Source organism: Drosophila ficusphila, unplaced genomic scaffold, assembly GCF_018152265.1.
Source record: "Drosophila ficusphila isolate 14025-0441.05 unplaced genomic scaffold, ASM1815226v1 contig_470, whole genome shotgun sequence".
Lineage (NCBI taxonomy): Eukaryota > Metazoa > Arthropoda > Insecta > Diptera > Drosophilidae > Drosophila > Drosophila ficusphila.
In genome coordinates, this window is record NW_025064389.1 from 1,576,689 (window position 1) to 1,720,867 (window position 144,179).

General features: G+C 40.4%; 5 protein-coding genes and 1 pseudogene across 5 annotated transcripts; 2 read left to right on the plus strand and 4 right to left on the minus strand.

Annotated features, from left to right (window-relative positions):
- Window positions 1-3,425: 3,425 nt before the first annotated feature.
- Window positions 3,426-20,350, minus strand: LOC122320339. The gene is made up of 4 exons (XM_043208533.1): window positions 20,304-20,350; window positions 12,655-13,335; window positions 6,862-7,629; window positions 3,426-6,737 (listed from the first exon to the last, which is right to left on the minus strand). Exons 2-4 carry the CDS (start codon window positions 13,330-13,332, stop codon window positions 3,426-3,428), a joined length of 4,758 nt encoding a protein of 1,585 aa, XP_043064468.1. The 5' UTR covers window positions 13,333-13,335; window positions 20,304-20,350.
- Window positions 13,848-18,649, minus strand: LOC122320340 (annotated as a pseudogene).
- A 3,628-nt stretch (window positions 20,351-23,978) lies between the features above and the next one.
- Window positions 23,979-56,790, plus strand: LOC108094405 (ubiquitin-conjugating enzyme E2 G1). The gene is made up of 3 exons (XM_017194971.2): window positions 23,979-24,181; window positions 45,187-45,289; window positions 56,204-56,790. The coding sequence occupies exons 1-3, from the start codon at window positions 24,136-24,138 to the stop codon at window positions 56,559-56,561; spliced, it is 507 nt and encodes a 168-aa protein (XP_017050460.1). The 5' UTR covers window positions 23,979-24,135; the 3' UTR covers window positions 56,562-56,790.
- An 854-nt stretch (window positions 56,791-57,644) lies between these two features.
- LOC122320341 lies at window positions 57,645-62,318 on the minus strand. Its single transcript, XM_043208534.1, has 3 exons — window positions 61,140-62,318; window positions 60,019-60,978; window positions 57,645-57,695 (listed from the first exon to the last, which is right to left on the minus strand). The coding sequence occupies exons 1-3, from the start codon at window positions 62,316-62,318 to the stop codon at window positions 57,645-57,647; spliced, it is 2,190 nt and encodes a 729-aa protein (XP_043064469.1).
- Window positions 62,319-85,159: 22,841 nt separating this feature from the next.
- Window positions 85,160-85,975, minus strand: LOC122320342. Its single transcript, XM_043208535.1, has one exon. It carries the CDS (start codon window positions 85,973-85,975, stop codon window positions 85,160-85,162), a length of 816 nt encoding a protein of 271 aa, XP_043064470.1.
- Window positions 85,976-103,157: 17,182 nt separating this feature from the next.
- On the plus strand, window positions 103,158-104,453 carry LOC108102086. The gene has a single exon (XM_017206738.2). It carries the CDS (start codon window positions 103,202-103,204, stop codon window positions 104,273-104,275), a length of 1,074 nt encoding a protein of 357 aa, XP_017062227.2. The 5' UTR covers window positions 103,158-103,201; the 3' UTR covers window positions 104,276-104,453.
- Window positions 104,454-144,179: the final 39,726 nt, after the last annotated feature.

The window sequence follows — 144,179 nt, forward strand, 5'->3', positions numbered from 1 at the left end:
ACCCCCTACGTACAGCAAAGAACCTTCACGTTTTTAAAAATTTATTGCTAATCGAATATGTTTAATTCAAGAGCTATCCAGTGGCATGAATGTACCGACTGACTGCGATCCAGCCTATACTTTGTCAAGAGGAGCTTTCCCGAGTGAGCTTCTGGAATCTGCCCTTTGGTTTAAAGGCCCAGCGTTTCTTCTCCAGAATCACAATGCGTAGCATCCTTTCATATTACCACGCCAGCATCCAGTTACACGTGCCATTAGACTAGACCTTCATCGAAAGAACTTGCATTCTGGTTCGCGAGCGCTGGTCGCTCACATGCGTCTTCAATGTTGGCAGCAACAGTCAAAGTGGCGCACTCCCAAACCTGCCAAACGAGGTCGTTTCTAATTCCATTTAAATGGCAATTAGCCAGGGTCATGGAATTGGGGCCTGGATCCGATGGAGCCGCTCGTGTGGCAGTGATACGAACTTCAACTGGAATCACTCCAAGGGCTGTCCTCAAGTTGTGCGTGCTGCAGAAAGACCTGGTCGAAAGCCCTGATCTTCCAACGGGGGGAGAATGTTCAGTCATGCCGCAGCCTAAATCCAATTTCTAATTCAAATCGTAAAGTAAACTAAATTCTCGATGTTTGCCTTTGATTTTATATTGTTAAGAGTCGTAAAACTGCCCACAAATGCAGCTGCAGGGGAAACTCCGCATAGCAACAGCGGGAGGAGCTGCATGCGGAAGAGCGGGTACCAAAAAGGGAAATATCGGTACCGCTCTAGACCTTGGACTCCAGTCGGCAAGGGCATCGAGGTCGAACTGTGAATCCGCGGACTTTGGACCTATATAACGGTGAGTCTGCGGACTTCAGACCCGCACAAAGAGAATTAACGGGACCTCGATGCACTTTGGACCCGATCACGTGAGCCGGCTGGAGAGGATAACAGGAGCCGCTGAGGACATAATAGGACGGCGCAAGCGCAACGCGGGGAGTTAAAAAGGAACCGCATCGAAGGACGGTCGTGTCCAAAACCCACGCCAGGACAGTCAAGTGAAAATCGTGCAATAAATCGTTCCAACGTGAGTGGAAACCCAAGTGAATACCAAGTGCCAATATATCCGGATCAAGATCGCCGAGTCAAGAAGCCCAACGATGGTCACGTCTACATAAGCTGAGATCCCGAGGGTGCAAGGTAAGTTCTAGGGCGCGTCTACGAGTCTCAAGACCGACGAAGTTGGTGGAGTCTTGGCAGTGGATGTTGTGCGAAAGGTACCCGGCATCGGTTCACATGAGAGTGAGGACCTGCTGAGGGCCAGGCCGACGAAGATCCAGTGGAGTTGTGCGAAAGGTACCCGGTGTCGGTCCACACGAGAGTGACGACCTGCCGAGGGCCAGGCCGACGATATCCCGCCCGAACTCCGGGGTGGAGCGAAGAGTGGTGACTGCAGGCATCACTGCTTAGCCCCGCTAGGGAGGTTCTGCTTAACATCCTCCAAGTAGTGAGAGACCAGTAGCGAGCCTATTACGCGACCGGTACCCGAAAGACTCGGTAAGGCAGAGGACGCGAAATAGGCGTGCCGCCGCAGGAGTCGACGCGGGAGCCATCACCGGCGTTAACGAGGGCGATATCGTCGCCAGACAGCAGCGTTCCTGATCGAATCAACTTATAATATTGAGTACCAATAAACCAATCGTCCTATTGCTAAATCTAACCCAACTTCTGTGTATTTCTTGGTCTGGATCACGCAACAATAAATCAGCTGAGCTAGCCGCGCATTTACGTAGCGAGCAAAGATGGAAAAGCAGTTCGATACTGTTGGGGTGTAGGCGGCGGGTCTTCCTTCCTTCTCAATTTTGGGTTTGGGGGGTAGAATTAAGAACGCGGGCAGAGTTTCTTTAAACGTTATAAAAAACTTCACTCTTTATTCGACTTCACTTGGACACTTGGAAATTAGAACTAACTTAAGCTACGGGGTGGAAGCTTTTTGAGCCGCTCCGAGAGCGGATTGGAGACCCTTAACAGTGCCAGAGAGCGAGATGCAAGTGATCTGGAAGAACTGCTCTCACGACTGTTAAGACTCCAGGGGCGGTTCAAAAAGGACTGGAAAGCGCCGCTCTGGCGCGAACATTCTCCCCCCCCCCCCTTGCGAGGACGAGCGAAGCAACGGATTAGGCGTATCTGCATGCTCCAGACACGACCCATCCAAATACCGTGCTCTGTGCGACGGGCAGCCCATCTCGTATATTTAGGAACCCGGGCCGGATGACGTCGGGGTATACGTCCGAGCCCAACACCAGCGAGACTGTTGCTGGGCGATGGAATTGCTCATCGGCAAGACGGATATCGTTGAACTGGGCTCGCATATCTTCAGTCAGCGCGCGGATCGGGGTACGGATGCGTAGCCTCGGGCTGATCTTCAGAAGCACCTCGATCTGGAAATCGCCCGTTCTCGACCGGATCGTCGTCGAGCAGACTTCCTCACCCCTCACTGTCGTCGTGGGGAGCTTGAAGGCAGTTGCCAGGGAGCTGTCGATGGTGCTGACGGGAGTGCACGGGTCGATCAATGCGGCCGTCTCGAAGGTGGTGGTCCCAGATTCCAGCAACACGATGGCCGTCGGGAGAATGTGGAGGCTCTGATGCTGCGCTAGAGCCGCTACGGATGGAGTTGCCGCTGGAGCTGGTCGTCGTACCAGTGCCTGCCTTGCTGGTGGTGACGGAGACCGGGAGACTGATCTCGACAGGCGAACGGTCGATGCGCGACGTTGCTCGAAGGGCGATGGACGGCGTTGAGGGGAAGGCGATTGGCGGCGTGGCTGGATGGGCGCTCGTCGAGGACTCCTGGGCATCTCGTGCAGGTGGAGCAGCGTGTGGTGATCCTTCCCGCATTTCATGCATGCGTCGCCACTGCGACATTGCCCTCCGGAGTGCTGATGCGCCAGTCAATTCGCACAATATTTGTTTATGAGAACGGCGCGAAGCCGCTTCTCCGTGCTGAGCCTGAGGAAACGGCTGCACTTCCGTAGCGGATGGATTCCCCGACAGACTCGGCAGCGGTAGGATCGAGTACCTCGTGATCGTCTGTCGTCCAAAGTTTGGGCGCTGCGAGGACGTGGAGCCATGGTATCGATGCTTTAATAAAAAAAATATAAGCGAACTTAGTATCAATTGTGGACGGATTTTGAAGCATAAGGACAGAAGGCACTAGTTTGGAAAAGCGGAGGTTGCCTTGGCCTCCTTAGAAAGAAGTGCTAGAAGGAGGACAGAATGCATTATTTTGGAAAGGCGGAGGTTGCCTTGTCCTCCATAGGAAGAAGTACTAGTTTGTGGATGGGACGTGTTATAGTCCCTCGAGCAGTACGGATCTCAACTACGCGAACTCTACTATCGGCTTCTGGAAGAACCGACACAATCCAATACTTCGATCGGATGAGGCGTACCACTAGTTGGTTGCCGCCATGCAGGGAAATCTGGTGTGAAAAAGGACGAGAAGACGAGCTAACCGACAGTTGTATGGCAGTATAATAGGATGCCGCTCGTCGTACTGGAGGGCCGTTGAGGCCGTAATGCGCCCACATGCCCTTAACAGGCCTTGTTGGTCTTGAAATGGAAACAGGTTGGCTATCGGGCTGGAAACTGGAATCGGACGCTTATCGTTTAGGACTTTGAGCTCTTGGGTATATTCTCCCCGCTGAGCATTTCGAATAAGGACTCTTTCAGCTTCTTGGACCTCTTCCTTGGTGGGTCGCTCAGCCGCATCCCTCGGCATCTTGCGGCAGCGTTGAGTGAACCGTATTACGTACGCAAGGACCCGCAGAGCCTTGTCCAACGCGGAGAAACGTTCCAAAAAATCTTCGGATGGGGCCTTGGCGAAATTGACCTTCACAGCACGCTGCTCTATGTCTGTGACTGGAGGTCCTAGCTCCCGTGTTGGCCACATGTCCTTCGGCTGTTGCAACCAGTCCGGTCCTTCCCACCAGAGTTGGCTATGAACCAGCTCCCGCAGCGAAACGCCTCGACTGGCCAGGTCCGCGGAATTGTGCTCGGATCGCACATGCGCCCAATGCTCAGCGCTCGTCACCTGAGTAATTTTTGTCACCCGGTTGGCGACAAACGTGGTCCAGTGGCATGCCGGCTTGCTTAACCATGCGAGGACGATGGTGGAATCAGTCCAGCAGAAAATGTCGGAATTGGAAATTGGCATATTCGGAAGAATAGCTGCAATCATCTCTGACAACAGCAATGCCCCACACAGCTCGAGCCGTGGAAGGGACACCGTTTTAACAGGGGCGACTCGGGTTTTGGCGGTAAGCAGACGTGTCATAATGTTGTGGCCTACTTCCACCCGCAAGTATATAGCGGCCCCATAAGCCTTCTGAGACGCATCACAAAACCCGTGATGCTCTACCTTCACTCCTGGCTGGAAACCAACCCACCTTGGAGTGCGGATCTGCTCAAGCTCGGAATAGCTGCGCAAAAAATCTTGCCATCTCTGATCCATTTCTGTGGGGATGTTTTCATCCCAGCCCAGCTCCTGCAACCAAATTTCTTGCATAAAGATTTTTGAGCGGACAATAAACGGAGACAGCCATCCGGCTGGGTCAAAAAGCTTCGCAATTTGGGAAAGAACCTCTCTCTTCGTATGAGTGGATTTAATCGACACTGGCGGTGGAACAAAACAGAACTCGTCCGAGGTCGCATTCCACCGAACGCCCAGTGTTTTGGCAAAGCTTTCGGAATGAAGATCGCGAAAGTCCTCGTGGAGTAGATGCTCGTTTGGGATGTCTTCGAGTATGCTCTTCTGGTTGGCCGTCCACTTTCTCAATGGGAACCTGGCGCTGCTGAAAGCGTGGCGAAGTTCGCTGATTGCCAGTCGAGCCTCTTGTATGGAAGTGGTCCCTGCCAGAACGTCGTCTACGTACATAAAGTGACGAATAATATTGCTTGCTGTAGGGAAGTCCTTTTCTACGTCGTCTGCCAATTGTTGGAGTACGCGGAGTGCCAGAAATGGTGCACAGTTAACACCAAAGGTGACTGTTTTTAACTCGAAATCGCTTACTTCTCCTTCTTTATTCCGGAATAAGATTCTCTGGAACGGCGTATGTTTGGGATCGACCCAGATTTGACGGTACATCTTGGTGATATCTGCGCTGAACACGTACTGGAAATAACGCCACTTCAATATCTGAATGGTTAAATCAGATTGTAGGACTGGACCAGCATGAAGAATGTCGTTCAAGCTTGTCCCATTGGATGAAGGGCTAGAAGCATTGAATACCACGCGAAGTTTGGTGGTAGTGCTCTCGGGTTTGATCACCGCGTGGTGTGGCAGGTAATAGTTTGGAGAATCGTACGACGGGGGAATTTCTCTCATGTGACCCAGATCCAAATACTCTTGAATGACTGAGTCATACTGCTCTTTTAATGGAAAGTCTCTCTTCAAACGGTTTTCGTTTCTAAGAAACTGAGCTAGGGCACTGGATCGCGAGTGCCCCAATTGGGACCCGAGATTTTCAGGCTCGCGAAATGGTAAAGATACTACGTATCTCCCGCTTGCGTCTCTAGTGGTCGTTTGGAGAAAATTGTTTTCGCAATAGGAATCGGAGTCCTTTACCCTTTTAGTGGGTATATTCTCCACCTCCCAAAACTTAGTGAGAAGTTTTTCTAAGACTCTGTCACTCGTTTCGGTTATCTGGGTCGTGAAAGCGGATACTCGATTCTGACTAGATGTACTTGAAACTGGGCCGGTAAGCACCCAGCCAAAAATAGTTTCTTGACCTAGGAGAGAGCCACAAATGTTTGTGCGCATGCCGCTCAGCAGAACGGATGGTAACATGTCGGCTCCGATCAGAACATCTATCTGGGAGCTCTCAAGAAATGTAGGATCTGCCAGGGGGATAGCAGGTAAATCACTCAGCGCATCTCGTGGGATTGGATAGGACGGTAGCGTTCCGGCCAATTCAGGCAGAACGTAAGCTGCGGTTTCTAGCTGAAGGCCTGGCTTATTAGGAGCTCGAATCGAAAAATGGCAGAGCCTGGTCGCCTGAGCGGAAATGGTCTTATTTAAGCCCGAAACTTGGGCTTGGATGAGGCGGAATGGCAGCTTAATTAAATTGAACAGGCGTTCCGTAATAAACGTAGCCTCAGAACCCGAGTCTATTAGAGCGCGAGCCCTGTAGTTCGTACCCAAGTGGCAAATGTCAATGATGGCCGTACCTAGTAAAACCGCTCTGGCACCGGTTGCGAAATAATTCTGCACACTGGGCAGATTTTCTGAAGCGTTGGCGGCCCTCTGTGCAGTTGGATTTTGTGGGCTTGCAGAAGAAATATTTCCCGTAGTTGACCCACTGGAATTGGGGTTGCCTTTATGGAGCAACGTATGATGCCGAGCTCGACATGTGAAACAGCTGTGAGTGCTCGTACATTCACGTAGCTGATGGCCTCTCGCGAAACAATTTAGGCACAGCTGTTTCTTCTTGATGTAGTTGGTCCGCGCATCGACAGACATCTGGAGAAAACGCTGGCATAAGCGGACTGGATGATTCTCCTTTGAGCACAGATCGCAATTCTTCGGTTTGGAAACCACTTTAGCTTCGAAGGAGTTGAGCCTCCTGGAGACGGGTTGACTCTTAGTGGTAGAGTGATTGCTGTGACTTGGTTTCATGTCCTCAATCGCCTCTAGCGTTCGGTATCGGTCACCAAGAAACGTGTTCATCTCATCCCAAGTCGGAATGTCGGACTTCGATGAAAGGGACTGCTCCCATAAGGAGAGGGTCAGTTTCGGTAATCTACTGAAGATCTAAAAGATCTTTCAGAGCCTGGCCTGACTCGGAACTGACGGACCCCAAGTTAAAAAGGAGTTTGAGTTGGCTGTTTACTAGCAGTCTCTTATTTTCGAAACGGTCTCGAAGCGCTGCCCATGCTGAGTCGAAACCCTCATTTGTGAGAGGGGACTTGGCTACGATTGCCTTAGCCTCGCCGCTAGTTTTAGCATTGAGATGGAAAAGCTTTTCGACCGGTGTCAACCTAGGATTGTTGACATAGACTGCTGTAAAAAGGTCCCTAAATGTTGGCCATTTTAGGTAATCTCCTTCGAATACTTCTGTATCGCATGGTGGTAACCGGCACCCAGACGAAATATAAGCGGACTGATTAGTGGTGCTCGCTGTCGACTGCTGCGGAGTGGCTTGGTCCATCAGCTCGCTGAGATGAACTGATAGCTCCTCGTACACCGAATAGCAATATTCATACTTTCGATGCAGAGTCGCCAGAATCTCCTCCGCTCCTTCAGTCGTAATGCTGGAAATCGTGTCTAAACACGCTTCGAATTCTTTTTCGGCCTTTTCCAAGAGTGAGCGGACTTGTTCCTTACGGACTTTGCAGGTGTGGACGGACGGAGCTGACGGCCCTGGAGTTTCTATGGTCGCTCTGAAATTGCTCATGCGGTCGGACACCGTTATGAACCGCGCGAGGGCTGCAATTGCAATGTCGTTGCTCATTTTTGCCTGAGAACGAGTTGCCAGCGACTTTACGGACTTGGTCTGGATCTGTGACCTAACCTTAGGCGTGAGCGACAATCGTTTCGGATTGATCGTAGGAACAGACAACTTCTTTTCGCCCTCTTGGGTGTCTAATGAAGTTTCGCTCTTTGCCTTGGTTATTGATGTCGGAACTACTGCGCTTGAGGTGCGCGCGCGAGGAGAAGCGGATAGCGATCGCGTTTTATTTGCAGACGGAACCGATAACTTTGTTTTGTCTTCAGGCATTCCCGAAATCAGATTAACTAGGCAACCCTGGCTGGCTTTGTGGTAATTTGACACTCCGGAAAAGTCTGTACTGGAATGTGGTTCCGCTGTTGCGGATCACCGGGGTGTATTTGAAAGGAAACGGAAGGATGGAATCGATAACTTCCGATCAAATATCGAAAATACTAATAGCGGAATGTCAACGATGTCAATGTATGCGACGCGACAAGAAACGTATGGAATTAATTTGATTTTGATTCAAGAAAACAAACAAAAAAATTAATAAAGCGCAGTGGCTGCTTCGATTCCTCGTGATAGACAATTGCAAGCGGTCCGCTTGTGTTCGTTCTTAGCGTTGCAGCTCCGGTATATTTTTGGAATATGTGGAAACGGAACAGTTGTACCAATTAAAAGTTTTTTTTTTGGAACCACTGCTTTGATGTGCGAGCAAAATATCAAAAAATTCGACCAAAAAATGTTTTGCAAAATATTTGCAGTTGGTTGCTGAGCTGCGGAAATGATCGCAAGGAATATGGAAATAAATACGATTCGCACCGCCACGGCTTACACAAAAAGGATTTATTTATTTATTATTTATTTAATGGATGTGTGCCGACGGCGTGCGAAATAGCGCTGCTGAAATAAATATCATGCAAAAGTTGGAACGGCTTATAGTGTTGATGTGGAATCAGGAAATTTTTCCCATATGTATAATATAATAAATAGTGTTCGGTGGACTCAGGATATTTTTCCCATATGTATAATATAATAAATTGTGTTCGATGGACTCAGGATATTTTTCCAATATGTATAATATAATAAATTGTGTTCGGTGGAATCGGGTTATTTTGCAATATATATAATATATAATAAATTGTTTTTTTATTATATTTTATATTTTATTTATAAATTATAAATGATATTGGCTATGTTGTAAATGTCGCTTTTGAAATCTTTGTTGGGTGTACCGCCTTACGTTACGGGCATATGTGTAAATGTTGCGTTCGAAATGGGTATACCGCCTTACGTTACGGGCATATGTACGTACGTACATTAATAAGCATGCATTTGGGTTATATGATTGTATGTATGGATATGTGTGTATGTATGGATATGTGTGTTTGGATTGATATGTGTGTCACTATAATTATTTGGGCTTTGACATACATACATATGTGCGTGTACATATGTATATATATTTGGATGTCAAAAGCACTTGGAATGAAACACAGTGGGCAACGAAAATATGCTTGCCCCAGCTCACGCACCACTCTTTATTTATATTATTGCTCTTTGATTTTAATGCTGGACGCATGCAATGCACATATGCAGAGCTTTCGTTCCTTGCTTGCTGCTTATGTAAATGCACTTGGAATACACACACTGGAAAATATATTTGCCCACACAAATAATTTTAATTTCGGACTTATTTTTATTTCTCTTTGCACTTTTCACTTGCTGGAAGAGATGTATATGTATGTATGTATGGATATGTGTGTTAGGGGGACTTGGAAATATATTATAATTATATTATATATTTGGACTTTATTCTTTGTAATCTGCTGTAATTTTGGAAATTGTATATAATGTGGACTGTATTTTAGGAATGTACTTTCAAAATGTTTGCTGGGTACGCCGCGAATTGTAGTGTGTAAATGTTTCTCCTTACGTATGTACATATGTTGAGATGGTCAGGCATATGTACGTACATCAATATGCATGCATCTGGATTTTATGTGTTTATGTATGTATGTAAATTGGGAAATATAAGGAGAGCAAAGCCGGAAAATGGCAATACGAAAAAAGAAGCCGGAATATGGCGATCGTATAAAGGTGGAAATAGCAATACGAAAAAAGAAGCCGGAATATGGCGATCGTATAAAGGTGGAAATAGCAATACGAAAAAAGAAGCCGGAATATGGCGATCGTATGCACAAATGGAATTAGCCGATCAGACAGATATAAGAAAATTGGGCTCTTGGGAAATATCTGACTGGTCGGCCACGGAAATATGGAAAATTCGTACTTATCTTGTTGAACTTGAAAAAACTCCGCCGGTGGTCGCTGGTATTTCTTGTAAATAATACGGCTCGAAGGACCAAATGTTGGGGTGTAGGCGGCGGGTCTTCCTTCCTTCTCAATTTTGGGTTTCACTCTTTATTCGACTTCACTTGGACACTTGGAAATTAGAACTAACTTAAGCTACGGGGTGGAAACTTTTTGAGCCGCTCCGAGAGCGGATTGGAGACCCTTATCAGTGCCAGAGAGCGAGATGCAAGTGATCTGGAAGAACTGCTCTCACGACTGTTAAGACTCCAGGGGCGGTTCAAAAAGGACTGGAAAGCGCCGCTCTGGCGCGAACAGATACAATATTTGCCCTGCGCGGCAACACTGTCAATAACTGTCATTGCTAACTGCTTTTTGCACTTTTTACTTGTCGCTGCCTGGCCTTTTGTCCACGGCAAGCCGCTTCATATAGTTTGATTTGGTACTCGCTTCCACAAGGCACGGCCGCAGATCGTCTGCCTATTCCTTTCGTCTATATACTTTCGCGACTAAACAGGCACAGACAAATCGGTCTGCCGACCCAACGTACTTTCGCTTGTTAAACAGGCACAGACAAATCGGTCTGCCTGCCTGACCAACCCTAAACAAACAATAACTTTGTACATTTGAGGCCTTGGTGCCAGTTAAATAAATAAGTGTACATTTAAACGAACATTTTTGCGGTTTATTTTAATTGGGCCCCACCATAGGTAATGGTAAAGCTCTTTGACCCAACAGAAACCATCCAACAAGATTTTGGTTTAATTATAACTCCACAAGGATATTTTGAGAGCCACCACTAGGTAATTGTGTGTTTTCAACTATATGGTGGCCAGTAATTTCTTGACTCTAGTTCAGTGTTTGATGCCGCACTGTATCAGCAGTGATTTGCTGACCTTTCAGCAAACCTTAGGAAATTAATGCAAAAAACAATAGGAAACAAATGGATTTTAAGATGATGGAGCAGGTTCAAACCTCTCCGCAAAAGGGGCCAATGTTTTTGTACCCAATGGTATTTCAACATGAAAACAATTTTTCCTATCATTCTGAAATTATATTAAATTATTACAAAAAAAATTGAACAAACAAAATAAAACCAACCTGGCAACTTCCCAATAATGCAGTTAATCTAAAATTACACAAATATAGCAAACAAAATACACCATCAGAAATATATCAACAAGTTTTCAACGAAACAGAAACGAAATTTAAAAACCACAATTTCATCCATACTGACGGATCCCAACAAAATTCAATTACGACATACGCAATTACCACGGAAACTAAAATCTTAGCCTACCTCCATACTCATCTATTCAATCAGCGGAAATCATAGGAATCTTAGAAGCAACAAAAATAATTTCAAAAATGAATGGAAAATTCGTCATCTGCTCAGACTCACTAGGTGCAATCCAAGCAATCAAAAACCCACAAAACAACAATCTTTACCCTACTCTAATCCGATCAACAATCAAAAAACATTACCCAAAAATTAAAGTTTAATGGACCCTTGGACACAACAACATAAAAGGAAACGAAATGGCCGATAAAACAGCCAAGTCAATATTAAAATCGCCACTAGTTTACACAGAAAACCTTAACACAAAAGACATTAACAAATTCCTAAAAGAGCAACTAAACCAAGAAACACAAAGTCTTCTCACAAAATGCAACACATGGTACAAAAACATTAACACCAACAAATCACACACATCCTACCTCTCAAACATAAAACAACAACACATAAACCGACAGGACCAAATTAAATTCACCCGATTGAGATTGGGCCACACCAACATTACCCACAAACACTATATGGACACAGTGCCGGATTAGCCATATAGCAGGAGTAGCAAATGCTACGGCCCCCGCGCATTGGGGGGGCCCCGCGCGGCCGCGCTCCAACTCCTACCTATCTGATCGTAAAAAAAAAAAAATTTAGATAGGAACCTAAAAATAATTTGCATGACTTAAGCGTGAAGCGCTTAGGCTATGCTTTACTCCCATCTGAAAATATAAAACTCGATTTCGTCACGTTATATTTTATCTGAAATTAAACCACATTTCTACCCTTCAAGCGGCCAGATTTTCATTTTTTTATATAGGTATACATTTATTTTGCGAGTTTACGTAGCCGAGATTGTACTTTTTTATCGATTTTAATATAATATAGATTATCAGTATTTCGAGAAAAAGTAGGCAAACTATTTAAATTTTATTGACTTGTTTGACAACGTTTCGAAGTTTAGGTGTTTATTGTTGAAGTGCTGGGGCGTCCTTCTTGAAGGCAGCAAAACTCCGGTGGTCAGCGACGGCTGGCGGGGTTAAGCTGTGGGGGTGAGAAAAAACACTCGACGATCGCGGCAAAGAAAAAAAGACTTGGAATTCGGTAATTGCGCGGACCGGCCGGGCGTTTATTCAAACGGTGACGATTTTGGAACTAATTTAAGCTAAGCTAAGCTAGGCGCTTGGAGGCGCAGCGGAGACTTCTCGCGCTCGGGGAGTGGAGAGCCTGGACGGCCGAGCGCGACATGCTCCAAGCTTCGGGAGAGGGAGAGTGCGGTGTGGGGAGAAGCTCCGGGAGAGGGAGAGCGGGAGAGGCCTGAACATTCCGCCCCCCTTGCAACCGCTGGCGTTGCAACATAATTAGCCCTGGTTGCAGGCGCCGGACAGGATCCAGCCGAAGATGGTCTTCTGGGCCACCGGCAATCCCTCGGCGACCAGGTGGAATCCTGGTTGGATGACCTTGGCGTAGACATCCGCACCCAGGACCATGGAAATCGACGCCGGCAGATAGAACCGCTTGTCGGCCAGCGGAAGGTCCTTGTAGCGGCCGACGACAGACTCGTCGATCGCTCGGATGGGGGTGCGGACGCCGACGCCGGGTTCGATCTTTAGGACGACATCCAACGCAGCTCCCTCGACGACCTTCGATCGGAGTATCGCCGTGCACACCCTTTCCTTTCCGACATTGGTGGTCGGCAGACGAAGGCTGGACGCCAGGGTGGCGTCGATGCAGCTTTGAGGCGAGCAGGGGTCTATGAGAGCCACGGTGTCCACGATCTTCGGACCCGCCTCCAGGGTGACCAAAGCCGTCGGAAGGACGTTGACGACGTGGTGTTGAAGGAGGGTTGCCAGCGTCGGAGCAGCGCGCGCTGCGCGAGTCGAGGGCTCTGGTGTCGAGGATGCTGAGCGCGGTGGAGAAGCAAGCGCTCTGCGCGTTGGCGGATCTTGCCGGCGCGAACACTGCTGAGAAGCGGAGCCCCTTTTGGAAGGCTTGGAAGGCTCGGTGATGTGGAGCAGCGTGTGATGCTCCTCATCGCACGTTCTGCACCGGTCACCGCTACGGCAGTCCCCTTGCGAATGCTCGTGGGCAAGGCAATTTGCGCAGTACTTATTAACCAGAACTGCCCGTAGCCGCTTCTCCGCGCTCAGCTTGAGGAACCTCTGGCACCTCTTTAGAGGGTGGATCCCCCGGCAGACTCGGCACCGGTAGGACTGCGTGCCTCGAGTCCGCCTGCTCTCCAACACTTGAGCGTTCTGCTTACGCGGAGCCATTGTCTACGGATGTCGGCGTTGGATCATGAAAAAGAAAAAAAACACAGGAAGATGTTTTATACTGGAAAGATTCGGGCCTTACGGACTACGGACAACGAAGTATGGATTACTGGGTAGAAGTTTGGGGAGCCTCTCCGGGAAGGAGAACAATTTTGGCTACTGGACGCCGGACAATGCCGCGCGCCGTCCGGATGTCGACTACGCGGACATTGCCATCGGCTCCAGGAAAGACGGAGTCGATTCTACCGAGTCGCCACTCATTTGAGGGCAGATTGTCGTCTTTGATGACGACCATGTCCCCGACACGCATATTCTCGGTGGGACACTTCCACTTGTTGCGCTTGTGGAGCTCTTTCAGGTATTCATCCTTCCATCGAGCGCGGAATTGCTGATGGAGCGCTTTCAAGTGTTGCCACCTGTTTAATATTGTCTTAGATTCTCCCTTTACTTCGGGCTCCACTATGGATAGAAGAGGGCCGCCGACAAGAAAGTGCCCTGGTGTCAACGCTAGAAGATCAGTGGGATCCTCTGACATGGGAGATAGCGGTCTGGAATTTAGACAAGCTTCAATCTTCGCTAGCAGAGTGGCAAGTTCTTCAAAGGTGTATTTCCGCGTAGCTGTGCATTTATAAAACAATGCCTTGAAGCTCTTGACACCAGCTTCCCATAGGCCTCCCATATGGGGTGCTCCTGGCGGAATGAAATGCCAGTCGAGCTGCTGATGACTATACGCATCAGTCACAGACTCTTTAACGGCCTGGAGAAAATCTCGGGACAGTAATGTGGCAGCGCCAACAAAGGTCTTCCCATTGTCCGACTGCACTTGGCGAGGACACCCTCTTCTGGATACGAACCGAGCGAATGCCGCAAGAAATTTCTCGGTCGTCAGATCTGAAGTAGGCTCCAAATGGATAGCCTTGGTGGAGAAGCAAACGAAAACCAACACATACCCTTTAGTAATAAGGCAGGCTCTGCCAGTGTAATTCTTTATGTCGAAGGGCCCTGCGTAGTCCATACCCGTGTACGTGAATGGGCGGGAGAATGACACTCGTTCTCTTGGCAAATTTCCCATCATCTGACTTTGCAATCGCTTTTTGTAGATCACGCAGACCTTGCAGGCATTGATAACTGCCTTCACCAAGTTTTTAACTCTCGGAACCCAATATCTGGAACGGGTGAGACGTACCACCAACTGATTACCCCCGTGTAGCGTAATGAGATGGGTGAACTTTACCAGAAGCCGAGAGAGTGAACATTCGTACGGGAGGATTATCGGGTGTCGTTCATCGTAACGCAAACTTTCAGAGGCTGTGACACGGCCACATGCCCTTATCAGCCCCTCCTGATCTAGGAAAGGGTTCAAGGAGAGGATCGAACTGGAAGGGGGCACCGGAAGCTTCTGACTCAAGCAGCGATACTCGTTCATTAAATACCTGCGCTGAGTGCAGAGAATCATGAGCCGTTCGGCGGCGACAAGTTCCTTGGCCTCCAGACGGATCTCTGAAAGCGGCGATTGATTCTTGCACCGATTGATAAAACGCTGGACATACGCGAGGACCCGCAACGCTCTATCCAATTTGGAAAAACGATCAAGGAAGTCTTCGTTCGGAATATATGCTACGTGGGCTTTGACTGCTCGCTTTTCGATCTCGGTCACGGGAAGGTCGGTCCCCTGGCTAGGCCATTGGCTGCGTGGCTTTTGCAACCAAGTGGGTCCATGCCACCAGAGAGAACTACCGACAAGCTCTGGAAGGGCTACCCCTCGACTAGCCAAGTCAGCGGGATTATGTTCGGATTGAACGTGTGACCAGTTGGCTGCCTCTGTGGACTGAGTGATCTTCGTCACTCTGTTGGCAACGAAAGTAGTCCAATGGCAAGCTGGTTTTGCTAACCATGCCAACACAATGGTGGAATCGGTCCAGCAGTGGAGACTCGAATTCAGCATCGGCATGCTGGGAAGGATCGCTTCAGCCATTTCGGCTAGCAGTAAAGCTCCGCACAGCTCTAGGCGAGGAAGCGACACAGTTTTGACTGGCGCAACACGCGTCTTGGCGGTGAGCAGGTGTACCATCGTGGTATGTCCCATCTCTACGCGCACGTAGATCGCAGCGCCGTAGGCTTTCTGCGAGGCATCACAAAATCCATGATGCTCTAAGCGGAATTCTGGGCGAAAGGAAACCCATCTTGGAATCCGAACCTGATCAAGGACCGAATAGCTCTGAAGAAAACTGTGCCACCTTTGGCACAACTCAGATGGCAGCTTATCGTCCCACCCCAGCTCCTGAAGCCAAATCTCTTGCATAAAGATCTTGGCACACACAACAAATGGAGCGAGCCAGCCTGCTGGATCAAACAGTTTGGCAATTTGGGAAAGCACCTGGCGTTTTGTGGGGGAGATTTCTGTGGGTAGATCTGGGGGGACGAAGAAAAACTCATCGGACGTCGCTCTCCATCGTACACCGAGAGTCTTGGCTGTACTTTCAGTGTCGAGATCAAGGAAATCGCTGTTCAGAAGATGACCGGCTTGGATATGAGCTAACACCTCTTTGTTGTTGGACGTCCATTTTCTTAACGGAAAGCCCGCGGAGTCTAGGGCACTCTGTAACTCCTTTATTGTGAGCTGAGCATCTTCAGCAGAGTCAGCTCCCGAAAGGACATCGTCTCCGTACATTGCATTACGAATGACTTTGCTCGCTCTTGGATGGCTGAGCTGCACGTCAGTCGCCAGCTGTTGTAGGACTCGTATCGCCAGGAAGGGCGCACAATTAATCCCGAAAGTTACCGTCTTTAACTCAAAATCTCAAATGTACCCCTCGCTGTTTCGGAATAAAATGCGTTGGAACGGGATATGCTTCGGGTCTACCCAGATCTGTCGATACATTTTCTCGATATCGGCACTGTAAACGTATCAGAAATATCGCCACTTCAGAATTTGAATGGTCAGATCGGACTGTAAGACCGGGCCTGCATGAAGGATATCATTTAGACTGACCCCATTGTCTGAAGGGCTGGAGGCATTGAACACCACACGAAGCTTGGTGGTCGTACTTTCCGGCTTGAGCACGGCATGATGCGGAAGATAATAACTCGCAGAATCATGGGTAGGAAAGACCTCTTTCATGTGGTTGAGATCGAGATATTCTTGAATGACGGTATCGTACTTAATTTTCTGTTGGCTGTCCCTTTTTAAACGCTGCTCGTTTCTTAAGAATTGAGCCAACGCGAAGGATCTGGAGTGTCCCAGGGCGGACTTTACGTTCTCTGGATCACGGAATGGAAGGTGTACGATATATTTTCCACTAAAGTCTCTCGTGGTTGTCCGGAGGAAATTTTCCTCACAAGCCAAATCGGAATCTTTTGCCATTTTTATTGGCAAATCCTCCACCTCCCAAAACTTGGTGAGAAGTTGATCCAGGTTTGAATCAAATATATGGGAGATTCGAGTGGAGAAAGCGGAAATTTGCTCTTGCCTAGCAGCTGGTATTGGTCCGGTAAGGATCCAACCGAATATGGTCTCTTGACCAAGAAGAGAGCCACAGACGTTTGCTCGGGTGCCGCTTAGGAGTATGGAAGGCAGCAGATCAGCCCCGATTAACACGTCTATTTGTGCACTCTCATAGAATTTCGGGTCTGCCAAAGAAAATTCGGGAAGTTCCCGTAGGAAATGCTGCGGAATTGAGCAGGACGGAAGTTGACCAGCTAATTGCGGAAGGACATACGCCGTCGCGTCTAGTTGCAGGCCAGGCCTGGTCGGAGATCGAATTGAAAATTGGCAAAGCTTTTTGGACTCTGCTGCCAGTGTTTGGCTTAAGCCGGAGACTTGGGCTCGAATGATCTGATGAGGCAACTTAATCAAGTTGAACAGCCGCTCGGTCATGAATGTTGCCTCCGATCCAGAGTCGATCAAGGCACGAGCCTTGAAGGTTGATCCCAAATGGCAAACGTCAATAATGGCGGTGCCCAGCAAGACGGATCTATGACCCGTGGCAAGATAATTTTGCACCGTGGAGGTTGCGGCAGTGGTAGTCGCTGGAGCGGTCGTAGTTGGTCTTGACCTGGGCGAAGAAGTTGGAGTCGAGAGCGTTGGAGACGCGTTACCTCGATGGAGAAGCGTGTGATGGCGGCCGCGGCACGTGAAGCAACTATGAGTGCTGTCACAGTCCCGTAGCTGATGTCCTCGTGCAAAGCAGTTCAGACACAGCTTTTTGCCTTTGATATACGCGGACCGCTCATCGACAGACATCCGGAGAAACCGTGCGCATGTCCGCACTGGATGGTTTTCTCGATTGCACAAGTCGCACCCTCTACCTCTGGGTACTACTCTTGCTTCAAAGGAGTGGATTCTGCATGCCGTGGAATTAGAGGCTGCCGCTCTGGGCTGAGGCTGACTAGAGCCTGACGGACGGACATCATCTATGGCCTCTAGTGTCCTGTGACGCTCAGTGAGGAAGTTATTTAACTCCTGCCACGTGGGAACATCGACCTTGTTGTGGAGCGACTGCTCCCAGAGGGAAAGTGTCAACTTTGGAAGTTTGGCGGAGACCATATAAACTAATAGGCAATCCCAATTGTCGGTGCTAATATCGCTCGTTTCTAAAGCGGTAAGGCAACTCTGGATGGTGTCTTGAAGCTCTCGCAAAGCTGGCCCAGATTCCTGAGTGATGGACTGCACATTGAACAGTATTTTCAAATGACTGTTTACTAACAACCGTTTGTTTTCGAAACGCTTAGTTAGGTTATCCCAGGCTGAGCGAAAACCATCGTTAGTTAAAGGCGACTTTGCCACAATTGTGTGTGCTTCGCCACTCGTTTTGGAATTCAGGTGGAACAATTTCTCGACCGGCGTCAATCGTGGATTGTTAATATAGATCGCCGTGAAAAGGTCCCTAAACGTCGGCCAGCGAAGATAATCGCCGGTGAAGACCTCGGTATCACACGGAGGTAGCCGACAACCTGAAGGAACGTAGGTCTGGGACGGATCAGCTTGTGTTTGGGGGGTTCGTGGAGCTTGCGCAATAAGATCCTCTATATTCGCACCACACCTTTCGTAGACGCCGTAGCAATAATTATATTTCGCTCGGAGAATTGGCAAGCTGTCAGCTGCACTGTCTCCGGCTGAAATCAGGCGTACATTGCACTCATCGTACTTTTTTTTGATGCGCTCCCACAATGCGCGGACCTCTTCGCGTCGGATGTTTAGCATGGACATGCTCGGGGGAGTCGGCGACGGAGTGTTGCATCTCGCTTCGAATTCACTGAGTCGATCTGAAACCTCAATGAATTGATTCAGCGCAAGATCGGACGCAGCTAGAGCCATTTTTGTCTCGGAACGAGTGAGCCTTGCTTGGGGAGAGGGAGTCTTACTGGAAGGTTTAGGTGTGGGCGGCTTGACAACAATTTTCGGAGTTTTTGTTGGTGGAATGGGAGATTTTTTATTCCCACCTTCACTGGACATGCCAAAAAACGAACCCTCGGTTGGAAAACGAGTGTGCTGGTCGTGAGAAACAAATTTTAGACCTTTGTTGCTGGAATTGCACTCTTGAAAAAATTTGTATTTAGCTGACTTGTGGAATTTGTCTCGCTAATGTTATTAAGAATATTATAATTAGTATATTTATAATTCGGATATGTGATTATTATTTTGTGTGGTATTTATTTACTTTATTTTAGAAAATAATACCAACTGTGGTAAAAACAAAAAAAAAAACCAAAACGGGTAGTTTATTCGAAGAATGGAAGTTAATTATTTATCCAAAATAATTTATTTGCAAATATTTAATTTCTGAGCTATCAACAAACGGTGTGCCGTACGGAGTGACGTTCACACTTAAATTTTTTGGAACCAGACAAAGAAATAAATTTTTTTTTAAATTATTGTATGTTGCTGGACAAAAAAAAAACAAATCAAATAATAAAAAAATAATTTCCAATTATTTTGGTATTTTTAATTTTAATTTGACTGGAATATTAATTATGTGTTGTTATTGGAGTTGGAATTTATTTATTGCAGCTCAGAAATAATTTATTTTGTCTTTGGAAAAATTTTATATGTTTAAGACCTTGCACTGGATGTCGTGCAACGGCTCCCTAATGGGTATGGGTGTATATGTGTATATTGGTATGCTGGATTTGGATATAAGTGTATATATGTATATATGTGCGTTTGTGCAGTTCGCGCTCACGCCAAAAAAAATGTTAGAAATAAAACACACTGCAACCAACAAAGTTTTCCGAGTCGGTGGTGGATTGTAATTATTTATTTTATGCTACACGGAGGCCGACGGAAAACTTTTAATGTTGGTATATTTTCGCTGTAGGAAGTAGAAAATATGTATGATGTATATGGAATATATTTGGATAATTATGTATGTATGTATTTTTATTTTTGGCGGAAAATTTATTAAAAAATATTGCCGGCGGGTATGTGTTGAGCTTTCGATTTTAATTAAGTGGACTGTATTGCAAGAAAAGGTGTGCAAAATATTTAGCGTAGGACTGCAGTGAAAAAAAAACACTTTGAAAATGGGGGCCCTTTATCGGCAGAACACTTGGAATTTTTTCACAGAAATTATTTCTTCACTGTTCACTTCGAATATTTTGCACACTTTACACTTGTCGTTAAATTTTGGATTTTTCACTTTTATTCAATTTCGGAATTTGCACTTTTTATTAAAGTTTGCAATTTTAGCTCTTTATTAAAGTTTTGGAATTTTGCTCATTTGATGTATGTATACTTGTATGTACATACATATGTGTACGGTTTCACTTTGATGTACGGGCCAAAGAGGAATTGGAGGAATATGGCGGCACGATCAAAGAAAAACGGAAAATGGAAGAGATCTTAATAATTGCCGTTTTCGGATTAAATCGGACTTGGATTTTTAGAAAAAATCATGCAGAAAGTCAAACGAAACAGTGTTTTCGAGTGGCTGACTGCAGACCGGCAAATTAATATATGTAGATCTTCGTACTTATCTTGAGCAATTTCGGGCGCTGATCGAATCCGGCTCGAAGGACCAAAAAATGAAGTGCTGGGGCGTCCTTCTTGAAGGCAGCAAAACTCCGGTGGTCAGCGACGGCTGGCGGGGTTAAGCTGTGGGGGTGAGAAAAAACACTCGACGATCGCGGCAAAGAAAAAAGACTTGGAATTCGGTAATTGCGCGGACCGGCCGGGCGTTTATTCAAACGGTGACGATTTTGGAACTAATTTAAGCTAAGCTAAGCTAAGCTAGGCGCTTGGAGGCGCAGCGGAGACTTCTCGCGCTCGGGGAGTGGAGAGCCTGGACGGCCGAGCGCGACATGCTCCAAGCTTCGGGAGAGGGAGAGTGCGGTGTGGGGAGAAGCTCCGGGAGAGGGAGAGCGGGAGAGGCCTGAACAATTGTCATTATCAGGGCTAACAGAGTTATGTTTTTAAATGAAAAAATATTTATTTCCATATTTTCGCCTTTTTTCCTATAAATCCATATTTTACACAATCACTTGAATAAATCCATATTTTGAGCATTAAAGTGTCTGAAAACCTATAGAAAGATATGTTTGGCTCAAATATTATGAAATTTCTGTCGTTTGCCTTATACTCGATAATAAATAATGTAAACAAAACATCGTTGCGTCGTTAATCAATCAAAATATGTATCATCGAATGTAACAATTATGATGCAGTTTATATTTTAAGATTCAGTTTTTATTCCATATTTCATGATTTCAGTTCTTATGTCTCTTAAATTCTAGTGTTGTAAAGTTATTGATTAATTCTATATCTCATTGATAGTTCTACAGAAGGTGACGATCTTATCCTGAATTTATAACCTGCTGAACTGAATGCATATGCAAATGCTCCTGTTACATCTTGCGATGCTGAGCATTCTTTTCTTCATAGAAACACATATTGAGTGACAAACGCCGTAGTTTTGTTTTTACTAATCTGACACAACATGTCATATTTTGCTGCAATGATCTTTGAGACAAACGGCGCACTTTTGTTTGTAGCGATTTCTAATTGTTCATTGTCATAAAAAGTTAATATGATCGATATAATCGTCTACGTTTATCCATTTTTATACCTAAATTTATCCCTTTTTCGTCTATACTACCTATTATCCATTTTATTCTATATTTGTCAACTTTTTCGTACATATTTCGTCCATATTTCTCTATTTTTTTGTCCATAAATCCATACATATTTTTACGTTTTTAAGAACATAACTCTGTTAGCCCTGGTCATTATTGATAACGTACTGTCTGCTTTAACTAAAAGTATTTCGACAGCTAAAATCTCTTACAACAGAAGAGATTTTGGAAAAATCCTCAAGTATGGTCAGTGCTTACAAAGATGATTTGGAGAACAGCCTAGGTGGCGAATTAGTGCAGTTCGCAGAGCTGCTGAAAACAGAGGTGGCTACTGTTATTGACAGCACGAAACAGGAGCCTCTGGAACAGCAATTTTATAAACTTTTATTAAATAATTCGTTAGAATCGTGTTTCCCAAACTTAGAAATTGCCTTGCGCATTTACTTGTCTCTCATGATCACTTTTTCAACATTAAAACGTATTAAAAATGAATTAAGGAACACGATGGGCCAAGAACGTCTTAATCATCTCACTTTGTTGAATATAGAGCATGATTTGCTTAAAAAAGTCGATATTGAAAGTGTTATCTCTAAATTTGCCCATATTAAATCCAGAAAAGTGTATTTGTAACAATTTTGTTTTATTTAATACCCTAAACTTGAGAACCTAAAGCAAAGCAAGGGCCCCTTGACAGAATTTGCTACAGGCCCCGCGCTAGCTTAATCCGGCAGGCTCCGGTTTTCACTTTTTTTTTTCGTTTTCGTTTTTGGGCGAAAACGTACGTTTTCGTTTTAGGTGCTCCGGTTTTCACAAACTTTTTGTCATCGTTTCATTATCGGAACGGTTCATTTTTTCATCGTTCCTCACTGTTCAAACAACTGAAATTAATCATATTTATTTATAAAAGCTTATTTAACTTTTCTTTAAAAATATTTTAGCTTCGTTTTCATTTTATAAGAATTTTTAAGTGGTTGTTTTGTTCCACTACAAGTACGGCAGCATTGACGATAACTTTTGGCAGTAGATTTATCGGCCCCTCAGCAAAACGAAAGTTGTTGTTGCCGACGGCAAATATTTTATGTATGAAATCAAGATGGGGTCAGAAAATAATTATTTAAAAAATAAATACGAATTAGATTGACCTACTGATGATGTGAAATGAACATCAATAGACCAAGGAGTCAACTATTTTTTTTCTTTTGCAATTAAGAACCGATTTAAAGTAGAAAAAGGCATTTACTTTTCATTTCGACAAAAAAAACTTGCCCGTTTTTGAAAACGAAAAAATCTTGTGATAGTGAAAACGGGAGCACCAATTTTCGTTTTTGAAAACGAAAACGAGAGAATCTTGTGAAAGTGAAAACCGGAGCCTGCCTGTATATCAGGCTATAAAATACAATTTTATGTTCCTAGATGACGCGGTAATAGAATGTCTCATAACCCCCCGAGAACGTTCTCACGACCCCCCAATAGCTTTATTTTAAATATGGCTACTGCTTTACGGACGCATTAAATGTTTATGCAAAATTTGTTCCGTGTGTCAAAAGGCTACTCACCAAGGAATGTTTCAGATGTATGCAAACAAAGCGAAAAGACAGCAAACACGAACGGTCTACAAAACTTTCGATCACAAAATTGGAGTTGCGATTTGGGAAGACATAGGGAATCGGCATGAACGGAATATTTGTGATGTGGATATGAAGATTGGAAACAAGCAAGATGTTTCGCAGTCAGCTGGTAGATGTCACGCTTTTTAGTTCCGGGCTGTAAGCGCGTCTCACGACCCCCCGGTCTCCCCTACAGACAGTCGATGGCCTCAGCAGCTAGTACTGCAACTTTCATTAGTTAGTTTTAGTTTTATAAGCTATTCTAACTACAATATAAACAAATATTAAATTATTTATTAAAAGCGCACCATAACTAAAATTTAATTTTCACAAATATTTTTTATATACTACAATTTTTTAGACATTTTTTTATATAATACATCACATGTATATTAACTTTTAAATATTAATAAAAGTTGTTTTAATTGAAGACCCTAAGTTCATAAAGATAAACGGTCTAAGATTTTAATAAAATTAATTAATATGTGAGAATACCACAGAGTCGTAAAGCCCTAAAGTTTAAAGAACATCATGCGCTTGGTCGAAATAAGTAAAAGATGATTATTCATCCAAAATCTTACTATCAGCCAAAAAGCTTAAGGCTTACCTTCAGCTAACTTAAAAAAAACACCAATATATTTTAGTTTTTTCTACGTTTCTCGCTTATTAACGTTATTGTTGTTGGAAGGAAAACAAAATATCTTTAAAATGCAATTATTAAGTACTGGCTATACGAGCAATATGTATGTATTCAATCAACCAATAAAATGCAGATATTAATCGTTGGGTTTCATTTATAGTTAGGAACGCTTATATTAAAGGGCGAAACCTGGGAACAGGAGTTTAACACTGCACAGTATTGTGCACCATCTGGCATAAGATGAGGTTGTGTGCGAATATGTTATAAGTTTTGCGAGTAAATGTTCTTTTTCTTCGTTCCACTATATATTTTATATATTTTGTACTAATCTAGTTAAATTTTGTTTGGCTTTTAAAGACAGGAAATTCGGTTGGTCGATCATTATATTTACATTTTGAGGACGTATTTCTTTTTAAACATACAATTTTTATTTGTGTAAATTCGTTGTGCGTTGGTTTAAAACTATATCATTATTAACAAATAATAATGTCTGAACTTCAGTCATCTTTACTGTTAAAAAAGCAATTGGCAGGTAAGTTAAACTTCATGCTCGTATATATAATACATATGTATATAAGTATATTTATTTAAAATGAATTAAATATCTATATTACTTATTATATTTTTAGTCACTTGCTTATCAAATTATTGTGAATCATTGTAAAAACCAAAATGCTTTAGGATCCCCTTTCTAAATGCCTTCACTTGTTTATATATATGTACAATTTATGTTCACACATACATATGTTCTCAAATGTATGTCTATTTAGCAACTTCAACCAGAAGTTTGTTGAAAAATTTAATGTATGTGGATATTTCCCGTGAAGAATTTTGTTGACATAGATAAAAACATTCATTCTACAGTTGTAATCAAACTAACGTGGCGTTTTTTAAGACTTACAATTTTAACTTACAGTCTCTGTGTGTGATTAATTCATTTTATTTTGACGTTTGCGTTGCGCAATGGCATAAGTTCAGTAAAACGTGCTCACAAGACACACTAGCTAGGAATTTGTACTAACAAATTTTAACCGCAGTTCAACAGTACTTATCGATCAATAACAAATAAGGTGTTTCAGTGGTAGTATAATCCAAATGAATTATTCTACTACAATTTGTGTTTGATTAAGTTCAATCACCTGCATTACTAATATCGTTCTCTTACAAACTGTTACATGTATATACATATGTACATATGTATGTACAGTATATCACATTAATATTCGGTTTTTTATTTTGCAACTTTAAACGCGAATAAAATGTATAATACTACAAAAAGTCGAAATTTGAAAAATGGTATATTAAAGTTTGTAATATTAGCCTTAGGTAGTTATATATATGTTAGGACTTTATTAAAAATTAAAAGAAGAATCACAGCTAAAAGAAAAAAAGCTTATAAATGGCATTACTCTAATATTCGGTATTTATTGTAAGTCTTATGTTAAAGCTATGTGGCAACTGCAGAGCCAGAAGTTCCGCCGAAAATGGGTTTTCCCGAGCATTATACATATGGCTGGTATTTATTTCCTACGATCAAACCAAAAAAAAACTACTACCAGCAGCGATTTTCAAGATGGGACGCAAAGTTAAAAATGCATCCTTGGAGCAGCGAAAACTTGTCCCCCAGCCACACTTAGAGGGCAAGACCTACAAAGAACCTGCGGAAATGTTCGAAATGAAGCCCAATACAGTTGGTAACATCGTCCGACGCTTCAAAAATAAAGGGCGAGTGGCCTTATTATGCAAAAAGGATAACCAAAAAAATTAACGTATCGGGAAGAAGCCGAAATAGTTCGACAAGTGAAAAAAAAAATCTTCGACTTAGTGCTTCAGAATTGTCAACTGAACTCTTTGCCGATCACGGGAAGGCAGTTTCAGCGCAAACGTTTCAGCGTACTTAAAAAAATACATGGGTACAACGGCAGAATCGGTCGAAAAAAAACCTTTGATATCTGGGCGCAACCGAAAGTTGAGGAAAAACTTTGCCCAGGAGTACTCTAAAAAGGACCAAAACTGGTGGGACGAGGCCATATTTCTAGACGAGAGCAAATTCAATCTTTTCGGGAGTTACGGCAAGACCATGGTTTGGCGGAAGCCCAATACAGAGCTGCACAAAAATCACCTAAGGCCAGCAGTGAAACACGGCGGTGGGAGTGTGATGGTTTGGGGCTGCATTTCCACGAAAGGAGTGGGTTACTTGGTGTTTATTGATGACATCATGAATCAAGATCAGTATTCAAAAATTTTAAAAGAAAATTTTAAGGAGTCGGCGGAGAAAATGGCTATTGGAAACACATTCAAATAAAATCAGGACAATGACCCAAAGCACAAAGCCCTTAAAGAGAAGTCCTGGTTGCTTTAAAACTGTCCAAAGGTCTTTGAAACGCCGCTCCCATCACCTGATCTCAATCCCATTGAAAAATTTGGAAGTGAATTGGACCGCCGTGTACACCAAACGCCGATATCTTCTTTAGCGGACTAAAAAAAAACGGCTTCAGAAGAGTGGGCGAAAATTGGCGGTGAATACACCAAAACAATTTATTTAAATATGCCAAAACGTTTAAGCGATATCATTAAATATAATGGGTATCACACCTAATATTAAAATAAATTTAATTTTTAGATAAAATAGTTTTTTCTTAGTTCTATAGGAAATACCGAATATTAATGTAACCTGAATTTTGAGTTGTTTTTTGTTTAATTTTATTTTTAATTTGTATTATTTTTTTATTGTATGTGTATCTATGAATAGATAATAAAAAAAGCTTTCGTTTTCCATTAAAATTTTTAATCTTTTTCTTTGCATTTGAAATTGAGAAAATGAAAAACCGAATATTAATGTGATACACTGTATGTAAGAATGTTCATTATTTGGTCTGAAGTTTGCAACGTAGTGAAGGAGACACTTCCGACCCCATATAGCAAATACATATATTCTCGATCAGCATCACGTCTGAGTCGATTTAGACATCGACGTCTGTCTGTTTCTAACTGAACAAGTTTTTCATTTTTAAAGAGAATTGGCTGAAACTTTGCCAAATGTCTTGTAGCTATTGCAGGTACATCGTAGGAAAGCTCCAGAAAGTAATGAGAAGAAAATTATAACGGTGGCATAATATTTCTTCTAGTATATGTCCGAACTTCCTAGGTTCGACAACTTTAATAGGAAAGATAACAAAAATAACGAAAAGAAAATCATAACTATGGTGCAATATTTCTTCCATTGATATTTATACCCTTGCAGAGCAAAGGGTATTATAGCTTCAGTCAGATTTTTGCAACGCAGTGAAGGAGGCACCTCAGACCCCATAAAGTATATATATTCTTGATCAGATCACGATCTGAATCGAATAACGTTTGTACATTTGTCCGTCAGTTTCTGTTCTATGTTTCTATGTAAATTAGTCTCTCTATTTTATAGCTATCTTCATTAAACTACCAAAAGTTGTGTAGTTATTGCACGCAGTATATAAGTCAGAACGGGCCGGATCGGGCAGCCATATCGAAAAGCTTACATACGAGCGATTACAAAAAATATTAACACTCGGTTGTTTTTGATCATATCCACCTGATTTCTTCCAGATGGTGTTTTTAACTATTATCGCATTTCGTATTAAAATTTATCAAAACGGATGACTATATCATATAGCTGTCATAGGAAAGAGAGAAATACATATATATATATTAGGTTGTCAAAAAAGTCTTGCGGTATTTTTATTGAATTTTCAATTGTTCATAAAATTGGTTACAATAATGCGATTCAAGTCAAATATGCGCCGTTTTGTTCGATGACGCGTTCCCAACGAGATGCCAACTTCATAATGCCCCTCTCATAGAAGCTCGCTTCCCTATTGACAAAAAACTCGGAGAGCCAATTTTCACAGGACTCTCTTGTGGCCAACTTCAGACTACCAAGCGCGTTCGCCATGGACAGAAACAGGTGGTAATCACTTGGTGCGAGATCCGGACTATACGGTGGATGCAAAAGAACCTCTCATCCGAGCTCCCGGAGCTTCTGGCGCGTCACTAAAGATATGTGTGGCCTGGCGTTGTCCTGGTGGAAAACAATTCGGCCTCTGTTGATCAAAGATGGCCTCTTCTGCATGAGTGCTCTTTTCAAGCGGTCCAGTTGTTGGCAGTACAGGTCCGAATTGAGCGTTTGGCCATAGGGGAGCAGCTCATAGTGGATTATTCCCTGCCAACCCCACCAAACACACAGAAGAACCTTCCTGGCCGTCAATCCAGGCTTGGCCACCGTCTGGGCCGCTTCACCGCTTTTCGACCACGACCGTTTGCGCCATACGTTATCGTAAGTGACCCACTTTTCATCGCCAGTCACCATACTCTCCAAAAACGGGTCGATTTTGTTGTTATTTAGAAGCGATTCGCATGCGTCGATACGGTCAAAGATGTTTTTTCGCGTCAATTTGTGGGGTACCCACACATCGAGCTTCTTAGTGACTCCAAGCTTCTTCAAATGGTTAATAACGGTTTGATGACTCATGCCCAGCTCTTGACCGATGCTACGGCTGCTACTATGCCGGTCTCTTTCGACCTTCCGGAGCGTGGCGCATCTTCGACCACCTCTACACCAGAACGAAAACGTTGAAACCATCGTTGTGCGGTGGAAATGGAAACTGTATCGGGTCCATAAACTGCACAAATTTTATTGGCGGCTTGAGATGCACTTTTGCCTTTATCGTAGTAGTACTGTAAAATATGCCGTATTTTCTCTTTATTTTGCTCCATGATTGCGACGCTGTAACTAACGAACGACTTAAAAGAAAAGACAATCAATCAAAAAGTATACTATGACCTGATGCGACGAATAAAACAAAAACTACGCGCTTTCAGCGCCAACTAGCGAAAATACCGCAAGACTTTTTTGACAACCTAATATTATTTTTGCGGCAATAGTGCGAAGGCACAGCTGGTAATTTTTATACCCTTGCAGAGCAAAGGGTATTATAATTTCAGTCAGAAGTTTTGCAACGCAGTGAAGGAGGCACCTCAGGCCCTATAAAGTATATATATTCTTGATCAGCATCACGATCTGAATCGAAATCCGACTGTACGTCTGTCCGTCGGTCCGCTGTCTGTTTCTATGTGAAGCTATCTTGCTGAAACTTTCCAAAAAGTTGTGTAGTTATTGCACGCAGTATATAAGTCGGAACGAGCCGGATCAGCCGACTATATCGGATAGCTCCCATACGAGAGATTGAAAAAAAAAACTCTCCCTCCGTTTTTTTTATCAGATCGACTTGATTTCTTCCAGATGACGTTTTATAACTACTATTGAATTTCGGTTTAAATTTGATCGAAATCGGATGACTCTATCATATAGCTGCCATAGGAGAGATCAAAAAATATATTATATATAGAATTGATGGAAAGAAAATGATAACATCGTTATTTCTCATCAGAAAATGATTTTTGGAATATAGAGTTTTCTAACGTCTCTTGAATAACAAATAAAATTTGATCAAAATCGGACAACTATATTATATACATATCTGCCATATGAACAATAGTCAAAAATATGGAAACTTAATAGAAAAGGCGTCATAGCTTCGATGTTGTTTAGTCTTTGTGTATTCTGTTCGAAATATTTGATGACTGCAAGGGTATATAAGCTTCGGCTTGCCGAAGCTAGCTTCCTTTCTTGTTGTATCAAATCATTTACAATTTCTATTTTAGACCCATCAGTTTTAGTATGTGGTGTCTTTTTTTTTTGGGTCTCACAGATATTCGTTTTTTTTTTAATGCGTGCCGGATAACCATTTGAGATATACTCCCTTAATCAAAGAGTTCCCGACTTTTATTTATAAAATCAAAAATACAAAGTTATTCATTAAAATCAATATTGTCCCCTTCAAAGTACTCCCCATCGACTGCAACGCACTTATGCCAGCGCTTGATCCAATCCTCAAAACACTTTTTAAAGTCAGCTCGCGGTATGGCCATCAGAGTCATCTTCGATTTTTCCATGATCTCATCTCGGCTGCTGTAACGCGTTCCGCGGAGGGCTTTTTTAAGTCGACTGAACAGGTAAAAGTCGCAGGGAGCTAAATCCGGTGAATTTGGTGGTTGTTGGATGGTATAACAGTGAAGGAGACACCTGAGACCCCATAAAGTATATATATTCTTGATCAGCATCACGATCTGAATCGAAATACGCCTGTACGTCTGTCCGTCTGTCCGTCTGTCCGTCTGTCTGTCTGTCCGTCTGTCCTCCTGTCCGTTTCTTCCCAAACTAGTCTCTCAGTTTTAAAGCTATCTTGCTGAAACTTTCCCAAAAGGTGTGTAGTTATTGCACGCAGTATATATGTCGGAAGGGGCCGGATCGGGCAACTATATAGGATAGCTCCCATACAAGAGATTGAAATATAAAATTATAACGCCGTTGTTTTTGATCAGATCGACTTGATTCCTTCTAGATGGCGTTTTCTAGCCACTATTGAATTTTGTATAAAATTTTATCAAAATCGGATAACTCCACCATATAGCTGCCATACAAAAGATCAAAATTATATATATATAAATAATGAAACAAATTACAGTAGAATCCTGTTATAACGACTCCGCTTATAGTGTCCGTCCGGATATTGCGACGAAAACTCGATGGCTTGATTGGTCCCCAGACAGACTTATACACTTAAATCCTTCTGCTTAGTGCGTCTTCCGGGTATAACGACGAAAAATCGTCGGTCCCTTGAAAGTCGCTATAAGCGGATTCTACTGTATAACATCGTTGTTTTTAATCCCACGATCGTGATTTTGAAAACATGGAGGTTTTTAATAACCCTTGAATCGATAAAAAAAATTCATTAAAATCCGACAACGTTATCATATAGCGGCCTTAGGAAAGATCGAAAAATCTATATAGAAATACGGGAAATAAAACTATAAAATCGCTGTTTTTCATCAGACAAGCATAGTTTTTGGAATATAGAGTTTTCTAACTGCTCTTGAATTGCATATAAAATTTCATCAAAATCGGACAACTATATCATATAGCTGCCATACGAACAATATTCGAAAATATGGAAAAGTAAAAGAAAAATCGTCATAGTTTCAATGTTGCTTAGCCCTTATGCATTTTGATCGACATATTTGATGACTGCAAGGGTATATAAGTTTCGGTTTGCCGAAGCTAGCTTCCTTTCTTGTTATTATATATTTTTGAACATCTTTGCTAGGCAAACTTTCTTTTAAGACCACGTTCTCCAACGCAGCACTTTTCGTCATTGTCATCGCTATCGCTATACGGCACTAATGAGTTTACGGGCTATAATTTTGAACATTTTGTTAGTTAAAATCAATTTTAATGACGTTAATCGACACATTTTATACAATAACGAATACTCACTTACACGTACATAAACAACACACAAACTACTAGCTAATAATATAAATAATAATATAAACAATTATTTAAATATCTTACACAAATACATGGTTTTTATTTATTTTTTTTTTAGCATGTTACCATTGTTTTATTTAAATTCAATAAAAATTTTATCAAAGTACGTGTCCTTAACTTAATTCGTATAAAATTTCGAGTGAAAATTTTGAGTATTGTGGAAGTTATAGTCCTTCCCGCAGAAGTCCTTTTTTCATTAGAGGCTTGCGGTGAGCATGAAAACAAGAAAACGGCTCAACTTAAAAAAAAATGAAAAAAAACTACGTTAGTATATAGTGTTACCTAGTTCGTGAACGAAGGATTTTACGAAAAAAATTTTTTACAGTTACAGTGATTATTTTTTCAAAAAAACCGATTTTTCGAGGTCTAATAATTTAGTTTTTTGTCGCAAAAAAATAGAAAAATTTGTCAAAAAAAAATTCCTTCGTTCACGAACTAGCTATTGTATCTACAAACAATCCACCAAAATTTCAAATCGATCGATGTAGTGGTTACCGAGATATCGTGCTCACCGCAATGGCCTTTTCTCAAAAATGCGACTCCGAGATAATCGCGTTTAAAGTTTTAGGTGGACATTAGGTAGTCATGTTCACCGTGCGCTATGAACGGCTGTATCTTAGGTTCTAGTGCCCCGATCTCTAAAAAATTTTGCAGAAAAATTGTTGAAAGTATGTACATCAAAAAAAAATCATAAAATTTTTTTCGATTTTTTGAGTCTGAAAAAGGTATATAACCCCTTAAGCTCTAACATCTTCAATTATCATTAGTAAAATAAGTGAATATAAAAACGTACACCGTGAATTAACGGCTTAAAGAGGAACAAACAATAAGCAAAATCATAAGATGTTGAGCGATTTGTTTGTTATTGTTTTTCTTAATTTTTGTGCGTTTAAAGTATTTCCATGCAAGTGAAAAAAAAAATTTGTATGGACATACAAATCGCGCGCACATTGAAAAGCACTGTAACATACGATAAAATTGAAACTTAATTTTTATCGGAACTATAGGGTTTTCAGTTATAATATTTCACAGGGTAGTGAGACATTAGGTGCCTAACAATTTTCCATGAAAATCTCAATTTCGAAAAAAAGCGACATACGATACTTTCTCGGAAATGCGTCGATATAATATAGCTGCCATATGAACTATAGTCGAAAATATAGAACAATAATAGAAAACGTCAAAGCTTCGGTGTTCTTTAGCATTTATGTATTTTGTTTGACATATTTGATGACTGCAAGGATATATAAGCTTCGGTTTGCCGAAGCTAGCTTCGTTTCTTGTTGCAATTAAGGCAGGTTCTCACCTTGTAGGGCCAAAAATTGACATTTTTAAAAAAAATTGTTTTGAGAAAACGGTGTTAAAGATAAAAATCTGAAATTTGTAACTTTATTTGAAAACATATTTATTTTGCGAAAAAAATTTCAAAATTGAAAAATCAAAAAAGGGGCGGGAGGGAGCGTACCTCAGTTGCAACATTTCGGCAAAAAGGTGTCCCGCTTACGGAAGTGATTCAGCCAAATCGGGTAATCGGGATCACAAAAACCGAAAAGATTCTTAAAGTGTACAGTACTGTGCATAAATGAACTAGGATCAGAAAAAAAAATGAAAATTGCAAAAGTTTTTAGCTTTTTTCGATTTTCGCGCTTTTTTTCTCACTAATTATTTTCTGAATTAAACAGTTTTCAATATTTTTGGATAATCCTAATTCGTTCCCTAGTTAAAGGAAACAATTAGGAATATTTAAAAAAAAAAATTGATGACGATTGGTTAACCCAAACGCCTTCAATTACTTCCGTAAGGTCCGAAAACGTGGTTCCGAGATAAACGCGTTTAAAGTTTTGGCTTTGATCGAAATCGGATGACTCTATCATATAGCTGCCATAGGAGAGATCAAAAAATATATTATATATAGAATTGATGGAAAGAAAATGATAACATCGTTATTTCTCATCAGAAAATGATTTTTGGAATATAGAGTTTTCTAACGTCTCTTGAATAACAAATAAAATTTGATCAAAATCGGACAACTATATTATATACATATCTGCCATATGAACAATAGTCAAAAATATGGAAACTTAATAGAAAAGGCGTCATAGCTTCGATGTTGTTTAGTCTTTGTGTATTCTGTTCGAAATATTTGATGACTGCAAGGGTATATAAGCTTCGGCTTGCCGAAGCTAGCTTCCTTTCTTGTTGTATCAAATCATTTACAATTTCTATTTTAGACCCATCAGTTTTAGTATGTGGTGTCTTTTTTTTTTTGGGTCTCACAGATATTCGTTTTTTTTTTAATGCGTGCCGGATAACCATTTGAGATATACTCCCTTAATCAAAGAGTTCCCGACTTTTATTTATAAAATCAAAAATACAAAGTTATTCATTAAAATCAATATTGTCCCCTTCAAAGTACTCCCCATCGACTGCAACGCACTTATGCCAGCGCTTGATCCAATCCTCAAAACACTTTTTAAAGTCAGCTCGCGGTATGGCCATCAGAGTCATCTTCGATTTTTCCATGATCTCATCTCGGCTGCTGTAACGCGTTCCGCGGAGGGCTTTTTTAAGTCGACTGAACAGGTAAAAGTCGCAGGGAGCTAAATCCGGTGAATTTGGTGGTTGTTGGATGGTATAACAGTGAAGGAGACACCTGAGACCCCATAAAGTATATATATTCTTGATCAGCATCACGATCTGAATCGAAATACGCCTGTACGTCTGTCCGTCTGTCCGTCTGTCCGTCTGTCTGTCTGTCCGTCTGTCCTCCTGTCCGTTTCTTCCCAAACTAGTCTCTCAGTTTTAAAGCTATCTTGCTGAAACTTTCCCAAAAGGTGTGTAGTTATTGCACGCAGTATATATGTCGGAAGGGGCCGGATCGGGCAACTATATAGGATAGCTCCCATACAAGAGATTGAAATATAAAATTATAACGCCGTTGTTTTTGATCAGATCGACTTGATTCCTTCTAGATGGCGTTTTCTAGCCACTATTGAATTTTGTATAAAATTTTATCAAAATCGGATAACTCCACCATATAGCTGCCATACAAAAGATCAAAATTATATATATATAAATAATGAAACAAATTACAGTAGAATCCTGTTATAACGACTCCGCTTATAGTGTCCGTCCGGATATTGCGACGAAAACTCGATGGCTTGATTGGTCCCCAGACAGACTTATACACTTAAATCCTTCTGCTTAGTGCGTCTTCCGGGTATAACGACGAAAAATCGTCGGTCCCTTGAAAGTCGCTATAAGCGGATTCTACTGTATAACATCGTTGTTTTTAATCCCACGATCGTGATTTTGAAAACATGGAGGTTTTTAATAACCCTTGAATCGATAAAAAAATTTCATTAAAATCCGACAACGTTATCATATAGCGGCCTTAGGAAAGATCGAAAAATCTATATAGAAATACGGGAAATAAAACTATAAAATCGCTGTTTTTCATCAGACAAGCATAGTTTTTGGAATATAGAGTTTTCTAACTGCTCTTGAATTGCATATAAAATTTCATCAAAATCGGACAACTATATCATATAGCTGCCATACGAACAATATTCGAAAATATGGAAAAGTAAAAGAAAAATCGTCATAGTTTCAATGTTGCTTAGCCCTTATGCATTTTGATCGACATATTTGATGACTGCAAGGGTATATAAGTTTCGGTTTGCCGAAGCTAGCTTCCTTTCTTGTTATTATATATTTTTGAACATCTTTGCTAGGCAAACTTTCTTTTAAGACCACGTTCTCCAACGCAGCACTTTTCGTCATTGTCATCGCTATCGCTATACGGCACTAATGAGTTTACGGGCTATAATTTTGAACATTTTGTTAGTTAAAATCAATTTTAATGACGTTAATCGACACATTTTATACAATAACGAATACTCACTTACACGTACATAAACAACACACAAACTACTAGCTAATAATATAAATAATAATATAAACAATTATTTAAATATCTTACACAAATACATGGTTTTTATTTATTTTTTTTTAGCATGTTACCATTGTTTTATTTAAATTCAATAAAAATTTTATCAAAGTACGTGTCCTTAACTTAATTCGTATAAAATTTCGAGTGAAAATTTTGAGTATTGTGGAAGTTATAGTCCTTCCCGCAGAAGTCCTTTTTTCATTAGAGGCTTGCGGTGAGCATGAAAACAAGAAAACGGCTCAACTTAAAAAAAAAAAATGAAAAAAACTACGTTAGTATATAGTGTTACCTAGTTCGTGAACGAAGGATTTTACGAAAAAAAATTTTTTACAGTTACAGTGATTATTTTTTCAAAAAAACCGATTTTTCGAGGTCTAATAATTTAGTTTTTTGTCGCAAAAAAATAGAAAAATTTGTCAAAAAAAAATTCCTTCGTTCACGAACTAGCTATTGTATCTACAAACAATCCCCCAAAATTTCAAATCGATCGATGTAGTGGTTACCGAGATATCGTGCTCACCGCAATGGCCTTTTCTCAAAAATGCGACTCCGAGATAATCGCGTTTAAAGTTTTAGGTGGACATTAGGTAGTCATGTTCACCGTGCGCTATGAACGGCTGTATCTTAGGTTCTAGTGCCCCGATCTCTAAAAAATTTTGCAGAAAAATTGTTGAAAGTATGTACATCAAAAAAAAATCATAAAATTTTTTTCGATTTTTTGAGTCTGAAAAAGGTATATAACCCCTTAAGCTCTAACATCTTCAATTATCATTAGTAAAATAAGTGAATATAAAAACGTACACCGTGAATTAACGGCTTAAAGAGGAACAAACAATAAGCAAAATCATAAGATGTTGAGCGATTTGTTTGTTATTGTTTTTCTTAATTTTTGTGCGTTTAAAGTATTTCCATGCAAGTGAAAAAAAAAATTTGTATGGACATACAAATCGCGCGCACATTGAAAAGCACTGTAACATACGATAAAATTGAAACTTAATTTTTATCGGAACTATAGGGTTTTCAGTTATAATATTTCACAGGGTAGTGAGACATTAGGTGCCTAACAATTTTCCATGAAAATCTCAATTTCGAAAAAAAGCGACATACGATACTTTCTCGGAAATGCGTCGATATAATATAGCTGCCATATGAACTATAGTCGAAAATATAGAACAATAATAGAAAACGTCAAAGCTTCGGTGTTCTTTAGCATTTATGTATTTTGTTTGACATATTTGATGACTGCAAGGATATATAAGCTTCGGTTTGCCGAAGCTAGCTTCGTTTCTTGTTGCAATTAAGGCAGGTTCTCACCTTGTAGGGCCAAAAATTGACATTTTAAAAAAAAATTGTTTTGAGAAAACGGTGTTAAAGATAAAAATCTGAAATTTGTAACTTTATTTGAAAACATATTTATTTTGCGAAAAAAATTTCAAAATTGAAAAATCAAAAAAGGGGCGGGAGGGAGCGTACCTCAGTTGCAACATTTCGGCAAAAAGGTGTCCCGCTTACGGAAGTGATTCAGCCAAATCGGGTAATCGGGATCACAAAAACCGAAAAGATTCTTAAAGTGTACAGTACTGTGCATAAATGAACTAGGATCAGAAAAAAAAATGAAAATTGCAAAAGTTTTTAGCTTTTTTCGATTTTCGCGCTTTTTTTCTCACTAATTATTTTCTGAATTAAACAGTTTTCAATATTTTTGGATAATCCTAATTCGTTCCCTAGTTAAAGGAAACAATTAGGAATATTTAAAAAAAAAATTGATGACGATTGGTTAACCCAAACGCCTTCAATTACTTCCGTAAGGTCCGAAAACGTGGTTCCGAGATAAACGCGTTTAAAGTTTTGGCTTCCAATGGCCGGTGATCGACATGTGCACCATGTAAGGGCCTGTAACTTTTGTAATATTTTGGATCTGAAATTTTTTGAGAACATTTTCGGAACATATATCTATACGATAAGCCAAAAAAAAATCAATTTTTTTTTTGCCCAAGATGAGAACCTGCCTTAGACGACCGAATTTCGACTTATTTTGATGTATAAAAATACTTTAAATCGACTTTCCCGCAAACGTTATTTTGAGAGTCGTTAAACATTAGAACTCAAAATCTACTGAACCGATTCTCTTCAAATTTTTAACACAAATATACGCAGGTAATCAAAAGAGTTTTTTTTTTTTTTTTTTTTTTTAATAAATTAACAGCGATTTTTGGAGCTAAAATCGCACTTTTGACTTCCAAGTGCTGCAAAAATTAAAAAAAAAAATAATTTTTTGAACTCTTCCCGATTGCCTCGGGAAATTTATTATCTTTACAACGCATATCATTTTTTTATGATGATCCGTTAACGCCCTATGATGTTCACCAGAAAACAACTTTTTTTAGGCGCTTTGGAAGATTAACTGTCACAGGCTTTTTTCTTAATATTTTGTATTATTTTTTTTAATAATACTCTTCAAAATTTGAGCAATAACATGTAATTAAGCTCAATAAAATAAAATCACTGACTTCGCCGCAAAAAAAAAAAAAAAAACAAATATAGCCCTTTTTTGGCCTTTAAAACCTTACCCCAGATTTGCAGTTTTATTTCCCAATCCAATTTAATAGCCTTAAACGATGAATCACCAACCCATTTTTCGACACATCACTCATTGACATTCGTGGTTTTTACAATAATAACCGCCAACCTAGTCACCCATACTAAATGGAAAACAGACAAGGATCTCTTTGGAAGTGACCACTTTCCAATTCACATAAACTTATTTTATTATGAACGCTCCGAAAACTACATAAGACGTCCCAAGTTAGAATCAGCATACTGGACCATCTTCGCAACACTTTCTAAAAAGTTCCATAACGAAAGACCAATTTCCACCAAAGTCAATCAAGAAGCTGCTAATATCATAAAAATTATACGGCAAAGCGCAAACTTAGCTATTACCCAAACAACACCTAATGGCAATAGAACCAAAACGGTTACATGGTTGAACAAAAGTCTGAAAAAACTCAAAGTCAGCAAAACCAAAGCATGGAACCCATTAAAAAGGAACGTAAATACGGAGAACATCATACGGTTTAAAAGAAACAAGGCCCGATTCAGGAGGGAATTAAAACAAGCTAAACGGGAATCCTTGTTAAATTTCACGACAGAAATTAACCCCAGCTCAAGTTCCTCAAAGATTTGGGCAAATATTAACACATTCTGCTAAAGAAAAAATAACTGCATATCTTCCCCCTCAATCCCATCCTAAACATCATTAATAAGCAATCCATAGTCTAACTTTTTGCCCTTCATTGGTCAGAATCATCGGGGCTAGCCGAGTTGAGCAGAAAATTGCAAAAAATTGTCCGAGTTGAGCAGAAACTCTTTTTGGACATAAAAAATGAACATCCGATTTTGCCCAATTCGGATGTTTTTTTTTTTACCGTTATCGGTTTTATGCTCAACTCGGGCGTTCATTTTTTATGTTCAAAAATCGTTTCTGCTCAACACGGATGTTCATTTTTTATGTCCAAAAATCGTTTCTGCTCAACTCGGAATTTTTTTTTTTACCGTAATCGGCTTTCTGCTCAACTCGAATCATCTTCCGACACTTCAGCGACTCTTTCCGAAAAGAGCAAAGAAAAAATAAATTCCGACATTATCATTTATGGAACTTCTTCGAAAGCTCTCATGCTAGAGAAAGAAATCACATTAATAGAATTCAAAACAGCGCTAAATGAACTTAAAGGTAAGACCCCAGGGCATGACCGAATTTCATACCCGATGATAAAAAATCTCAGCAAATCATGAACAATTCGCTTGTTCAACCTTTATAACAGCATCCTCGATAGCGTCCGGACCCCCCCGGGCACCCCCTGCCTCCGCCCCTGTTCTGGATAGTCGACAGCTTGGCTTTCGAAAGGGCATGTCAGTATCTGTCTGTTAGACTATCAGACTAAGACATCCCTATCTATGAGATGCCGTTTATCGGAAATAAGCCTTGATTTTGATCTTATGAGCTCATGGCAAAATAGGTATCCATGCTATAACACTGTGCGACAAAAAAATGTTTAAGTTGATTTTTTCTTATTTTTCACTTCTACTAGTCAAAATAAGAATATAAGTTTTTGGATTTGTTAATATCAATAGCCAATCAGCTTCTACGCACACTCTAATGTCCCAAAAACGCGTGTTTTTGCATATTTCACAGCCTTATAATCACATAGTGGGAAAATATTTTTTCACCGTTATAAGCGTTTTATGCAAGTTCAATATCTATTAATTAAAATGTATTAAGCAAATATACCGTTAGGCTTTCATAACAATGCTTTAAATTTTTTTTCTCCCAGCTCTTTACTCTGGGCGACTACGTATGGAACTTGTTACGCGAGGATACCTCTGAAAAAGCCAAAAAAATCTGGAAAAAAATTCACTTTAAAAAAAAATAATAGTTTATTGGAAGTAAAAAAAAAATAATTATTTGTGTTAATTATTTTCATAATAATAATTTCATAAAATTTATCATAAAAAAAGAAATCCTATCACTTAGAAGGTGGCATAGATATTTTTGTGCATAATTTATGCATCTTAACCGAAAACAATCAAAAAAGTAACTTAAACAAACATTTCGTTAAATTTTGTCGCACAGTGTAATTGACGAGCTATTAAGATGGAAAATTGGCGGCAAATTGATAAACTACATAAAGAACTTCCTTACCAATCGCAAAATTAAAGTTCAAATCAGCAATAAGTTTTCAGAAAACCGACCACTTTACAATGGGATCCCGCAATGATCTCCATTGTAACTTATCCTTTTCTTAATTGCCTACAACAAACTTTGCCGCACTATTGAGGTACAATAGTAACTTTACTATTGTAAAGAAAGTAAGCGGAAAGTTTAAATCAATTACTATCAATCCACTTTTTAGTGATATATTGAGTTGGTGCGAGTAATCCGGAGCAAAACTCTGTACAGAAATGTAAACGCCTGCATATTTGCAGAAAGCACAAATGCAATTTTCACATCAAATCTCAAGTTTATCCTCTCCCTCAGTATTCTTGGGCTAACTATAACAATAGGTTATAGGTTATACATAGGTGGAAAGAATGTATAGAATCACTGGTTGTTCAAATCGCTAAAAGACTAAATATTATAAAATGGTTAGGGAACCAAAAATACAACTGCAATGCCAGGAGTCGAATTAATACTATTAATTCCCTTATAATGTGTAAGATAGATTATTGCCTTTCGTTTTACGATAACTGCCCCCCTCGCATCTAAAGAAAATAAAGTATATCTACAACTCAGCCTTGAGAGTAGCTTTTCGAGCACTTCGTTTAAGGGGTTATATCCAGTTGCGAGGCGAAAAAAATGAGCTTTTTTGAAAATTATTTTTGGAGAGGCTATTTATTGTATGTATACGTGTTATATACGAAAAGATAGTTTATTTTTTCTAGTTTTAGAATACATTTTTAAAGAAAAAAATTTTTGGACTCCGTCGGTCCTGTAGAGGATCTCCCGAGGGTCCACTTCAAAAAAGGGTTTTGCGGTGAGGAAAATATCTCCGGTCCAAATGATCAGAAATAAAAAAAAACAGAAGGATTACGAAGAATAGACAAATGCTGGTAATGAGACTTGGGATTTTCAAAATTTTGATTTTTGACAAAATGGCGGCTTCCCAAACATAAAACTTTGTTTTTGGCACAAAAATTTCAACTTTGAAGTGGCAAAAAAATCGAAATTTTTGTCGGAGCCAAAATTCCAAGTCTCATTACCTGAAAAAAATATCTAAGAAGAGAATGTAAAAGTTTCAAGTCAATCGGTCAAGCCGTCTCTGAGAAATTTTCCTCACCGACTTTGAAGACATAGTTTCGAGAAAAACGCATTTAAAGTTTTGGCTACCAGTTGAACTACATGGGAGACGTCTTTACAAATACACTGATTACTCCAATACTATTTACCGGAATACTTTGAAATTTTCAGATAATCTTCTTAGATATATATACTTTCAAAATAGGCAAAAAAAAATGTCGATTATGTACTTCAAAATCGCAACTGGATATAACCCCTTAACGCCAATTAAAAATCTTCTCTATTAGTCCGAAATAATTCCAATTGAGTTGAGACATGACCTGACTGACCACTGCAAAAATTTATAAATAATTTTTTATACACATCCCATACCCCATTCCAAAACATTCTACAAAAAAATAAAAAAAATCTAAACAAAAACCTAAAATTCAGTCATACTCTTACATAAAGCAACGAAATTCGCTTACAAATAAATACGAAATCCTTTCCCCTTTAAATCCTTTAAATTCCTTAGACTAAGGTTCGGACACACAAGATTAACAAAAGAACACCTGTTTAACAAACAACCTCCCCCTCAATGTCAACGCTGTAACTCAATTATAACAATACGTAACATCCTATTAGAGTGTCCTCTTTACATAGCTGAAAGAAATAAAACTTCATCCTCAAATCCAGCAGATCCCCTAGTACTCAACACAACAAATATCCTCGCCACCATGGAATTTTTCAAAATTGAAATTTAATGCTAATTTAAGGAGTTATATACCTTTTTTTATTTTCAAAAAATCGAAAAATTTTTTATTGCTTTATCTTAAAGAACAACTCCTTGAGAACATTTTCCCAAATTTTCATAGAGATTCGAGCAGTAGAAAAAAGTTACAGCGCTCCTAACCGCGCGCCTTGTAGCGGCCCGAAACTAAACTTTAAACTTTAAACGCGAATATCTCGAAATGGTGTTTCTTGAAAAATGACTTTGCGGTGATAAGGATTGGCGGAAAACTACTGAACCGATTTACTTCAAATTTTTTTTCAAATGTTTGTAATGAAATTATCTTGTGCTTGAACGATCGACTTTTCACGCACAAATTTTTTTTCGCCGAAATGAATTTTTTAGTGAAATTTCTAGAGACCAAAAAGCTCATTTTTAGCATAAAACGTTCCCGTATGCATAAAAAAACAAAAAATTTTAAAATCGTTCGTTCAAGCACAAGGAATTACACTAAACTAATGGAATTTTTTTACTTTTATGGTTTCGGTTTACCTGTTCGACCTGGGGAATTATCACCGCAAGGCTCTTCAAAAAAAAGGCCTCTTAGGGAAACAGCCACCCCTTAAAAACTATTTAATATTTTTCCACGAAATTTTGCACAAACATTGTTAATAAAGTGTACTATCAAAAAATTAAAACATCCGTGTAATTAAATAATTGCTACATACCTAAAAAAAAAATCCGAACTTTCCTCTTTTTCTTCGACAAAGAAGGTATATAACCCCTTAAGACATTAAAAAAAAATGTATATAATTAACATGTAAAGCTTAAAGCCTAATTGTTATAGCTTAGCTTAAGTATGGGTGAGTGGTATTTTGTAATTTCCCCAAAACCCGAGATATAAATAAATAAAAAATAAAATTTTTTATTATGCCTTTGAAAGCACAGCAGGATATTTTGTATCCTTGCAGAGGGTGATATAATTTCAGTCACAAGTGAAGGAGACACCTCAGACTCAGTATATAAGACGGAAATAACTGGATCGGACGGCATAAAAAAAGAAAAATTAAAAAATGAAAGAAAGCTAGCTTCGGCGAGCCGAATATGATGTAGTTGGCCGATTTTGTGAAATTTTTATTCTCAACTAGTAAACCCAGCGAACTCCGTTCCGCCACCAGATGGCGATAGTTTTAGGTAAAACTTCGTTTGGTGTTTAAAAGATAAAGAAAATTTTTTTTTGTTTTATATATGAAAAGGAAAAATTTTATTTCGATACCATTAAAACTTTGGCCATTTCCGAGTGTTTTGCAATATTACACTTTGGTTCCTCAATAATTTGAAGATTTAACGGTAATTTTAATGCTGAATGAGCCGTTTGGCATCCTTCTAACAATATGGCTGTTATTCCCAAAGAAGCAACTGCAACAGCTATGTTGGATCTCGCCCGAACAGTTGCTAAAGCTAATGACATGAGGAATGTCTTGTCAGTACCACCAGGGGCATCTAGGAAATATAAACCACCATTTTCTTCATCGATTGCCTTCATTAAAGTATTATAAACTTTCTTCTGTTGGGAATTCAACAGGGGTACATTCGCTTGAACTAATAAATTTAATTCCTGGTGATCATATTCACGTTCCCGTTCTAATTCTCGATTAAATGCCTCATTCATTTCACGATTTGGCGCTGGCATTCTAACCTGATTAATATATTACCGCACATGAGGTAACACATATATTATCTTCGATCAAGAGTAAAACCCGATAATGTATCTCCTCATTCATCAAATTGTTCACAATCAGGATGGCGACTTCGTCTATTGTTGGAGCATTAAATGTCCTATCGTGTGTTCCAGATGGTCGTTTATCTGCTTTTATGACAACTTTATAGTCATCATTTGGCATGCGCTCTAAAGCACTCTTAAACAACCTGACCATCGCATGATGTTCATGAAGCAGACACTGCATGTCTTGAAGAATTGCTCGGTTCATCCCTTCATTGATCGCTAGACGTCGATCAAGTTGTTCTTCCATGTTGCCCATGAAATATATTTGTAAAAATTTTTTTTGTGTATCTTCGAAAGGTAGTAATGATCCAATTCGATGGTGAATCTGCCCTTGTATCTAAGATAAAGTAAGTTATTCTTTAACTATATTCTATGTAATACAAACAAAAAAAAAACCTTAAATGTCGGATTAAATCCTCGTTCTTCGATAATATCTGCCCCAAATGACGTCATTTGGAAACAACCATTGTATTTTCGGGTATTTGCAAGAAAGTGGCGTGATTCTTGTGTTTCACCACAAAGCAACGAATACAATGGCTCAGGTGGCGGAGTCAACAATGGCAATTTAACTTTACCATTAAAGCAGCATAATCCAGGCGTTTCTCCGGAAAACTTCAGTGCACCGCAATACTCGCAAACAACGTCCATTTGCCCAATGCAAACGCTAGGATGCAAGCTGTAATCAGTGATGCAATCGTATTGAAACGCTGCTCGATTCAAATCAGCACTTGATAAATTTCTTCTGCGTCGCAAATGATCTATTTCTTGACCTCTGTTGTAAGCTCGACGATTCTGCATTGTCAACCGAGCCGTATTACGGATTGCCTCTCTTTGCTCTGCTGATTGAGAAGCACGAAGTCGACCCATACTAACGCGGTTCTGTTCACGTTCAATGTTTTGTTCTTCTTCAGACCTTCCATTTGCAGTATTTCGTAGTCTTCTTGCATTACGGCTTTGTCGGGAAATGTCGGCATTATTAATTAAACTTCCCTTCACTTCAATTCACAAAAAGCACGAAAAACTTCATTTCACTTCAATTCACCAAAATCACAAATAAGTTCAATTCACTTCAAAAAAAATTGAGTTAAAATGCTATGGTAGTGTGCTTGTCAGTGTGATGAGGTAATAACTCAGTTTATATGCGATTTTTGGTATGTCGAACGGAATAAAAAGTACCCTAAGTCCTATTCCGGGCTCTAAGCTACCTTCCTACCAATTTTCAGCCAAATCTGTTCAGCCGTTCTTAAGTTATAAGTGGTGTAACTAACACAACTTGCTTTTATATATATAGATTCCAAGGGAAGTTTAAAAACTGGATGTTTTAAAAATCATGTTCGTGGGATAAAAACCAAAAAGTTATCATTTTTTTCCATTACTTAAATATAAAATTTTTCATCTTTTTTGTATGATATACTTATCTGATTTTGATAAAATTAAATACGAAAATCCATAGCGCTAAAAAACACCATCTGGTAGAACTCAAGTCGCTGTGATCAAAAACAACGGCGTGATCATTTTTTTTTCGTTCTCTCGTATGGGAGCTATCCGAAATAGTCGCCCGATCCAGCCCGTATATACTATACACCTTTAGATAAAGTTATATCAAGATAGCTTTAAAACTGAGAGACAGGAGGACAGACGGTGTACATATGTACGTATTTCAATTCAGATCGTGATGCTGATCAAGAATTTATATACTTAATTGGTTCTGGGATGTCTCCTTTACTCCGTTGAAAACTTACGACTGAAATTATTTTGCTCTCTGCACGGGTATAAAAATTAACCGCTTTATTTTTTGATCATACTGGCACGATTTGCTTGAACTGAAACAATTAATTAAAACTATCTATTTGTATTTTTTTCGTTTCAGAATTGAACAAAAATCCAGTGGAAGGATTCTCAGCTGGTCTCATAGATGAAAATGATATATTTCGGTGGGAAGTCTTAATAATTGGACCACCAGATACATTGTAGTATGTTGTCAATGTTTTTTTTGTAATTTATACTAAGCCTCAAAGTTGAAAACCCTGGTTTTCGAATTGAATTGAAAATGCAACTTTTGTCTTTTAAGTATATTCTTAAAAGAAAAAAGTTGCATTTTTAGTAATCCCTATGTAGATATAGGATACTTTTCCTTCATCGACATAAAATGTGCTTTCTAATAAGTTTGTTGTATATAGCTTTTACAGTGTCTTCTCAAACTGTGTGGTAAAGTTTTAAAGCCCAAAAAAAGGCTGTTTGAATTTTTATCGCTGTTAATTTATTTTTTAAAAATAGAAAAAAAATTAAAAATTAAAAAAACTTTTTTGATTACTTGCGTATTTATGTGGAGAATTTGTGTTAAAAATTTGAAAAGGATCGGTTCAGTAGATTTTTAGTTCTGATGTTCACCGACTCTCAAAATAATGTTTTCGGGAATACCGATTTTTTATACGTGAAAATACGACCAAATTCGGTCGTTTAAAACGCTGTAAATCCGTTAGTTTGACTCTAATTGACTCAACATTTTTACACATTATTCGCAACGTATTGGTCTTTAAGATAATTTTTTTTTTTTTAAATGGAAAAAAAATTTTGAAAACCTTACCCCCCTTGAGCGACTTTTGAACTACGAATTAAGTTTTATAAAAATCTGAAGACAGCCGAAAAAGTCGAAGTCATTATTTTTCAACTTATTTATCGCTAAAACCGAAATGTTTAAAACTATAGCTGCCAAACAATTTACCAATTTCGAATAGTGCACGTGGCAAATTTCTATGCCCTTACAGAGGGTATTATAATTTTAGCAAGTAGTTTGCATCGCTGAAGTCAGCATCACCATCTAAGTCGGTATTATAGTACCTTACGGTAAGAACGAGGGCAGCTATTCACGAGTGTCGTCTCGTATTTACCGCAAGTGGTACATACGGTGCTTTTTGTCCGTAAACCCGTAAATTTTGGCATTTTGAGTGCAAACTGTAAAACAGCTGAAATAAGCGATTTACCGCACGGAATACACGACCGAAAAATGCCAATTTTAGGGGTTGAAGAACAAAAACATGTTATCTGTTCGTCTTTCCGTTTCATCGCAAACTGGTCTTTCAGTTTAAATGTATCTCAATGTAACTTTACCAACGGAAAACGGAACGGCTAAAATAGGACGGCTTTATCTATAGAAAAAAAAAAAAGTATGGAAACTAGCTTCGGCAAACCTATAAGCTTCGGTTTGCCGAAGCTAGTTTCCATTCTTGTTTTTTTGCAGTAATCAAATATGTAGAATCAAATACGTTGAGGCTAAACAACATCGAAGCTATGTCGATTTGTTTATTAACGACAATTGTTCATATAAAAGCTACAGTGGCGAGCAAAAATGAGTGTTTTGCACGTTTTAAAAAAATAAATTAATAAATCCATTTTAATAGTTGGTCCACAAACCCTTAGGGGGCCGTCCATAAACCTCATGACGCTCCTAGGGGGGTGGGGGGTTCATCAGAGAGTCACGGTTTGTTGTAAGGAAGTTGTAATTTGTATATGTGATGCGTCACATAGGGGGGGGGGGGTCAAAAAAGCCAAAAATTAGCGTCACGAGGTTTATGGACGGCCCCTTATTAGCAATATTTTGATTAATGCTGTTTGTCTTGCTCTCTACCAAATTTTGTATAACATCTTCAGTGATTTGCTTCCATTCCGCTGTTACTTGTTCCCAAAGGTTGGCCATGTTTGTTGGGGCTGCTTTGTACTGCCCGAGCCGTCTTTTAACGATTGACCAAAGATTTTCAATCGGATTGAGGACGGGACTTTGCGCTGGCAACACCATCAGCTGAAAATGTTGTTTGCCAATCCATTCCCTAACAATTTTCGCTGTGTGCTTTGGATCACCATCTTGTTGAAAAACAATGTCGTCTTCTTCCATAAAATTGGGAAGATAGGTTTTTAAAATTAGTAGGTAGTCCCCTTTTGGCATGATACCTTCTATCGAAAGAAAAGGCCAACATGCCACCAGGTGAAGAATCCCCAAACCATTATGTTTCTGCCGCCATGTTTTACAGTTTGCTTTACATGGTGCCTTTGAAGCCGTTCTGATTTAAAATGGTTAAAATCAGTATTCCAGTTTTTGTGGTCAAATTTCAAACGTGCTTTGAGGGGGGAAATACAATTAGAAGGCCTAAAATGAGACCTATTTTTGAGAGTGGATTGCAAGTAGGGATTTAAATGAATCTTAGCGATTCTTTTTGCATGTTATTAAGAAATTATTGAGCAATCAAAATCAGTCAAGTTTGTTGAAAATATTGTATTTAAGCCCATTTATGATCAATAATGTGGAGTAGTTTTTTGAGGGATGAACTTTGCGCTGTGCAGCGAGATCCAGGATCTCGTCTTAAGGCAGTGGTCTGCTTTAGGAGCCGAAAAAATAGCGTTTTTTCAACAATTTTTTTGAAAGGGAAGGAAATGATTGCGGTAAACGAAATTTTGAGACGATATAATATTATATTTAAACTTTAAAAAACAATTTTTATTATTGCAAATAATTGAAATTAGCGGAAGTTGTAACGATTTTTCTGGGGCGCCTGGAGTGTGCACTTGTTAACCGGTGCCGGTGATGGAGTTCGCGCGATGCATCTGAATCAGTGGAACCAAATTTTTTTTACTTTTTATAAGTTCCTTTTCTATATGAACTAAAAAAATTCCGAAGAAATTACAAATTTCCAAATTTCCAAAAAAATTCACTTTTTTGGAAAAAAAAGTTCACTTTAAGTTGCAAATCAAGTAATTTAATTAGTACTTTTATCCATTTTTTTTAGTTCAAATGGAAGGTAATTCAATACTGAAGCTAGATCACTTTGGTTTTTTTCGATCGGACATATATTTTTATACCCTTGCAGAGCAAAGGGTATTATAATTTTGGCCAGAAGTTTGCAACGCAGTGAAGGAGACACCTCAGACCCCATAAAGTATACATATTCTTGATCAGCATCACGAGTAGAATCGGAATACGTCTGTACGTCTGTCCGTCTGTCCGTTTCTGCCTAAACTAGTCTCTCAGTTTTAAAGCTATCTCGCTGAAACTTTCCCAAAATGTGTGTAGTTATTGCACGCAGTATATAAGTCGGAACGGGCCGGATCGGCCGACTATATCGGATAGATCCCATACGAGAGAATGAAATAAAAAATTCTTACTCCGTTGTTTTTGATCAGATCGACTTGAATTCTTCAAGATGGCGTTTTCTAACTGTCATTGAATTTCGGATTAAATTTGATCAAAATCGGATAACTCTATCATATAGCTGCCATAGGAGAGATCAAAAAATATATATAGAATTAATGGAAATAAATTGATAACATCGTTGTTTTTTATCCCACGAGCATGATTTTTTGAATATAAAGTTTTTTAACAACGTTTATATTGAGAAAAAAGTTTCATAAAAATCGGTCATCTATATCTTATAGCTGCCATAGGAAAGATCGAAAAATCTATATAGAAATAATGGAAATAAAATTATAACATCCTTGTTTTTCATCAGACAAGTATGATTTTTGGAATATAGAGTTTTCTTACGACTCTTGAATTACGAATTAAATTTGATCAAAATCGGACAACTATATCGTATAGCTCCCATATGATCTATAGTCAAAAATATGGAAAATGAATAGAAAAATCGCCTTAGCTTCGATGTTGTCTAGCCTTTATGAGTTTTGTTCGACATATTTGATGACTGCAAGGGTATATAAGCTTCGGCTTGCCGAAGCTAGCTTCCTTTCTTGTTTTTACTAGGGCCGGCACCATTTTCCAAAGCTTGTGAAAATAAAAACTCGAGAAAACGGGCTGTAAAGTCTGCCCAAGCATACGAACCTGCTCTACGCTCGGCCACTAAAACTGATCTAGCTTCGAAAATATGTCGAATTGGCCTCTAAAATTTTGAGCACATATTCTGGATAGTTTTGGAATAGATTTAAGACAAAAAAAAAAATCGATTTTTTGAAGTCTGTAAAGCAGACCACTGCCTTAAACAAAAAAAACAGCAATTGGACAATAAACTTAAAGATATAGCGCACAACTTGAATTATTTCGTATTTGAAAAAAAAAAATTTTTACATTAAAAAAATTTGAGGTTAAAAAAAAAAATGTTTAAAAAAAACACTTTTTTCGACTTTGTTCGTAAAAAAAACCTGTTATAACAAAAAAAATATGAAAAACCGTTATATTCATGTTGTGGTGAATTTCATTTCAAACATAATGCAAAAAACCACATTCGATTTAAATAAAATCTCTGACCTGTACATTGCACGGCGACTTTGAAAACACGACTTTTCAGTAGAAGCGTTTAAAGTTTACGTTGTGCCATTTCAGCCAAATTACGTATTACAGTCGAATCCCGATAATTCGTACCCCGCTAAATCGAAAATCGCGATAATTCGTAAAAAATTCTGTCCCCCTGAAAAAAACTCGTTAATTCGTAAAAATTCCATACATTTTGGTCCCCTCGTTAATTCGTAGTATTTTGCGCAAAGCAAAGAATATTGAACCTCTTATAAATCGTAATTTTGTTTCGTAACCTCTTATAAATCGTAATGCGATGCGAAATTTTTTCAGTTAGAGCACCGTTAGATTTTGCAGACAGCTATTCCGCCTTTCTGTCGCCTATGCATTATGAATTTTGTGTTTCTCTCGCTGTTTTTGTTTAGTTTGCTGATTTTTTTCGGAGAGTAACAACGTTCTGTGAAAATGTCACAAAAACGTACGCATAAGACGTTATCAATCGCGCAAAAACAAAACATTATTTTAGCGATTGATAATGGAAAAAGGTTTAGAAAACGCAATGGAAAAAATAAAAGAAAAAAACACCAAGCAATCAAAAATTACCAATTATTTTAAAGATTGAATTTCTGTTTTTTATAATATAATTCTGCTGAATTGTTTAATTTTTTGTTATTATAATATTATGTTATTGTTTAATTTTCCTTTAATATGAAAACGTACAAATGAATGTACATACTTATGTTTGTTTAATTTTAATAAAGCTAAATACATATGTAAACATGATGAGAAATGTAAAAACCCCGTTTATTCGAATTTTTCATTTTTGAGCCCCGTTAAATAGAAATCTCGATAAATCGAATTCCCGTCTAATTCGTAAAAAAAGTGATCCCCTTGCCATTTCGAATTATCGGGACTCGACTGTACTTTGAAAATAAGTACCGGACGGCTTTATGCGTTTAAGGGGCACAACTAGTGTGACGGCCTAAAAAAATGGTGATTTTTGGGAATTTTTATAAAAAAAACTACTTGATCAATTCTTTTCAAATTTTCAGAATATATTTATACATGTTTGAAGAATATACAGTTAAATTTTTAAAGAAAAAAATTAAATATTTTTTAAGCTAGAGCCGATCTCCAACGGCGCTAAAAAAAAAAAGTGCCCCAACTGCTGCAGTGATTCCGGCCTTCTCCGTGGATGAAATCAAAAAATGAAAAATTCTCGTTAAACTAGATGATATTGTCCATACAATGACCTACGATAAATAAAAAATATCAAAAATTGACAAAATGGCGGCGTTTTAAAAAAAAAACATCGAATTTTACCCAAAATTTGGGTTGTTTTTGGCCTGCCAAAATTCGATTTTTGATCAGATCAAGAAACCGATAGGTCATTGTAGGGAGGACTATATATAGAACATCTAAAAAAATTTGATAGTGATCGGATCATTAGTTTTTGAGTTATCACTGCAGCAAATTCGGAAAATGCAGTTTCGAGAAAAACGCGTTTAAAGATAAAATGATCGTATTCACTGCTATGCGAGCGGCTGCTCTTATAATTGCTATAACTCAAAAACTATTTAAGATATCAATTTGAAATTTTAATATGTTATTTTTAAAGGTGTAATCTACCGAAATATGAAAGAAAAAAAAAAAGATTTTTTTGAAATGTCACACTAGTTGTGCCCCTTAAAGGCTTTTTCCCAAGCATATTTAGAGTAAATAAAGCAAAAAAAATTTTTGGAAAAAAAAATTTCTAATTGTATTTCTCCCCTTTGTCAGATAATGCAGGTTTGCTTTTTTTAACGCTTGACAAATAACCAATGTTAAGGGGTTATTTACCTTCTTTTTCAAAGAAGTTAACAATTTTTTTGCTGAATCCTAAAGTATATCCCCTAGAGCACATTTTTCCAAATTTTTAAAGAGATCCGAATAATAGTTCGACGATGACTTGTAAGTTTGTCTGCTCGACTTCAATAGTTGCCTATGCTCAACGTAAAACTTTGAATGCGATTATCTCAAAGTCGTGTTTTTCCAAAAGTGCCTTTGCTGTGACCGCGATTGCACACGAACTATTTGATCGATCTTCAATTTTTTTTAAATTATTCGTAATGATTGTGCTGAGTTCGTGAACGATTCAGTTTTTATGCGCCAATATCGATTTTGCAGATCAGAATTTTTTAATAAAATTTTTAGAACTCGAAAAATCAACTTTTTGGAAAAATTGTTACTGTATGCAGAAAAAACCAAATATTCTTGAAAATAATCGTTCACGAACTGGAAATAATACTATACTAATACAAATTTTTTGGTTTTTTGATTTCTGTTGACCTGCTGGACTTCCATCTTGGTCACCGCAAGCCGCTATAAAAAGAAAGGGTTCCATAACTTCGTAAATTATTTATATTTTTTCAAGAGCAAACGCTTTTTGTTTCGATAAAAACATGTACTATCAATAAATAATAACTTCAGTGTCATAAAATAATTGCTACACACCTGAAAAAAAATCCAAAGTTCCCTCAATTTTCGCTCAAAAGGTATATAACCCCTTAAGCAGTGCTCTCCTGACCGTCCACTGGCTTACATTTTTATTGATGGCCATAGAAGCACCCTTTGGTGTTAGCAGCTTATCTTTTCGCATTTTGGACGTCATAAGTCGATCATCTGAGTCTGTCAATAATTTTTTTCGCATTCACATTTTACAATTCGCCTTTTTTGAGCTGCAGTCACCGCAGACTGGCTTATACCGAGCCTTTCGGATATATTTACTGAAGAACAGCCCTTCTCAGTGAGACACACAACATTATTTTCAATTTCTGGAGATATTTTTATACCCTTGCAGAGCAAAAGGGTATTTTAATTTCAGTCAGAAGCTTGCAACGCAGTGAAGGAGACACCTCAGACCCCATAAAGTATATACAGTCGAATCCCGATATTTCGTACCCCGCTAAATCGAAAATCGCGATAATTCGTAAAAAATTCTGTTCCCTTGAAAAAAATCTCGATAAATCGAATTCCCGTCTAATTCGTAGAAAAAAGTGGTACCCTTGCTATTTCGAATTATCGGGACTCGACTGTACATATGTATATTCTTGATCAGCATCACGAGCAGAGTCGGAATTCGTCTGTACGTCTGTCCGTTTCCGCGCAAACTAGTCTATCAGTTTTAAAGCTATCGTGCTGAAACTTTCCCAAAAGTTGTGTAGTTGTTGCACGCAGTATATAAGTCGGAACGGGCCGGATCGGCCGACTATATCGGATAGCTCCAATACAAGAGAATGAAATAAAAAATGCTCACTCTGTTGTTTTTTATCAGATCCACTTGATTTCTTCAAGATAGCGTTCTCAAACTGTTATTAAATTTCGGATCAAATTTGATCTAAATCGTATAACTCTATCATATAGCTGCCATAGGAGAGATCGAAAAATATACACTGCCGCTCAACTGAATAGGTTCATGATCTCAGAGGTAGTAACTTGTCTATAATTCCTAAACCAGTGTACCGATTTCCATAATTTTTTTTTTCTTTAATTCTTCAATCATTTTATAATAAAATGCTGAAGAAAGTTTTTCACAAACATATTATTTATTCCTTATTTAATTTATTCTCCTGAAAGGTTAACGAAATTCGTAATTTTTTTTCGGTCATCTGAATAGGTTCAACCTAAAACAATTAAAATTATTTAAGTAACTAAGGATAATTTTCATATTTTTTGAACTTAGCTGATACTTATGAACATTTTTAAAGTACATTTTACTAATTTTAATAAAAAGTGAACCCTCCGTTGTCCGATATAACATCTTATACACGACCGAGAAGCGAGCTATACAAATTGTGCAGTATTTGCAGTGAAATTGTTGTCCAGGCTATTTTAATTGCCTTAACTAAAGTTGTTTTGCAATAAAATTACCTGCCTCCTTCATATATCTTGCGCGATAGCAACCCCATACGTTTTCGATTATATTAAGGTCAGGTGAATATGGGGGCCATTCAAGTAAATCCACATTTTGAGCCTTAATCCACTCTTTTACCACCCTAGCTGTATGATGGGAGCGTTATCTTGCTGGTAAGACCATTTGATAAAGTGAAAAGTATTTGAATAATCAGGAAACGCAGCCTTTATGATAGATATGTAGGTTTTCGCGCTCGTTTTGCAAGTAACAAATTAAAGGTCGCAAGTGCCAAAGACTGATACCGACCCCCACACCAAAATCAATTTAATTTAGAAGCGTAAATCAATAGCTACAACTATTATTATCACGATCTTCGAAAGGAAGAGCATTTCCTTAGCCGTCGACATAACATAGCTGTGAGGGTGGGGTAATGGTGTGGGGGTCGGTATCAGTCTTTGGCACTTGCGACCTTTAATTTGTTACTTGTAAAACAAGCGCGGAAACCTACATATCTATCATAAAGGCTGCGTTTCCTGATTATTCAAATACTTTTCACTTTATCAAATGGTCTTACCAGCAAGAAAACGCTCCCATCATACAGCTAGGGTGGTAAAAGAGTGGATTAAGGCTCAAAATGTGGACTTACTTGAATGGCCCCCATATTCACCTGACCTTAATATAATCGAAAACGTATGGGGGTTGCTATCGCGCAAGATATATGAAGGAGGCAGGTAATTTTATTGCAAAACAACTTTAGTTAAGGGGTTATATCCAGTTGCGAGGCCAAAAAAATGAGCTTTTTTGAAAATTATTTTTGGAGAGGCTATTTATTGTATGTATACGTGTTATATATGAAAAGATAGGTAATTTTTTCTAGTTTTAGAATACATTTTTAAAGAAAAAAATTTTTGGACTCCGTCGGTCCTGTAGAGGATCTCCCGAGGGTCCACTTCAAAAAAGGGTTTTGCGTTGAGGAAAATATCTCCGGTCCAAATGATCAGAAATAAAAAAAACCAGAAGGATTACGTAAAGAATAGACAAATGCTGGTAATGAGACTTGGGATTTTCAAAATTTTGATTTTTGACAAAATGGCGGCTTCCCAAACATAAAACTTTGTTTTTGGCACAAAAATTTTTGTCGGAGCCAAAATTCCAAGTCTCATTACCTGAAAAAAATATCTAAGAAGAGAATGTGAAAGTTTCAAGTCAATCGGTCAAGCCGTCTCTGAGAAATTTTCCTCACCGACTTTGAAGACATCGTTTCGAGAAAAACGCATTTAAAGTTTTGGCTACTAGTTGAACTACATGGGAGACGTCTTTACAAATACACTGATTACTCCAATACTATTTACCAGAATACTTTGAAATTTTCAGAAAATCTTCTTAGATATATATACATTCAAAATAGGCAAAAATAAAAATTTCGATTTTTTCAAAATCGCAACTGGATATAACCCCTTAAGGCAATTAAAATAGCCTGGACAACAATTTCACTGCAAATACTGCACAATTTGTATAGCTCGCTTAAATAATTTTAATTGTTTTAGGTTGAACCTATTCAGATGACCGAAAAAAATTATGAATTTCGTTAACCTTTCAGAAGAATAAATTAAATAAGGAATAAATAATATGTTTTTGAAAAACCTTCTTCAGCATTTTATTATAAAATGATTGAAGAATTAAAGAAAAAAAATTATGGAAATCGGTACACTGGTTTAGGAATTATAGACAAATTACTACCTCTGAGATCATGAATGGAAATAATGGAAATAAATTGATAACATCGTTGATTTTTATCCCACGAGCCTGATTTTTTGAATATCCAGTTTTTTAACAACCCTTATATTGAGAAAAAAGTTTCATAAAAATCAGACAACTATATCTTATAGCTGCCATAGGAAAGATCGAAAAATCTATATTGGAAATAACGGAAATAAAATGATAACATCGTTATTTCTCTTCATTTTGGAATATAGAGAGTTCTAACGACTCATGAATAACAACTTAAATTTTATCAAAATCAGACGGCTATATCATATAGCTGCCATATGAACAATAGTCAAAAATATGGAAAATTAATAGAAAAGTCGTCGTAGCTTCGATGTTGTTTAGCCCTTGTGTATTCTGTTCCAAATATTTGATGATTGCAAGGGTATATAAGCTTCGGCTTGCCGAAGCTGGCTTCTTTTCTTGTTTTTTATGAATCTTCTCAATGTGAAGATTAAGTGACTTGACGGAAGCATGATAAAGAACACACGTTTTGCAAGTTCGACTTGATAGCCGTCGGACAATAGTAATCGTAGGGTATTTGCAGGAAGTCTTTGGGTCAAGCACTTAAACTTAGAGCTAAATTGGCCTCCTTCATCCAAAATCAGCTTACATACGTCAACTCGCTATAGTATACAAACGAAACTATACACTGAGAAAATTTTGACAACACTGCAGCTCACGGTCGAGGGGCGCCCCGACTTATGTATACTCTTTTAATGTTTAATTTCTTCAAATATTAGATTAATATGCCATTCGTGTAAAAAAATAATTTTTCTTCCGATGACGTAATCATCATCTAATCTATCCTACCCCCATGCCATCCAAAATAAGCAATACATATACATATTCTATGTTTGGCAAGTCTAAAACAATTGTAATCAAAAATGGTCAAGGTGGTTTGGTTATGTTAATAAAGTTATTTGTTAGACATAATTTTGCTAAATTATATATTTTTTAATAATCGAAATTCAAAACTTTTATCCGCAGCGAAGGAGGATTCTTCAAGGCACATCTTTATTTTCCCAAAGAATATCCATTGCGTCCTCCCCGAATGAAGTTTGTCACAGAAATTTGGCATCCAAATATTGAAAAAAACGGAGATGTTTGTATTTCTATCCTACATGAGCCTGGAGACGATAAATGGGGGTATGAGAAGGCATCGGAGCGCTGGTTACCCGTACACACAGTGGAGACTATCTTGATATCTGTAATATCAATGCTGGCTGATCCCAATGATGAGTCTCCGGCAAATGTAGATGCAGCTAAAGAATGGAGAGAATCGTATACTGACTTTAAACGTAAAGTTGCACGTTGCGTCCGGAAAAGTCAAGAAGAGTGCTCGTGAAGCAGATCGCCCTAACTTTGTATATTTATATAAAAGATTTTATACATTAAAAGGATTAACTGAATTGTGTAGAAATTAAAGTGTTTCGTTGGGACCGTAATAGTTATTATATTAATTTTAACGCAAAATTTGCAGTTATGATTATTTTGTAGATTGATTTTGTACAATTTGTACCAATGATAATCATAATGCGGAAAAACAATATATAAATGCATACGAAATTATTATACATATAGTGTTTACTATGTCCTTGCTTATGTCACTGTGCTTGTGTGCTGACCAACTTACATAAATTCTTCAACATCAGCATGCCAGTAATAAAGTCTGATTATCTATGCATTTCTATATGACTGAAACTGTACTTTTACAAGTACAGTAGAATCCGGTTATAGCGACTTTCAAGGGACCGACCCGGAGGACGCACTAAGCAAAAGGAGCAAAAAAAAATTTTTTTTGTTTATTTTATGGTTGCTATGTTCGTTATAGGTTTTTAAAATAAATCAAATTAATTTTTAAAATAAAACGGAAAATTTAATAAATTTAATTCAAAAACATATGTTTTTCAAAATACTGAAAACTAAATGAGCTCATTATTGCACATTTTGCATTTTCCGAATTTACGCATTCAGTTTTACTCGAAAAAACAACAACACGCAGTGTGACGTCGGCATTCCACTCTCTCTCGCAGCAGCGTAGTTAAGGCGACAGCTAAAACTAACAGAGAGTAGTGACAGTGTAAGAGCGTTCTTGTCGCTGCTACGCATACAAGGGCAAGGGTGCCGATCACTGATAAATACATACGAGGTGTGTTCAAAAAGTGTCGCGAATTTTGCGTTTTTTTCAAAAATTATTTATTGATTCATGAATATCTATTTTGTCCCCTTCAAAGTAATCCCCATGAGATATTATGCACTTGTGCCAACGGTTTTTCCAATCTTCGAAGCACTTTAAGAAATCATTTTTTTTGAAGTGAAACTTCTTTAGGAGCGTTATGGATTTTCGGGGACGGAGTAAAACCGATTCATGACCTTCACGAAAAAGCGAGGATCCCCATCCCTCTCCAACCGCTGACGAACGATCTCTCTATCCTCTCTCGCTCTCAGCGCCCTCGCGCAAAGTTGAGAGCGTAAAAATCTAAAAATAGAATCCGGTTGCGTGTGTGAGAACAAGCAACTCCGAATGGATGCTTACTTGAGCGAGAAGACGATTTTTAAGCCGAAATCATTTCTGTGCCAAAACGAATTCATTTACAGCAGAAGAAAAAAGGGTGAGAGGTGTGAGTGTCAAAAGAAATTCTAATTGAACAGGTTGCATACAGATATTAACAGTTTAATTGGTGTATTAGCTTATTACAGCTTAAGTATGCATTAACTGATTTTTAATAAATTTTTGTATGTTCTATAATTAAAATGTTTTATTTATTTACAATGTTAAGGCTAATTGGTTTGAAGGTTAGGTAGTTTTAGTATTTACAAATAACATGATGCATTTCAACTTACCACTCGTCATTTAATAATTCAATAAATCATTTTCCATAAAATACAAATATGTACATATTTGATAAATTTGCTTTTCTAAATTTTAAATTCAGAAACAAAATTTAATTAATAATTTCTAATATTGACAAAAAACACGTGACATTTTTATTTACAATTCGTCATTTCAGATTGCAATAAGTCGTTTTGCGTAAAATATAAATATGTAACAATATTTCATAAATTCTCTTGACAAAATTTTAATTTAAAACCTGGAATTTCTATAGTTATCATTAATTTATAATGATTTTGTATAAATTTAAATTGAGGTCAGGTATTTTTACAATTTACAAAAAAATCACGAGGAATTTTAATTTTATATTCAACATCTGGGATTTTACTATATTATTTTTAAAAAATAATACCTGTAGAAATCGTCCGATTTTAATGAAATTTAATTCGACATTCAATAGAAAAAATAGACAAATTCCAAAAATCATGCTTGTTTAATGAAAAACAACTATGTTATCATTTTATTTCCGTTATTTCTATATAGATTTTTCGATCTTTCCTATGACAGGTATATGATTTACATTCTTTTTACTCCACCCGGGAGCTTAGAGCCTCTACAATTTCTTGTAGAGGATTCAATTATCATTGATTTTCGATCGTACCGGTGATTAGCCAGTAGCGACTTATCCTAGCGGTGGGGTTGCCATCTGGCGCCATCTAGGAGTGACGAAAGTTCTATTGTTGGGTCCATAGTAACGTGGACGGGGGAGTGCGGGTCCGGGGAGCCAAAATTTGTTACTAATGTTAAGTGAGCGATAGAGCATAGAAGTGGTGGAGATTTGGAAAAAGAGACCGTTTCTTTTTCTCGGGGAGCCTGGGACTCGACTCGAACCCGGGCCTTCCGGACCGGAGGCCAGCGCTCTACCTGCTGGGCCACCGTCCCCCCATTATGTATGTATGTATATGATAACGTTGGTGAATTTTTCTCGATTTAAGGGTTATTAAAAAACATCACATTTTAAAATGTGGATTAAACACAACGATATTATAATTTTTGTCCAATGCAGCTATATGATAGAGTTACCCGATTTGGTTCAAATTTAATCCGAAATTCAATAGTAGTTAGAAAACGCCATCTGGAAGAAATAACGTCGAACTGATCAAAAACAACGGCGTGAGAATTTTTTATTTCATTCTCTCGTATGGGAGCTATCTGATATAGTCGGCCGATCCGGCCCGTTCCGAATTATGTACTGCATGCAATAACTACACAACTTGTGGGAAAGTTTCAGCTTTAAAACTAAGAGACTAGTTTGAAGAGAAACAGACAGGAGGACAGATGGACAGACGTATTTCGATTCTGATCGTGATGCTGATCAAGAGAATATATATATGAACTTTATGGGGTCTGAGGTGTCTCCTTAATAGGTGTTGGGTCAGTGAGCTTTTTTACTAACCGTTACCTTGTGCCCAAGTAAATAAAAAACGCACAAATTTTAGCTTAAATAATGCACTTATTTATTACTGGCACCAAGGCCTTAAATTCACAGAGTTATTGTTTGTTGTAGATTTAGTTAGGCAGGCAGACCGAATTGTCTGTGCCTTTTTACAGCGATAAGGTATGTTGGGCGGGTAGACCGATTTGTCTGTGCCTTTTTGCAGCGAAAAAGTATATTAGCAGGCAGACCGATTTGTCTGTGCTTTAGACGAAAGTATATAACCGAGATTTGGCAGGCGATCAGCGATCGTGCCTTGTGTAAGCGAGTACAGATTCGAACTGGGATGAAGCTTGCCGTGGACTAAGGCCAGGAAGCGATAAGCGAAAGAGTGCAAAAGTAGTTAGAAATGACAATTAGAACAGTGTTGCCGCGCAGGGCAAATAGCAAAACAAAAGGCAAACATCGAGAATTTGAATTACGTTACGATTTGAATTTAGTGACTGATTTAGGCTGCGGCATGACTGAACATACTCCCCCCGTTGGAGGACCAGGGCTTTCAACCAGATTCAGCTTCGGCAGCACGCACAGCTTGCGGACAGCCCTTCGAGAGATTCGAGCCACACGAGCAACTCCATCAGATCCAGGCACCAATTCCATGATCCTGGCTAGTGGCCATTTAAATGGAGGCAGAGTGAAGACGACCTCGTTGATTTGTAGCACAGGTTTGGGAGTGCGCCGCTTTGACCGTTGCTGTAACAGGGTCAAGTACTCTTCACGACACCGTGACCAGAAGATTTGTTGGAAGTAGGAAATTCTCTGCCAGCGGTCCAAACGGTTGAAGTTCAGCTTTGTGACGTCAGGCTCAGAGTACAACACCAGTGGAACTGTGTCAAGAAAGTGTGCAGGAGTTAGCGCCTCAAGATCTGCCGGATTCTCTGAAAGAGGGAGTAAAGGCCGTGAGTTTACAATCGCCGCAATGTGGCAAACGAGAGTGCGCAATTCATCGAACGATAATAATGATGGGCCAACAGAACGGTAGAAATGAGATTTGGCCGTCTCCCAGAGACCTCCAAAGTGAGGTGAACGAGGGGGAATAAAAGGCCACTCAATCGAATCTTCCAGGCAGAAATCTTCAATCGCTCGAATGTGGGGGCTCGATATGAACAGATTCTTCAGCTCAGCTAGCTCGTTCTTGGCTCCAACGAAGTTCGTGGCATTATTCGACCATATTCGGACAGGTTTGCCTCTGGTGAGAATAAACCGCTTCAGTGCTCCCAAAAATGCTTGTGTCGAAAGATCCTGGACAAGCTCCAGATGCATCGCTTTCGTCGCGAAACAGATGAAAACGCAGACGTACGTTTTCCCAGGCACCTTGCTTCGAACTCCGGTTTTGTAGTAAAATGGACCGCAGGTGTCCAGACCAGTAACCATGGACGCAGACGTGGCGTTTACACGATCCTTGGGCAAGTCAGCGATTATGTGTTGAGAAAGCTATGGTTTGCACGAAAGCAAATGACGCATTTGGACGCTGCAGCTGACACTGTTTTCCGGCCACCTATCGGCCAAAACTGAAGGCGCATGTGAGCAAGCAGAGCTCGTGGACCAGAATGCAAGTTCCTCCGATGCAAGTCCAGTATAATGGCACGTGTAACTGGATGCTGGCGTGGCAGTATGACAGGATGCTGCGCATTGTAATCCAAGGTCGAATTCTGTAGACGGCCACCAACTCGCATCAGACCGAAGCTATCGATGAATGGCAATAGAGAGGACAACGGGCTGGATGATGAAATTTGCTGCTTAGAATGCAATCTCCAGTAGTCATCAGCCAGGTTGCTCATTTGGATAGCAAGACCAGGACCTCTTTTAAGGTGTGCAAATTTGTATTCGAATCCGAAAGTGTGGGTAGTCTTTTGACAGGAGTTCACGAGATTGCGTTTTAAGGGTAGATCCACTTTGGTAGAGACGCCAACCAAAATGCGCTTTCTGAACTCGGGAGGAGTCTTCACAGGCAAACAAGATTCGGGCCAATCGTGCTGATTCTTGAGAAGGATCGCTGGACCTCTGAACCAAAGGGCAGAATCCAGAAGCTCACTCTGGGAAGCTCCTCTTGTCAAAATGTCGGCTGGATTGCAGTCAGTCAAAACCAAGTGCCAACTCATGCCACTGGATAGCTTCTGAATTAAAGATATTTGATTAGTAACAAATACTTGAAAGCGTGAATGTTCATAGCTTATCGATGATAAAGCTCCAGCAGAATCAAAGAGCTTCATGTTGCGTACGTCCCGCATCAGTTGCGTTAGTGTCAAGGCAGTGCAGAACTCCAATTTGGAAACCGTAAGAGTCTTCCAAGGTGCCACACGAGACTTTGAAAAAAGTAGATGCACCTCGCCATCAGCATCTGGATCCAACGCACGTCGAAGAATCTCCATTTGATGGGTACGACCCATGTCGGATGACAACTTCAGCCACGATGTGTTGAGTGCCTGTGGAAAGCTCTCATCCCACTCCAACTTTTCTCTCCAGACTTGTTGCAGGAAGATTTTGGCCTTGGCAACTACAGGACCAATGAGACCAAGAGGATCGTAAATCCGAGCAATTGTGGACAGCACCAGTCGTTTACAAGGCTTTGGAGAGACCTGTATGGGAGAAAAAGAAAAACGAGAAACATCCGCTACAGGGTCCCAGGCAAGACCGAGCGTCTTGTCGCTGCTATCGTCACTCTTCAGGAATGTTTCCTTTTCCAAGTCAGGAATTTGATCACGAACGTCGTTGATTTCGAGGACCTCCTGTGTTGATTGCACTCTCTTCTCATCACTCGCCAATTGATGCATCGTTCGAACGGATAAAAGGGTTAGTTCCGCCACGGGAGCTCGCTGAACCTCGGACGAAGGCTGAGAGCCAGGGTGCAAAGGGCTATGACGCTTGGTCCCTTTTCGCTTACGCAATTCAACATTCAATTTTGTTTTTGTTGAGATAAAAAAAGCTCCTCGAAGTCATCGCGCACCATACTACCAATTTCACTAAAGTCCAGCCGCTCAAGTCTGTCATGGATCTGGGAAAAGGCAGTCTTGATCTCGTCGAAGCTCCAATTCCTCCTCGCACATTTCCTGGAGCTTGTCGGCAGTCAGGCCCTTTTCGAAGGCTTTAGCTTTCGAAAGCATGGAGCCAGCCTTCAATTTATAAATTTTTGCTTCCGCAACTGGAGCAGCAAGCGATGTGTCAGTTGACATGTTGTTTAATTGGCTTTGGAACTTTCAAAATTAGTCACTTGCGAACTGATCTAGTCCCACTGTGCACTGATAAGCGCCAAAATTGTGCGTCTATTTGAATATATATATATATATAGATATATATATAAGCACTGAACCCGCGAACAAAACGTTTGTCGCCGCTGTAAAACGTTTAAAGCGGGAACGACGGCACAAAAGAAAACGAAAATGCACTTTACAATGCGCGGGGGCGGGTGTGTGCGAGGGTTTAGCGAAGCTTATTTTGCGCGTATGTTCTGCTGCTATGTATGTATATGCACGATCACCAACTTTTAACGAACGAAAATAATAAATTATTTGTTCGATTTTTCGAATTTTTATTGTTTCAGTATCACTATCACGTCGGGGTCACCAAAATGTTGGGTCAGTAAGCTTTTTTACTAACCGTTACCTTGTGCCCAAGTAAATAAAAAACGCACAAATTTTAGCTTAAATAATGCACTTATTTATTACTGGCACCAAGGCCTTAAATTCACAGAGTTATTGTTTGTTGTAGATTTAGTTAGGCAGGCAGACCGAATTGTCTGTGCCTTTTTACAGCGATAAGGTATGTTGGGCGGGTAGACCGATTTGTCTGTGCCTTTTTGCAGCGAAAAAAGTATATTAGCAGGCAGACCGATTTGTCTGTGCTTTAGACGAAAGTATATAACCGAGATTTGGCAGGCGATCAGCGATCGTGCCTTGTGTAAGCGAGTACAGATTCGAACTGGGATGAAGCTTGCCGTGGACTAAGGCCAGGAAGCGATAAGCGAAAGAGTGCAAAAGTAGTTAGAAATGACAATTAGAACAGTGTTGCCGCGCAGGGCAAATAGCAAAACAAAAGGCAAACATCGAGAATTTGAATTACGTTACGATTTGAATTTAGTGACTGATTTAGGCTGCGGCATGACCGAACAATAGGTTTAATAACCTTTGCTCTGCAAGGGTATAAAAACTAAATTTATAATTTATATTAATTTTCAACACTTTTAATATATTAATGACAATTAAATTTCTAACATATCGACGCATTTCCGCAAAAGTATCGTATGTCGCTTTTTTTTTCGAAATTTAGATTTTAATGCAAAATTGTTAGGCACCTTACATATGTCTCACTACCCTGTGAAATATAACTGAAAGCCCTATAGTTCTGATAAAAATGAAGTTTCAATTTTATCGTATGCTACAATGCTTTTCAATGTGCGCGCGAAATTATCGTATGTCCATACAAATTTTTTTTCATTTGCATGGAAATACTACAATCGCACAAAAATACCGAAATACAAAAATAAAGAAAAAGCTTCTCCTGTAAAATTTGATTTTTCAACATACGATACATTCGCGGAAATGCGTCGATATCTTCCTTTTTCCCTTTCTTTAAGTCTCGGAAATCTAAAGTTTTAGATTTCTATAAATATAGATAAGACTGATAAATTACTTCGCCAAAGAAGTTTCACTTCTGACATGTGTACTTTGTAGGCACGCACTTTTTTTTTTATTTTGTTCAGCTCCTCCTTCGATGCCGTCATCAAGCGTAGCATAATGTCGTCCTTTCATGGGCCTCTTCAGTTTGGGAATCAAGAAAAAGTTACTGGGGGCCAGATCTGGAGAATACGGTGGCTGCGGACAAGCAACGATGTGTGAGCAGGGGCATTATCGTGGTGCAAAAGCCAATTTTTGTTCTTCCACAAATCCGTGCGTTTCTGGCGGATTGTTTCGCGCAAATTGCGCATAACTTGCAGCTAATATTCCTTATTGACCGTTCTTCCCTGTGACAAGAACTCATGATGCACCACGCCCCTGCAATCGAAGAAAACTTTCACATTCGACCGAACTTGGCGCATTTTTCGGTTTTGGTTCGTGCGGCAGCTTCCATTGAGATGATTGAGCTTTGGTTTCCACGTCGTAACCATAAACCCACGATTCGTCTGTAATGGTCGCCTTGAAAGCACCATTTGAAATCGCATGAGAGGTTAAGGTACTTTTATCGCAGCTCTGTCGACGAAAAGGTCGCATGCGATAAAAGAGGCTTTGGTACATTGGAATTATTCGTTCTCTTGTTCTGAGAAAACAAATGCAGCTGGAAATCATAGAAAGCTCTCTCTATCGATGCTACCAATTTTGGCTATATAAGCAGAAGCCACTGCAAGCTCGATCTCTTTTTGATTGCTATTGCTGATACCACGAGTTGTATTTTTATGCGGGTATTGCATTTTTCCCCGTCGCCAACCACGTGTCCCACTAATTGTCCAGTGGACAAATCCAAAGACATCCACGTCAAGAGCAGATTTTAGAAACCCCTGGTTTGGTGCAGGAGGCACCCGAGGTAGGTGAAAACTTGTTGCCGAAAATCTTGATAGAGATTTTCTCTACATTTTTGTTCCATATTCACAGATCTCACCCTCACCAATATAGCCCCGAGATAGTGAGCGCATGGTACAGCTCCAACTCGGCTATTGGTGAGATCAATATTATCCACGTTTGTGTGAGCAACACACCATTCTTTTCGACGAAATTTGGCTGATAAGTTGTGTAAAATTCTTTGAGAGAAATTGGCCCGCGCATCTTCTTCCCCTTGGTAGGAGGAATTAGAGGATAAAAAGAAGTACCGCCTCGTCGGCCACAGCCCACAGCGAGAGTTCCCAAAAAAAGCACATATAAAACAACCAAAAAGTGAAAAAGTGAATGCTCCCAAGAACAGATAGAAAGAAAAAATTATAAGTACCCACGTAAAGCGAAAAAGATTACAAAGTTATAAAAGAAAAAGAAAATCAAGGGACTACACCGTTAATAAGTTAAAAAATAAATTGTTAAAAAAATAAAATCCATTGATCTGAAAGTGTGTGATATAAAAGTTTCATTATCATAAAAGACCCGATCAGTATGTACAGTGCCATCTGTTTATTTTGAATTGTTTATTACATGCCAATAATTAATTAGAAAAATTAAAATTTAAAAGATTTTTTTTTCGTGTACCTATAAAAATATAAAAATAAATAGAAAAAAAATTATCAAATGAAAATCAATAATTAAAACCCAGCTCAAACCATAAACATAACTTTTCCACTCTCCTACTAACAATAACACTCAACACAAATACACAAACAACATAATCAACCCTCGCTGAAAGGCCTTTCAACGCTGGAGAACAAATGTAAGTTTGGACAAGTTTCTTTCTACTTCTCTTTTGACCTATCATGAAACATACATAGCTACACGCTTATCGTACGCTTTGGCTATAAGCGTGTGATCTGCGTTTACATACATACATCTCTCTTATCTTTTGCTGCTTTTGAAAACTGACCTGCGCAACAATACAAATTATACGTTTTGCAATATGTTAACCCTTATGTTAACCTGAAAAAAACATTACATGGAATTGACAAACAATTGTTTCTTTTAAATATTTCGAATTTTGTGTACACTTAAAAAAAAAAAAAAAAAAAAAAAAACCGAATAAAAATTTTAGAAATATAGGCACACATTAAAATAAACAGAAACACACCCCCTAAAATGAACATAAAACCACCAACGTATTAAAACCAATATATATCACCACTTTTAATAATTACCCACCTTGATAATAAAAAATGAAAATATTTTGAATAATGCCTTACACTTAGCTAAAATTATTAAGAAAGAAAAAATGAAACTACGTATACCCACATATATTTAAAATGTATACATCGCATCTACTTATATTTTTAGGATTTAATTTTTGTTAATTTTCTTTTATATTAGTAACTTGTTTACAGTGCTTATTAAAGTCATTAACGTTTAGAATGATAGTTATTAGACATTTAAAATGAATAAAATTTGTAATGAAGTTGAAATGAATTGGTAAAGTTAGTTTTGATTTCCTGAGGACCTGGTGAATTAAAATGATGTGAATTGAATATTTTTGGGGATTTTCGACAATTTTTAATCGCGCAGAAAATCCAATTGGTTGGGTGGGTAGAGAGCGCATAGGATCTATTAACATCTTTGATCCTCCCACAATTGACAAATTCGCCTTTTGTTGTGTTTCGGAGTTAAGCTCCAGTTATCTCGTTTAATTAGGAACTCTTATTTTAAAATTTTTGTAAGTGAGCAGTCGCGAAGGAAAAAGAATGAGCAAGCCCACCCCCACACGCCGAACTGAGTTAAATATAGGCAACCAGAAGAGTTCCGCCTGCTTCTTTCGATCCTCGGTATCAGCTGTTTTCTTTTGGAAGGCTGATTTGACTCCAGTATGCCCTGTCCAAATTTTTGCATACTGAGCACTCCCTGGAAGTGCTTTCTCACAGCTACTACATAAATTTTTGGCGCCCATACGTGAGGCCAAGGTCGAATATTTTTTTTGATTTTGGTCACCACCACCCAGGAGCTATAAGCGATTCGCGAGAAAAAGTTGTTTTCATTGGCTAAAGTTTATAGTTACCTACTCTTTTGTTTTGAGTCAGCATAAAAACATCTATTGCTTTGAATTTGATTTGATTTTGAGTTTGCGGTTATTTATAGACTTCTGTTGAACTTGCGTATTTGCGTTTTACTTTATTTACCCTGCCGGAAGAATATAATGATCGAGAAGTGAATCAGTTAAATTTTTTTTCATATTAGCTTCGGTTGCTAATGGAGGCCTAATCAGTAATGATTTTTTTTGTACTTCTGTTGAACTTGCCTTCGAGTTTACTTGAATACCCTGCCGGATAGTCGAATTTCGATTGCTGATGAAGCTTGCCTATATGTATGCTAAGCTGGTTGAAAATTTGCTCAAACATTGAAGCTCGTTTGCTTTCGTATTTAGATTTTGAGAATCTATCGGATTTTTGTTTTTTTAAATAAAATTATGTGCACAGCTGCCGTTGACTCTTGCGTATTTGCTTCATCGGATACTCTGCCGGTTAGTTTAGTGCTCGAGTTTGATTTTTTTGGATAAATTTCTGAGAAGTTTGATGGAATTTGAAGTACCTTAGAGAATGTTTGAAATTTTTGTGAGCTTTGTTCAAGGATTGAGTAACAAGTTTGGTTGAATTCGGTTGTATGCTGCCGTGCATAGCCAAGCCCAAGCAAATTATTCAAGAATTGGATTTGATCTCATAATTATTTGTATTCTTTGTAGTTGCAATAGCCCGGTTTAAATTTTTTTTTCAAAAGAGAATTTTGTCCTTTGTTGTTTTTAGTTCACCTTTGTTTTAATTCCCAATAATAGGTCGTGATCAGGAAATATTTTGAATGAATAATGAAGCCTGTAGCTCACAGTCCTCAACGAAACCCATCTGATATGGGATTAGCAAATAATATTTGCCCAATTTGCAAAAATATCTTAACAGATACCCAGTCATGCTATATTACAAATTGTAAGCATGTTTGCCATAAAACTTGTTTAGAACAATGGACAGAGTCAAGCTCTGAATGCCCAACATGTAAATTAACGTTGGAAGCCGGATCGTATAGATTAGTAGTAGGAAATTGTTCACCTCGCGCAGATCGCGCTGGTCCTTCTACCTCTGCTATGACTCGCCGCCCAGTGACAAGGAAATTGACAAAAGCTTTAAATATACCACAATTACCAGTAACAGCCCAAACAAATCCCCCTGAAGTGGTGCCATTAAACAATAGTGCAGCACAATCAGAATTATTAGAAGCCAGTCATACTACAAACCCTAGTGATGCCGTGGAATCCCGACAACCTGCGCAGAGACGACGAGGTCGTCCGACAAATCCACGAAGGAATAATGGACCGGATTATACTGTTATTCAAGGCATGATTGAACAAACTTTGACTAGAGTCTTATCAGAATTGAATGTAAATCCTCAGATTAGCCAAGTGGCCGAAGTAATTACAAGTCCAGTTTCTCGTGAAGGCTCTTTTCCTAGTCAATCTTCAGTGAATGCTAGTAGGATTGCCGATATTATGCAGAAATGGAATTTAACATTTAATGGATCGGAAAATGGTCTTAGTGTCGAAGAATTCATTTATCTAGTGAAAGCCTTAACTGATGAGACATTAGAAAGTGATTTTCGTGTTTTATGTAAGCACATGCATGTCCTATTTGTAGGTAAAGCACGTGATTGGTATTGGAGATACCATAAGCAAGTAACTCACATTTCTTGGGTAGAATTCTGTACTGCCCTACGACAACAGTTCAATGATTATCGCTCAGAATTTATGAGCAAGGAACAAATCCGTTCTCGCAAACAAAAGGTTGGTGAGCCTTTTACCACTTTTTATGTTGCAGTAGCTTCGTTGATGGATAGATCAGGAGTTAAAATGAATGAAGAAGAGTTGATAGAGACCCTGAAAAATAATTTGCTACCCGTACATAGACGCAAATTGTTGTTTGAGTCGGTTCACTCAATTGGACATTTGCGTAGGCTCGTGCAAATGAATGAGAATCTCATTCAGGAGTTAAAAACAGTCTCAGAAGGAGTGGCGAAGCCAAAGTTGTCTTCTCAAAAACAAGTATACGCCATGGAAGATTTTTCTTCAGATTTAGAGTTCGAGACAGACGTAGACCCTATTAGTGAGATCGCTGCTCTGCGACAAGCAGGCCCAAATACCAAATGTTGGAATTGTGAAATTTCTGGTCATTTCTGGGAAGATTGTCTGTCTGATCGACGTATTTTTTGCTACGGATGTGGAGCCCCAAACATATACAAGCCCCAGTGTCAACATTGTTTGCGGAAAGCATCGGAAAACCGCCAGAAGGGCGCAACCAACAACAGCAGGTTGCCCCCGAAACTAAATCAGAACTAATTTTGAATTCAAACAGCTGTATTTCTCAACCTTTGCAACCTGTTTCGAAAATTTTACCACGAGACCCTGTTGAGATTACTTCTGCGAATACCAGCCCCTCAGATACTCCCTATGAGGACAGGCTGAAGACTTATTTTGAGATAAGGGAAAGAATTTTAAATGAAGAGCCCCGTCTTCCGAAAAATAGTACTTTAAGGACTAAAAGATTCTTTAAACAATTACGACAAACTCGTCATTTGCTAGTTTCTTCTATCTTTGGCAAACCATCTGATTTTCGCAGCTACGTCTCAGTCACTTTTTTGGATTTTAAAGAAAATGGTTTACTAGACACTGGCGCGAATATCAGTTGCATAGGTTCTTCGCTTGCAAATCAAGATTTTACTGTTTTTCCGGAATTTAAGCCCATCAAATCTCACGTACAAACAGCTGATGGCAGTTCACAAGCCGTCATAGGCGTGTTGTACGTTAACCTGACTTACAAGAACCAGCAAAAGCCCTTACAGCTTTACATTATCCCCTCTATCAAGCAGAGATTAATACTTGGAATAGATTTTTGGAGAGTTTTTGCACTCGCACCAAATGTGATTAGCATATTTGAGGAGGTAGAAGAGCCTGTTGCTCCCAATTCATACCCCTTAACGCTATCACAACGACAACAGCTAGAAGTTATAAAACAGCTTTTTCCCAATTGTGCAGAAGGTCTTGGCCGTACTAGTCTGATACAACATCATATTGAAGTTGGTGATGCTAGGCCAGTCAAACAGCGATTTTATCCTGTTAGCCCAGCTGTTGAGAAATTGCTTTATGCCGAAATTGATCGCATGCTTGATTTAGATGTGATTGAGCCCTCAACAAGTCCTTGGAGCTCGCCGATGCGTTTGGTTGTCAAACCAAATAAAGTTCGCCTTTGTTTAGACGCTCGTCGACTCAATGATGCTACCAAGAAAGATGCTTACCCTTTGCCCAGCATCGACGGTATTTTTGCTCGTTTACCCAAGGCCAACATCATTTCGAAGTTAGATCTAAAAGATGCGTATTGGCAAATCGAACTTTCTGAAGAGTCGAAGCATCTGACATCATTCACTGTACCGGGTAGGCCGCTATATCAATTCAAGGTTATGCCTTTTGGATTGTGTAACGCTCCTTCAACCATGTGTCGTCTGATGGACAGTGTTATACCGCCAGATCTTCGTTACTGCGTTTTTGGATACCTTGATGACTTATGTATCGTTTCTGAAGATTTTTCGTCGCATATTGCGGTACTAGTTCGTTTAGCTCAAGAGTTTAAGAAAGCTAATCTTACTTTTAATATTGCTAAAAGTAGCTTTTGTGTAACCAGTGTGAATTACCTCGGTTATATCATTGGTAGTGGAGGAATTTGTACGGATCCAGAGAAGATCTCGTGTATCGTAAATTGGCCCCCTCCTAAGAACCTAAAACAGGTTCGTGGCTTTTTAGGTGTTTGCGGATGGTATCGCCGATTCATTCATAACTTTTCTGACCTAACCTGCCCAATTACTGAAGTTCTGTCGAAAAAGCGAAAGTTTGAATGGACAACAGAAGCTCAAACAGCGATGGATCAGCTTAAAGTTACCCTAACTTCAGCCCCAGTTTTACACAACCCTGATTTTGATAAAAAGTTTTACTTGCACTGTGACGCAAGCGATTTTGGAGTAGGTGCTGTATTAATACAGATGACTGAAGGTAATGTCGAAGCCCCAATTGCATTTATGTCAAAGAAACTGAGTCGATCTCAACAAAATTACTCAGTTACGCAACGTGAATGTTTGGCAGTGATTTTAGCCATTGAAAAGTTTCGTTGCTACTTAGAATTGCAAGAGTTCGAAGTAGTGACTGATCATTCAAGCTTGCTCTGGCTTATGCGCCAGCAGAATGTTTCTGGTAGACTCGCCCGATGGATTTTTAGACTGCAACAGTATAAATTTGTATTTTCTCACAGAAAGGGAAAGGATAACGTTGTTCCAGACGCGCTATCAAGAATACCTATGGATGATAATACAGAAATTTGTGAATTGAGTGTAGCTCCTGTTATTGACCTTGAGTCTGATGCATTTCTTGACTTCGATTATGTGAAGTTAAAAGACCATTATAGTCAGAATGCTAGTCGCTTCTCTGATGTAAAGACTGAAGATAAGTTCCTTTATCTTCGTACTGAACATGTTTCAGGTGAGGCTGAGCAGGAAAAGTTGTCTAGGAAACTTTGGGTTCCCGCATGCCTGCATGGAGGCATGCAGAAGACTTTGGAAAAGATTCGTCGTCATCTGTATTGGCCAGGTTTAGCCACTGAAGTCCGAAATTACGTTAGAAATTGTGATACGTGTAAGCAGACAAAAGCCCCAAATTGTATTCTTCGCCCTCCAATGGGAAGTCAGAGCCCCACTTGTAGACCGTTTCAACGCCTCTACATTGATTTGCTTGGCCCATACCCCCGTAGCAAGAATGGCAATATTGGTTTGCTAATTGTTTTAGATCACTTCAGCAAATATCATTGGCTACACCCGTTGAAAAAGTTTACTTCTGCCAAAATACAAGAATTTCTGTTGACACAAGTCTTTCATAGCTTTGGAGTGCCTGAGACCATAGTAAGTGATAATGGCACACAGTTCAAATCCAATGACTTTAATGCTTTTCTGACTGAACTTGGAATTTCACATGTTTATACCGCCTTATACTCCCCGCAAAGTAACGCAGCTGAGCGAGTCAATCGTTCATTGCTTGCCGCCGTTAGAGCGTATATAGAAGATGATCAGAAAGAGTGGGATCGTCATTTGAACAGTATCTCATGTTCCTTACGCTCTTCATTGCACCAGTCTTTGGGATGTTCACCATACAAAGTTCTTTTTGGATTGAATATGATAACTCATGGATCCGATTATAGCTTTTGAGAAAATTAACCTTGCTAGAAGAGCCTAGGATGTCGTTAGACCGAACAGATAATTTAGCCTTGTTGCGGAAAGACATTCAAAACAATATTCGTAAGGCTTACGAATCAAATGTCAAACTGTACAACTTGCGTTCAAAACCAGTATCGTACAAAGAAGGTCAAGAGGTTTTCCGTCGAAATTTTTCACTTAGCAAGTTTTCTCAAAACTACAATGCGAAACTTGCCCCTCAATTCTTAAAATGTCGTGTGAAGAAAAAACTTGGAAATTGTTTCTATTTGCTAGAGGATTTGGCAGGCAAAGAAATTCGAACTTTTCACGCGAAAGACATACGCCAATAATTCCCTCAAATCTTCTGCCTAACAGTTGCAGATTCTCGGGTGGTGTAATGGTCGCCTTGAAAGCACCATTTGAAATCGCATGAGAGGTTAAGGTACTTTTATCGCAGCTCTGTCGACGAAAAGGTCGCATGCGATAAAAGAGGCTTTGGTACATTGGAATTATTCGTTCTCTTGTTCTGAGAAAACAAATGCAGCTGGAAATCATAGAAAGCTCTCTCTATCGATGCTACCAATTTTGGCTATATAAGCAGAAGCCACTGCAAGCTCGATCTCTTTTTGATTGCTATTGCTGATACCACGAGTTGTATTTTTATGCGGGTATTGCATTTTTCCCCGTCGCCAACCACGTGTCCCACTAATTGTCCAGTGGACAAATCCAAAGACATCCACGTCAAGAGCAGATTTTAGAAACCCCTGGTTTGGTGCAGGAGGCACCCGAGGTAGGTGAAAACTTGTTGCCGAAAATCTTGATAGAGATTTTCTCTACATTTTTGTTCCATATTCACAGATCTCACCCTCACCAATATAGCCCCGAGATAGTGAGCGCATGGTACAGCTCCAACTCGGCTATTGGTGAGATCAATATTATCCACGTTTGTGTGAGCAACACACCATTCTTTTCGACGAAATTTGGCTGATAAGTTGTGTAAAATTCTTTGAGAGAAATTGGCCCGCGCATCTTCTTCCCCTTGGTAGGAGGAATTAGAGGAATTAGAGGATAAAAAGAAGTACCGCCTCGTCGGCCACAGGCCACAGCGAGAGTTCCCAAAAAAAGCACATATAAAACAACCAAAAAGTGAAAAAGTGAATGCTCCAAAGAACAGATAGAAAGAAAAAATTATAAGTACCCACGTAAAGCGAAAAAGATTACAAAGTTATAAAAGAAAAAGAAAATCAAGGGACTACACCGTTTATAAGTTAAACAAGAAAGGAAGCTAGCTTCGGCAAGCCGAAGCTTATATACCCTTGCAGTCATCAAATATTTCGAACAGAATACACAAAGGCTAAACAACATCGAAGCAACGACGACTTTTCTATTAATTTTTCATATTTTTGACTAATGTTCATATGGCAGCTATATGATATAGTCGTCCGATTTTGATGAAATTTTATTTGTTATTCAAGAGTCGTTAGAAAACTCTATATTCCAAAACTCATGATTTTCTGATGAGAAATAACGATCTTATCATTTTATTTCCGTTAATTCTATATAGATTTTTCGATCTTTCCTAAGGCAGCTATATGATATAGTTGTCCGATTTGTATGAAATTTTTTTATCAACCAATGCTAGTTAAAAAACTTGATACTCGAAAAATCATAGTCGTGTGATGAAAAACAATGACGTTATCAATTAATTTCCATTAATTTTATATATATTTTTTTATCTCTCCTATGGCAACTATATGATAGAGTTATCCGATTTCGATAAAATTTAACCCGAAATTCAATAGTAACTAGAAAACGCCATGTGGAAGAAATCAAGTCGATCTGATCAAAAACAACGGCGTTAGAATTTTGTATTTCAATCCCTTGTATTGGAGCTATCCTATATAGTCGCCCGATCCGGCCCGTTCCGACTTATATACTGCGTGCAATAACTACACACCTTTTGGGAAAGTTTCAGCAAGATAGCTTTAAAACTGAGAGACTAGTTTGGGCAGAAACGGACAGGAGGACAGACGGACAGACGGACAGACAGACAGACGGACAAACGGACAGACGGACAGACGTATTTCGATTCAGATGGTGATGCTGATCAAGAATATATATACTTTATGGGGTCTAAGGTGTCTCCTTCACTGCGTTGCAAACTTCTGGCCAAAATTATAATACCCTTTGCTCTGCAAGGGTATAAAAATAAATTGTTAAAAAAATAAAATCCATTGATCTGAAAGTGTGTGATATAAAAGTTTCATTATCATAAAAGACCCGATCAGTATGTACAGTGCCATCTGTTTATTTTGAATTGTTTATTACATGCCAATAATTAATTAGAAAAATTAAAATTTAAAAGATTTTTTTTCGTGTACCTATAAAAATATAAAAATAAATAGAAAAAAAATTATCAAATGAAAATCAATAATTAAAACCCAGCTCAAACCATAAACATAACTTTTCCACTCTCCTACTAACAATAACACTCAACACAAATACACAAACAACATAATCAACCCTCGCTGAAAGGCCTTTCAACGCTGGAGAACAAATGTAAGTTTGGACAAGTTTCTTTCTACTTCTCTTTTGACCTATCATGAAACATACATAGCTACACGCTTATCGTACGCTTTGGCTATAAGCGTGTGATCTGCGTTTACATACATACATCTCTCTTATCTTTTGCTGCTTTTGAAAACTGACCTGCGCAACAATACAAATTATACGTTTTGCAATATGTTAACCCTTATGTTAACCTGAAAAAAACATTACATGGAATTGACAAACAATTGTTTCTTTTAAATATTTCGAATTTTGTGTACACTTAAAAAAAAAAAAAAAAAACCGAATAAAAATTTTAGAAATATAGGCACACATTAAAATAAACAGAAAAACACCCCCTAAAATGAACATAAAACCACCAACGTATTAAAACCAATATATATCACCACTTTTAATAATTACCCACCTTGATAATAAAAAATGAAAATATTTTGAATAATGCCTTACACTTAGCTAAAATTATTAAGAAAGAAAAAATGAAACTACGTATACCCACATATATTTAAAATGTATACATCGCATCTACTTATATTTTTAGGATTTAATTTTTGTTAATTTTCTTTTATATTAGTAACTTGTTTACAGTGCTTATTAAAGTCATTAACGTTTAGAATGATAGTTATTAGACATTTAAAATGAATAAAATTTGTAATGAAGTTGAAATGAATTGGTAAAGTTAGTTTTGATTTCCTGAGGACCTGGTGAATTAAAATGATGTGAATTGAATATTTTTGGGGATTTTCGACAATTTTTAATCGCGCAGAAAATCCAATTGGTTGGGTGGGTAGAGAGCGCGTAGGATCTATTAACATCTTTGATCCTCCCACAATTGACAAATTCGCCTTTTGTTGTGTTTCGGAGTTAAGCTCCAGTTATCTCGTTTAATTAGGAACTCTTATTTTAAAATTTTTGTAAGTGAGCAGTCGCGAAGGAAAAAGAATGAGCAAGCCCACCCCCACACGCCGAACTGAGTTAAATATAGGCAACCAGAAGAGTTCCGCCTGCTTCTTTCGATCCTCGGTATCAGTTGTTTTCTTTTGGAAGGCTGATTTGACTCCAGTATGCCCTGTCCAAATTTTTGCATACTGAGCACTCCCTGAAAGTGCTTTCTCACAGCTACTAAACGTCACCAGTCGCGGTCAGAGTTTACCATCATCATTAACATGTTCATGCGATGCTGTTTTTGGTCGCAATTGAGCAATTTTTGGACGAATTTTTTTGGCGACCCGTCTCATGCCCAAATCATTGATAAAAATCGAATGGCACGAGCCAATCGATATGTTTAGGTCCTCGGCAACTTCTCCAACGGTGATTCGACGATTGGCCAATACCATTTTCTCCACTTCATTAATTTTTTCGTCTGTTGTTGAAGTGCTCGGGCGTCCGGCACGCTCTTCGTCGTTCACATCTTCTCGGCCTTCTGAGAACATTTTGTACCACCGATAAAGGTTGCTTCGGTCTAAGGTAGCTTCTCCGTATGCCACAGTCAACATTCGGAATGCATCCACGCACTTAATTTCGTTTTTCACATAAGATTTGATAAAGGTTCTTTGATCCATTTTTTTGAATAGGTAAAAATCGAAGACGATCCAAAACACGTGCAAGCAAATCAGCTGTCAACAATTAAGTGAACATTCAAAATGGTCGAGCTTGTCGGCATAAGTGAGAGGCATGAGTACCAACATAACACCACAAAAAAATAGAAATTCGATACGAGGTAACCCGCGAAAATTCAAAATTCGCGATACTTTTTAAACACACCTCGTATGTACTTACATTTTTGTATGTCACCCCTTGTCAGTCACTCCCCAGCATTGGTTGAGTAAAGACTTGTACGCAAATTACCTCCCAAACAATCCAAACCTATTCACCGCTCGTGTGCTATTCTTGCGCACGAAGTCTATTTTTGGCCACTGATAAACGGTGGCTTCTATTTATCGCAAGAACGGTCATTGACCTGCTAGTCTTAAGCTGTCTTATTATTGCCCCTCATTTTGCGCGTCGCTCAAACAAAAGCGGTTAATTTAATTACCTTTTATACTTTTGTTGTTGTCTTAAGTGAATATCATTGCATTATACATACGTTAAAGTACAGTACAATTACAGTACTGACCCTAGTCAGTAGATATAATGGATAATCTGCTCACCTGCCATCTGCTCAATCGCGACCTAGTGATAGGTGCGATAATCTTGAGACAGACCCTGAGGATTTGCAGTCCCAACTCCATGCAGACATAAATGCCTTACTGGCAGGGATGTCAGCAACAATCAGCAGCAACTCTACTACCAGTGTTACTTGCACCGTTACGAATTCCTAAACAAACTTAATCAGCCCCTCTTCGTGTCTCGTGATGACAACTCGTCAACAAGTAAACAATCATCAACGGCGAAGAGTATACCTTCTTCGAAAGAAAAATTCCCACTTCAAGCTGTTGATCGTAATGTGCGCGGAAACCAAACGCAAATTAATTGCACTTCTAAAGCAGCGGACCTGGTAAGCAGTTCTTGCTGCTCAAGCGGATCAAATGGAACAAGACCTTTCGGATGCTGACTCTACCAGTGGTGACTCTGCCGACCCTGTTAGGGATGGTAAATTCTCTTAATATATTAAGCCCCCAGCCTTATGTGTACCGAACGTAAGCGATCCGCTTTTGTTGGATTAGATATTAGTAGAAGTATTGGTTCCACTTACTACAATATTTAAACTTCTAAATTCGGTGTATCCAGAATATACAGGGTGGCCCACGTAGCGGTCACTTTTTGAACTAATAGGTTTTTCGAGAACGTCACCACATATGTCAGTTGTATATCGATAGTTGTTCAGTATATCAACTCCGGTTCACGAAATGGAACGCTTCTCGAACGAAAAAACGCTGGGAAATGGTAAAATTTTACTTCCAAAGTAACGAATCAGTTGCCGAAACTGCAAGGAAATTGCGTACAAAGTATGGTCGCGAACGTTCGGCGAACGCGTTATTAGCCGGCGTGCCGAGGTCGCTTGGCCGCCTCGTAGCTGCGATTTGACGCCATTGGACTATTATCTCTGGCGTGCCGTTAAGGATAAGTGTTATGCCAAGAATCCACAAACAATTGAGGACTTGTGTTCCATCATTAAACCGGAAGAATTAAGATTTACAATAAAAAAATCAGAATTGAAAAATATTGACGCGTTTTCATTTTATAGCCATTTCAAAAGGTGATTTTTAATTGGCCCACCCTGTATACAGCTAACCCTGACGATTTTAATAAAGTTGTATTAGAACTGGCAACGCTCAACTGTCAATTTTGGCATCATCAACATAAAAAAGAGAACCCCCATAGAATAGTGGTGAAAGGAATTCCGGAAATCCGGAAGAGTTTTCCCGGAAAATTTACGTTTAAAAAAATTAAACTAAAAGAGACTGGCGACTAGCGGCTGGGGAATTTCCAAGAAGCGAAATGAATCGACGTCAGTTCCAAAATTTTATTGCAGCCAGCAGCTTCAAGCATCGATCGGCTGATAGCAGCATACAAACTTCGCATAGCCACGAACAAAAAAGCTTATCAGTTGCACTCAAGCTTGAGCATAGCCGAGTTGTTTGTGATTTAACTGAGCTTTTGTACAATTTGGTTTTAGGTTCGTTTGTTTACCTTTGGCTGCATATATTCAATTCAAATGTTTTCATATTTCCTTAAAGTTAACAATAAAACTTAATCTACTGCTCCAAAATTCCGGCGCTTTAACCTCCTCATTCGGAGCGTTGCTTATTGGCAGCAATGCCAGCATGTGGATGGCGCGCTTAATGACGCCTCCTGACGTCCGTACATCCGCCACACGCAGTTTTCCGTCCTCACCGACTGTTGTTGCCACCACGCGAGGGCATGTTGTCCTCGTGCACGAACACCAGACACCCGACCTCCAGATCGCGGCCCTCGCCGCAGTACTTGTTGCGATTCTGCAGGCTGGCGATGTAGTCCTTGGACCAGCTTGCCCAAAACTTCTGCTTGAGATCGGACAGCATTCGCCACCGCCTCAAATATCCACAACTGGCCTTGCTGGAGATTTCGCCTGTGCCGGATTCTTGCGGCAGCGTGATCAGAGGCTGTCCGATTAGCAGATGTCTAGGACAGCCTCTCCATCGTTGGGATTGTTGCCTGGCGACGCGATTGGTCGAGAATTGAGCAGCGCTTCTACCTCGACCAGGTGGGTGCTGAGCTCGTCCGCTGTCAGTTTGGCGTTACCGTTTCCTCGCAGCAGCCGGTGTTTGGCGGACTTGACGGCTGCCTCCCAAAGTCCTCCGAAGTGTGGTGACCTCGGCGATATGAAATACCACTCGACGTCTCTCTGAGCAGCGTATCCTCTCAACTGCTCCTGACTGCGGTGAAACGCTGTGCTCAAATCCTTGAGAACGTTGCTCGCTCCTACGAAGTTCGTGGCGTTGTCTCTGTACATCTTCTCCGGCAGCCCTCTCCTCCCGACGAACCTTTTAAAAACGGTTAAGAAGCTGTCAGTGGATAAATCTACAAAGAGGTGAACAGCATTTGACGAAAAGCACACGAAAACGGCAACATAAGTCTTGATATGGGGATTACCGCGGATCTTTAGTGACACATAAAATGGTCCGCAAAAACTACTCCGCAAACCAAAAAAGGGCGTGCTATCTTGACCCTATCGGCTGGCAAATTGCCCTTTATCTGACTCATTAGCACTGGTTTGTATTTGAAACAGTGGACACAGCTATGGACAACTTTCGTGCATGCGCTGCGCGTATTGATTAGCCATATCTGCTGTCTCAAAAGTGACACCATCACCTTGGCATCGGCATGGTAATGAGCCCGACGCAGGTCTCGAGAAAATAGCGAAACAAATTCTGATTTTGAGGACAGTAATAGAGGAAATTTGGCATTATACAGAATTGGTGCATTTAACAACCCTCCCCCGACTCGGATTAATTGAAGATTCACGCCTTCTAGCTCGCTAGAGTATAAGAAAGGATTAAGACGTTGAAAATGTGGGCTTAAGGTTTCAGATTTCTCTGACTTGACATATTCTGAACCAAAATCAGCTCTTTGATATACTTGGACCATCCTTACGAATGATAACTTTAGTTAGTTAGCCGAAATAAACACCACCGCGATTATTTTTCTTCCCCTGAATAAACCAGTTTACATATGCTATAATCCGCAGAAGTTTATTGAATGACGAACATCTTCCAACAAGCTCAGTAAAGACATTCGGTTGGTTGCCGTGACGGAACATACTGCCACGCTTTTATTGTTCTCGGACAACTGTAACTGCGGTGAAACTTCAGTCTGATGAGAACGAGGTCACTCGTTAGGATGTCGGAGTAAAAATTCTGGTCCATTTTCCCATAGCGTACATTTTAAACCCTCTATATCTGTTCCACGTGATACTAAATCGGCTGGATTCTCTAACATTCTCTAAGAGCTCTTGAATTTCAGAAACTCTATTCGCAACAAATGTTGCTAGATTGGACGGATCCCTCTTTAGCCAGTATAAAGTGACTTGGAAGTGTAACCAATAGTTAATTCTTTCAAACTCTAATTTCTTATGCAAGGGAAACACTTGAGCCCATAGTTTGGCAAGCAGATGCGCTGCACACAGCTCGAGCCTTGGAATCGATTTGGTTCTAAGGGGGGACACTTTCGACTTGGCGGTTAGCAGTCTTGGCAAACTATTTGTCCCAACCACAGTACGAATGTAAATGCAGCAGCCATAGGCGTGGCTCGAAGCATTAGCAAATCCGTTTGTTTGAACACTGTCATAGGAAAACAAACAATTATATCGAGGAATGGATATCTAATTTATTTCTGTTTGAATTCATTCCAACTGGTGTGTAAATTCATGGGAACCGATTCGTTCCAATCTAATTTTTATCGCCACAGTTCCTGAAGCAAGATTTTAGCTCTTGTGATCAACGGACACAACAATCCCAAGGGATCAAACAACCGAGCTGTGACGGATAAAATGTTGCGTTTAGTTGGTGGTAGGGACTGAAACGTATCCTCCAAACTATCTATAATGAAATGCATCACTCTGAGGGTTCCTTCTCATCCCCAGCGTTTTCACAGACTTGGAAGTGTTGAATATAAGATATTTTTCTGGTCTCTGGTTAGTCATCAAACTTGGGTGATTTGTTGCTCACCCCCTAATTCCAACACCTTGGTCACTTCTCTGCGGATGACTTCCAACTCTTCTAAACTGTTTACTCCTGTGAGCATATCGTCTATATAAAAGTCGCCTGAAATAACCTCCGATGCAACAGGATGTGACTCAAAGTAAATTTTTGCTAGTTCAAAGAGGCAACGAATGGCCATAAAAAACGGAGCAGAGGCTGTCCCATAAGTGACAGTGTTGAGGCGATAGGTTTGGAGCGCTTGCATCGACTTTTTCCTCCACACGATAAGTTGGAAATTTCTATCTTCATTAGCAATGTTAACTTGCCTATACATCTTCGAGATATCAGCAGTCAAGGCATATTTGTGTAATCGAAATCTTGCCAAAATAGCGTAAAGCTTCCTCTGAATAGTTGCACCCACCATTAGAGTCTCATTTTGTGAGACCGAGGTTGACGTTTTACTTGAAGCGTCAAAAACAACTCCCAACTTTGTTGTGCTACTATCAGGTCTCAGGACACATTGATGTGGAATGTAATAGTGTTGTCGTGGAGGAGGTGTTGGAAGCAGCGACATATGCCGAAGGTTAAGATACTCTTCAATAAACTCTTGATACATGTCATGTAACTCGCGATTATTTGCAAGCTTCCGCTCCACCGCAAGAAATCTGCATCAAGCCCTTGGATTTGTCTTAAATGGCAACTTTACCACAATTCCCTAAAACGTTCTACTAGAGAGTCGAGAGAATTTATATTTTCACTACCAGTGACGCTGCATACTTGAGCATTATTCGATGCGCGTTGAGTGCACTTTCCCGAAACAATCCATCCTATTAAAGTTTTCTGGATTGAAGGATGTTATGAACCCAATTTTATTTGGCCTACGCTGAGAAGTTCGAAAATGGATTCTGCCCCAATTAGCATTGCGGGCTTGTGAAACCGAGGGTCTGCCAATTCAATATTTGCTGGAATTTTTCACTGTGTCCACAGTAGCGAAACTATGAGCATTGATGCGAGAATGAACCGACGTGTGGACTTTGTGCCGTACTACCGAGTCGTTCTTCCCTACAGTAGTGATATTCAAATAGGATTCTTTCCTGTGTAGCCTACTGAAGGGGCCTGAGCTTGAGGAAGTGATCTTGAAGAAATTGGTTTCTGCTCTACTCCGTATCTGTGAAGAAGTGTGTTATGGGGCTTGGAGCAAACGCGACACTTTGTTGCTTTGCACTTTTTAACTAGATGACCTGGATTCAGATAATTAATGCACAACCGATTGTGTTTCGCAAAATCGAACCGTTGGATCACTGGCAAAGCCATGAAAGGTTGACAACTGCCTAAACTATGGTTTGTCGCTGAGCAATATCGACATTTTGATTCAGGTCTGTGATCTGTTTGTGTGCATGAGAAGGACGATTTGGAATATCCTCTATTGGAACCTTGGTTAGGCTTCCCTTTACTTTTGGTTGACTCCTCAGTAGCTAAATGTTGATATTGCCGATTCAACTGAGTCGTACAATCAGACCATGTCGGCAACGTATTTTAAAGTAGTTGTTCCTCAAATCGGGATTTTGTTGTGTGATCTACTTTGGACATTGCTATGTAAATGAAAATTGCGTTGTTGATTTCCTTTTCACTAACGATGCATAAAGGGCCGATATTTCATCTATAAGAGACTTCAAGCCTGATGCAAAGGGTTTTGATACTTTCGGGAGGTCAAACAGTTGAGAAATCGTGTTAAAAAAGATCAAACATTTATTATCGTACACGTTTTTTCATAATTTAAATTCGAAATTTGAAAAGCTTTCACAGTTCCTAGGGCATCTGTTTTGTGTCGACTGAGCTAGGTATTGCTGCAAGCCTGCATTGTTCGTAGGGGTTCTAACTTTGAAACACACGATATTAAGTTTAGTGTTTAACAAACTTTAATGCACAATAATAATTAAATTAATTCACAATGATATAATGAAAAATGAGATATGAGAAAAATGAGATGTCGCGTAGATCTGCTCCGGCGTTCAATCGACCGACTCGTAGACTTGACTTTTTGGGAATGATTACTGATTAATGGTGGTCTTCTCTCAGAGAGAGCGATAGAGAGGAGACATCGCCGCTCTTTGCTAAGTATGAAGCCGAACATGCAGCCCGCAACGCTGGAACAGCATGATGATCGCTCTCGATGCTTCTGGTCATCTTGGGTAAGGGTCCCATTGCTTCCTTCGGATACGTCTTATCTGCATGTGGAAATACGAGACAATTTAATGACTGAGAATGTGCATGGTTATCCCGCGATTGGTAACCGACATAGCTTAGAGTTTTAATTGGCCATGCTTGGTTTTTAGTGTCACCACACGGACTCGGTTATCTTCTCCTGGGTGTAATTCCAAAATCCGTCCGAGGATCCATTGTGTTGGCGGAGTTCTGTCGTCTTTTATTATAACCAAGTCGTTAATCTGCAGTTTGGGATGCTCCTGATGCCACTTTGGTCGTTTCTGGAGATGAGCTAACCAATCTCGAGACCACTGCTTCCACAAGAAATGTATCATTATTTGCTGATTTAAAAATTGTTCCCGAAATGATGTGGTTTGTGGTTGACATTCTGGCGGTGCAAACATAGCATCCTCTATTAAGAAGTGTGCTGGTGTACGTCCATTAAGGTCGTCAGGGTCTGCTGTGAGTGGACAGAGTGGCCGCGAATTGAGACAAGACTCGATCCTGATCAGGACAGTGGATAACTCTTCATATGTAAGGTGTGTGTTGACTACTACTCGCTTCAGATGATGCTTGGCTGATTTAATGTTCGCTTCCCAAAGTCCTCCGAAATTCGGAGAGTGCGGAGGGTTGAAGTGCCACTGTATAACTATGGATAGCCAGCTTTGGGGCGACTACAGATTTGAAGTCCGATTTTAGCTTGTCGTAGGCAAGCTGGAGCGTCTTATCTGCGCCGACAAAATTGGTTCCTTTGGCGCTGTATATGTGTCTACAAAGACCTCGACGTCCAGTGAAGCGATCTAGCTCCCATATGAAATAAAAATGGCGATGTATCCTTTGTAATAGCTCGTTCCGCGCATACGAGCAGCCTTAATCTCGATGGCACCAGTGTAGTCCACCCCTGTTGCCCAGAAGGGCCGATTCGGCGGAGTGATCCGATGTAGCGGTAGGTCTCCCATTAATTGGGTTCCGATGGATGGCTTTGTGCGAAAGCATCGAATACATTTTCGAATAATGTTCCTCACGATTTGTCTGCCGTTGATAATCCAGAACCGATGCCGGGTGTGAGCCAATGTTAATTGTGCTCATCCGTGAAGCGTCATTTGATACGAGAACTTGATGAGTAATTCTGTAAGAAAATGCGATTTAGGTAAAATAATCGGATGTTTTCGATGATAAGGCGTTGAGTTCTGTAGGCGTCCACGAATTCGTAAGATACCGTCAATCAAGAACGGAGTTAGATTTGCTATCTACTGTTCTTGACTATTTGTTTGGATGATCGTAACACGCGTATTTCTTCGGGAAAAGATTCCGCTTGAACAATCCGAACCAGGCAAAATAATGCTGAATTTAATTCGCGGATAGAAAGAAGACCAGTTTGTCGAGATGAGCTGTTGCGCGCGTTGTTGTAAAAGCGTAGCATGAATGCAGTTACGCGAAGTAGTTTTGGATAGGAAGAAAAACGATGAATAAATGTTTGCTGAGGTGCAGATATGAAATTTGGCCAGATCCATTGGTGTTAATCCTCGGGTTGCACACTCTGCAGGATTATCGGCTGTGCTTACGTGTCCCCATTGATTTGGTGTTGAGTGGTCTAAGATGAATGCTACTCGATTAGCCACAAAGGTTTTCCATCTGTATTGTAGCATCTGTCCAATAAAACGTAGAAAGTGGTGCAGAGGTCCACCGGTTGACTGTTTGTATCCATTTCACTAGTTTGATGGCGAGCACAGCTCCACAAAGCTCGGTACGAGGTATGGTCATTGGTTTTGTCGGTGAGATTTTCGATTTAGCAAATATGAGCGATGTGTGGTATGAATCATCGTTCAGGACAACTCGAATATACACGGCGGCTGCATAAGCTGCTGATGAGCCGTCGCAAAATGCGTGTTATTGAATTTACGATATATTTGTTGTCGTAAATCGTAGCCAACGAGGTATGGTGATGCAATCGATGTGTTGCATGGACGTACGAAAAGCTTTCCAACGTAGAGCTAATTCTTCGGGAACTGGACCGTCCCAACCTAGGAAGACCTGGAAGCCATCTTTCTGGGTTTGTTTGGCCATTGTCACGTCCTTTATGATGAGCTTTGCCGAGACAATAACCGGTGCGATAAGTCCTAAGGGGTCGAACAATCTCGCGATGTTAGACAAGATGATTCGTTTGGTCGATCCTAGTGAAACTTCGGCGTGAATCTTGTACTTGAATGCGTCCTGGTTTGGCAACCAATACAATCCCAAAGTTTTTATGATGTCGTCGTTATCCCAATTTAACAGCGTTTGGCTGCGTTGATGTTCTGCAGGGACTGCTGATAACAAAGATGCGTGGTTACATGACCATTTTCGGAGTTCCATATAAGCAGATTTTATAGCTCCTGTGACTTGTAATCGTTTCTCTTCAGCAGATCTAATTGAGTAGGCACCTGAGAGTATGTCATCAACGTACATTTCGTGTTTTAATACGTCTACAGCTTCCGGGTACGTTTGGTTTTCATCTTCCGCAATTTTATGCATAACTCTGATAGCGGTGTATGGAGCTGTGCCAAACGTTACTGTGGTGAGACAGTATTCATTGATGTTTCCATCCGCCGCCCGCCATAAAATACGCTGATACTGTGAGTCGTCGGGATGTACATCGATGCAGCGATACATTCGCTGTATGTCAGCAGAAAACATATACTGGTACTGACGCCAGTTTAATATGACTGCGGACATATCGTTTTGAAATTTAGGTCCGACGCATAATATTGTAACAGGCTGGGTATTAATTATGTATACTAACTTATATTATTATTATATTACTTTGTAAACGCTGGTCACACTTCTGATCTCTCGAGAGAGGATGTGCTCTCTCGAGAGAGTAAGAAGCTGAACATAATCGGGGGTTGAAAGTTAGCTGCCTGCGAGCAGCGAGTCAGTTCGTATTGAAAGCTGAAAGAGAATAAAGCGATCCTAATAAAAAGTGAATAAAACGAACCTGATACAATCTCAGAAGTGGGATACGGAAACAAAAAAAAAAAAAAATATTCAAAGACTAAAAGTTCAAATTTAAATTAAAAAACAAAACAATAATGGATTTGCAAATGAATGATGTGTCGGTGACTCAGTTGAAGCGGTGGTTGGAACTCCTCAATTTGCCAACAACCGGATCCAAGGCGAAACTTTTTTCGCGAGTGGTTGCTATTCCACCGGAAAACCGAGGCAAGATTCCCCAAGCGATCCAGGAGGAAGAAGAAATACTGGACATGGAGTCAATCAATTCGGAAGACGAAAGCTTGGAGCAGCAAAATCTGATGCAGCTAGCTAGTGATCTGGAAACTATGGAAGGAGTGCGCCTGGAAATTGAGAAGGCGCAGAATTTTCTAGAAGCTTTACGGCGGCAGATCGACGGCGCCAGAGCCAACGGTTCGTCGAATTTGGGCAGCAAGATCGAGCGAAATACCGAGAAAAGCAGCGTTTCCAAGAATTTCAAGAACGGGCAAGAACGGAAGGCGCAGACGAACGGCGACAAGAGTGAGCGAGATGGAGAGAGAAGCAACGGTGCGGCGAGAAGTGGCGTGAATGAACAACAACTTAGCGATGAAGAGGTCGGCGCCAGCAACGTTGTCTGCAGCAGAGTTGTGCAGGAAAATTCCGGTGAACTTGTGGCGAAATTCTCAAATGGTGATGGCAATTTTTCGTCGGCTGGTTTTAATCTGGCCAAAGAAATGCTGCTCGAGTTTGCTGACAACATGCCGGTTCGATCCTGGATCTCCCAATGGGACAACATATCATCGTTGTATAATTTGGCGGACGCACAGCGAAGAGTTTTGCTGATCAGCAAATTAAAAGGCAGTGCTTTACAGTGGATGCATGCTGATGCATCTCGCTTTGGAAAACCGACGAGTGAGTTGCTGCAGCAGTTACAGCTTGCTTTCGGCGGCAGCGAGTCGAAGGCTATTATGAGGCGCAAATTCAAGGCGCGCTTGTGGCAACCAAATGAGAAGTTTGCTGTCTATTTTGAAGAGAAGAGCAGACTAGCCAGAGAGGTCAACATGGAGGACGACGAGCTCGTGGATGGACTTGTTGTGGGCATTCCAACGGCTAATTTGCGTACTCAGGCGAAGCTGCAGTGTTTCGAAAATTCTGGAAGAATGCTGAGAGCGTTTGCGGACATAATGCTGCCAACGAAAATTACTGGAACCAACAGGATGCGGACAACGAAGACTGATCTGGTGAGCAAGGAGACGCGCTGCTACAACTGCAACGGAAAAGGTCATTGGGCCAGGGAGTGCGCTAAACCGAAACGGACGCCAGGAACTTGTTATGAATGTGGCTCTGCCGATCACCTGATCAACGGATGTCTGAAGAACAAGAATCGAGATGTCAACAAATATGTAAGACTGTTTAAAATTTTTTGTTTTGAAAATCCTAATCAGCCAATTATTACGGAATGCTTAATAGATTCAGGTAGCCCAATATCTCTCATAAAAATTTCGTTTGTGCCGAAAAATATTAAATTAGAACCTCAAAAAGAAACTTATGTTGGGATAAACAAAAGTGAATTAAAAAGTTTTGGAAAAATATTATGTTTCATATGGAAAAGAGAAATAAGAATTTTTTTTAACCTAATTGTTGTGGCTAATGAATCTATGGGCAGTAATATTGTGCTGGGCAGAGACTTTATGGAAGCCTGCGATTTAAAAATTAATTTAGAAACGCTAAAGATTATTACGGTTGAGAGTATTGATACCCAAGACGATAACAAAATTAATTCAATCGATGAGGTGCCTTACAATGCACATTGGGCCAGCGAGCCGATTTTTCGACGAAAATTAAAGTTTTAAAGCTAGGTTCTTCAAATTTGGTACATATGATAGTGTCGATGCACATAAAAATATATCTAAATTTCAGATCGATCTGACCACGCCTTCCTGGCCGCCCATATGAGATAGGTTTCCTCTTATTGATACTTGGGCGGTAATAAATAATGCTAGCGCTCGTTAAATTTAACAAATGTTTTTAATTCATTTTTTTTACACTTATCCTTAATATTAAGAAGTAAAAAATAACAATGCATTCGAAATGACTATAAATAAGTAGTTTTCATTTAAAAATGTTCCTAACAGTCGTCTTCTACATTAATTTCTATTGAAAACGGATTTTCAGAGTCAGAGTCAGAATCTGAATCACTATCACTTTTGCTAACACCAAAATCGGGAACATTATTATTATTGTTCATGCTACAAGAATATAGCGAGTTTGGTGATTCCAAAAGTTCGATTACGTCTGGTGGAAGGGGTAGTTTATTTTGCTGACCCAATCTTTTTGATAGGTAGATGCTCGAAACAAGAGGATCTGAGGTATCCATGGCTCTGTGGAAAACGTCTGCCATGTTGTTCTGCCGTGAACTCTTTCGAGCATGTAACCTCCTGTCACTCTTATAGTACTTGTTGCGAGCCTCTGAAGCGTTCTCGCCGAGAACACCTAATGGAAGGATTGATGCTTCTATTATTTGGTAGCCGTGCATTAACACTTTATGGACTGTTGCCGACATTGGAAACCATGGATACAAGGACGTATAGAGTGTAATGGTTTTCTGACAATATTTTTTAAATTTTGTTGGATCAATTGGTAGGTGGCAAGAAATAGCAATTAAAATATTGTTAAAATATGCAATGAGAATTTCATCAAGACCTAAGATTTCAGCTAGTAGCTTAGGTTGTGCAAACGCCCTCCTTGCTGTATTGCCGTCGTTGGTATTTCCATTGCCATTCTGCTTGGGCTTATCCACATGTAAACCCATAGCACTCCACATCTGCTTCTGAATCGTTTTTTTTTGATTCGCCACTTCTTTTTTCCATTTTCATCTCTCACTTGCCATTTTTTAAGTTTCAGTCTATATGCAATTTTAAGAACGAATTCAAAAAATCGAATCCAACCATGTAGAGGACTTATGCCATATTTTAATGCTTCATATCTTGGCTTAAATTTTGGTGAGTCTATGTTAACATTTTCCATGCTGACTTTTGGACTCGCTCCACATATCGGACACAATTGGCAAGATTTCGTTTCAGTCAAAATGTTTAAAACCTTTCCGTCTAAAAGTGTCATTTGAAGATCATATTTTACTGAAATTGATTTCCCATTTACAGCGGAGCAGACATATGAAGACCAATCTTTTATTTGACTATCCAAATTTTTTTTCTCAGCAAGAATATGATCTTTTGTCTCTTTAACAAACTCAAGCTTGACTGGTCTACAAAATCTAATCGACTGAGGAGTACGATTCATCCAAAATACATTTCCAATATGGTCCATTAATTTTAGGGGGATTATTGTTGTTGCAAAAAGCGAGTCGTCAGAAAGAAATGAATCACATCCAAAAAAGTGTTGCTTATAGCTGCTTTGTCCGGTTGTTCCGTCAAATCCATAGCTTGCAATAAGGGTCAGACTTAAAGTATTGCCAAGCTGCTTAAATATATCTTCTTGCATTTGAATTATACGGCAACTAGTGTGGTCTAGAAGACTTTGCAGCGGAACTTCAGCAACTGACTCGGTTACATTTATATGAAAAGGTCTACATTTTAACTTAGCTTCTCTGACTTTGTTGTAAGCAGGAAAAAGTTCACAAGATCGGGAAATGCTGAGGTCGCGAAAGTTGTTATACTGACTTTTAGTCAATGAATTTTCAAGCAGATATGCTAATGCTTCATCCTCCGTTAGACGAACCGAGTCATTTTTCTGATTAAAAAAACTGTTTCTAGCCTCATTGGGGTTACTCGGAGTAAGAAATGTATTTTTTAACACAAGGGCTGTATTTTTCTCGTTCGTTTTTTCGGCCGAAACAGCGGCGGCATGTACAAGAAGAGATGTGTTGTGATCCTGATTTACAGCTAAATCGGTTGCCAATTTTCTCTTCTGACGGGGACCGGCGTTAGCATATTCAACGGGTGGGCGTCCAACTGGTCTTAATGTTGACGGCTTTGGATTTGAGGACAAGAATGAACTTATTGTTATGGTCATTTTGGACAGAAGCCATTCGGTATGCTTTGTCTTAAATCTGCCCATACTTCTGTTACATTTTGCCAAGTTTTTATATATGTAAAGGTGAAAGCTTCTCACTTTGGTATTGATTTCATCCTTTTTCTCCGCGCTTAAGTCGAATTCTTTTAGTTGATCATAAATCCAACTCGAAACGGCAGATGCGCTACGATTGTTTTGTATATAAATATCGAGCAGTTGCTCATAGGCGAACTCAACCACAGCTACAACATGTGGGATTTATACATATCGGTGCAAAATGGAGCAAAAAAGCTTAATAAAATTAGTTTATATACACTTTGAACTTTAATGACACATAGTTACTTTTTGGCACAAGTTGGCACAAAATTAGTTATAATCCACAACAGACGGGTTACCAGATTAGCTTTTTTCTACTTTTGGACAACAACAATAAACGCACACAAAGAACACATTATCAAACATGAACAAAGTCTTTTTTAATACACAAATCCTACATACCTTTGTCTTTCTTTTCCATAATTTTAGTGAATATTGCTTAAACCACAACAATTTTGGCACGCTCGCAAGTAAACAAAATCTTTCCCGCTCTTTTTAGTTTCGCACGCATGCAATAAAACAGCTGACTTTGAAGGGCTACCAAAATTTCAGGAATGCATCAAAACAATTAAAATCTTTTGATTCATTTTAGTCAAAGTATATACTATTCAAATTTTATTATTAAAAAAGGTTTACTTTCTATGAAAAATTTGAATTTTCGTCGAAAAATCGGCTCGCTGGCCCAATGTGCAATGGGAAAAATTTGAAACACCTACAGTTAGAAAATGAAATGTTAGGAAAGGAAATGTTAGAAAGTGAAATTTTAGGACAAGAAAGTTTAGGTAATGAAATTTTAGGAAAGGAAATGTTAGAAAGTGAAATTTTAGGACAAGAAAGTTTAGGTAATGAAATTTTAGGAAAGGAAATGTTAGAAAGTGAAATTTTAGGACAAGAAAAGTCAGATAGGAAATCTGCTGGAGAGGATATGTTAGAAACTTTAGGAGGAAAAATTTTAGGAAGTGAAAGGTTAGAAAAAGAGAAGTTAGGAAATTCAAGTTTAGAAGGACAACCCTTACAGGAAGAAACTGTAGGCAAAACGGTACAGACTTATGAAAATTTTGAAAGACAAATTATGGAAATAAATATTTTTGATGATTTAGATAAAGAAAGATCATATAATATTGGTGAAACAGTTAGCCATACTGATCAAAAGAAGTTAATTGAACTAGTGGAAACAAATTATGTTCAGGCGAAGCGACCTGAAGTTCCGAAAATAAGATGTGAAATGAATATAGTTTTAGAAAATTCTAAGCCATTTAGTTGCTCACCTAGAAGACTGTCTTATAGTGAAAAAGAGGCGTTAAGGAAAATGTTAGACGAATACATTAGGGATGGCATTATTCAAACTAGTAGATCGGAGTACGCATCTCCGATTGTATTAGTGAAAAAGAAATCAGGAGATCTTAGATTATGCATAGATTTCAGACGTTTAAATAAGATTATGGCCAAAGATAATTATCCTATACCTTTAATTGATGACCTTTTAGATAAGTTAGTGGGAAAATCAGTATTTACGAAATTAGATTTGAAGAATGGCTATTTCCATGTGTTTGTTAATCAAGAATAAGTAAAATACACATCGTTTACTACGCCATTGGGCCAATTTGAGTTTTTACGTATGCCAATGGGTCTTAAAACATCTCCACAAGTATTTCAGAGATTTGTAAATGACATATTTTCAGACATGATTAGACAGGACAAAGTCATTGTATATATGGACGACATTTTAGTTGCCAGTAGAAATGTAAAGGAACACTTAGAAATATTAGCAGAAGTATTTAAGAGATTAGTGGAAAACAGGTTAGAACTAAGGATGGACAAATGCAAATTTTTGCAAGACAAGGTAAAATATTTAGGGTTTGTGATTTCATTTAATGGAATAAAAGCTGATGATAGAGGCTTAGAAGCAATACAAAATTTTCCGATTCCCAATAAAGTATGTTACAAGCAGTTCAGAGTTTTTTAGGTTTATGTTCTTATTTCCGTCGATTTATTAAGGACTTTTCGATCATAGCTAAGCCTTTATATGATTTGTTGAAAAAGGATAGGGTATTTAAGTTTGAAGAGGAAGAGTTAAGTTGTTTCGAGAGTTTGAAAATTAAATTAATGGAAGCACCAGTTTTGGCTATTTACGACCACAGAGATGAAATTGCGTTGCACTGCGATGCAAGTGCGTTAGGGTTTGGAGCTGTACTTCTGCAAAAGAAGGCAGACAGTAAGTTGCATCCGATTTTTTACTTTTCGAAGAGGTCAACGACAACAGAAGCAAAATATCACAGTTTTGAGTTGGAAACTTTAGCCATCATTTATGCTTTGAGAAGGTTTAGGATATATTTGCAGGGCAAGCGATTTCAAATTGTTACGGATTGTAACTCTCTCACTTTGACATTGAATAAGATTGATTTGAATCCGAGAATAGCGAGGTGGGCCCTTGAGCTTCAGGAATTTGATTACGTTTTGAAACATAGAGCAGGGAAGCAAATGCAACATGTAGATGCACTTAGTCGGTGTAACAACATAATGGTCATAGAAGCGAACACGTTTGAAACTAATTTAATAATTTGCCAGTCAAAAGATGTTAAGGTCGAAGAAATTAGGAAAATTTTAGAGAATAGTGAACATAAATGGTTTGAAATGAGGAATGGCGTAATATATAGAAAAAGTAATGATAATAGACTTTTATTTTATGTACCAAATCGTATGGAAGAACATGTGCTTTACAAGTATCATGACGAGTTAGGTCACATTGGAAGGGACAAAATGTTAGAAGCTATTAGCAAAAGTTACTGGTTTCCAAACATGAAGGACAAAGTTTCAGAACATATTCAAAATTGTTTAAAATGTATAGCTTATTCCCCGAAAGTGGGCAAAGGAGATGGACATTTGCACAGTATCCCGAAAGGGAACAAGCCTTTCGAAATTATTCACATCGATCATTATGGGCCCGTGGACAATAGTAGATCAAAGAAACATATATTAGCTGTTGTAGATGCGTTCACAAAATTTGTTAGGCTGTATACGACCAAAACAACGAATTCTAAGGAAGCAGTAAATGCATTAGCCGATTATTTTCGAGCGTACAGTAGACCTAAATGTGTGATTTCAGATCGTGGAAGTTGCTTTACGTCAGGAGAGTTTGAAAAGTTTATGGAGGAAAATAATATTAAACACATCAAAATTGCGACGGGGTCGCCTCAGGCAAACGGCCAAGTTGAGCGAATTAATAGAAACTTAGGTCCGATGATAGCAAAATTGACGGAACCGGAAAAGGGTTTACATTGGGATAAGATCATTGAAAGAGTAGAATATTCAATGAATAACACAATTCATAGTAGCATAAAACAGAGGCCTAGTGAAATTTTATTTGGTATAACTCAGAGAGGAGAAGTTTGTGATGAATTAAGGGAAAGATTAGAAGAGGATAATAATGAAGTAAATGTTAGGAAAACGTTAGAAGATATTAGGAAAGAAGCTGAAGAAAGCCAGTTACAGTCGCAATTAAGAAATGAAGCATACTATAATGCAAAAAAGAAAACTGCAACGGAATTTAGAGAAGGTGATTATGTAGTAGTTAAAAATTTTGATAGTACGGCAGGGGTCGCGAGAAAACTTATTCCCAAAACTAAAGGCCCTTATTGCATTGAGAAGGTTCTGAAGAATGACAGATATTTACTCAAAGATATCGAAGGGTTTCAGTTATCTCGGAATCCATACAAAGGAGTGTGGAGTGCTAATAATATTCGACATTGGATAAAATAGAAAATTAATAAATGATAAATTGTAAATGTAAGAGACTTTAAGAAAATCAATTGTATAAATCCTAAGCTTAAACTGTTTATATTGTAAGATAATAATATCAGAGATAGTGGGATATCTCAATGTCAGGACGGCCGAGTTGTAACAGGCTGGGTATTAATTATGTATACTAACTTATATTATTATTATATTACTTTGTAAACGCTGGTCACACTTCTGATCTCTCGAGAGAGGATGTGCTCTCTCGAGAGAGTAAGAAGCTGAACATAATCGGGGGTTGAAAGTTAGCTGCCTGCGAGCAGCGAGTCAGTTCGTATTGAAAGCTGAAAGAGAATAAAGCGATCCTAATAAAAAGTGAATAAAACGAACCTGATACAATATGTCGTTCAACTATCTGCCGTTTGAAGTCTTCGCTGACGCGTCAAACACTATTCTTTGCTTGGTTGATAGACTTTCTTCCTTGAAAACTGCGTGATGCGGGAGAATGCACGATGTAATGTGATTGCTTCCCGTTGATGTACGTTTTCGTTCATTGGGAGAGACGGGAGCGATTTGATTGAGCTTGAAATATTCTTCAATTCCTTCTGGCGTTTTAGATAATTGTCGTTCTAGTTGCAGAAAGCGATTAAGAGCAATTTGATGAGATTGTCCTAGGGTCAACGTGGGATCTAATAACGTCTTTAATGGTAATCTAACCATAAAGTGTCCATTTGATTACCGTATGTGTGTCTTTTGGAAGAAGGACTCACACCAGGTGTCCTCAAATGAATCCATTTGTCGTTCAGAAACAGCTTCAACTTCACAGAAGCGCTTAAGCAGTAATTCAGTGTCCAAAGCTGCGTGATGGCATCTGAGTTGAATATTCTCCCTTGTTGATTGAATTTTTCCGGATAAGAACCATCCAAATTGGGTATTCTGCGCTATTGGTTCGTGTTACGATCCTATTCTGATTTCTGGCAGCAGTATCTGAGCCATCAAGTCCGCGCCTATGATTACATCGATTTTTTTAGACCGGTAATATTGTGGATCTGCCAAGGAAAGGCCTTGAATATGTGACCATGCTGTGGAAGAAAGCTATGAGTAGGTAAATAGGTAGTTAAAGAATTTAAAACACACGCCGTTTCGACTTCTAAAGAAAATTGCTTATTTATTGTTCGAGCTGTGAAGTTAACTGTGGACTTACAGCGTTGCAAATTGTTTTGGCCAACACCTGCTATGGATGTGTGTGTTTTTTTTTTTTTTTTTTTTTTTTTTTGTATAGGGGGAAAGCTTGAAGAGCTGAAGTCTGGGTCTTTCACCCAGTAAAACCCTGAACCTACTCTCCGTTTCCCTTCTCACGGTACAACCGCAGGGGTTAACCTTGGGTATTACTTCGCGAGGGGGGAGATGGCCTGAAAAGCCGCAACTAGTAATTAAACTAGGTTAGACGACGGTTGCGCTGACGTTCAGCGCGACGCATGGATTTCATGACAAAGACTGTCATTTTGCTGACGGCATCCCAATTGTTTTGTGAGCCCAGTAGCGTATCCATCAGGTCAGAGACCGTGAACGGCTTCCCAATTGCTAGGCTGAGCTCATGCCAAATCTCGGACATAAAAAAAAACATGTTCTGCGTCTTCGATTGCCCCAGTACACTGTGTGCAGAACGGGTCCGTCTCGTGCCCAAACCTATGAAGATAGGATTTAAAGCACCCATGTTCTGTCAACAATTGCGTCATGTAGAAGTCAACCTGTCCGTGCTTTCATTCTACCCAACGCTCCACATCGGGCAGCAGCTTGTGCGTCCACCTACCCTTTGTGCTTCCACTCCACCGGTTTTGCCACGCTGAGACCACGCGGGCTCTAATCTCCTCGATCGATGCATATTCGCCGGCCAGCTCCTGCGCCTGCTTTGCGAGCAGGTCTAGGGACGTCGTGGTGGCTAGAAATAACGCGTTTCCTCGGAAATGGTCCGAAAGCCACAAATGACTCGGAGTACGGCGCGTCTGTATGCCGCCCGGCATGAGCGGCTATATGTGGGCGAGGTCATGGCCGGAGCCAAGATCGGTGCCGCATACATGATTGTGGATTTCACCACATTTGCCAGAAGGCGCCTACTCTGCTGTTTTGGCCCGTTAACATTCCCTAACATTCTAGCTAAGGACGTGGCAACTTTAGCAGCTTTGTTGCCCGTCACCTCTAGATGGAATTTGAACATAAGCCGGTGATCCAACATTACGCCAAGGTACCTAATGAATGGCTTGGACCGTCCTGCCCACTATTATTTGGGCGGTCTCTACCGCCTTCCTGCTGCTAATCAAGACGGATTCCTTCTTGTGCTCGGCTAGCTTCAAGCCATTGGCACATAGCCAGTGGGAAGCTTGCTCGATGGGCGCATGTGTTACTGCTTCGGCTTCATTTAAATGCTTCACTACTGCGACGACGGCAATATCGTCAGCGAAGCCAATGATCGTAGCTCCTTCAGGAAGCTGAAGGTTAAGTATTCCGTCGTACATGCAGTTCCAGAGGGTAGGGCCCAGCACAGAGCCCTGAGGAACTCCTGCTGAAACTGCATAGCTTCGGCGGCCCTCCTCAGTGTCATATAGAAGCTGCTCAGAAAGAGCAACTTCGATACGGTTGCAGATGAGCCTCTCATATACCTTTGCAACTGTATCCAGCATGGTCTATAGGCCGCAAGGTCATCATTTTGACTGCCTTGGGTAAAAGTACCAATCTCTGCATTTTTCCAGGCTTCAGGGAAAGTTCTCTGAGCGAAACAGGCATTGAAGAGCTTGACGAAGATCTCTAATCTCTCCGTCATTATGATCTTTAATGCCTTGCTAGGAATCATATCTGGGCCAGGGGCCTTTTCGACTTTGTGAACATGGAAATATTATCACTTTGAAGCGGGGAGGGCTCTTGCTGTGGCTGCAGTGCTACACTCGACGGGAAGAGGTGCACCACTATGTTGATGAGCTGCTCAGGACATGTTGGGGTGGGCTGGCTGAAGGCCGCCCACTTCCACATTACCAGCTTGTACGATGTGCCCCAGGGACGTGTGTCTGCGTCATCGCATCGTTTTGCGAAGCATTGTTTCTTGCTCGCGGAGATCTCCTTTTTAAGAGCCGTCCGCAAGGATTTGTAGAGGCGTTGGAGTGAGGCGTAGTTCGGCCTACCTCGAGAGCGGATATATTGCCTTCGTGCCTGGTGGCACTTCCTGCGCGCCTCCGCTATGGCATCGGTCCAATAATACACCGGGGGACACCCATTACCGCCGGCACGTCTCCTTTGCATGGAAGCTTCGCATGCTGACCAAGTCGCCTTTTTTATGCCTACAGCATTTTCATTGGCGTTCTTCCGCTCGTCATAAACGAGGTCTTCGGCCATTAAGATCAGGGCTTGCGGGTCGAGGGTTGAATCTCGGAACCCAGTGGACGCATTGGTGTTTTTGCGTTTAAATCGCCCGTCTCTTATTTTCATGGTGATGGCCCGGTGGTCGCTTCCGGTATATATCTCTGAGACTTGCCATGCTGACGTCCTGGTTAAGGTTGGGCTCATAAACGTGATGTCGATCACTGAACCCATTCCCGCCTTCTCGTAGGTGTTGGCTGACCCTGTGTTAGCCAAAGTGAGGCCTGACCGGGCAACAGCGTCCAACAATATGTGGCCTCTATGGTTTGTGAGGCGACTGCCTCACTCCGTTGCCCATGCGTTGAAATCGCCGGCAATGATGATGGGGTGGCGACCTCTGGCGTCCTCCAGAATGTCGTCAACAATGCTGCCAAATGTCTGGGAGTCCACGCTGGGTGCAATGTAGCACGAATAGATGGTAAGGCTACCCACCTTCGCCCTGACAAAACCTCTGCCTGAATGCCGGCATTGGATCTGCATTGGTCTCGGGCTGCAGCTCCAAATTGCTGCACTACCTTGGGTGTTTTGAAACCAAGTCCCATCGTGCTTACTTGCGTATGGCTCGCTCAAAATGGCAGGGTCTATTTTTAAGGCTCGCACTGTTTGTGGAAGCAAGTCCTGAGCCGCTCTGCAATGGTTCAAATTCAATTGGAGAATTTTCATTTTCCCTTTGCTTTGAAAGCCTGCTGGTAAGCTGGGCAGCTTCTGCTAAGCGTGTGGTGCTTGCAGTTTGCGCCATGGGTTTTTGCGCATAGAAGGCAGCGTGCCTCTTTGTTGCAGCTTTTGGACTCGTGATCGAGCCCCCCGCAGTTGAAGCACGCTTTGGACAAATCGACCTTGCTACGGCAGTGCAAGGCAATGCGAGGCATTTATAGCATCGCTTAGGCTCTACGGTTTTACGGACCCTACAGTGCGCCCAGTCGATGCGGATTTTTCCGTCCACTAGGATCTTCTCCGCAAGAACGGGCGGGATGCTCAACCTGGCTACTAGTGTGCCCCCGTATGTCTTCCTTAGGGAAGGAATGGCCGCTGGTGTGATATCGCCCTCATAGTTTGCGAAAACCGCCTGGATGATATCGTCCTTCGACGAGAACTCTGATATGTCCCTAAGACTAGTGCGTCTGAGCGTGGCGGGAGTTTTCTCTGCTGCTGCTGCTTTTTTGGTTGCTGCTTCTTCGGTTTTTTGGTAACCGTCGACCATTTTTCCGCACCCTCCTTCGTGCCTTTGGCCGCATGGCTTGGCGGAAGAGGGCTGGAAATTTCCTTCGCTGCGCTTGCGTAGGTGATGGAATTCACCACCTTATTGCTTGTGCCGCAAGGTTGCGGCACCTTCTTTCTTTTTGGCGCTGAGAGCTTACCGGCTCTAGGGCTCTCCCGTGACCTCTTGGGAGTGGGCTTTTGCTCACTGGGATTCTTTGGAGCCGTCTCCAAAATTCTTAACGCCGACATTTGGAGGGTGATAACCTGCTGCACGAGTTCCTTCATAGGAATCGTCACCATCACCCTAGTCTTTCATACCGTCATGCTATTTAGTTGGGACAATTTCGCCCCAATCGCGCCAATAACTCCGTCTATGTCGCCATTGGCGATAAGCGGAGCCAGCCCCTGCTCTGTAATTGCGCTTAAGTGGAAGACCCCAACTTCTGTGGGACCTCCAGCATGCGCCGTATCCGCCTGTTCCTGCTCTACTGCAGGCGAGAAAATGGGTGGAGATTTTGGCACCTTTGTCGGTGATCTCCCCAGTTTGCTGCTTTTCTTGAACGGGTCGGCTTCCAGCGCAGCAGTGTTTTTTGCCGTTGCGCATTCACCCTTGCCCTGTGGCGCCTCCTTAATGCTGTTAACCGGGCCAGGGCCACGGCTCGCCATCCTTTAATTCTTTTGTTTTCTACCTGTCGCCTAAAAGTTGCTTGCTTTAGAGCTTTCCCCGCGGGTTGGCAGCTCGGCTTACGCTTGCTCAAAAGTTGGTAACTCTGCAGCGCAACTGATTAGTCAACTGACCACTAATATGGCAGACCCAATCCACCCAATTCGGAAAAATTGAGTGAAAAGGGTTTTCACTCACCTGAAAGGGGGTAACACCCCTTCGTCCCAGTGGGGGCACCGGAAAGTGCAGCAACGTATGGTGACGCTGTCCGCATTGGAGGCATCCTCTCGTGCTGGTGCAGCGAGGAAGAGCATGAGTCTTGCTAAGGCAATTGAGACAAAGTTTCTCTTTGCTCACGAGATCCTTGCGTTGATAACAATCCATGGAGAGAAAAGACGGACAACGTCGAAGGATATGGTTATCACCACAATGACAACAGCGAACGCTGGGGGGTCTTTGCTGTATGTTTGTGTTATGAACATGAAGGCGTCTTGAACCTGAATGCGAAGAAGGAGTTTTGTTAATAAAGGTCGAATTGCGATTTTCAATTGCATCAATAGTAACCAGACGGTCATTTAAGAATTGCTCGAATTCCTTAAACGTTGGGGCTTCAGTTTTGCTGCCCAAATAGTGCTCCCAGGCGGTGTGCGTTTCTTTCGGTAGCTTAGTGGATAGGTGATGTACCAGCCAGTGATCACATTTTCGTACCGGAACGTTAACTCGTTCGAAGGCAAACAAACATTCACAGTGCTCAGCATGCCTCTCATGTCGTCTGCCTCTTCCTCGTTGAGAGTCGGCATGTTATATAGCGCGTTTATGTGATGAGAGAATACTATGCGGCTGTTGTTGTAGCGTTTCACCAGAGTTGTCCATGCCACGTTGTAATTCGTCTCCGTAAGCTGCATTTGGCGAATGTCACCATCTCGACCTGCTGGAAGTGATTCCTTCAAGAAATGAAATTTCTGGATCTCGCTTAGCCGTGAGTTATGATGAATGAGCCTCGTAAACGAATCGTAGTAACCTGGCCAATCGATGAGTAAAGTTGTGCTCTTGCTAAAAATGGGCTAGGATTTTTTTTTCTTTTTTTAAGGGATACCTTGGGGAGATCTCCAAGATTTACAAATATGAATTAAATTGATTATGATCACACATTAACTTTTGTTAAGCACTTCAAAGTTCCCCTCATGGGCCACCAAAATGTTTTGTGTCGACTGAGCTAGGTATTGCTGCAAGCCTGCATTGTTCGTAGGGGTTCTAACTTTGAAACACACGATATTAAGTTTAGTGTTTAACAAACTTTAATGCACAATAATAATTAAATTAATTCACAATGATATAATGAAAAATGAGATATGAGAAAAATGAGATGTCGCGTAGATCTGCTCCGGCGTTCAATCGACCGACTCGTAGACTTCACTTTTTGGGAATGATTAATGATTAATGGTGGTCTTCTCTCAGAGAGAGCGATAGAGAGGAGACATCGCCGCTCTTTGCGATGTATGAAACGGAACTGCATCATCTGTCAGACATGATAGCAAATTAATAAATTTCTCTATGTTCGTTTGGGTAAATTAATTTTTGGTAACTCAGACGAATGACGATAACCACTTACATATATCACCTTAACTAAGTCCCTGAGGCTCGACTTCTCTCATTGCGGACCGATATAACGCTTTTGTAATTATGCGCATCTTCTCAACAGACGCTCTTAAGGCAGGTTCTCACCTTGTAGGGCCGAAAAATGGAAATTTTTTTATAAAAATTGTTTTGAGAAAACGGTTAAAGATAAAAATCTGCAATTTGTAACTTTATTTGAAAACATATTTTTTTGCGAAAAAAAATTTCAAAATTGAAAAATCAAAAAAGGGGCGTTTCTTAGTTGCAACATTTCGGCAAAAAGGTGTCCCGCTTACGGATAGCTCCCATACGAGAGAATGAAATAAAAAATTCTCACGCCGTTGTTTTTGATCAGATCGACTTGAAGAAATCAAGATGGCGTTTTCGAACTGTTATTGAATTTCGGATTAAATTTGATCAAAATCGGATAACTCTATCATATAGCTGCCATAAAAAAAAATTTACATTCTTTTACTCCACCCGGGAGCTTAGAGCCTCTACAATTTCTTGTAGAGGATTCGTTATCATTGATTTTCGATCGTACCGGTGATAAGCCAGTAGCGACTTATCCTAGCGGTGGGGATGCCACCTGGCGCCATCTAGGAGTGACGAAAATTCTATTGTTGGGTCCATAGTAACGTGGACGAGGGGGTGTGCGGGTCCGGGGAGCCGAAATTTGTTACTAATGTTAAGTGAGCGATAGAGCATAGAAGTGGTGGAGATTTGGAAAAAGAGACCGTTTCTTTTTCTCGGGGAGCCTGGGGCTCGACTTGAACCCGGGGCCTTCCGGACCGGAGGCCAGCGCTCTACCTGCTGGAAAAATATATATAGAATTAATGGAAATAAATTTATAAAATCGTTGTTTTTTATCCCACGAGCATGATTTTTTGAATTTCAAGTTTTTTAACAACTCTTATACTGAGAAAAAGGATTCATAAAAATCGGACAACTATATCTTATAGCTGCCATGGAAAAGATCAAAAAATCTATATAGAAATAACGGAAATAAAATTATAACATCGTTGTTTTTCATCAGATAAGCATGATTTTTGGAATATAGAGTTTTCTTACGACTCTTGAATTACGATTTAAATTTGATCAAAATCGGACAACTATATCATATATCTCCCATATGATCTATAGTCGAAAATATGGAAAATGAATAGAAAAATCGTCATAGCTTCGATGTTGTTTAACCTTTATGCATTTTGTTCGACATATTTGATGACTGCAAGGGTATATAAGCTTCGGCTTGCCGAAGCTAGCTTCCTTTCTTGTTTTTTTTTTTGCCACAAGGTGAGAACCTGCCTTAATATATATAATTTCATTTTTCCTTTTTTTCATAAATTTGACATATTTTTAGGTCAGCATTTTTTTAATAACCTAAAAAACCCTAAGATTTGCTTCGAGGTTATTAAATATTAACCTGTGCAAATTAAGCTTTTTTCAGTTTTTATTGTCTTTTGTTAGCTAGTTAAAACTTTTTTTTACCTTCTATTGTGTTTCCTACTAAATGTTGTAGTTAAAATCACTTTACTCAAATTTTTAGGGTATCATCAACCTTGACGACTGTAAGACTGCAAAAGAAAACAAGAAAGCGATTTTTTTTTATGTTATATAAAATATAAAAAATAAGTAATAACCCTCTGAATAAACCATTTTTGTTTGATTACCCTATTCACAGTGGCGGATTTACGGGGATGGTTTTAGGGGTTCAAACCCCTTCCAAAAAGCCCCGCAGAGCTGTAAAATTGAATTGAAACTATTTGTTTTTTTCATATTCGTATTTTTTTTCAATCGAAAACCCCCCAGATTGAAATTCTAAATCCGCTACTGCCTATTCATATTTTTTGCTTTGTAATTAATTAAAAATTAATATAATATAATAAGAAAATTATACCAATAATTTTAATATACTTTTTTTAATAAACAGTTTTAAAATCAAATATGTATGTTAATTATTCTTTTTACTGGGTTGCAATTTGATGGCTGAAAATATAATGCCCTCTGCAAAGTCATAAAGAGATTGCCTATGTATAAGTAGAAACTTCTACATATTTATCATAAGAATGTGAGAGCTCGGAAAAAGCTATTTATGGACCTTCCAATTTTGAATACAATTTCATGGCATCGTAAGCATTTTATTTAGGCACCTATTCATTTTTCTTGTTGCTGCTCGTTTAACGTTGCGTTAGCTTTACTGAAATTTTGCAATGAATTGCTTGTGGTTGATTGTTACTTATTTAAGTTGCCTGTTATTGACTATCCACGCTCAACAATTAAACGTCAACGATATTCAACACTTGGCCAAATCACAAAAATTGCTACACTTATATAAAGGAGAACATATACCTAATCAGTTCTATAAAGCCATTGAGAAATCCGATAGCAGTAAACTAAATTTGCAATCTAAACTACGAAATTTTATGGAAAATCTGCAAAAAAATTTGACCATGTCAGCAGTATTAACGGCATTCGAAAATACTTCCCACAATGCAGATGACTATATTATTCGAATGCAAGAATTGTCGACTTTTTTTTTTAAGGTGTCGTACGCAATTGAACAGTTTGCTATCGACGGTGAAGCCTTTTACGAAACATCGAAAAATTCAAGCCATGCCTTGTTGTTAAAGCTACGGCAAGTACCAACAGCTCAACCAACACTGGTTAAAGTCTTACTTACAAACTATTTTGCGGAAATGGAATTCTTTCACGTACTATTTTCGGAAATACTCAATGAAGCTCTGGAATATTCTTCGGAAACCTTAAAAGACATTCAAAATATATTTTATTACTATGCAGACACTCAAAGTACAATTTTACAAAATTTAAATTTAAAAATCGATTTGGAATGCTGCAAACTATATTTGGACTTTTTACAGCATCACTCGGCTCAAATTTTTAGATGTGCTACTGGGGATAAACTTAACATTGTTTACGATGTATATGCCGTAACAAAGCTTAACGTTAAATATATAATGAGACAGCTTGAGTTTCGCATTCAACGTCTTTTAAATTGTTTAATTTTTAAAAGTTTTATAATACAATGTAATTTTCTTACCAGCGCGGAGAAAGATCTGGAAAATTTATTTAACAAACTGTTCGAATTAGAAATGTATTTGGATGGTAAAACTAAGAAAGGTAGTATTTTGGCTTCAAGACTTTTGAGGAGAAATATATGGTATGATTCTAGTATACAGTCGCAATCGTCTCTTAAAGATTGTCTTCCAAGAGACTTTCCACGTGGTCAAATGTCAACTGAATTAACAAAGTGTTTGTTTTTATAACATTGAAAATTTTTTAAGATACATGCGGAAGCATTTGTAACTATAAATATATAAATGTATGCACTTAAAAAAGCTTTTTAAAATTGTTAAATTTTGAGGTCGTAACATGAGGTGGTAACATTTTTGTCACAAAAAAAAACTAAATAAAAAAAAGAAAAAATTCGCTTCGGTGCGTGTATATCACTATATTCTGTATTGATTTTATGCGTGTTTATCACTATGATCTGCAAGATCAAGCCAATTGTTGTACTATCAAACCTGTATCTTCCACAAAAAATGATATTTCCTATGGCAGATATATGATATGATATGTCCAATTTTTATACCCTTGCGGAGCGAAGAGTATTATAATTTCAGACAAAAGTTTGCAACGCAGTGAAGGAGACACCTCAGACTCCATAAAGTATATATATTCTTGATCACCATCACGATCTGAATCGAAATCCGTCTCTCTGTCTGTCCTCTTGTTTGTTTCTACGCAAAATAGTCTCTCAGTTTTAAAGCAATCTTGCTGAAACTTTCCCAAAAGTTGTGTAGTTATTGCACGCAGTATATAAGTCGAAACAGACCGAATCGGCTGACTATATCGGATAGCTTCCATACGAGAGAATGAAATAAAAAATTCTCACGCCGTTGTTTTTGATCAGATCGAATTGATTTCTTCCAGATGGCGTTTTCTAACTACTATTGAATTTCGGATTAAATTTTATCAAAATAGGATAACTCCATCATATAGCTGCAATAAAAAAGATATATAAGTTAAAAGAATGATTATAATTTGTTATAAAAAAAATCAATCTTTACTTTATTGAGTTTGATTAAGAACTAACTGGATTAGGTTTTACAGGTTTAATTTATAGCTACGCGTCGCTCCATCGCTGTCACCGTCTCTGCCGTTGTCGCTGCTTCTGCTGACGTTCTTTGTTTCTATTTGTTTTGGCTTCCGCAATTGCTGATGTCGTTGTCGCTGTTGGCCAATCTTAATTGTAATTGGGCGATTCACTATTAGTCATTGTTGTTGGATGCACTTTGCTTCAGTTCACTCAACTTTGGGGATAAGCGTTTCCCACGATCGATGGTCAAGAAGGTGCAAGCTCAGCGCACGTGTCATCCGATCTTATTATTATTATTGTTGGATGTACTTGCCTTGGTTCAATCAACTTTGGGCGTTTGGTGTTAATCGTTCCCATGATTGTAAAGTGCAAGCTCAGCGCGCGGGGCGTCGAACTTATTGAAGGCATGGTATTGCAATACCATTTCCTCAATTACGCAATCTATGCTCACCCTATCTTTTATTTTGTTGATCTTATTATTTCGGGTGTTAACTCTTCCCTCCTTAAGCGCGACTGTCCTCGGTCGCAATGTAATACAGCACAGGTCCGGAATGTGGGGGTTCTTCTCGCGTTTCTGGTACAGGGGCTGCAGTACTTTTCGTTGTTTTACGTCTTCGTAGTAGTTCCGTGACCGATCCTATTATTAGTAGGAGTAGGATGATGGTGGATCCGAAGCTGACTGAGGATTCTATGATCGATTTTCTTCTTAATTTTTCCAGCGCCTTTGTGTTGTCAAGATTTAATTCCTTGATCATTTGAAGAGATAGGACTTCCTCTAGTTTAGTCTTCTCTCCCATAAGTTGGAATAAGGGAGGCTCTGGTTCGACCGAGTTGATTTCTTTCGACTTGTAGATAGTTTCGCCAATAGTTACCGTTGAATTTCGGTATTGAATAATGAAAGAGCCTTGCAGTTGTAGAAGTTTTTCGTCTAGCAGAACTGGTCCATTGAAGTTGTTCAGCAATATGGTTCCAGGCAGTATTTCCTCGAAATCTGGGATGTGTTGATTGTTGATCATCTTACATTGAGGTTCTCGGAGATTCAGGAGAGCATTTACGCAAGTGTCGTTACTTAAGTTTAACAAATTTTCTGTATTGCAGACTGTCTTATCATTATGGGATTCGCAAGGTGTTTTAATAGCAAATAATTGTTTCTTACATTCTAACAAATTTTCATATTTTATATCATTGATCATTTGGGCTTTCTTTAGTGCTTTAATTTTTAAAGTTCTACAATTATCTGTTTTGATGGTTGGAAGGCTAATAATATAAATGAGGTCATCGCCGTTTGTGGCTAATTTAACTTTAGCAAATTCTAATAATTCCTCTATGTTAAAAAATAAGTTATTTTCTTTTTTGAAAATGTCCTCTACTATTTTAGTTTCTGTGCTTGTGAATACAAATGAATTTATTGTGTTAGATTTTGCCCATGTGATTGCGTAAATAATGTTATTAATTTCTTCTTTAATTAATTGAATTTTATATTTTAAAATATTAGCATTTTGGTTTGCTATTTCTTCCGAGCTCTGGGTAACTTTTAACATAGCATTGGTAGTTTTAGTAAGTTGGTTTATTTTCTCATTAATTAATTTGTTGATTACCACTTGTTTGTTGTTATTTTCTAATTGCTCATCTATTTTGTTGACTATGATCTCGTAGTCGTGGTGGTCTGGTGAACCTGCTAGCCATTTCCACGCAGTACCTATTGTTTCTATTGCTCTTTTTGGTCTCTTTTGTGTTCGGAGTATGCGTAAGTCGTTGTGAATCTGTTCTAGTTCGTAGGAAAGGTATGGGTGTAGTGGATGAGATGAGTTAAGTGAATAAAATGATTCCTCTAATTTCGCTAAAGTGTCCTTATAGCTCTGCAAATTAAAGATGTGGATGATTTTGAATGTTCCGTCTTGTTTAGCTGCAAGTCCGGTTTCGAGTGAGATGATTTGTGAGTTGGAATAGTCAAGGACCGTGGTTATCCCCAAGCACGTTGGTAAAAATAGTCTGAAAAATTATGTTCTTATGTTATTTTTATGTATGATTTTTCCTGATTGTGTCTTGATGGTGGTTGTTTTATTTTCTGCTACTTTTTCCACTTTGTACCTAGGTGTCAGTTTACTTCCTAACCTTTTGTCTATTCTTACGTGGACTGTGTCGCCTGGTTTAAAAATTTTCGGGAGCGTTTTTTCCTGGTTGTGGTACTGTAGGTCAGCGTTTTGTTTGTTTAGAATTTTCTGTTTAATTTCTTCTCTTTTCTTTTCTATCTCTTCTGCAGAATTGGAAATTGTGCTTCTGAAAAATATGTCTATGGGGCTTTCCTTTGTTATGGAATGGATTGACTTGTTATATGCCTGAACTGCTTTAAAAATTAGGTCCTCAAATGTCATGCTACCGTTGTCTTTTTTGAGGCAACGCATGATTTCGGATAAAGTTGAGTGGAACCTTTCTATTTGTCCGTTACTTGTCGATGCATAAGGGGCAGTGGTGTGTACTGATATTTTTAGTTCATCTTCTAACATAAACTTGATTGCTGCTGAGCTTAATGATCGTTCATTGTCCATTATTATCCATTTCGGCATACCGAAAGCAATTAACATTTCCCTTAACGGATTTTTTATATCTTCCGATGCTCTAGAGTTTAGAATTTTAATTTGAGCATACTTTGAAAATTTATCAATTCCTGTTAGGACACTGTGTTTTTCGGTAATGTAAATGTCTACATGAACTATTTCTCCTGGATAATTGGGAATCGGAGTTGGTTGAATTGTACCTTTTGGGGGGTGTCTATCGTATTTGGATTCTTTACAAGTTTGACATGAATTAACTATTGCTTGGATTTTCTTTATAGCTTGTGGGAAAAAATATTTCTTCAAAATTTGTAATTTATTTTCTTTAGCATCTCTATGGGCTCTTTTATGCTCGAGAGTTATTATTTCATTTTGTTGCGCTTCTGAGGTTACGTCATCTATTTCGTTTTGAGTAAACCTTACTTTGTATGACTTAAAATAGGTGGGGTAAATGTTTTGAATTTTGCCCATTACTACTTCAGATGTAATTATTCCGTTTATAATTTTAGGGTCGAGTCTGTGAGTTAAAATTGCTATGAGATTTTCTTCTGTGTAGGATTTTCTTTTTATTATGTGCCTGTGGTAGGTTGGGAATGGAATTTCGAAACTATAGGAATCTGTGTCTGCAGTCAGTAAAAAAAGTTGATTTTTAAATACGTTTATTGGGGCTTCTACCGAAAAAATAAGGTTGTGTGACGAACTTTCATCGCTATGGGCTGATGCTGAGGAGCTGATTGAATTAATTTCCGCGGGGGCCCGAGATAACGCGTCTGCCACTACATTGGCTACTCCGGGCTTGTATCTGATCTCATGGTTATACTCGCCAATAAGGTCTCTCCACCGTTTTAGCTTAGCATTGTGGTTATTTACGCTATTAGAAAAACTGAGGGGCTGGTGATCGGTGTAAATAGTCACTTTTGAATAGCCGTACAGGTAGTGTCTTAAACTTTGTAGTGCCCAAACGATAGCGAGCATTTCTCTTTCATTAGTTGCGTAGTTCTCTTCAGTTTTCGACAGGGTGCGTGAAATAAACGTTATTGGTCTATGATTTTGTTCTAATACTGCGCCAATTGCATAGCTTGAAGCGTCAGTAGTTAGCTGGAATTCTTTTCCAAAATCTGGATAGGCAAGGGTTACATCTCTGGAGACGAGGGTATTTTTGAGTTTTTCGAATGCTGCAATCGCATCTTTGCTCAAGTTGATAGCAGTTCTGCTCGACTTGGACTTAGATATGCGGCCTTCTTCGCCTCTTAAGAGAATTGTTAACGGTTTTGCTATTTTAGCGTAGTCTTTTATGAACCGCCTATAATAACCTGTCATGCCTAGAAAAGAACGCAGGTCTTTTAGTGTTTTAGGGATCGGAAATTTTGTAATTGCTTTTATTTTTTCGATGTTCGTTTTGACTCCGTTTTCTGATATTGTGTACCCTAAGAAGTCCACCTCATTTTTAAAAAAGTGGCACTTTTCTACTTGAACCCTCATGTTAGCATTTTCTAGGGTAGTGAATACTTTTTTTAAATTGATTTCGTGATCTACCTCATTTTTGCTAAAAACTATGATATCGTCGACATAGACATAGCAAATTTTCCCTATGTGTTGCCTTAGTATATCGTCTAAGGCCCTTTGAAAAATAGCTGGAGAGTTTTTGAGGCCAAACGGGAGTCTGGTAAATTCATATTTACCACCGTTTACCGCGAATGCTGTTTTTTCTATATCTGAGCTTTTTAATGGTATTTGGTGAAAACCACTTTTAAGGTCTAGCACCGAAAAATATTTATTGTTTCCAAGTTGTGCGATAATTTCGCCGATTTCGGGAATGGGGTACCGATCTGAAATAGTAACTTCGTTTAGCTTTCTGTAATCGATTACTAATCTGTACTTTTTTTCTTCGGACTGACCGGACTTTTTGGGGACTACCCAGACTGGGGCATTATATGGTGATCGTGAAGGTCTTATAATGCCGTCTTTTAACATATCGTTAATCTGTTTTTCTACTTCTTGTTTTAAGGATATGGGGTACGGGTAGTGTTTTCCATAAACTGGTGAATCTGACGAAGTTCTTATTTCACCTACTACTTTTGTCGTGTATGCTAACTTTGTATCGGGGTCAGCAAAGAGGGTTTTGTGGTCTTGAACGAGGAGATTTATAATTGATTTTTGGGACTCGGTCATATGACTGACTTGTGGTCCGATTGTATTTACTGCCTGTGTTGCTAATTGATGAATTTTAATTTTCCGTTTGTTCTCAAGAATTAAGTTGTCATTTTTCACATCTATAATGGCTCCTAGGCTTTTCATTGTATCGTTACCTAGTATACCGTGGAAAGTTTTCAATGTGTCTAGTAAAAAAAAATTTCATGGGTTTATCTGAAATGCTAGGGAGTCTAAGTATTGTGTGTTGAGTTATTTTGGTGTTTCCTCCAACTGAGTTGACGGAAAAAGTTTTTTCATTCGATTTTGGTCTTGGTACTATCTGATTTTGGATATAGTTCTGGTTTGAGCCTGTATCAATTAAAAATTTTAGTATTTTTCCGTTCCCCGTTGTTACTTTAAAGTAAGGTAGTGAGGAACGACTTATTCTAAAAAATAAAGTTCTGACATGTCTACATATTCCTGCTGTTCGGCATTACTTTCCCACTCATATTCCTCTTGGAGCTCATTTACGTTATTTTCTTCTGCTAACTGGTAATACTCTTGCTCTGAACTTGAGACTTCTTCTGAAATTTGTTGTGCATTGTTTTCCGCCTCTGGTTGGATATGAAATTGTCTCGGCATTTTGCTGGTATTTTGGACATTGGAAGAGCTAAGAGGTCTTTTCCCTGAAAAATCATTATTTGCCGGCTTGTTCATATAATTGATATGGCGCGAGCGAATTGATTGGTCCACTTCCATTGGTACCGGTTTCGGTTGTGGCCGTGGGGGAGGTTTCGGTAAGCTGTAGGATGCTACTGCATCACCTTGTTTCACGTAGGCTTGGTTATAAGCTTTAAATTGATTGGCCTGATAAACTGGTGTTTTTACAGTTGCCGGTACTAGTTGCATCTGATTTGGATTATGATAGAGATGGGGATGAAAATTTTGTTTGACGGCTACCGTCCGATATGGTTCTTGGGGTTTGGGTGGAAGAATAGGTGGTTTGCCTAAATATGGAATTTTCGGTGTCTGATTATTTCTAGTATTCTGGTTTTCGAGCAAGCTGCATAAATGGAGTGCGTGTCCTAAGTCATGTGGTTCTTTAATGGCTAAAAGTTGTGCCAAGTTGCCATTTAGACCTCTGACGAAAGTGTCCAAGGCTTTTTCCCTGTACATGGCTGTTAGAGATTGTATGGTTTCTTGTGAAGCATCTAAGTTGCCAATTTGATTTAGGATAAGGGAAAGTTGTTGATAAACTGCTTGATAATAATCCACTATAGTACTGTTACCCTGGTTAAGAGCGTAGAGTTGATATTCTAAGGTCTTTAAGTCACGTTTGTCGGCGAAATGTGCTGTTAGGCATTTCGAGATAGCTGTCCAATCTAAGGGGGTGTTATAAGATTCTAGTACTGCGTCTGCTTGTCCAGTAATTTTGTTACGGATCGCTAAAAGTATTCCATAGAATTTTGGTGTACCTATTCTATTTTCATAAATTTTTAACACTCTCTCGACACTTTTTTTCCACGACGAGTATTCGCTCTTATTTCCCGAGAAATCTCTGAGTGTTCTGACTATGTCCGGTAGTTTGTCTAATTCGCTAATGTTGTGTGCGAATTCTCTCCTAATTGTTTGCTCCGTATATTTAGAAAAGTCTTTATTAGGGTTTAGAATTTCCTTCACTAGGCTGCCGAGGTTGGCCTCTAAGACAGCTTTTATTTTTTCCTCGATATCTCTCTCGGTCATGACTCTCGCGTTTAGTTGTGCGTTACTAACTGATGAAGGTCCGGCGAGATTTGCGAGTCTGTCTGCTAACTCTTGTTCGGTCATTTGAGCAATCAAAAAAAACGTTACGGTTAAGCTAAATTTTTAATTTTAGTCACTCAGAATTCGGAAATATTTTTCTAGAGAATTTTAATTATATTGGGGGGTTTAATAAAAATTTTCGAGTTTTTAAATTGTTGTGGTTTCTTAAAAATAATATTAAAGTGTGTTTCCTATATTTTTTATTTTCGTAGATTTTTGTGTATCTTGTAATATTTTTAAAATTTCAGTAATTGGTGTGTTTGTATTTTTCAATTTTTTTAGATTCTCGTTTTGCTTAAAACTATGCTTACAGTAGTAACATATCTCGGCGTGCTCTCGTGACGACAGGATCGGCGGATTCCGTTTTATCCCACTCTGCAACGATCTCTCCTGAGTGTGGGTCTACTAAGGGGCCTTCTCTGTACTTTGGTTCACGTTCCCTCCGAACGGATACTAAAGGGATCACGGCGATAAGTTTTTGGCCTGATTTTTCCGCTAGGTACAAGTCCTGTTTTTTCAGGAGTACAATTTTGTAGCGTTCTTTAAAACGGCACTTTTGCACTTCCGGGTCTCGAGTCCTTTTCACTTCTCACTTATTAGGCGGAGGTTGGAACGAAACGTCAGAAACTTTTCTGAACTTCGCGGGACGCGGAACTTAGTATCCTTTCGCGGCTTTTAATCAGGTCCCTGTTCGGGCGCCAGTTAAAAGAATGATTATAATTTGTTATAAAAAAATCAATCTTTACTTTATTGAGTTTGATTAAGAACTAACTGGATTAGGTTTTACAGGTTTAATTTATAGCTACGCGTCGCTCCATCGCTGTCACCGTCTCTGCCGTTGTCGCTGCTTCTGCTGACGTTCTTTGTTTCTATTTGTTTTGGCTTCCGCAATTGCTGATGTCGTTGTCGCTGTTGGCCAATCTTAATTGTAATTGGGCGATTCACTATTAGTCATTGTTGTTGGATGCACTTTGCTTCAGTTCACTCAACTTTGGGGATAAGCGTTTCCCACGATCGATGGTCAAGAAGGTGCAAGCTCAGCGCACGTGTCATCCGATCTTATTATTATTATTGTTGGATGTACTTGCCTTGGTTCAATCAACTTTGGGCGTTTGGTGTTAATCGTTCCCATGATTGTAAAGTGCAAGCTCAGCGCGCGGGGCGTCGAACTTATTGAAGGCATGGTATTGCAATACCATTTCCTCAATTACGCAATCTATGCTCACCATATCTTTTATTTTGTTGATCTTATTATTTCGGGTGTTAACTTATATAAATAATGGAATAATGCGAAAGGAGCGATATCTATCCATTTTACAAGAAAATCTTCCAAAGGAATTTTGGAAAGTTGGGTCTTTCTGCCGAAAAATGCGTTTTTCAGCAAGACATCGACCCCAAGCACACGTAAAAAATTGGATTTCAAAACAGAAATTTCAATCTATGAAGTAGCGACCACAATCTCCCAACATGAATCCAACAGAAAACTTGTGGAAACATGTGAAATCGCAGCTGGAGAAAAATGCAGTTCCCCCAAGTGGAATGAAGGAGTTGTGAGAGCGGCAACAGGGCGTATGGAATGATATTCCCCCGGAAATGATACGACGGTATACCCAAAATATGCCCAGACGCATAGAAGAGCTAAAAAAGTCCAAGGGGATGTGAATTCACTATTAAAAAATCATTAATAAAAATATTTCTTAAAAAAATAACCAGAGTGCAAAACTGTAACATTTGACTTTTTTTTTACAGTTTGGCGCGTCATTTTCTTTAACTGATATCAAATGGCTTTGAATTTTACTTAATAGTAGTAAATGATATAACCTACAAAACAAGACTAAGATCTTCAAAATCCGTGCATTAGAAAAAAAGTTACAGACCTTTGAAGTTGAAACAATGAAATCGTGTTACAGTTTTGCTCGTCAGTGTATATAGGAATAACAGAAATAAAATTATAAAATCGTTTTTTTTCATCAGACAATCATAATTTTTGGAATATAAAGTTTTCTAACTTATCGGACGACTATATCATATAGCTGCCATATGAACAATAGTCGAAAATATGGAAAAATAATAGAAAAATCGTCATAGCTTCGATGTTTAGCCTTTATGTAAATATTTTGTTCGACATATTTGATGACTGCAAGGGTATTAAGCATCGGCTTGCCGATGCTTCCTTCTTGTTTTTTATTCGGCCCCATTCTATATTAATATAATTTTTTGCTATTTTGTTTTGCTAATGACGTCAAAACCACAACGATTTTCACTTTCGTAAACCATTGTTATCGTTACAAAGGAAGATAAACACACTTATAGAAAAAACGGGTATCTTTAAAATATTAACATATAATAAAAGAGTGTTGTTTAGGCACATATCGAAAAGTGCAACAGCTTTTTAGCACTGATTTTGATTTCACGTGGTTGAAATCAACATTTGATTTTTAACAAAGGCTATTTACAACACTGTAAACTAATTTTAAATGGAAATATAAATAATAAAAAACCTGCTTATCAGTTCCATGTCGAAAAATGTTATCTATGTTGCAGTAAGAGTCGATTCCGAGCGAGACGCTGTTGATAGTTTAGAACCACGTTTTTTTAACTTTGGTATTTTATAAATATTGGTGAGTCCGTTCCTTGCCAAGGATCCACTGACAATAAATTAATTATTGTGTTGTGAGGAGTTGGATAACTCCCCACAAATAATCACGGGCTGGATAAAAGGATAGCGTGGCCGCGGTGGACCTTGGACCCAGTCACGCGATCCAGCCAAAGGAGTAACGGGATCGCGGTGGACCTTAGACCCGGTCACGCGATCCAACCGAAGAAGTAACGGGATCGCGGTGGATCTTGGACCCGGTCACGCGATCCGACCGAAGAAGTAACGGGATCGCCGTTGGACCTTGGACCCGGATGAAAAGGAGACGCCGAGGATAAACGGGACCAGGGGGCCCTATATAAGCGTGACCCGCAATTCAGCCGAGAACAGTCGAGGAGAAGTGAAACACGATTATACATCAGAGAGCGAGAAGTCAAGCAAGGATACAAGCGAGGATTCAGGACGAGAAAGGACCAACGGCGTGGACGAAGAACACGAGGATCCCAAGCAAGCAGTCTACAAGGAGCAAGATCGCTACGTTGAGACTTTCGGGACTTTAAGTTGCAAGTCTCCGAATTGAGACACAGGTAGCTGAGGTTCTGTGGGCAGCACACGAATCGAACTAGGCGCCTGTAACGACCCCTGGTTGAAGACATTGAGCCTGGCGTATTGCCTGGCGGGTCCTTACCAAGTCGGCACACACGAGTCCTTATTCGAGTAAACGTGTTCTCGGTGGGGAAGGGTCCAGAACCAGACGCATATCGTAGAGTCTACCAGACGGTGATCCGGCGCACGCTTGGTCCGTCTTGTGGCGAGAGTTGCTTTTTGGTGCGACAAGCCGCGAAGGACGCGTAGTTGAACGGCACGGGTGTTAAAGGCGTGCACGCCGAGAACCCTGCTGTGTCTGCCAGGGTCCGGAGCAGCGGAACCCCGAGAGTCAAGGATTGAACAGCCCCAGCACGGAGTAGTAGGGACTAGGGTGGAGCCCAGATAGTCCAACTCCATCACGTGAAATACCCGACATCAACGGCAGCGATCGAGCGGGAGCACTGGAGAGGCCGTCAAACCAAGAGGAGGCATCGAGGGAATCATACCGAGACGAACTATACATTAAATAGTCAAATTCAGAAGTCGAATAAACAAGTTTGAAGTCGAGAAATCAACGCTGTCTTCTTATTCACTGGTGGGGCAATCACAACATATAAATTTGGTGGGACGAACAACAACTATTACTGAGGTAGCCGCACAATCCAGTAGCGAGCATAAAAGCAAACAAAAACAGTTCGTTACAGTGTACTTTATAAGGAATTTAAATATTAAACCTGCGTAATTTAATCCCAAGTTAGACCCAAGAGTCATATTTTCCAGTCGGGTGGCTTCATAGAAAGGGTCGCAAAGTTTATACGTCTATACGTCTATGCGTAATGTACTCACAACAGCAAACTTGTGGAACGTGGTTAAGGGCAAGTTGGAAAGGCCAGCCACAGAATTAGCCCAGGCTGGTTGGAATATTGTCGACCAGGCCAGGAAAATGATAAAAAATATTCACTCTTCGGCGGGACCAGCAAAAAAGGTATAGCTGTACCAGCAGCTTCTACGTTTGAATATGCAAGTGGTGACAGTGTGGGGCAGCATGTAAATTCATTTTAGAAAATCTTGCAGTTGGAGAGAGACGATATCGATAGATAAGGACAAGAAGCTATGTGTTTGGCAGCGCCGAGTCTTTCGGACTGTTTACGAGTTATCTTGGAGGTTTCCCTTAGATGGCCTTGGATATGACCAATGATCCAACTTGGAGAGACTATGGAACATGCACTATTGGGCAAACGACCACTTTTTGTGGTATTGTTTAATAACTTCAAATAAAACATTGCTTTTAGTTAATATGTTTTTGTTTTTCAGACTTATTGTTTATGGCCCAACTGGTTCTCCGTTTTTTTTTTTTGTAAAAAATGTTTTATTACTATCGTACAGATATATTTTAAGAGCGCAAGCTCTGTAACGAGGGAGCCATAACGAGCAAAGCTCGGCAACAACAACAAGACGAGCGTCGGCTCTCGTCAATTAAAAATAAGAAGATGTATCAGAACTGCAAGTGAATACGACCATCATGATGTCCGCCTTTAAATCGGTGACTTCGACACTAACGACGGCAACAACCATACCAGCAGGAGTTTCTGTTTCGTCAGCTTTTACTGAAAAACTAGCCTCTGCCCAGCCCAAAAATACAAAAATATTAACGGATCATTAATTTAAACAGGAATCTATTGATATCTGCAAGTAAGAAGAAAATTAAGCACACAAGCAGCTAAAAAAACAAATGCATCACAAGCTATAATGAAAGTTGTAGCCACCATCCCAAACAATGCGCAGACAATAGTCAATTTCTATTCTTAGTAAACCAAAAGAAGAATACTGCTCAAAAACATAAGGCCAAGCAACTAAGACACCACCAATTTTTGTACGCCTGGGAAAATAAAAAAAAGTGCGTGCGTTCAAAGTACACATGTCAGAAGTGAAACTTTTTTGGCGAATTTATTTATCAGTCTCGTACTTAGTTGGGGCCACCAGGCGGGTCGCAGGTTGCGGATAGCGAACGGCCTTCTATAAGGTTAGTTGCGAATAAGCGCAAGCTAATAAGCAACCCCGGACAAACAGCGGGTACACCGGAGTCGGTGTACTGATGAGACGTTTGTCTGGCCGTCTTCAAAAGTATAGCCTCACACACTCCTCTTCGTCTACCTATCAACTCTGCTCCCCACACAATCTCACTCCGGGCCGGACTAAGGTGTCATCCGACCCGTGCCGATAGTCAGCCTGGCTGGGGGCCCGGATTAACAAATAGCCCAGTCTCTCACGGAGGGTTCAGGCAAGTGGCGACCGCCTGTCCTAACCGAGCCTTACCTGGGTATGGCGGATCCCTGCCCGGGTGGACCATAGTTTCTCCGCAACTCGTGGGATTCGATTATGAAAAACATACGAACACCAAATTGCCGCAGGATATCCCTGCATCAAGTGCCGCAAGGCTCTTGGAAAACAGACTCCTTGACGGAGTGCGACCCCAGGTGGGACCAGCCCCACCCAGGAGCGCAGCTTCCATCAGGAGAGCGTCACGGACGCAGAATGTGGGGCAACCCCTACAACGATCGACTGTTCCAGTTCGGGAACGTGGGCTACCGGCAGAACCATCCCGGCCGGCTTGCCCACCCCCCGCGGCTGTATAGAAGACCAAGCCCGCCAATAAGGCAGATGTCCTTCCAGCCAGAGGACAACCAGGAGGCCTTGGCGACCCCAACAGGAAAGGCCTGTCGGGGTCCAAGGTCAAATGGTACCTCAGGTATCTTCAGCAGGGCATGACACCTGATGAAGCTTTGAAGAAGGCGAAGGAGCCACGACCAGTGGCACAAAACGTTGCCCCTGCCAGCAAGCGGGCAAATAGTACCCTCACCCCTCCGATGGACACCCCGAAAAGGTCCAAGTCAGAGGGCATCAAAGAGGCAGCGGCACCTCCCCCCCGTCCCCCAAGGCCTGATGAGCCTAGCACATCGAAGGCGGCGGCGACGAAGAGACCCCCCTGAGGCATCTGCTGGCACACCCAGCGTGCCGAAGGCGGGTGACAAGGGTGAGAAGCAGCCACCCTCCACTTGTGCGGCTCCTCTCACTGGCACACACACCTCCTACGCGGAGGCCGCCAAGAGAGTCAGAGTTGCGGTACTACCAGAGGACTACCCGCAGGTGTACCTGAGCAACGAAGAGCTTGCCGAGCTGGAGGAGGCCATAATGGACGACGTAGTCACGTCTGAATGGGACTCAGCAGTCGCCTTCAGAGGTATCCACTTTAGGGTCGGATACCTCCTAATAGACTGCTTGGACCAGGACTCGGCGGACTGGCTGAGGGCTGTAACGCTTCAGCTAAGGACGTGGAAGGGCGTGCCCCTTGACACTAGGGTAGGAGAAGACATTCCTGCGGCATGAAACGTCACAGTCTTCTGCCCTAGAAGTGCAGAAAGAAGCAATGAGGAGCTTCTGATGATGCTGGGACGCCAGAACAGAATGGAGGTCGATTTCTGGTAGGTGATCTCCCGAAGGAACGACGGAGGCGGGGCACTCCTCGTTATGGGGATAGACCAACTCACCCGAGATGAGATCGTCTCTAAAGGGCACCAGCTGAACTTAAGATTCGGGACCGTCTCGGTGAGTGGTCTCAGGAAGGCGGCAAAGATGGCGGCAACAGAAGCAGCGCCCCCCGGCCCCAAAGACGGCAAAGTGGAGGTCGAGGAATCCTTCGGAAAGCCACAAGAGCCATTGGGTGCAGAGGACGAGGCTATCGCCGATATGGACGTGGAGAGTGAGGATGAGCCTCCCTCGCCCTCCAAGGAGGTGGCACAAAACCCCCTCCTAGAAGATATCGACGAGAAGGAGGTCGACGTCACCCTGACGGAAGGCAGTGAAGGGGAATGCCCGCCCCCTTCACAAAACATGGAGCACCCGCTCCAGTAATGGCTGCACACCGCAGCACGCAGCTAGCCCAGGTGAACTTACACCGGGCCAAGGCGGCATCCGCCGTCCTGGCCAGGTTGTTCACCTCCCAACATCTCAGGCTAGCTCTCATTCAGGAGCCTTGGTGCAATCAGGGCATTAAAGCCCTGTACACCAAGGAATCAAAGGTAATATGCGACCAACGGGGTGCACACCCAAGAGCATGCATATTAATAAGGAAAGATATCAATTATAATATCTTTTCAGAGTTCCTAAGCAGTGACTGTGTCGCGGTAACGCTGAGCGGCACAGGAAAGTTACCAGAGATCGCCATAGCATCGGCGTATTTCGCTGGGGATGCAGCATGCCCACCACCGGAAATCATCGGACTCGTGGAATGCTGCAGGAGGAAGAAGTTACCCCTAATCATAGGATGTGACGCCAATGCACATCACGTGATATGGGGAAGCACCGACGTCAACAACAGAGGTGAGCAGCTAATAAAGTTTATTGTAAATAGTAACCTAGAAATCGCTAATGTCGGGTCCACACCGACATTCATTACTAGAGTAAGAGAGGAGGTCCTAGACATAACTCTGATGAGCAGGTCTCTAGGAACACTTATCAAGAACTGGCATGTGTCGCCAGGGGAATCAATGTCGGATCACCGAATCATTAGATTTGAAGTAGACTTCAACACCGCTAGGGACGCCCCCAAAAGGAATCCCAAGAAGACAAACTGGGATCGGTTCAAGTCCTCTCTTAAGCTTAATCTCTCTAACGAACCGTCAGGTATACCCAGACATTCTTTAGAACTGGATCAGGCAGTGGATAACCTCTGCAAGAAGATAACCAGTGCTTTTGAGGACAGTTGCCCTCTTGGCAGACGGAAAGCAGATAGAGACGCCCCATGGTGGAATGACAACCTGGAACGGCTCCGAATCTCCACCCGCCGGCTTTTCAACAGAGCAAAAACGAGCGAGGATAACTTTTTTTTTTTTACCTTTGCTTTTATTTATTTAATCTACTCTTAATTTTGAGACTAACAATAAGTTGGCGAATCTTAACATTAAAATTTAACTAACAGTATACTAAGACTGCATTCTGGTGGCGCGTCCCTCAGGTCGTTCGCTGGGTGGGTAAGTCGTTGCGACGAAGGCGTGATTGGTTGCTCAACCTTGTTAGACCTCTCGCCAGGTGGTTAGGGTGCACCGATAGCTTGGTTAAGTACTTTGCCTTCTGTTCAGCGATCACTTCTTTGACTGGTAGAATGTTTAAGTCGCGGTGTATGTTTTCGTTGCGAACGTAGCACAGTGCCCCGGTGATTGTTCTCAAGATCTTCGACTGAACTCTTTGAACTATGTCAATGTTGCTATTGCTGGCGTTCCCCCATAAATGGGAGCCGTAAATCCATATAGGTTTTAGGACTGAGTTGTACAGCAGGACTTTATATTCAAGGCTAAGAGATGACCGAGCGTTGATAAGCCAATTAAGGCTGCTGGCTTTTAGCTTTAGGTGTGTTCTTTTGGCTTCAATGTGCCGGCGCCATGTGAGTCTTCTGTCGAGATGTACTCCTAGGTATGTTACTTCGTTTGCTTGTGGGAGTAGGGTGTTGTTTAATGTAATCGGCGGGCAGTTTTGCCTGTTCAGAGTGAACGTAACGTGCTTGCATTTTAGTTCGTTCACTTTAATTCGCCAATCTGACAGCCACTTTGTAACATCGACCAAATGAAGAGCTAGCTGCGCAGTTGCTTGAATCGGGCATTTTGAGCGGCTAAGAATAGCTGTGTCATCGGCAAACGTGGATGTTGTTAGACGTGTGCTTGTCGGGCTGTCTGCTGTGTACAGGACATATAAAATTGGTCCTAGCACGCTACCTTGAGGAACTCCAGCTCCAACAGTGTAATCGTCAGAAATAGCAGTGTTGCACCTCACGACAAATTTTCTGTCGTAAAGCTAAGACTCTAAAATCTTGTGGGTGCTGTAGGGGAGCATTGTCTTGATCTTCTACATTAGACCTTCTAGCCAGACTCTATCAAATGCTTGAGAGACATCTAAAAATATGGCAGTACAGTACTCCCGTTTTTCGAACGCGTTCCGAATTTCGGATGTTATCCGGTTGACCTGCTCAATTGTTCCATGCTTTTCACGGAACCCAAATTGGTGTGACGGGATTCCTTCCTGGATTCTCAGGTATGTGTTTATCCGAGTCATTAGGCATTTTTCAAAGAGTTTGGATAGGCAAGAGAGTAGGCTTATAGGTCTATACGACGTGGGGATAGTGTGGTCTTTCCCCGGCTTTGCTATCATTATTATAATTGACTTTTTCCATCTCACTGGAAAGTGGCCAAGTTTTGCGATGGCATTAAATAGCTGGGTGAGAGTGCAAACGGCGCAGTGTGGGAGCTCAATGATCATTTTGGGAGTTATGAGGTCGCAGCCCGGGGATTTTTTCGGATTCAGTTGTCTTTTGATGATGTTAACGATTTCGTTTGGGCGAAACTCGATTGGCTCATGTTGAGGCTGGGGTTCGTATGATAGAGTCGGCAAAGTAAACGCATTGGTGGCAGGATTTGGTTGGAAGACATTTTTAAGGTGTTTGGCAAACGTGCTGGCTCTGTCTGCATCGCTGCGCGAATTACAGTATCTGCGGATACTGGGGGAATAAAATCCAAAGCGGTCCTTCCAGTATCTTGGTATACTGCCAGTTAAGTCCAATGAATGGTTTCAATGTATTTAATATTGTGTTTAATAAAATGACAACTTGCTTCGACTTCGGTCAAAAGTATAATGAATCTTTATTGTTCTACCAGCTCAAGCGTAACTTATGGAATACAGTGGAATATGTGGGAATGAAAATGGTATGATCGGGAATTCGCATATCCAGCAGATTCGAGTGGAGAATGAGAATCTGCATAGTTGGTAGGTTTGGCATATCTGATGTGTTGGTCTGTTTATGTTTCGCGTAGCTGTTAAGTGTTGGTTCTGCTTACTTCCGTTGGCTCCCAAACTCAGCGTTTGTGTCCAGCGTTTGGGTTAATGACCATTTGATTGAGTCGCTGAGGTTTGGGGGGCGGCGATGTGTCCGCGACAATGTGTGCGGTAACTCCTCCCCCCTAGAGTGGAGAGAGGGCCATAACGAAGGAATGGTCGGCTCCACCAAGGTAGTGACAGTCGGCGGGTGTGGGAGGAAGATGGTCTGCGGTTTATGACATAATCGGGGGATGACGATCAGGATAAGGGTCAATGATATTGCTGAATATATAGCCGTGAATTTGTAGCGTGTTATATTATTCATGTTGATGATTTTTCCAGCTGTCGAAAGGGTTTCTAAGAGTAATTTTTCCAGTGATAGTGCTTCGATGGTTTGATTTTTTGTTATCTTGACGACTGGTGGGAGTATGAAAGTGAAATGGTCATGTTCCACTAGTTCTTTGTCGCTGTATTCTATTCCATTTATCCATATGGTACAATTCTTATAACGCACTATGAAAGAGCCATTTAAAAGTGTTTCATTGTTGCAGGTTGATTTAAGGGTGGTGTTCTTTCCGTTGAAAATGAAAATAAACCCTTTTTCTGGTTCGAATATGTTGGTTTCGTGACCTGTGTCTATCATGTCACATTTTGTCTCTTTAACGTTATTGACGATGTCTGCCAGGCACTCGTTGTTTTTCATCGTCGGGTCAGCGTGGATTCCCTGACAGAAGAACTCGTGTTCTACTTTAAGGCAGCTTTCGCGAAATTGATGTAAAGTGTTGTTATTATATTCGGGGGAAATGATGAAATGCGAATTGTTTATCGGTAGAGGTATGATGTGGGTGAACTTATAAATTTTTGAATCGAAAATTGGTATCTTAACGTTAAACAATAGTTTGTTACTAAAAGTAAAGCAAGATGGTGTAAGTATATTAGTTCATCTAATTGTAGGGTAATATTTTGTGTGGTTAACATATTTCTTATAATATTTATTTCTTGTTTGTTAAATAAGAATTTTGGGATTAAGCCCAATTTGCTGGCCAGAAGGCTTTCAGCTATATTGTTAATATGTTCTTTCAAGGTGTCAATATGGAAATTTATTCGATTAATATATTGTAGTGTAAAAATGTTTTCCCTATCTTCCCTAAGTTCTTTGAAGATAGTGTTTTGTGCTGTGTCTAGAAATTTTTGTATTTTAATTTGTTCGTTATTTATATGATTCGTAATATTATTAAGTCTAATAATAACCTGTTTATTGAAATTTTCTTGTTTATCTTGATCATTTTTTAATGTGTGAGAGGTAACTTTCAGGGTATTTATTTCTGCGAGTATGTTTTGTCCGTCGTCGTTGTCTAAATTACCCGAAATTGACTTGAGAATAGTCCCTAGGCCGTTGATTAAGCCTCTTTTTGTTCTGGCGTGTCGAAGTAGGGTGTCTATTCTTGCTTCTAGCTGTTGTAGTTTCCCTTTTATAATTCCTAGCGAAATGTCAAATGTTTCATCTAGTCTAAGGGCTTTTAACGTGTCTTTTATTCCGATAAGGCATAATTTAAATTCTTGGACATCTACGACATGGGTTAGGATTGAGTAGCTCTGTGTTATACGAGCGTCTCCCAGATGAATGAAGGCGAGGGGTGAAGATCCGTTGAGTCTTTCTAAAGATAAAGACTGCGTGGCGGAATGGGTAGTTCTGGAATGAAGTAGTTCATTGGGTGTTATTATTTCTCCTGATTATCTTTCTTATTTTCTGTTTGTGTAGTTTCTGTTGTCTGGTTGTTAGTAACGTAACTCCTTTGTCGGTTCTGACTTTGTGTATGGAAAATCTAGGTGTTAGTTTGTTTCTCCTATTTTCTTTTCTAAAGATAGCATCGTCAGGTTCAACTTGGATTGGTGGTTCCCTATTTTCGTTTAATTTGGTTAGCCTTTTTTCCGTCTGGTTATCTAATTGTTCTTGGATTTTGGGGTAAATTTCCTTCCTGAATTCATTCAGTTTTGCCAAGTAGTCGTGATGACTGTCAAATTTTACTGTTTTTTCAAACATGTGGGTTCTGCCATGAAAAAGTTCGAACGGTGTATGGGCAGTGCTAGAGTGTATTGAATTATTGTATGTTGTCAATACCTCTGCAAATATCTCCGCGTGATCGGATTCGAGTTGAAGCTCTTTCCTGCGGTTTTCAACTATTCTATAGAGCTCCGTGAATGTCGAGTGGAGTCGTTCGACGGGTGCGTTTCCCGTTGATTGTTGGAAAGAGGTGGTGTGAGTTTCTATATTATACTGGGTCAGAAAATCGGTGAACAAATTTCCCGAAAATTCTGCACCTTGGTCAAACACAATTTTCTTCGGTAGGCCGAAGGTACTGAAAAATTTTGATAGTGCTGCTATTACTTTAATTGAGTTCCTATTGGTTAATGGGTATGCTTGTGCGAATTTTGAGAATTTATCGATGACGGTCAAGTTATTTGTATTGTTGATTACGTAAATGTCGATATGAATAATATCTAAGGGTCCTTTTGGTGCCGGTGGGGTTTGGAAGAAGGGTCTGTGAGGTTGTCTATCGTATTTGAGTGTTAGACAAATGTCACAGTCTTTAATTATTTGTGTAATAATTTCCTTCATATGTACGTGGGAAATAAATGTCTCTTTTAAGATGGTTGAGGGTCTCGTCGATACCTCTGTGGTTACTATTAAGATGGTATGATTGAACCCTTTGTTTTTGTTCTTGTAAATCAGAAAGGTCGGTTAGAAGTGATGAGCAACGACAAATACTATACAGGTTATTTTCTGTAAAGTAGTTGTTGTATGCTTCTTCAATTATAACAAAGACGTTGTCTGGTGCTAGTATGGCATGCATTTTGTTTGGTTTTAAAATAGTCTGTAATATTTTTGTGATTGCGTCAAATGTGTATTCTGGTTCCGAAAATATGCGTCTTATCTTGTGAGGAAAGGGGGTAATTAATTGTACCGGGATTGATGGACCGATTTGAAAAATTGTTTGGATGTTAAAATAGTTTAATGGTTTCTGGGCAACTGATATTCTTGTTGGATCTTCATTTACATTTAGGTTGGGTTCTATTCTGCTGAGTGCATCAGCGACGACATTCTGCGATCCTTTTTTATAGACTACTTCGTAATCATAGGCGGCTAAAGTGGTTTTCCACCGAAGCAATTTCGGGTTTTGGCCTTTAAGGTTTTCTAGCCAGACTAACGGTTTGTGGTCGGTCACTATTTTAAATCGGCGACCGAAAAGGTAGGGCCTAAAGTGTCCCACAGACCAAACAATTGCAAGCATCTCTTTTTCTATTGTCGAATATCTAACCTCGGTGTCGGGTAGTGTTCTGCTGGCAAATGAGATAGGCCTATCGTTGGTGTTTGGACCTTGAGATAATACTGCGCCTATGGCGTAGTTGCTCGCGTCTGTGGTTAGAGTGAACGGTTTCGAGAAATCAGGGTAAGCTAGAATCGGGTCATTACACAAGAGATTTTTGGAATAGGCTACTGCCTCTTTAAATTCTTCATCTATCACTATTGATTTTTTTCCTTTTAGTTGTCTGGTTAAAGGTTTGGTTATTCTAGCGAAGTCTCTTATGGACTTCCTGTAATAACCCAATAAGCCTAAGAAGGACTTAATTTCCCTAACAGTTTTTGGACAAGGGAAATTGTTAATTGCTTGGATTTTGTCGGGATTAGGTTTTACTCCTTCTTGTGTAACAATGTGTCCTAAAAAGTCAATTTCCTTTCTTAGGAAATTGCACTTTGCGGGTTGTATTTTCAGGTTTGCTGTTTGCAGTTTAGTGAACACGGATTTAATATCTGTTATGTGGCTTTGTAGTGAAGGGGAAAATATAATAATATCGTCGAGATATACAAGACAAACTTTTCCTATCAGATCTCCCAAGACGTTGTCCATAACGCGCTGGAATGTCGCAGGTGCGTTTTTGAGACCGAAAGGCATTCTTGTGAACTCGTAATGTCCGTTTTCGACAGTGAACGCTGTTTTGTTTGCGTCTCGATCTGGTGAAAACCACTAGCCAGATCGATTGTTGTAAAGTATTTAGTTTTCCCTATACTGTCCAATATGTCTGCTATATTAGGAATTGGGTATCTATCTGAAATCGTTTTTTCGTTTAATTTACGGAAATCAATTACCAATCGCCACTTTTTCTGACCTGACGAGTCGGATTTCTTAGGTACGACCCATACAGGTGCACTCCAAGGGGAATGGCTATTTCTGATAATATTCTGTTGAAGCATTTTCGAAATTTGTTTCCGAACTTCTTCCTTGTGTATGAAGGGATATCTGTAGGATTATGTGTGTATGGGGACGTCGTCTACTGTGGGAATCGAATGTTTGACAACATTTGAAAACGTCAGTTGGTTATTTTCATTGTAAAAGAGTTTTTTGAATTGTTTACAAAGTTTAAGTAAATTTTGTGTTTCTTCGTTGTTTAAGTGTCATGTTTGAATATCTAATTTGGTCTGAAAGTGTGGGTTGTGGGGTTCCCCCGCGGACATGCAGTTCAAGTACTCGTAGTCTCGTAAATGGGTTATTTCGGCTTTTAATGGTTCCTCTAGGAATAGTGTTTGGTCATAGTCCGATGTGTTGCATACTTCGAAGTGTGCAGAGCCATCCAGTGCAGTATACAGCCCCCTGTGATTGATAAGTCGTTGTTTAGGGTTGTGGTCTCGAATAAGAAATCTCCCTCCATTATGTTTACAGGGAGCGACAGTCTGATTTTTGTATTTAGTGGTACAGTATGTATTGTGTCTACTGGGTTTACACTTGTTAGGATTGGTAAAGAAGTCTTTTTTATTTCTAGAATAGAGTCCGCTATGTTTATTTTTGCATCTAAGGTACTCAAAAAGTCCATACCCAAGAGACCGTTAAAATGTGGGTGGAAATCAAATAGGAAGAATTTTGGTTCTTCTGTTAAATCGAATTATTCAAAGAGTCTGTATATTCCTGGATCTGGAATTTATTGAGAACGGTATGAATGTCAATAGGGGCGTTTATTTTTTTAATGTGGTCTTTTGAAACTAAAGTCGGTTTTATAAAAGAGTAAGTCGATCCAGTATCTATAAGAAATTTATGTGGGTTAGTTGTAAGGAGTTTTGAGGATAAAAGGACATAAGGTAAAGATTTCCCGTGGGACTTTTTGTTTAAGAATCCGACTGGTTGTCCGAGGCTTCTTGTAAAAAATTTGCACCATCGTTGATGTTGCAGGAAGCAGTAGGGGTGTTGTCGTTTGATCTTGAATTAGCCCGGAATGGGTTTTGGTTTCTAGACGAGTGACCTTCTTGTCGGTTCTGGGATGGTTGTCGTGTATCGTTCTTTTTAGTGTTATTGTTGTCTGTTTGTTTCTGGTTCTGTTCGTAACGTTGATATGGGCGATTTCGTTCGCCCGAATTTCCGCGGCGGCGATAATTTTGTTGATCAGAAGAGTTTTCGCGGCGATTATTATTTTGTCGTTCATTAAAATTGTCACGGTAACGATTATTGTTGTTACCGTTAGAGTTTTGGTAATAAAAATTCTGTTCCGTCTGTGCTAACTCATAAGCCTTTTCTAAAGATTCCGGATTACGAGATCTTATTATTGTTTTTAATGGGCCGTTTAATCCGACAATAAATGCATTGAGGCAGATGTCGGAGTATAGGGCGTGTTTTGCCGTGATGCTCTGAGCATCTCGGTTCGAATCTTTTGTCAAAGATACTAGTTGGCCCCTCAACTCTGCTATTGCGAAAAATAGTTTATTGATGGAGAGTCCGCTTGGTAAGGTTTGGATTTCTCGGATTAATATAGCTTCTGTCTTCTTGCAAGTGTAAAGTCGTTTAAGGTTTGCCTTAATTTCGTCCCAAATGAGTGGTGTATTACAAAGGTTCAATGCTTCATGTGCCCTGCCTTTAATTCTATGTCGGATAGACCTGAGGATCAATTGTCCGTACGTCGACTGGTCGACGGATCGAATGAGCAATAATAATTCTTCAACGCTAGTGATAAAAGTTTCTAGGTTATCATTGGGGCCTTCATAAGTTGGCAAATGTTGTACAAACGCCAATATATCTTTCGGGTTTAAAGTTGTATTAATGATGGTTAATGAGTTGCTAAATGTGGGGCTGATGGAGCCCGATGCGTTACCGGAGTCTAAAGGATTCATGTTGGGGTTAGAAGGTTGATTTATTTGGTCGTGTTGTTCTTCTTCCTCAATTCCTCGTAGGTCTGACGAACTGCCCTTACTTCTCAAACCTAATCTTCTACTAGCTGCGTTTACCTTTTTTAACATTTATTTAACTTTCTTATGTTATAGAGATGTTGTCTTAATTGTATGATTTGTAAAATAATATGCTTATGTCTTATAATTAATATGATTAATATTAATATGTGTAGATGTTACTTGTTGTGTGTGTTTTTCGTTGATGTCCTCTCCCTGTGTTGTTTTTCTAGTGTTGACTGTAATGTACATATATACAGTCGACTCTCGTTAATTCGAAACTCGAGGGACTCTTGAAATATTTCGAATTATCGAGTGTTTGAAATATCAAATGGTTCGAAATTTGCGAGAGAAAATAAATAAAACTTCGAATTATTAAGTGTTTCTTAATTTTTATTTATTAATATAAAAATGATAAGAATTAAGAGGTACATTCGTGTACGTACATGTATTCGTAATGTGAATTAATTAATCTTTCGAAAGAACTTCGTTATACTGGTTTGCTTTAAAGCACAATTCTGCTGCTCACACTGCTCAATAACTTTTTTTTAAGAGAAAAAGTGCCTGAAATGCTTTTTCATCACTTTCGTTTTGTAGACATAAGCTTTATAAGGTATCAAATGAGGTTTTTTCTTCCTTAACTGACACCTCTGCCAAAGGTTCTTTATACTTTCTAGGGCTCATAGCTAACACTAACTTTTAATATGCATACCAGCGAAATAGTAACAGCAACTGAATAAGTACACAAACCAATTCGTAAGAAGTGTGTGCGTCAAATGGTCAAACTACATACATAATTAAAACAAAAACAAAGGCAAGTTTGAACTTGTCCCAAAATTTCCGCCTTTTTTCTCTGCAACTTTGAATTGTCGAGTGTTAGACGCTGATGACTTCGAATTAACGCGTGGTTTTGTTAAATATCAATTAATTTTTCGTTCGAATTACCAAGTGTATGAAAATGTATTGATTTAGTTCGAAATATAAAGAGATTTCGTAGGGACCTCGTGATAACTTTGAATTTTTTTTTTTTTTTTTTTTTTTTTTTAACGCGCGTAGTCCCACGGCCCACTTTCCCGCCCAACCGACCGAGGGGCGACCGCCGTGTAACGTACGGCACGATTCGCGATAATTTTGACGCGAAAGAAAAGTTAAATTTGACGCGATGTTAATTAAGAAAAAAAATTAAAAACGAAGAAAAATTTTAAATTTAATTTAAGTTTAAATTTAGCAATCTAATTTTGTGCCAGAAATGTTAAAACTAATTGCTTAAGGAGCTGCAGAGAGTCAGAAGAGGATAAAATAGGAAAAAGTCTATTGTAGTCAGAACAAAGTACTCTGAAAGGCTCATGCACGTTATAATTACGTCTACACTGATTTAAAACTAAAGGAACATAATTTCTAGTTAATCTACTTGGTACCGAGAAATTTAGTCTACTCAGCAAATTAGGACAGTCAATATCACCACGTATAAGGTAATGAATAAATACAGTACCAAGCATCGTTCTACGGTTAGTAAGGGAGGGCAGGTTAATGAGGAGCAATCTATGCGAATATGAGGGTAGGAATAGGTTTGCATTCCAGTTAAGGCGGCGTAGTGCAAAAATTAAAAAAGTTTTTTTGTACTGATTCAATGCGATCAGCATGTACTCCGTATTGAGGACTCCAAACGGGTGCCCCATACTCGAGGATTGGCCGGACCAACGATATAAATAAAGCCTTGGTAACGTAAGGATCCTCAAATTCCTTCGACCATCGTTTAATAAATCCAAGCATTCCCCTAGCTTTATTAACCATGCTCGAAATATGCAGAGTGAATTTAAGTTTGGGGTCCAATAGGACGCCAAGATCGTCAACAAGCGCTATTCTTTCCAAGGTTCGAATTATCGCAGGTTTGAATTAACGAGAGTCGACTGTATATAGAGTTAGTGATTTGTTTAAAATTTGATAATATGATTGAGTGTAGGCAAGTGAACATATGGCGACTATAAGAAAGAAGTTTATATATTTTTATTATTATTTTCCTTGAGGTATAATATGACGTAATTGCTTGAATCCCATTTCCCGCTAAGTGTACAATTGGGGGTATTTATTTGCTCTCCACCACATCAAGCAAAAACTGCCGATGCAGCAGTTTCAACTCAAGTGAAGAGAGAGAAAATCAAACTTTGTAATTGTTACGTGATTCCGGTGCTCTGTCAGCGTTTACTGTGCACATATTCAGTCACGAATTCTTAGAATTGTAAGTGTTTTATAGTTTGTGTATAAAAGATTTTTTTCCTCTGTATTTTATTGGTATGTGATCCCGGTGTCTTATCATCGTTTGATGTACACATATTCGGTCACAAATTTAAATAGTCGTAAATAATTTACGGTTTGTAAATAGAGGATTTTTTTTTTCGGTGTATTTATTGTTTTGTGGTCCCGGTGCTTTATCAGCGTTTGATGTGCACATATTCGGTCACAAATTTGGTCACAAATTTTAACAATTGTAAATAATTTACGGTTTGTAAATAGAAGATTTTTTTCAGTGTATTTATTGTTATGTGATCCCGGTGCCTTATCAGCGTTTGATGTGCACATATTCGGTCACAAATTTCAGCAATTGCAAATAATTTACAGCTTGTATATAAAAGATTTTGTGTATTTATTGATTACGTGGTCCCGGTGCCTTATCAACGTTTGATGTGCACATATTCGGTCACGAATCTGTATAATTGGAAGTTTTCTTTTGCATTTAGTTGTATGTGATTTTATAAATTTGTCATTTTTTTTTTTTTTCAAATAATGCGGACGCAAGTTGAGGGAACACTAACACTCGTGAGTTACAGCGCTCTTTGGCTGCAGAGACATCGATGGTAGCGATGGGGAGCAAGATCGCGCTCTCTCGCTCTCTACGTTTAAGAATTCGGTCAAGTTTGGGGTAATTGACCGTGTTTGTGATGAGCTTGCTTTACTTTCGGTTGCTTTGAAAGTGAAGTAAGCGTTGTTTCTTTGTACTGAGAGCCGTCTCTCGTCTTGCTCACGTTGACGTTGTGTGCGAACGTCGTTTAGACTCATTGCAATCGAGGTTGAGATTGTTCGAGTTTTAAGTGTTATGTTTTATATTAATTAATTAATTAATCAATATAAACATTAGGAACACTAACACTTGTACACTTGCATGAATTTGGTTCATCACTTTTCACTTCTTTTCTTTTTATTTTTTATTCAATTTATTTGTTTCATTTTTTCTTCCTTTTTCTTTCTTCCTCTTATTTTCACCACCATTGTTCACTTACCTATCTTACAGGTATAATATGATCAGGAGCTGGAGCATTTTGCGATCTCCTTAGTCCGAATCCGGCTGCGCCAATTACAGTATCTGCGGATACTGGGGGAATAAAATCCAAAGGGGTCCTTCCAGTATCTTGGTATACTGCCAGTTAAGTCCAATGAATGGTTTCAATGTATTTAATATTGTGTTTAATAAAATGACAACTTGCTTCGACTTCGGTCAAAAGTATAATGAATTTTTATTGTTCTACCAGCTCAAGCGTAACTTATGGAATACAGTGGAATATGTGGGAATGAAAATGGTATGATCGGGAATTCGCATATCCAGCAGATTCGAGTGGAGAATGAGAATCTGCATAGTTGGTAGGATTGGCATATCTGATGTGTTGGTCTGTTTATGTTTCGCATAGCTGTTAAGTGTTGGTTCTGCTTACTTTCGTTGGCTCCCAAACTCACCGTTTGTGTCCAGCGTTTGGGTTAATGACCATTTGATTGAGTCGCTGAGGTTTGGGTGGCGGCGATGTGTCCGCGACAATGTGTGCGGTAACTCGCGCCCACCCGCCTGTGGAATTTCTAATTGGCATCACGGTTTCTTTCGGTGAGCTCATAGTTGGGTGAGTTCTCCATAGTGAGTGTTTTGTACTGTTAGTTGACAATTGCTGTATGTAGCGGCGGTGGACATACGTTTCTTCTTGCTGTAGAGCTTGATCAAGTTGACGTGAGGCATGTTTTAAGCGTTGCTTAGCAGATGGCGATCTGTGACATTGCCATTCTCGACGTAAGCGTCGCTTTTCGAGGACGAGCTGTTCGATTTGTAGATTTGTCTTCTTTTGAATGTATTGTGTGTTTGTAGTTTGAGGTGTTGAAACTCGAGCTGCAGAGACGAGTACAGACTCCAGTGAATTAACAACTGTCTACGTTGGCTTCGTCGCTAAGGTGAGGACTCAGCTCAATGTGTGGGCTGATATACTTCCTGTACTTAACCCAATTGGTTTTATGTGAGGTCAGTTTTGATGAGTGATCCCATGTTCCTGGGTGTCGGAGTAGAGTAAAGAGGACAGGCGAGTGGTCAGATGAAAGATCCGAAAGGCATTCGGCGCTTATCATATTTTTTAGGAATGTTTTTGGTAATCGCAAAGTCTATTATATCGGGAAGTTTCTTTGGGTCTGCCGGCCAGTATGTTGGAGTGCCAGAAGAAACATAGTCTAGCTTGTTCTTAGATTTGATAATTGCATTATAGAGCTGCTTTCCTTTTGGGGTCACGAGACGAGATCCCCAGTGTGTGTGCTTGGCATTGTAGTCTCCTGCTGCTATGAAGTGGTCTCCGAGTGAGTTGAAAAACTGCATAAACTCATCTTCGGCTATGGTGAAGCGTGGGGGGCAGTATACGGCGGCTAGAGTTAGTTGCTTGCCAGTATTTAGGTGTATATTTATTGATGTGGCCTGTAGGTAGTTTTTAGCAAATTTCGTATGGTAAAGGTGCTTAATACGGCTTCTGATTAAAATTCCAGTCCCGCCGTGTGCTTTACCATCTGGATGATTTGTTCCATAGAATGTATATCCTCGTAGTTGGAAATTATATTTGTTTGTAGTATGTGTTTCTGAAAGCAGCATTACGTCGATTTGATTGTCTATAAGGAATTGCGCTAATTCGAGTTTATGCTGCGAAACGCCGTTAGCGTTCCACGTAGATATTCGTAGGGAAGTCATTATACTATAGCTGAATATTTATTTATTTCTTTATTTACATTCTGTTTGCTTAAAGTTATAAACTAAAGCTACAGGGGGGGGTAACCATAGCTACTTAGGCTTTCGGCTGACTTAATGGAGGAAATTTTAGGAAAATCATTGGATTGTTGTGAAACCAGCATTTGTATAAGTAGATTTTGGTTTCGCATTAGATCTTGCATAGTTGTACGCATAAACGACATAAACTCCGTAAGGCTTTGTTGTAGACTGCATATCAAAGATTCAAAGTTACTTTTTGGCTGCTCCGGCGGTTGATGCTGCTGAGCCGTGTTCGGTTCTTGGTGTGCTGATAGCGGCAGTGAGATTTTTGGGGCTGGGGTAGCCAGTCCTGATTTTAAAGCGCTTGCGTATGTGACATTTTTGGCGGAGTTTATGGGTCCTAGTGAGGATCGGGCTGCAGTCGAGAAGAAGACTTCAGGCTTTGACCTGGATGCTATGAACTGATTATTTTGGGTGCGGGGAGTAAATCCCCTCCGGTGGATGCGACTTTTCAGCTCCTTATAAACTGGGCAACCTCTATAGTTAGCAGTGTGATTTCCACCGCAGTTGCCGCACTTTTTCGAGTTCTGGTCATCTTTGCTCGCTGGGCAGTGTGCGGAGTCATGAAGCTCACCACAAACTACACACACCGGGCGCAGTATACAGTAAGACCTTGTATGGCCATATTCTTGGCAGTTCGCACATTGTACCAGGCCATTGCGTTTGTGCGGCTCCTCAACTGTAATTCTGCGGTGCAGCAGGAACTGAAGGTTGTATATAGGGTGCACTTCGTATTTCTTTAGGGGCTTAATTTGTGGCTCGAGCTCAACCTTAAAGAGTGGCTGTGGCTTTCTATCCCTGTTAAGGGAATCCCTTCTCTTGTAATCCCTTCTCTTGTAGCGCCTTTGTTATCTCTGCACGCGATACTTCGGGCTCTATGCCCTTAAGTTGCTGCTTTTTAGCTGATACGTGTAAAAGTTCCTTTTTTTGTCGGTGAGGTATTTCGATAATACTCTGTAATTATCTTCAGACTTCGTTTGTACTTTTGTTTCCTGGATATTGCCCTTTACGAGTGGTATTATGTGGAAGTTGTCCTTGCCAATAAGCTCTATAATTTTGTTGACAAGAACGTTGGAACTTTTTTCTCGTATGTAAATTGGCGGGGGCTTAGGCTTCCTTTTTTCGACTTCTGTAGATTCGGCATCATCTTTATAGTCTGCCAAGATTTTAAAACGGTTTGAGTTCGTGGGCGTTTCTATTGCAGCTATGTTAGCATTGCCACGGGTTATTTTGCGTTGAGAGTTAAGGGGGCTCAGCTTCCTTTTGATTTGGATGTACCGATCCATACCAGTCTGCACAGCCGGCTTAGTATTTTCCTTGTTATTGTTATCTTTTTCGGGCAGCGCAGCGGCAGAAGTATTAATGTTTGCGCTGCTAACTGATGACGTCGTTAAACGCGCTGTCGTTACAGTTGCGGTTGTTGTTGTTGTTACGGTTGACGTTGTCAAAGAAGTTGCTGTGCTAGTTACAGCGCTCTTTGGCTGCAGAGACATCGATGGTAGCGATGGGGAGCAAGATCGCGCTCTCTCGCTCTCTACGTTTAAGAATTCGGTCAAGTTTGGGGTAATTGACCGTGTTTGTGATGAGCTTGCTTTACTTTCGGTTGCTTTGAAAGTGAAGTAAGCGTTGTTTCTTTGTACTGAGAGCCGTCTCTCGTCTTACTCACGTTGACGTTGTGTGCGAACGTCGTTTAGACTCATTGCAATCGAGGTTGAGATTGTTCGAGTTTTAAGTGTTATGTTTTATATTAATTAATTAATTAATCAATATAAACATTAGCGATTTCATCGCTAAAAGCGTCTTTTCGCGTTGTTGTTGATTTACGAAACCAGTCACTGCACTTTTTGATATTATTGAATACTTTTTCCCGGAGCACAATAAATACACGTCTGCATGCGACGACTAGCTATCCTCAGCGAGGATTCATGGGGACAATATAAACAAAGCCTGACGCTCTACAACAAAGAGATCAGGAAGGCCAAACAGAAGAACTACAAAGACTTCTATGAGGCAATCAGCACTGCCCATGAAGGGGCAAGATTGCACAAGGCTATGGCCAAAGTTGCACCAGAAAGTAAGCTAGCCCTGAGAAAATGTGACAACTCTTACACTTCCGATGACAGGGATAAACTAGCTTTACTCTTTAAAACACACTTCCCCGGGAGCTCACCCCTAGCGGAAGATACGTCCAACCCAATGGAGGCATTGTCCACTCCAAGACACCTCAGACCAAGCGCAGAGGACTGGGCAATTGCCAAGTCTCTAGTCTCTCCGGAGAGACTTAAATTTAATTTAAGTCACCTGGTCTGGATGGTATCTCTCCATCATTCCTGCAGCAGGGACTGGATTGTAACGAACTGCTTTTCTATATTTACGCTCGCTACGTAAACGTGCGGCTAGCTCAGTTGAGTTTGTGTGTTCGTCCCACCAAATTTATTGTTGCGTGACCCCGAGACCAAAGAAGAACGCAGAGTTAGGTTAGATTTGGAATATGTGTTGGGTTTATTACTTGTGGATTTACAGCTTGATATTGATTCGTGGATCTGCTGCCTGACGACTCGCTCTTCCTCGTTGACGCCGGTAATGGCTCCCGCGTCGACTCTACGGCGGCACGCCTGTCGCGCGTCCTCTGCCTTGTCGAGTCTTTTGGGCACCGGTCGCGTACTAGACTCGCTACGAGTCTCTCACAACCTTGGAGGATGTTGAGCAGAACCTCCCTAGCGGGGCTAAGCAGTGATGCCTGCAGTCACCACTCTTCGCTCCACCCCGGAGTTCGGTCGGGACTTCGTCGGCCTGGCCCTCGGCAGGTCCTCACTCTCGTGTGAACCGACACCGGGTACCTTTCGCACAACTCCACTGGATCTTCGTCGGCCTGGCCCTCAGCAGGTTCTCAATCTTTCATGGGACACCGACGCTGGGTACCTTTCGCACAACATCCACTGCCAAGACTCCACCAACTTCGTCGATTTCGAGACGACGTAGACGCACCCTACAACTGACCTTGTACCCCCGGGATCTCAGCTTGGCAGTCTCAGCTTATGTAGACGTGACCATCGTTGGGCTTCTCGACTCGGCGATCTTGATTCCGGATTAAATGGCACTTGGTATTCTCCTTGGGTTTTACTCGCGTTGATACGGTCACTTGCACGACTTTCACTTGACTGTCTCGCTTCCTGCACGCGTCCTCCTTTTATACGCCACCCTGGTCCCGTTATTTCCCTCCTTCGGTGGCGTGATCGGGTCCAAACTGCAGGACAAGTGGCGTGATCGGGTCCAAAGTGCAGGACCAGTCCCGTTAGTTCACGGTCATTCTCTTTTGTGCTGGTCCAAAGTCCGCCGACTTCACCGTTATACGGGTGCAAAGTCCAGGACTTCACCGTTATAACGGGTACAAAGTCCGCCGCGGTACCGTTAATTCACGGTCTCTCCTCTTTGCGCGGGTCCGAAGTCCGCAGACTTGCTGTTGTTGGGTCCAAAGTCTGCAGACTCACCGCAACATCGAGTCCAAAGTCCTTGGAGCCGTTATTTCCCTTTTTTAACCATCGCCCACAGCGCATCCCGCTGTTGCTATGCAGCTCTCCTGCACTCGATATTGTAAGGAGATTTACAACTCCTTACATCTCCCCTTCCTTCGGAAACTTTTGAAAGTTTCGGGCTCCGGAATTTCCTGGGTAAAACGTCCTCGAATCGCCTCCTTCCCACGTCGACCTCCAACTCCTGAGTGCGGCCAAGGGCCTCTTGGATCTCAGCCGGACAGCCTCAGCCTATTGGACCCTACCTGGTCGTTCAGCATCTCGACTGTGGCATCTTGACCCCCACGGCTCCTTGCGCACACGTCCATCCTCGATCCTTGTGGCCGCTGCCACTCCCTCGTCGACCTCCTCCTGCCACGGCTGAGAGCTCCTCCAATCTCAGCATCTAAGTCTCAGCTTATGTAGACTTCCCGTCGTTGGGCTTCTCGACTAGGGCATCTTGACTGTCGAAAACTCCCAGCACGCGACTCCTTCCGATCCTTGTTCGAATTCGTACCGTTTCCCGCGTAGTTTTTCCCCGCGCACAATCGATAACTCGTCTTGATCGATCGTGGCGTTGCCACTCCTCAGGGCTGCAGTCATAACCAGTGTGACCGGCCAGCGATGTTTCCAGTATTTTTTGTTCCCATCGATCGCACTATCGATCGACCGCCGTTATCGAGGCGACCCCATTCCCAATTTTTCGCCGGCCTCGTTTGTTTGTTTTGGTAAGTCAGAAAATTTTAAATTCCCATTTTCTCCGTTTAACCATTCTCCTTCTCTTTCAGGCTGTCGCGCTGCCGATGCCTCCTTAATGTTCATGCGCCGGGGCGCCAACCCTGGCCCAGCGCGTCCCGGCAGGCGTCTCTCCTGGGCAGCTGCCCTCCTCTTCTCCACTTCCTCCGCATGCCAGGCCGGCGACGGGGTCCACGGCACCAGCGGGGACGCCAGTAGCTGGAGGACCGACGACGAGCGCCGAAGCCTCCACTTCGCCCCTGGTTGTTCCGCTGGCCGCGGCCTTCCGCCTCGGCGTAAATTGTTGCCGCTGATGGTGATGCACTCGTTGCTGCTGCTGCTGCCGTTTGTTGTTGCTGCTGCCGATCCTCATGTCGCTGCTGCTGCTTCTGAAGTCACTCCTGCCGCTGCTGAAGTGTCCGGTCGTTTTTTTTCTCTGCCACGGCTTGTGCATACATACCCTCCTCTAACCCGCTTTCACGCTCCAAGGTACCCTCCTCTGACCCGCTTCTCGCGCTCCTGGCGCTCTCGCTCCATACTATACGTGTGTGTGGGTGGCCATTTTTTCTTCTTCGATACTCCGTATCGTCCTCTCCCTTTCTCGCGAAACACACGTACAGTGCGCCCCCAGTATGACGGTCACCCCTATTTTTCCCCCTCGATTGTGCTCGGCTTCAGCTCGCTAACGTGAGCCCTCTTTTCTTTGCCATTCTGGCTGTGCCGTAAATTACAAATTACCGGGGAAATAAAATTAGTGATTGTGAATGGCCCGTCGTATCTGGGGGCCAATTTCGCCGCGAAGCCTTCCACCGCTTTGGACAGGTGGTGCTCCTTGGCCCAGACCTTATCACCAATCCTTGGCGTCCATGGTCTCCTCCGCAGGTTGTAATGCCTTGCCTGATCCTGCGCTGCCTTCTCCATATTACGTCTGACGAGTTCGAAAATTTCCGACAGTTACGAACTCTGGCGAGTACCCGGTGAGTGCACGCGTCCTCCTTTTATACGCCACCCTGGTCCCGTTATTTCCCTCCTTCGGTGGCGTGATCGGGTCCAAACTGCAGGACAAGTGGCGTGATCGGGTCCAAAGTGCAGGACCAGTCCCGTTAGTTCACGGTCATTCCCTTTTGTGCTGGTCCAAAGTCCGCCGACTTCACCGTTATACGGGTGCAAAGTCCAGGACTTCACCGTTATAACGGGTACAAAGTCCTCCGCGGTACCGTTAATTCACGGTCTCTCCTCTTTGCGCGGGTCCGAAGTCCGCAGACTTGCTGTTGTTGGGTCCAAAGTCTGCAGACTCACCGCAGCATCGAGTCCAAAGTCCTTGGAGCCGTTATTTCCCTTTTTTAACCATCGCACACAGCGCATCCCGCTGTTGCTATGCAGCTCTCCTGCACTCGAAATTGTAAGGAGATTTACAACTCCTTACAGGATTTACTCCTAACCCGCTTAAGGAGACTGATGCAAAGCAGCCTAGCAATTGGACACATCCCAAATGCGTGGCGTAGAGCTAGGGTGGTCTTCATCCCCAAAGCAGGGAAGAAAGACATCACCAACCCAAAGTCCTTCAGACCTATCAGCTTAACTTCGTTTTGCCTTAAAACGTTGGAAAAGCTGGTAGACTACCATATTAGGAGCACAGTTCTTAAGAACTGTCCGCTGCAACCCACGCAGCACGCATACAGGGCAGGACGTTCAACAGACACTGCACTGTACCAACTTTGTCACACTCTTGAAGGGGTAGTGGACAACAAAGAAGTTGCAATCTGCGCCTTTCTGGATATAGAGGGAGCCTTTGACAATGCGTCGCATGATGCTGTCTTAGCGGCCCTCGCCAGAAGGAATATAGACGCGACAACAAGAAGGTGGATTGGAGCTTTGTTAAGCTCCAGACAGGCAATGGCGACCATTGGCAACAGTACAATGACCGTTGCCACAAGCAAAGGATGTCCGCAAGGTGGAGTCTTGTCTCCTTTACTGTGGAGCCTACTAGTAGATGAACTACTAAAGAAACTCGCCGACAGAGGAATACAATGCCAGGGCTATGCCGATGACATAGTAATAGTAGCCAAAGGGAAATTTGAAGAAAAGCTTTGCGATATTGTCCAACTCAGACTCAAGATAACGCTCGACTGGTGCAGGGAAGTTGGGCTTAACCTCAACCCCGCAAAAACAGTCATTATTCCTTTTACAAATATGTACAAACTAAAGAAGATGAGACAAATCATGCTACTAGGTACTCCCGTAGCAATAAGCCGGGAAGTTAAGTACCTCGGAGTTACCTTCGACAGGAGGCTAACATTTGCAACCCATATGCAAAAGACAGTGGATAAGTGCCTCAGGGCTCTCTTCACCTGTCGGAAAATTGCAGGGAAATCTTGGGAGACCTCACCCGAAATTATCAGATGGTTATACCTTGTAATTGTGAGGCCAATACTCGCATATGGGTCAGTAGCCTAGGGTAAACAAGCTAGGCTCGTTACCGCACAGAAACAGCTCCAAAGGCTGCAAAGACTGGCATGCATATGTATGAGAGGAGCAATGAGAACCTGCCCCACTGCGGAACTGGAAGTTCTCATGGAACTCACTCCGCTACACTGCGTAGTAGAGTTACAACGGAAGGCCACACTATTAAGAATCACGTCTTCTGGTAATGGCAGTGACCGCATCCTCAGTTCTAAGGATGCAGCAAAACTACTAGTCGAACTTCCCCTGAGCTCAAACCCCAGGGACGAAATGACAGTAGAATTCATCTTTGAAAAGAATTTCCCTGCTCATCTGAGCAACAAGAAAGAATGGACCACCATGAAGGAAGTACACTCCATGGCAAGTCACACTATAGCATGGTATACGGACGGGTCTTTAACACACCAAGGCACTGGCTTTGGAGTAGTAGGACCACGAATCAAGTACCATGAATCGTTAGGCTAATACACTAGCATATTCCAAGCTGAAGTTTGCGCCATAGGACGGTGTGCAGAGCTCAATATGAAGCGTGGGTACACAAACAAGGACATTGCGATCCTCTCGAACAGTCGAGCGGCAATTACTGCACTATGCAGCAATAGAATCACCTCGAAGCTGGTTCGAGAAGTAAGAACAAAGCTGAACCTTCTGGGCAGCAACAACAGGCTGTCATTAAGATGGATTCCAGGACACAAAGACATATCCGGGAATGAACTAGCCGACAGGACCCGAGCCTTACTGTGGCATAGGCAGACACACAGTGAAAGATTACCTAAGAACAGAAGAGGTACATATGAGGCAAGCCTGCTGGGAAGACACCACAGGCCAAAGACAAGCCAAAACCCTCATCGTCAATTATGACATGAAGAGGTTTAAGAAACTTATACTACTAGGGAAGAGATCACTTAGGATAGTTACCGGCTTACTAACCGGACACTGCAAACTAAGGAGACACCTATTTAATATAGGGATTACAAACAGAAAAACATGCAGATTTTGTGATAGCGAGGATGAAACCTCCCTACATATAATATCAGATTTCCCAGCACTAAGTAGCCTGAGGAGCAGAACCCTCGGGTCCAGGTTCCTTACACTTGGGACCTCTGGAAGCATCGACCCGATAAAGCTCCTTAACCTAATCGAGGGAGCCGGGTTGATGTGTGAGCTCTAAGCTCAGATAAGGGGTACAATAGATCGAGTTGGGTCGAGGTAACCTTTTCCCCTCCTTATAATAATAACATATATAGGTATTTATGCAAATCTAGAACTTTAGATTTCCAAGACTTAAAGAAAGGGAAAAAGGAACATATGTTAGGAATTTAATTGTCATTAAAATATAAAAAGCGACTACTATATAAAAAAAAAACGCGCGTAGTCCCACGGCCCACCACCCGCCCGACCGACCGAGGGGCGACAGCCGTGTATCGTACGGGACGATTCGCGAGAATTTGGACGCGATTTTTAAAAGAAAAAAAGGAAAAAATTAAAAATGAAACAAAACTTAATTTTTTTTAAATTTTAAATTTAATGATATAATTTCGTGCCAGAAATGTTATTAACAATCGCTTTAGGAGCTGCAGAGAGTCAGAAGAAGATACTGTAGATAACAATCTATTATAGCCCGAACAAAGTACCCTGAAAGGCTCAAGCACGTCATAGTTAGATCAACAAAGATTTAAAACTAAAGGAACATAATTTCTATTAAATGTACTTGGGACCGAGAAATTTAGTCTACTTAACAAGTAAGCACTGTCAATTTCACCACGTATAAGGTTATGCATAAATACAGTACCAAGCATCGTTCTACAATTAGTAAGGGAGGGCAAGTTAATAAGGAGCAATCTATTAGGATAGGAGGGTAGGAATAGGTTTGCATTCCAGTTTAGGCGGCGTAAGGCAAAAATTAAAAAGCTTTTTTGAACTGATTCTATACGATCAGCATGTACTCCGTATTGGGGACTCCATACGGGTGACCCATACTCAAGAATTGGTCGGACCAACGATATAAATAAAGTCTTGGTAACGTAAGGATCCGCAAATTCCTTCGAACATCGTTTAATAAATCCAAGCATTCCTCTAGCTTTATTAACCATGTTCGAAATATGAAGAGAGAATTTAAGTTTAGGGTCCAAGAGGACACCAAGATCTTCAACAAGCGTTATTCTTTCCAAGGTTCTCCCACTTAGCGAATAGGTGACATTATGCGGATTAATCCAACAAAACGTCAACAGCTTGCACTTGGAGCTGTTTAAATTCAGTAAATTGTCGTGACACTAGTTTTGAAAATTGTTTAGGTCTTCTTGAAGGTTTGAATGACGGTATTCATTATACTGCAGACACAGTTTTACATCATCCGCGTACATAAGTACGCGGTAATGTGCAATGACCAATGGAAGGTCATTAATGAACAGGGTAAAAAGAAATGGTCCCAGGTGACTTCCTTGTGGTACACCAGAGATAACTCTGAGGAGACTACTTAAGGAATTTTTGAAAATCACTCTTTGTGTGCAGCCACTAAGATACCTAGAGATCCAACTTAAAAGATCAACTGGAAACCCTATCATGTCAAGTTTGCAAATCAATAGGAAGTGATTTACAGAGTCAAATGCTTTACTGAAGTCTGTGTAAATGACATCAGTCATTTCGAAAGCCCTTTATCACAAAGGACGTGAGCTCTAAAAGATTTGTTGTAGTAGACCTGCGCTTCATAAATCCGTATTGGCATGGAGATATGACTGATCTACAAAGGTGCTGCAAGTGAGGAGTTATTACTCGCTCAAAAAAAAAACTGACAAGTTTGTAGGGATAGGGTAAACCGCTTGAGAAGGGTATAAAATCCGTGAGGTTTTTCACGGAATCGAAAACTCTATAAAACGGACTTGCGGTGTAGCAGCCTAGCTGGGGATTTTCCACGAATGAAGACGCAAAGACGAAATCGGTATAAATGCAATTTATTGCGCGGGCGCAGTCATCAACGACTAGAGATTATGATCGACTGACTCATACGAGCAGTGCCAATTCTTACGAGGTTACAATTCTCAATGCTTATCAGTATAAGAGTAAGAATAAGAATAAACTTCTTTACAAGCGAGACTTAGAGTACAAATAACTTCATATGAATTCAATGTTATCTACTTCTCTTTACTCATAATTACTTAGGTATTATTTTAAATCTACACTCGACTGCTCCAACAAAGGGGTTTACACAATGCATTGGCACAGTGCTTAAGAACACACCCAGGAATCCCGTCAGGACCTGGAGAGTAAACTGGTGTAACCCGTTGCAGATCCAAAAGAAGGGAGCTTACACCATATGAAGTAAAAACTTTTTTTAATAACCCCCTAAAATAATTCGATGCATCGTGATACATTGATGTTTTTTTCTGAAAAACATTGAAACATCGGTGATTTTCCAGTTCACATATTGAACCTAAAAAGAGAAGGTGGCTTCATAGTATAATATTGTAGAATTATAACTTTAACGAGTTACTTACAAATCTTTATTTATTATAATTCTGGATATTCTTAATGTCTTATATAATTTAAATGTGCTTCACGTGTTCTCTTTTAACTTCTTAGTTTTCCTCTTTTACACTTCTTAGTTTTCCTCTTTTACGTTTCTTCCTTTTCATCTTTTACAACTTAAGCTCTCGACTTCGACCGCTCTGTTCGGCTATTTATTCTGAAGTGTGTCCGCATCTCATAAAACTTGACAACCTTACTCTTTAATACCTAATACTAGATCCTTAATACTAGATCTTTAATACTACATCAGGAATATCCTCTTATAACTATACCCATCCTACATTCGGCCATCCTGAATCTTAGTTCGTCCCGAACTAAACCCATCTTTTCATAAACTCTGCTGCTGTAAACGTGCGATTGGGACCTTCTTGGCAACCGAAATTTCTACCTCGCATCTTTGCTCCGTATTGGGTTCTTTTAATTGCTACTAAATCCCCTACCTCATATTCTTTTTCAATCTTCCTCTTTTACGCTTCGTCGTTTTTGGGCTCGGAAACTGTAACACCGCCTCAATTTTGTCCTTTGAGGGGGAAATAGACTCATTTTCTATTATATCATCTATCAACGCCTTTGGAAAATTGTCTCTTCTTATTTTCAAATTAATTTTCCTGAAATCACAACAAAGTCTCTTCGAACCATCTTTCTTACCAACCAGAACTACTGGTGCTGCGTATGGAGAACTACTGGGTGATATGATTTCCTCTTCTAACCAATCTTGAACCTGTTTTTCAATGATCATCTTATTATACCCTTGCAGAGCTAAGGGTATTATAATTTCAGTCAGAAGTTTGCAACGCAGTGAAGGAGACACCTCAGACCCCATAAAGTATATATATTCTTTATCAGCATCACGAGCAGAATCGAAATATTTATGTACGTCTGTCCGTCTGTCCGTCTGTCCATCTGTCCGTCTGTCCGTCTGTCCGTTTCCGCGCAAACTAGTCTCTCAGTTTTAAAGCTATCGTGCTGAAACTTTCCCAAAAGTTGTGTAGTTGTTGCACGCAGTATATAAGTCGGAACGGGC

Coding starts and splice junctions, on each gene's coding strand:
- LOC122320341 (XM_043208534.1), bottom strand. CDS start 62,318: ATGCATCAATTGGCGAGTGATGAGAAGAGAGTGCAATCAACACAGGAG. Junction 60,979..61,139: donor TACTGCCACGCCAGCATCCA/GTTACACGTGCC, acceptor TGCAAACCATAG/CTTTCTCAACACATAATCGC. Junction 57,696..60,018: donor CTGGTCCTCCAACGGGGGGA/GTATGTTCAGTC, acceptor TTCTATTTTTAG/ATTTTTACGCTCTCAACTTT.
- LOC108094405 (XM_017194971.2), top strand. CDS start 24,136: ATGTCTGAACTTCAGTCATCTTTACTGTTAAAAAAGCAATTGGCAG. Junction 24,182..45,186: donor GTTAAAAAAGCAATTGGCAG/GTAAGTTAAACT, acceptor TTTTCGTTTCAG/AATTGAACAAAAATCCAGTG. Junction 45,290..56,203: donor GGACCACCAGATACATTGTA/GTATGTTGTCAA, acceptor TTTTATCCGCAG/CGAAGGAGGATTCTTCAAGG.
- LOC122320339 (XM_043208533.1), bottom strand. CDS start 13,332: ATGGCTCCGCGTAAGCAGAACGCTCAAGTGTTGGAGAGCAGGCGGACT. Junction 7,630..12,654: donor TCCTAAAGATCGAACCCGGC/GTCGGCGTCCGC, acceptor ACCAAGGCAAAG/AGCGAAACTTCATTAGACAC. Junction 6,738..6,861: donor TCGAAAATAAGAGACTGCTA/GTAAACAGCCAA, acceptor TTATGGGAGCAG/TCCCTTTCATCGAAGTCCGA.
- LOC108102086 (XM_017206738.2), top strand. CDS start 103,202: ATGAATTGCTTGTGGTTGATTGTTACTTATTTAAGTTGCCTGTTATTG.
- LOC122320342 (XM_043208535.1), bottom strand. CDS start 85,975: ATGTCCGCAGTCATATTAAACTGGCGTCAGTACCAGTATATGTTTTCT.